The sequence below is a fragment of the Stegostoma tigrinum genome, chromosome 3 (assembly GCF_030684315.1).
Source record: "Stegostoma tigrinum isolate sSteTig4 chromosome 3, sSteTig4.hap1, whole genome shotgun sequence".
Taxonomy (NCBI): domain Eukaryota; kingdom Metazoa; phylum Chordata; class Chondrichthyes; order Orectolobiformes; family Stegostomatidae; genus Stegostoma; species Stegostoma tigrinum.
This window is the reverse complement of record NC_081356.1, coordinates 83,522,590-83,639,834: the sequence shown is the minus strand read 5'-3', so window position 1 is coordinate 83,639,834 and position 117,245 is coordinate 83,522,590. Positions and strand designations below refer to the sequence as shown.

The following is a 117,245-nucleotide window of genomic DNA, read 5'->3' as shown; positions in this document are numbered from 1 at the left end:
GTGTGTAGCATCTTTTGTGTGTGTGTGTGTCTGTGTGTGTGTGTGTGTGTGTATGTGTAGCGTCTGTGGTGTGTGTGTGTGTGTAGCGTCTGTGGTGTGTGTGTGTGTGTGTGTGTAGCGTCTGTGGTGGGTGTGTGTGTGTATAGCGTCTGTGGTGTGTGTGGTTGTGTGTGTATGTAGCGTCTGTGGTGTGTGTGATTGTGTGTGTGTGTAGTGTCTGTGGTGTGTGTGTGTGTGGTGTAGCGTCTGTGGAGTGGGTGTGTGTGTAGCGTCTGTGGAGTGTGTGTGTGTGTGCGTCTGTGGTGTGTGTGTGTAGCGTCGGTGGTGTGTGTGTGTGTTGCGTCTGTGGTGTGTGTGTCTTGCATCTGTGGTGTGTGTGTGTGTTGCGTCTGTGGTGTGTGTGTGTTGCGTCTGTGGTGTGTGTGTGTGTGTAGCGTCTGTGGTGTGTGTGTGTGTGTGTGTGTGTGTGTGTGTAGCGTCTGTAGTGTGTGTGTGTGTAGCATCTGTGGTGTGTGTGTGTGCGTGCGCACGTGTGTGCGTGTGTAGCGTCTGTGTCTGTGTGTGTGTAGCATCTGTGGTGTGTGTGTGTGTGTGTGTGTGTGTGTAGCGTCTTTGGTGTGTGTGTGTGTGTGTAGCGTCTGTGGTGTTTGTGTGTGTGTAGCGTCTGTGGTGTGTGTGTGTGTGTGTGTGTGTAGCGTCTGTGGTGTTTGTGTGTGTGTAGCGTCTGTGGTGTGTGTGTGTGTGTGTGTGTGTGTCGCGTCTTTTGTGTGTGTGTGTGTGTAGCGTCTGTGGTGTGAGTGTGTGGTGTAGCGTCTGTGGTGTGTGTGTGTGTGTAGCGTGTGTGGTGAGTGTGTGTGTGTGTGTGTAGCGTCTGTGGAGAGTGTGTGTGTGTGTGTAGCGTCTGTGGAGTGTGTGTGTGTGTTGCGTCTGTGGTGTGTGTGTGTAGCGTCGGTGGTGTGTGTGTGTGTTGCGTCTGTGGTGTGTGTGTGTGTTGCGTCTGTGGTGTGTGTGTGTGTTGCGTCTGTGGTGTGTGTGTGTTGCGTCTGTGGTGTGTGTGTGTTGCGTCTGTGGTGTGTGTGTGTGTTGCGTCTGTGGTGTGTGTGTGTGTGTAGCGTCTGTGGTGTGTGTGTGTGTGTAGCGTCTGTGGTGTGTGTGTGTGTGTAGCGTCTGTGGTGTGTGTGTGTGTAGCATCTGTGGTGTGTGTGTGTGCGTGCGCACGTGTGTGCGTGTGTTGCGTCTGTGGTCTGTGTGTGTGTCGCGTCTGTGGTGTGTGTGTGTGTGTAGCGTCTTTGGTGTGTGTGTGTGTGTGTGTCGCGTCTTTTGTGTGTGTGTGTGTGTAGCGTCTGTGGTGTTTGTGTGTGTGTAGCGTCTGTGGTGTGTGTGTGTGTGTGTGTGTGTCGCGTCTTTTGTGTGTGTGTGTATGTGTGTAGCGTCTGTGGTGTGTGTGTGTGTGTAGCGTCTGTGGTGTGTGTGTGTGTGTCGCGTCTTTTGTGTGTGTGTGTGTGTGTGTAGCGTCTGTGGTGTTTGTGTGTGTGTAGCGTCTGTGGTGTGTGTGTGTGTGTGTGTGTGTGTCGCGTCTTTTGTGTGTTTGTGTGTGTGTGTAGCGTCTGTGGTGTGTGTGTGTGTGTAGCGTCTGTGGTGTGTGTGTGTGGTGTAGCGTCTGTGGTGTGTGTGTGTGTGTAGCGTCTGTGGTGTGTGTTTGTGGTGTAGCGTCTGTGGTGTGTGTGTGTGTAGCGTGTGTGGTGAGTGTGTGTGTGTGTGTGTGTGTGTAGTGTCTGTGGAGGGTGTGTGTGTAGCGTCTGTGGTGTGTGTATGTAGCGTCGGTGGTGTGTGTGTGTGTGTTGCGTCTGTGGTGTGTGTGTGTGTTGCATCTGTGGTGTGTGTGTGTTGCGTCTGTGGTGTGTGTGTGTGTGTGTAGCGTCTGTGGTGTGTGTGTGTGTGTGTGTGTGTGTGTAGCGTCTGTGGGCTGTGTGTGTGTAGCATCTGTGGTGTGTGTGTGTGTAGCGTCTGTGGTGTGTGTATGTTCGTGCGCACGTGTGTGTGTGTGTAGCGTCTGTGGTGTGTGTGTGTGGTGTAGCGTCTGTGGTGTGTGTGTGTGTAGCGTGTGTGGTGAGTGTGTGTGTGTGTGTGTAGCGTCTGTGGTGTGTGTGTGAGTAGCGTCTGTGGTGTGTGTGTGTGTGTGTAGCGTCTGTGGTGTGTGTGTGTGTGTATGTGTGTGTGGAATGTCTGTGTGTGTGGAATGTGTGTGTGTATGTAGTGTGTGTGTGTGGAATGTCTGTGTGTGTGTCGTGTTTGTGTGGAGTCTCTGTGAGTCTCTGTTTGTGTGTGTGGAGCGTTTGTGTGTGTCCGGGGAGTGTGTGTGTGTGTGTGGAGTGTCTCTGCGTGTGTGTGTCTGTGTGGAATGACTGTGTGTGTGTGTGTGTGTGTGTTTGTGTGTGTATGTGTGTGTGTGTGTGTGTGTGTGTGTGTGTGTGTGTGTGTGGAGTGTCTGTGTGTCTGTGTGTGTGTGGAGTGTCTGTGTGTGGAATGTCTGTGTGTGTGTGTGGAGTGTGTGTGTGTCTGTGGAGTGTCTGTGTGTATGGAGTGTATGAGTGTGGAGTGTGTGTGTGTGTCGTGTGTATCTGTGGAGTGTGTGTGTGTCGTGTGTGGAGTGTGTGTGTGTTGTGTGTGGAGTGTCTGTGTGGAATGTGTGTGTGTGTGTGTGGAGTGTGTGTGTGTCTGTGCAGTGTCTGTGTGTGTATGGAGTGAATGAGAGTGTGTGTGTGTGTGTGTGTGTGTGTGTGTGGAGCGTCTCTCAGTGTGTGGAGTGTCTGTGTGTGTGGAGTGTCTGTGAGTGTGTGTGTGTGTAATGTCTGTGTGTGTGTGTGGAGTGTATGTGGAATGTCTCTCTGTGTCTGTGGAATGTATCTGTGTGTGTGTGTGGAGTCTGTGTCTGTGGAGTGTCTGTGTGTGTGTGTGGAGTGTATGAGTGTGCAGTGTGTGTGTGTGTAGTGTGTCTGTGTGTGGAGTGTCTGTTTGTATGGAGTGTGTGCCTGTGTGTGTGGAATGTCTGTATGTGTGTATGTAGTGTGTGTTTGTGGAGTGTCTGTGTGTGAGTGGAATGTCTGTGTGTGTGTATGTAGTGTGTGTGTGTGAAATGTCTGTGTATGTGTAGTGATTGTGTGTGTCGTGTTTGTCTGGGGTGTCTGTGAGTCTCTGTGTGTGTGTGGAGTCTGTGTGTGTCATGTGTGTAAGTGGAGTGTGTGTGTGTGTGGGGAGTGTGTGTGTGTGTGTGTGGAATGTCTGTGTGTGTGTGTGTGTGTGTGTGTGTGTGTGGAGTGTGTGTGGAATGTCTCTGTGTGTGTGTGGAATGTATCTGTGTGCGTATGTGTGTCTGTGTGTGTGGAGTGTCTGTGTGTGTGGAGTGCCTGTGTGTGTTGTGTTTGTGTGGGGTGTCTGTGAGTCTCTGTGTGTGTGTGCGCGGAATCTGTGTGTGTATGTGGAGTGTCTGTGTGTGGGGAGTGTGTGGAATGTGTGTGTGTGCGTGTGTCTGTCGAGTGTCTGTGTGTGTATGGAGTGTATGAGTGTGGAGTGTGTATGTGTCTGTGGAGTGTGTGTGTGTAGTGTGTGTGTGTGTGTGGAGTGTATGAGTGTGGAGTGTGTGTGTGTCTGTGGAGTGTGTGTGTGTAGTGTGTGTGTGTGTGTGTGTGTGTGTGTGGAATGTCTGTGTGTGTGTGGAGTGTCTGTGTCTGTGTGTGTGTGTGGAGTGTCTCTGTGTGTGAAGTGTCTGTGTGTGTGTGTGAGTGTGTGTGCGTGTGTGGAGTGTCTCTCTGTGTGTGGAGTGTGTGTCGTGCGTGTGTGGAGTGTGTAGTGTCTGTGTGCATGTGGAGTGTGTGTGTGTGTGTGTGTGTCGTGTGTGGACTGTCTATGTGTGTGTGTGTGTAGTGTCTGTGGTGTGTGTGTGTGTGTGTGTGCGTGTGTGGAGTGTCTGTGTGTGTGTGTGTGTAGTGTCTGTGGTGTGTGTGGAATGTCTGTGTGTGTGGAGTGTCTGTGTGTGTGTGTAGTGTCTGTGCTGTGTGTGTGTGTGTGTGTGTGTGTGTGGAGTGTGTGTGTAGTGTGTGCGTGTGTGGAGTGTGTGTGTGTGTCTGTGTAGTGTGTGTGTGTGTGTGTGTGTGTGGAGCGTGTGTGTGATGTGTCTGTGTGTGTGGAGTGTCTGTGTGTGTGTGTGGACTGTCTGTGTGTGTGTGTGTGTATGAGTGTGGAGTGTGTGTGTGTGTCTGTAGAGTGTCTGTGTGGAATGTGTGTGTGTGTGTGTGTGTGTGTGTGTGAGTGTGTGTGGAGTGTCTGTGTGTCTGTGGAGTGTCTCTGTGTGTGTGGAATGTGTGTGTGTGTGTGTGTGTGTCTGTGGAGTGTCTGTGTGTGTGTGTGGAATGTGTGTGTGTGTGTGTGGAATGTATCTCTGTGTGTGTGTTGATTGTGTGTGTCATGTTTATGTGGGGTGTCTGTGAGTCTCTGTGTGTGTGTGGAATGTGTGTGTGTGTGTGTGTGTGTGTGTGTGTGTGTGTGTGTGTGTGTGGAATGTCTGTGTGTGTGTGTGTGTGTGTGTGTGGAATGTCTGTGTGTGTGTGTGTGTGTGTGTGTGTGTGTGTGTGTGTGGAGTGTCTGTGAGTCTGTCTGTGTGTGTGTGTGGGGAATGTCAATGTCTGTGTGTGTGTGTTTGCGTGTGGAATGTCTGTGTGTGTGTGTGTGTGTGTGTGTGTGTGCGTGTGTGGAGTGCCTGTGTGTGTGTGTGTGTGTGTGTGTGTGTGTGTGAGCATGTGTGGAGTGCCTGTGTGTGTGTCTGTGTGTGTGTGGAGTGTCTCTGTGTGTGAAGTGTCTGTATGTGTGTGTGTGGAGTGCCTGTGTGTGTGTGTGTGTGTGGAGTGCCTGTGTGTGTGTGTGTGTGTGTGTGTGTGTGTGTGTGGAGTGTCTGTGTGTGTATGTGTGTCGTGTGTGGACTGTCTATGTGTGTGTGTGTGTGTAGTGTCTGTGGTGTGTGTGTGTGTTTGTGTGTGGAATGTGTGTGGAATGTATCTCTGTGTGTGTGTCTGTGTGTGTGTGTGGAGTGCCTGTGTGTGTGTGTGTGAGTGTGTGTGTGTGTGTGTGTGTGTTGATTGTGTGTGTCGTGTTTGTGTGGGGTGTCTGTGAGTCTCTGTGTGTGTGTGGAATGTGTGTGTGTGTGTCGTGTTTGTGTGGGGTGTCTGTGAGTCTCTGTGTGTGTGTGGAATGTGTGTGTGTGTGTGTGTGTGTGGAATGTCTGTGTGTGTGTGTGTGTGTGGAATGTCTGTGTGTATGTGTGGAATGTCTGTGTCTGTGTGTGTGTGTGTGTGTGTGTGTGTGGAATGTCTGTGTGTGTGTGTGTGTGTGGAATGTCTGTGTGTGTGTGTGTGTGTGTGTGTGTGTGTGTGTGTGTGTGGAGTGTGTGTGCGTGTGTGGAGTGTCTCTCTGTTTGTGGAGTGTGTGTGTGTGGAGTGTGTGTGTGTCGTGCGTGTGTGGAGTGTGTAGTGTCTGTGTGCATGTGGAGTGTGTGTGTGTGTGTGTGTGTGGAGTGTCTGTGTGTGTATGTGTGTCGTGTGTGGACTGTCTATGTGTGTGTGTATGTAGTGTCTGTGGTGTGTGTGTGTGTGTGTGCGTGTGTGGAGTGTCTGTGTGTGTGTGTGTGTGTGTGTAATGTCTGTGTGTGTGGAGTGTCTGTGTGTGTGTGTGTAGTGTCTGTGCTGTGTGTGTGTGTGTGTGTGTGGAGTGTGTGTGTAGTGTGTGCATGTGTGGAGTGTCTGTGTGTGTCTGTGTGTGTGGAGTGTGTGTGTGTGTCTGTGGAGTGTGCGTGTGTGTGTGTGGGTGGAGTGTCTGTGCGTGTGGAATGTCTGTGTGTATATGTAGTGTGTGTGTAGAATGTCTGTGTGTGTGTGTAGTGTGTGTGTGTGTCGTGTTTGTGTGGAGTGTCTGTGAGTCTCTGTGTGTGTGGAGCGTGTGTGTGTGTCCTGTGTGTGTGTGGGGAGTGTCTGTGTGTGTGGGGAGTGTCTGTGTGGAATGTCTGTGTGTGTGTGTGTGTGTGTGTGTGTCTGTGGAGTGTGTGTGTGTCGTGTGTGTTTGTGGAGTGTGTGTGTGTGGAATGTCTGTGTGTGTGTATGTAGTGTGTGTGTGTGGAATGTCTGTGTGTGTGTATGTGTAGTGATTGTGTGTGTCGTGTTTGTATGGGGTGACTGTGAGTCTGTGTGTATGTGGAGTGTGTGTGTGTGTGGGGAGTGTCTCTGTGTGTGGGGAGTTTCTCTGTGTGGAATGTCTGTGTGTGTGTGGTTGTGTGTGTGTGGAATGTATCTGTGTGCGTGTGTGTGTGTGTGTGTGTGGAGTGCCTGTGTGTGTGTGTGTGTGTGGAGTGCCTGTGTGTGTGTGTGTGTGTGTGTGTGTGTGTGTGTGTGTGTGTGCGCGTGTGTGTGTGTGTTGATTGTGTGTGTCATGTTTGTGTGGGGTGTCTGTGAGTCTCTGTGTGTGTGTGCACAGAATCTGTGTGTGTATGTGGAGTGTGTGTGTGTGTGGGGAGTGTGTGGAATGTGTGTGTGTGTGTGTGTGTGTGTGTGTGTGGAGTGTGTGTGTGTCTGTCGAGTGTCTGTGTGTGTATGGAGTGTATGAGTGTGGAGTGTGTGTGTGTGTCTGTGGAGTGTGTGTGTGTAGTGTGTGTGTGTGTGTGGAGTGTCTGTGACGCTGTGTGTGTGTGTGTGGAGCGTGTGTGTGATGTGTCTGTGTGTGTGGAGTGTCTGTGTGTGTGTGTGTGTGTGTGTGTGTGGAGTTTCTGTGTGTGTGTGTGTGTGTGTGGAGTGTGTGTGTGTCTGTGGAGTGTCTGTGTGTGTGTATGGAGTGTATGAGTGTCGACTGTGTGTGTGTGTCTGTGGAGTGTGTGTGTGTCGTCTGTGGAGTGTGTGTGTGTCGTGTGTGGAGTGTCTGTGTGTGTATATGGAGTGTATGACTGTGGAGTGTGTGTGTGTGTGTGTGTGTGTGTGTGTGTGTCTGTGGAGTGTGTGTGTGTAGTGTGTGCATGTGTGGAGTGTCTGTGCAGGTTTGTGGAGTGTCTGTGTGTGTCTGGAGTGTGTGTGTGTGTGCAATGTCTGTGTGTGTGTGTGGAATGTGTGTGTGTATGTAGTGTGTGTGTGTGTGTCGTGTTTGTGTGGAGTGTCTGTGAGTCTCTGTTTGTGAGTGTGGAGCGTGTGTGTGTGTCCTGTGTGTGTGTGGGGAGTGTCTGTGTGTGTGTCTGTGTGGAATGTCTGTGTGTGAGTGTGTGTGTGTGTGTATGGAGTGTATGAGTGTGGAGTGTGAGTGTGTGTGGAGTGTGTCTGTCTGTGGAGTGTGTGTGGAGTGTCTCTCTGTGTGTGGAGTGTCTGTGCGTGTGTGTGGAGTGTGTGTGTGTGTGTCTGTGGAGTGTGTGTGTGTCGTGTGTGTTTGTGGAGTGTCTGTGTGTGTGTGGAATGTCTCTGTGTGTGTGTGTGTGAGTCTGTGGAGTGTCTGTGTGTGTGTATGGAGTGTATGAGTATGGAGTGTATGAGTGTGGAGTGTGGGTGTGTGTGTCTGTGGAGTGTGTGTGGAGTGTCTCTCTGTGTGTGGAGTGTCTGTGTGTGTGTGGAATGTCTGTGTGTGTGTGGAATGTCTGTATGTGTGGAGTGTCTGTGTGTGTGTGTGGAGTGTGTGTGTGTCTGTGGAGTGTCTGTGTGTGTGTATGGAGTGTATGAGTGTGGAGTGTGTGTGTCTGTGGAGTGTGTGTCTGTGTGTGTGTGTGGAGTGCCTCTCTGCGTGTGGAGTGTCTGTGTGTGTGTGGAGTGTCTGTGTGTGTGTGTGTGTGGAATGTCTCTGTGTTTGTGTGTGTGGAGTGTGTGTGGAATGTCTGTGTGTGTGTGTGTGTGGAGTGTGTGTGTCTGTGGAGTGTGTGTGTGTGTGTGTGTGGAGTGTCTGTGTGTGTGTGTGGAATGTCTCTGTGTTTGTGTGTGTGGAGTGTGTGTGGAGTGTCTGTGTGTGTGGTGTGTGTGTAGAGTGTCTGTGTGTGTGTGGAATGTCTGTGTGAGTGTGTGTGTGTGTCGTGTGTGGAGTGTCTGTGTGTGTTTGTGGAGTGTCTGTGTGTGTGTGGAATGTCTGTGTGTGTGTGTATGTGGAGTGTGTGTGTCTGTGGAGTGTGTGTGTGTGGAATGTCTGTGTGTGTGTGTGGAGTGTGTGTGCGTGTGTGGAGTGTCTCTCTGTGTGTGGAGTGTGTGTGTGTGGAGTGTGTGTGTGTGGAGTGTGTAGTGTCTGTGTGCATGTGGAGTGTCTGTGTGTGTGTGGAGTGTGTGTGTGTGTGTGTGGAGTGTGTGTGTGTGTGTGTGTGTAGAGTGTGTGTGTGTGTGTGTGTGGAATGTCTGTGTGTGTGTGTGTGTGTGTGTCGTGTTTGTGTGGAGTCTGTGTGTGTGTGTGTGGAGTGTTGTGTGTCTGTGAGTGTGTGTGGAGTGTCTAAGTGTGTGTGGAGTGTCTGTGTGTGTGTGTGGAGCCTGTGTGTGTGCCTGCGTGGAGTGTGTGTGTGTGTGTGTGTGTGTCACACACACACTCCACACACACACACACACACACACACACACACACACACACACACACACACACGCTCACTCTCACACTCACACACACGCTCACTCTCACACTCACACACAAGCTCACTCTCACTCTCACACACACTCTCACACTCACTCACACACACACACACTCTCACACTCACTCACACACACACACTCTCTCTTTCCCCCCTTCTCCCTCTCACACACACTCTCCCATGCGCGCACACACGTACGCGTACACACATGTACACACACAGACACATACATACACATTAATCTATGGAGTGAATTTGTATTTGCAGATATGTTTTATTTTATTCAAAAACACACAATTTATCAATGGCCAGTCAATGTGACATTTTATAAATGCCTGCTTTAGAAATAAAACCAGTCTGACTCCCAAGCAAGACACAGATTCTAAACATGGCCTTTCACCTAATATGCATTGCCTGACCTAAAATGTCACCTTTTCTTTACACTGATAAAATGTTTAGTTCTCTCAGGACATTGGCTGCAAAAGATTTTGGGAATTTATATTTACATATTAATCCATTAAATAGGGTGGATAGGGAGAGCCTTTTTCCTAGGATGGTGACGGCGAGCATGAGGGGCATAGCTTTAAATTGAGGGGTGAAAGACATAGGACAGATGTCAGAGGTAGTTTCTTTACTCAGAGAGTAGTAAGGGAATGGAACGCTTTGCCTGCAACGGTAGTAGATTCACCAACTTTAGGTACATTTAAGTCATCATTGGACAAGCATATGGACGTACATGGAATAGTGTAGGTTAGATGGGCTTGAGAGCGGTATGACAGGTCGGCACAACATCGAGGGCTGAAGGGCCTGTACTGTGCTGTAATGTTCTATGTTCTATGTTCTAACTGATTAAAGATTTCACAGCCTCTTCGGTTTGTTGAGTACATTCTCATCAATGGTGTGACTCTTTGATCTTTTACTTAGAAATGCTGTGTCTGATACTATCTCTGTCACTCACACTTGAAGAAGGAGTTAAACTCTGAAAGCTTGTATTTTCAAATAAATCTGTTGGGCTATGACCTGCTGTTGAGCGTTTCCTGACCTTGTACTAGACCATTCAGACCTTGAGCTTGTTCCACCATTCAATGACACTAGGGCTTATTTGGATCTGAGCTCAATTACTGTGACTTGGTTCAGTCACAGTTTTGGAATTTTCAGTTGACCTACTCCCAGCTGCTTTTTGGGGAAAGGGTTCTCAATTTCCATGACCTTATGTGTAAGAAGAGCTTTACTACTTTCATATTTATTAATAGAAAACCGCACTTGAACAAGAATTTCTCTTCACATCCGAGTTTGTTCTGGGGGGTTGGTCATGAAGTCGTGGATGGCTTGGTGCAAGGGCAACCATTTGCTTATTGATGCTTTTAATGCTATCATCCAGCTGGAGAGACAAATCCAAATATTAGTTTTCTTCCACATTTACCTCTGTAGCATTCTTAAACTTCTATTTCTAAGCAGCTCACGATTAAAGGTCATCACTGCGTTGCAAATCTGATTTACTGCAATGGTTAGATGTATCTAATGTAAAGTGTTGCCACTTCTAGCTGTAAGATGAACCTTGTATCTTTGTAAAATAGCAAAGCTTTAAAATACTTCAATGTTTCAATCTGATTTCGAGAGGGTCTCTCGTCTAATTACCTCATGAAGTATCATTATTGATGCTTTTATGAGGGCTTTTATTGCTTGATGAAAAGCTAACATAGTATATTTATCCACTTTTTAAAAGATTATATGTGTTTATACAAGTTTGACTTTAGCAGGTTTGTACATGAGGTGCCTTTCACTTACCGCTTGTTGTCAGCTGCATTATCTGCACACAGATAGAAGGTTTTAAACTCTTCAGTAGGTGGTTTGGCTTCAATCACAGTACGCTTTGACCCAAAGCTCTGCTCACTAACTGTGTAACCCTGTAGGTAAATCCCTCCTGCAGGTGAAGATCAGAAAATAAGATAATATAACCAATTCCATTCAAGTGACAGAGCATTCTATCTATTGCATAACCATTCCAAACAATATTATAAATACCTAAGTCACAGTAACCTTTGAAGCCTGACAATGATGTAGATCCTGTCACCTGTATGTCCTTGCCCAGACTGATGTCAGTTGCATGAGATGCAAACGTAGATTGACCTTTTTGGTCAATCCCTAATGAATTCAAAATGAAACAGAGAATGGACACTTTTTGTGAGAGTAGACTCAGCATTTGGATGTTGATTAGAACCTCCAGTTTCAGCCTCCATAAGTTGTCCAAATAAAGACATTTTCTGAAATAGAATTGGCAGGAAGCTTGTGACAGCATCTTCTTGGGCAGAGTGCCCCTTTGTTCACCATCAATGTCACTCAAAGAGAGTGAAGAAAGAAAAACTGCCCAAGCTTTATTTTTCTTTATTCCTTTAGGGGATGTAGGCAGCACTAATTTCAGAGGGCGATTAAGAGTCAATCACATTGTGGATGCTGTGTCTAGAGTCACATATAGGCTAGATTAGACAATGACTTTAGTGAATCAGATGGATTTCTGTGATAAATTGACATTCGTTGTAGTTCACTGAGTCCAATTGTACATTTCAGATTTTTGATTGATTTTTTTAATTGAATTTAAAGTTCACCAAGGCATTAACCTGGGCCTCTGGTTTACCAGACCAGTGACTGTACCACAAAACCATCATCTCCCCTGTATGTGTATGAGTGTTCTCTCTGCTGTTTCTCAAGGGTTTTTTAAATCTCACCAGGATAAGTTATAAATATGCTAGACTACAAGTTTGTGTCTTGAGCAGAGTTCTATCTATTAAAAGCAAAAATATCAAGACCTTATTCATTGGAGGGGACTACCAGAATTTAAAAATTTTACCCGCGGCGAATTCTAACTGAAGTGATACCAGTTCGGTGACTTGTATTCTTTCCAGAAAGTCCATCTAATTAAAAGCTGTAGACATATCCGGTCATCAACCAAATTTCTATAGGAATTCTGTACTAATAAACTAGGCAACCAAAGTGGTATTATTGTTTATGATGCACTGGGGAAAGAAAAGCAATACCATTGTTTTGGTTACAAGTGAGGATTGTTCCCATTATCTTTCCTGTAAGCTCAGTGTAAAGACAGATGTCAATCTATTCATGGAAACTAAGTGGGTTATAGATGGTTCAGGACAGAAAAGCTTCCTTTATACTATACTTGGAGACTGGACTGGTAGTAATGACTAGTAATCTCGAGGTGCATATTCTCTGGGAACGCATTTCAAATCGCACCATTGCAGCTGGTAGAATTTAAGTTATATTTATTAATGAACATCTGGGATTGAAAGCAAGACTCAGCTCTGTTACGCCCTGGCTATCACCAATTTCTTGTTTTAAAAAAAATCCGGCTTATTGACACTGTTTAGGGAAGGAAATCTACTGTGCATTCTGCTACTTGGTCTATATTTAATTTCTGACCCATAGCAATGTGGACGACTTTTAACTACCTTCCAAAATGGCCAAACAAGCAACTCCATTGTTCCAAATAATCACAGAGAAATTCAAAAACGCTACTCACCAGCACCTTCTCAAAGGCAATTAGGATTAATAACAAATCCTTACTTTGTCAGAAACATCCATATCATGTCAGAGATCTTCTCAAAAATCTTTTCATGATGTCAGGAATCTAACTATGCTGATACATTTAAAATCATGTCACCCTGTAAGCTGGAGTTTTTATGGTTTTCTGCAGCCAGTTGATAATTATTGTTGGCAGTTAATAAATGATGCTGCTAGTTACAGAGTCATAGAGCTCTACAGCATGGAAACATATTCTTTGATCCAACTCGTCCAGGCTGACCAGGTATTAATCCAGTCCCATTTGCTAATATTTGGCACATATCACTCTAAATCCTCCCTATTCATTTACCCATCCAGATGCCTTTTAAATGTTGTAATTGTATCAGCACCGACCGGTTCCTCTAACATAATAAAATGTGAGGCTGGATGAACACAGCAGGCCCAGCAGCATCTCAGGAGCACAAAAGCTGACGTTTCGGGCCTAGACCCTTCATCAGAGAGGGGGATGGGGTGAGGGTTCTGGAATAAATAGGGAGAGAGGGGGAGGCGGACCGAAGATGGAGAGAAAAGAAGATAGGTGGAGAGGAGAGTATAGGTGGGTGGAGGGGTGGGGGGGGGGGGGTTGGAATAGGTCAGTCCAGGGAAGACAGACAGGTCAAGGAGGTGGGATGAGGTTAGTAGGTAGGAGATGGAGGTGCGGCTTGGGGTGGGAGGAAGGGATGGGTGAGAGGAAGAACAGGTTAGGGAGACAGAGACAAGTTGGACTGGTTTTGGGATGCAGTGGGTGGAGGGGAAGAGCTGGGCTGGTTGTGTGGTGCAGTGGGGGGAGGGGACGAACTGGGCTGGTTTTGGGATGTGGTGGGGAAAGGGGAGATTTTGAAGCTGGTGAAGTCCACATTGATACCATTGGGCTGCAGGGTTCCCAAGCGGAATATGAGTTGCTGTTCCTGCAACCTTCGGGTGGCATCATTGTGGCACTGCAGGAGGCCCATGATGGACATGTCATCTAAAGAATGGGAGGGGGAGTGGAAATGGTTTGCGACTGGGAGGTGCAGTTGTTTATTGCAAACCGAGCGGAGGTGTTCTGCAAAGCGGTCCCCTAGCCTCTGCTTGGTTTCCCCAATGTAGAGGAGGCCACACCGGGTACAATGGATGCAGTATACCACATTGGCAGATGTGCAGGTGAACCTCTGCTTAATATGGAAAGTCATCTTGGGACCTAGGATAGGGGTGAGGGAGGAGGTGTGGGGGCAAGTGTAGCATTTCCTGCGGTTGCAGGGGAAGGTGCCGGGTGTGGTGGGGTTGGAGGGCGGTGTGGAGCGAACAAGGGAGTCACGGAGAGAGTGGTCTCTCCGGAAAGCAGACAAGGGTGAGGATGGAAAAATGTCTTGGGTGGTGGGGTCGGATTGTAGATGGTGGAAGTGTCGGAGGATGATACGTTGTATCTGGAGGTTGGTGGGGTGGTGTGTGAGAATGAGGGGGATCCTCTTTGGGCGGTTGTGGTGGGGGCGGGGTGTGAGGGATGTGTTGCGGGAAATGCGGGAGATGCGGTCAAGGGCGTTCTCGACCACTGTGGGGGGAAAGTTGCGGTCCTTGAAGTACTTGGACATCTGGGATGTGCGGGAGTGGAATGCCTCATCGTGGGAGCAGATGCAGCGGAGGCGGAGGAATTGTGAATAGGGGATGGAATTTTTGCAGGAGGGTGGGTGGGAGGAGGTGTATTCTGGGTAGCTGTGGGAGTCGGTGGGCTTGAAATGGACATCAGTTACAAGCTGGTTGCCTGAGATGGAGACTGAGAGGTCCAGGAAGGTGAGGGATGTGCTGGAGATGGCCCAGATGAACTGAAGGTTGGGGTGGAATGTGTTGGTGAAGTGGATGAACTGTTTGAGCTTCTCTCGGGAGCAAGAGGCGGCGCCGATACAGTCATCAATGTAACGGAGGAAGAGGTGGGGTTTGGGGCCTGTGTAGGTGTGGAAGAGGGACTGTTCCACATACCCTACAAAGAGACAGGCATAGCTGGGGCCCATGCGGGTGCCCATGGCCACCCCCTTTGTCTGTAGGAAGTGGGAGGAATCGAAAGAAAAGTTGTTGAGGGTGAGGACGAGTTCGGCTAGGCGGATGAGGGTGTCGGTGGAGGGGGACTGGTCGGGCCTGCGGGACAGGAAGAAGCAGAGGGCCTTGAGGCCATCTGCATGCGGAATACAGTTGTATAGGGACTGGACGTCCATGGTGAAAATGAGGTGTTGGGGGCCAGGGAATTGGAAGTCCTGGAGGAGGTGGAGGGCGTGTGTGGTGTCACAGACGTAGGTAGGGAGTTCCTGGACCAAAGGGGAGAAAATGGAGTCCAGATAGGTGGAAATGAGTTCGGCGGGGCAGGAACAGACTGAGACAATGGGTCGACCAGGGCAGGCAGGTTTGTGGATTTTGGGAAGGAGATAGAAACGGGCTGTGCGGGGTTGGGGAACAATGAGGTTGGAGGCTGTGGGTGGGAAGTCTCCTGAGGTGATGAAGTCCAGCCTCACATTTTATTATCTTGGATTCTCCAGCATCTGCAGTTCCCATTATCACGGTTCCTCTAACAGCTTGTTCCATATGAGCACCATGCTCTGCACGAAAAAGTTGCTCCTTAGGTCCCTTTTAAATCTTTCCCTTCTCACCTTAAATGTATGCCCTGTCATTTTGAATCCCCTACCCTGGGGAATGGACTTTGGCTGTTCGCTCTATCCATGCCCGTCATGATTTTGTAAGCTTCTAAAAGGCTATTAGCCTATTATGCTCCAGGGAAAATAGCCTCAGCCTATGCACCCTTTCGCTATAGCTCAAACCCTCCAAACCTGGCAATGTCCTTGTAAAAACTGTCTGAACACTTTTAAGTTTCACAACATCTTTCTTACAGCAGGGAGACTAGAATTGCACACAGCATTCCAAAAGTGACCAAATCAACATCCTGTACAGTGCAGTATGACCTGCCAAGTACAGTGCTCAATGGACTGACCAATAACGGCAAGCATGCCAAACACCACCTTCACCATCATGTCTACCTGGGGATGCATTTGCAAGGAATTATAAGCCTGCACTCCAAGGTCTCTGTTCAACAACACTCTCCAAGACCTTACCATTAAGTGCATAAGTTCTGCCCTGATTTGCCTTAACAAAATGCAGCACCTCACATTTATTTAAACTAAACACCAGCTGCCGCTCCTTAGCCCATTGCCATCTGATCAATGTCCCATCGTACTCTAAGATAATCTTCTTAGCTGCTATAGTTTAATCTATATCATTAGTTTACCTAAAGATCATAAAATAAAAGGATAAAGCTTTTAACTGAATCAACAATTCACAGAACCAGCTTTGAAATTGGTGTTTGTGGCTCAGCTATAATCATATAAAAAATGGAAAATTAAAACTTATTTTAATCAGCAAAATATCTCCCAAACTGCTCGTGTTTCATTTTATGTTTTAGAGATTTTTGGTGAGTCAACTACTAGTTAGTTTTAACTGTTTTACTTTTTTGTTCTTTTCTCTGACTTTTAAGTGTTGACATTAATTGCAGAGACAAAACTGACCATAAATCAATGGCTCAAAAATGGATTCACAACAATACTGCCATGCTCTTACAATTTACAGTGAAATGCAAAATAGCAGTAACTCTTTATGGTTATAGCAAGAACTGCAGATGCTGGGGTCAGGCATAACACAGAGTGGAGCTGGAGGAAGACAGCAAGCCAAGCAGCATCAGAGGAGCAGGAAAGTTGACATTTTGGGACAGGACCTTTCTTAAGAAGAGTCCCAACCTGAAACATCAACTTCCTTGTTCCTCTGATGCTGCTGGCCTGCTGTGTTCCTTCAGCTCCATACTGTGTTAACTCTGACTCCAGCATTGGCAGTGCTTACTATCTCTCAATAAGAAAGGATGCAATATTGGAACTGATTCTTGGAAATGGGTGAGCCAAGTAGATAAATGTCAGTTGAGGGACATTCAGGAGATGGTGATTATTGTATTGTACGGTTTATGATGACGATAGAAAAAGGCAATAGGTAATCAAGACAAGAATTAACTGGTGAGAGCCAATTTCAATGAGGCAAGAACTGAGATGAACCAAATAAACTGAAGCTAAACATTGGGATACCTTCAAAGAGGACATAGTTCTGGCTTAGTGATGTTGTATTCCTTAGTAAGGGAGGGCCAACATATCCAAAACTCCCCTGATAAAAAGAGGATTGAAATTAAGTAAAGAAGAAAATTGTGCCAATAGCTGGTGGCTGCTAACATAAAGGGGAATGCCAACCTGTCCTTTTGGCAGATGAATGGTAAAAAGTTGGTAAATAGTGGAGTAGGGTTGATCAGGGACCAACAGGGGGATTTACACATGGAGGCAAGAAATGTGGCTGAGGTGTTAAATGAATGCTTTTAATGTGTCTTTACCAAGGATGTTGATGCTACCCAAGCCATGGTGCGAGCAGAAGAAGCTCTGATATTAGAGATAGTAGGAACTGCAGATGCTGGAGAATTTGACATAACAAGGTGTCGAGCTGGATTAACACGGCAGGCCCATCAGCATCAGAGGAGCAGGAAAGCTGACGTTTCCGGCCTAGACCCTTCTTCAGAAATCTAGCCCAAAACATCAGCTTTCCTGCTCCTCTGACGCTGTTTGGCCTGCTGTGTTCATCGAGCTCTACGCCTTGTTATCTCAAGCTCTGATATGAGAAGGATTCAAAATTGATTAGGAGGAAAGGTTGGATTGGCTATTGATACTTAATGTTGACAAGGTGCTAGAACCAGAAATGATGCATCCGCATATAGATGCAGATGAGATTGGAAATTGTAGTGACACTGACTATAATCTTTGTCTTCCAGTGACTTAGGGGTGGGGGTGAGGTGCAGTGTATACCATTGCTCTATAAAGGTTGTAAGGGTATATTCAGTAATTGCAGATAAGGCAATTTTAACTTCAGTGCTCGGGAAATGTCCGGAACCAATTATGTAGGGTAGATTTAGTAGTCATGTGCTAAAGGGTGGTCAGATAAGAAAATGCCGGCATGGATTTTTAAAGGGGAAATCACATTTGACTGATTTGCTGAAGTTCTATGAGGAGACTGCAGAGAGGGTCGATGAAGCTAATGCTGTCAACTTAGGTCACATGAACTTTCAAAGGACATTTGATACAGCGCTAAATGAGAGACTTGTGAGAAAATTTACAGCTCTGGAATAAAGGAGACAATAGCGATGTAGTTACAAAACTAGCTGAGTGATAGCAAGTAGAGTGTAGTGGTTAATGGATATTTTTCAGGCTGGAGGAAAATATGTCATAGTTTGTAGTTTATAAATTACATGAATAACCTTAGCATGCTGGGCATAATTTCAAAGTTTGTTGCCGATACCAAACCCAGAAACACTGTAAAATGCGGGGAGGATAATATAGAACTCCAAAAGGATATAGACAATCGGTGGAATGGGCAAGTCAGTGGCAAATGAAGTTCAATGCAGAGAAATGTGAGGTGATGCCTTTTCTTGAAAAGAACATGAACAGACGATATAAAAAGACAGGTTAAAAAAAACTTAATGGTGTGCAGGAGCAGAGGGACTTGATGTATATTTGCGTACATCAATGAAACTGGCAGAACAGGCAAAGAGCAGTTAGTAAAACACACATTATCCTGGATTTTATTGATAGGCACATGGTATATAAAAACAAGGAGGATGTGTTGAAATTATGCAAGACATAATTTAGACTTTAGCTAGATTAGTGATTTAGAAGCCTAGATAATATTTTGGGTACTAAAATTCAAGTCCTCCCATGGCACATGATTTAATTTAAATACCAACAAAAACATCCGAAATTAAATGTCCAAAGATGACCATGAAACTAATATTGACTATTGTAACAATCCATCGGTCTACTTGGCCTTTTGCAAAGGGAACTGTTGTCCTTACTTGGGTTGGCCTGTGTGTGACCCCAGATTCACAGAAATGTGGTTGGCTCTTAACTGCTTAGCAAGCCATTCAATTATGTCCAAGGACAACTAGGCATAAGCCCAGCCAGAGATGTCCACATCTCATGAGTAAATTTAAAAAACAGGGATGAGATATTTCATTTATGAAGATTATTTGGATAAGTTGGGACTGTTCACCTTAGAGGAAGTCTGACAGAAATTTTGTAAATCATGGGAAGCCTGGATTAAGCAGAAATGAGAAACTGTTTGTACTCAAACGGTTGAGAACTAGAGTGCACACATCTAAATTAATTTGCAAATGCCAGAAATGTGATGCGAGAGAAACCTTTTGGCAAATCAAATCATTCAGGTCTGGAATGCACTGCTTGGAAATATGATGGAGGCAAGTTCAAATAAGGTTGAGGGCATTAAATGATTATTTAAATAGAAACAATGTGCAAAGATACCGGGAAAAAGCAGGATAATGGCACTGTTATCATACTGCCCATTGGATAGTTGATGGGTTGAATGGAGTCCTTCTGCACTGTAAGACTTCTTGTTTTGTGCCTAAAGATTTTTACGTGCCACGCATTGCATTGCAAGCATTGCTCACCCTGTGCATGTGTGGAACGAATCCCTGCATAGAAATAAACGCAGGCATCTTTCAGCACACCGTAATGTTGAGTCCATACGTCCTTGTTCCGATTTATTTGATAAAGAAGACCAAGGCAATCTGGGCTCTTGATGGCCAGTGGTGGAAGGTTGGCATTGTGGTGAGTCACATCCACCCAGACATGATTCTGTAAATGAAAGAATCTTCTTGTTAACACATTGGTGTACGTGGATATATTAAACATATTGACACCACTTGCACCAACACCACAAATGTTGCAGATTTTCAGTATTATCCTGGAGTCTTCAGATAAATTGCAAATTGAGCACCTATTACAGAGATTCGAGCAACTCGGGAGGAAAAAAAAAATCAGAATAGCAATAAAAGATGAATTTGCCTTTTCATCAATTTTTAACACTTACAGTTATCAATGACACAATATTGAATTTGGGAAAATCTCTGTTTGAGATAATTCATAACTGAATCAGTTGAGTAACAGATTCTGCTTCCTTCTTAATATGAAGTCAGGGGATAGGACGTTTTGCAATAAGAGGTCAGATGATGAAACCTCCAAGAATTTACCAAACTACAGTTGGTAAATTCAATTTTATTAAAATGTTCAAATAAATTTACTTAAGAGACAAACTGATAAGTTGCAGTGCCAGGGTGACTTATGTACGTGTCCTCACTGTAGCATGCTGCTGCTTGGAGTCCTCGTGACTGCTGGTCATGTGGTGTCATCCTGGTTCTGGGGTCATCTCCTGGTTCTGCAGTCATCAGCATAGTCAGCTCCTAAGGCAGTAGTACAACATTCCCCAACACCCCCTCCCACCAAAATAAAACTACAAGTGGTTCAAAACTCCTCAGATACTGAAGCAGTCCATGTTCAAATGCAATATCCAGGCTTAGACTGACAAGTGGCAAGTAATATTGGTGTTACACAAATGTCAGGTAATGACCATCTCCAATAAGAGACAATATAACTGCTTCTCCTTGAGAATCAGTAGTGTTACCATCACTAAATCTACCACTATCAACATCCTGCAGGTTGCCATGGACCAGAAACACAACTGCACTAACTCTATGAATACAATAGCTACAAAAGCAGGTCAGAGGTTAGGAATCCTGCAGCAAGTAACTCACCTCTTGACTCCCTAAAGACTGTTCACTATCTACAAGGCACAAGTCAGGAGTGTGATGGTATACTCTCCACTTACCTGAACGGGTTCAACTCCAACAACATTCAAGAAACTTGACACTATCCAAGATAAAGCAACCACAAACATCCAGTCCCTCCGTCACTGAAGCTTAGTAGCAGCAGAATGTACTATCTACAAGATGCATTGCAGTAATTTTCAAAAGATCCTGAGGCAGCACCTTTCAAACCCACTTTCATCTAGAAGAGCAATGGCAGCAGATACATAGGAACACCACCACCTGCATGCTCCCCTCCAAGCCTCTCACCATCCTGACTTGGAAATATATCATAGTTTTTTCAGTTACTGGGTTAAAATTCTGGAATTATCTCCCTAACAGCATTGTGGCTCTACTTACAGCCATGGGCTGTGGTGGTCCATAAGGCAGCTCACCATGACCTTTTCAAAGGCAATTAAGGACAGGCAATAAATTCTGGTCAGCCAGCAAATACCACATCCCACAAGTGAATAAAATAAAGAGTGAAAATTGTGGCTGCAGAAATGCTCGTACAGAAACAAAAATTGTAAAATGTATGTGTTTGAGTCTAAATTCAAGATTTTTATTTTGAAGTTCAAGTATGACATCTAGTGCATTGAACAGCATCATATTGGCCAATGCCCAGAGTGCATTATCTGAGGTGATCCATGTGAGCAAGACATTGTGCAGTTAATCTGCTAATCATGCGGTGAGTAAAACTAAAACACTTGCCTCTTGTTTGACCTTCTGGAGTTCAAAGTTGTGGTGCAATATTTAAAGGACAGGCGGGTGTTACTTTACTCAGTACAAGTCAGGGTCTTCTCCTCAGCCTGTGGTGACTTCTTCAAGAACATCAGAGAATCTCCCTAAGAAGACTTAGTTGGCTGCCAGCTTCACTGATGGCACTGTCCACATGGTGCTGGATGGGTGTCACTAACAAAAGGGATAATTCCTTCCGACAACTGAGTAATGAGCCATCTCATCTGATCCATTCAGTCTCAGCTGATATTGAGCACAGGTCATTGACCACAGTTAGTCTCATCCATTGGGGAAGTCACCTGTCCTACCTCGAATTCAATCCACATCTATACATTGGGGACTGCTGTTGAAGTAGACAAATGACTCTGAGGATACTGAGGGTAAGCATATGGTTTAAGGAAGAGCCAGGGCCTGGGATGTTCAATTGGTGTGGCCCATACGCACTCCTTATAGGAGTAATTGGTAAATTTGTAATGTTTACAAACGTAAGGAAGGAAAGGTCTAACCTATATCTGGGGTTCTCCAAGCCACACAACAACATTTAAAGCTGTAGGTGGGAAAATGGTAATGTACGTACCAAGTTACCATTAGTGTGGACCCAAATATAAGGGATAGTTTGGCACCTCAAGCCCATAGTAGTGGACTTGCTGTCAGTGAGAACTGACATTATTACAGTATTACAGGACTCCAGTGAAACGTCATTTCATTCTGAAGTCTGCAAGGGTAATGAAGGTAAGGATTTCAGAGCCACAGTTGAAAGGAAAAGTCAATATCTTATTTCACAGATAAATCAAATTGGAAATCAAGTTGATCAAAGAGCAATGTGTGACCCAGCAAGCAGAGGGCTGACAGGCAACTGCACAAATGAGTAGTAGCAGGAGCTGAAAAAGTCACAACCCACTCAGTCACCTTGGAAAGGCTGGATATAAGGTCCTCTTTGGCTCTTCAAACCATTGCACACAAATTCATTAACCTCTTCTGTACTCCTCCTGGCCCATCTCAGAATCCTCACCCACATCTTCAACTTCAGGGTTTCTTCTCACTCCTGCATCTCCTCATCAGCTCAGTTTGGTCACTGAGAGAGTGTGTGGTGTAGGGCAATCTGACTGGTTATAGAGTATGACATTGCCTGGCAGATCTTGGCATTAATACCTCAGCTTCAGCAGGGCTGTGGTTTGCTATGGAATGGCACCGGTGGAAGTGCAGTTGGCATCATCTCTCTACTCAGTGGCAGTCTGAGGGCTTCTTAGAGGTGTCATCAGATAGGTATGGGGGTGTATCCCTTTTCAACAGCAACTATCCTCTGGACAGAAGGTCTATGAAGGATGCCAGAACCAATAAGTGATCAATGATGTTCGAATCACAGCAACTCTCTGGATATCTAACAAATGTGTGCTTTATGTTCATTCTGATCACAAATGATTTGAATATTAACTGAATGGAGTGCTGTAATATTCATGATTGAGTGCTCTGATTGCTATGCACTTGATTGCAGCATGAACATGCAGGAAACCAATCATGGCTGAGAATCTTTCAGTGGCTTAGTCTCCGGCTCGAGGTGGACAGAGATATATTGGTGAGCTTCTGTGCTAACACCAGTGATATCCCAGACACAGTTATCACACTGCGAGATGCCACAGAGGCCCCCAGCAGCTCACTAAAATGATACACAGAATCTAACAACAGAATTAAGATCACCCAGTTACTAGGATGGGATTGCCAGCCAGTTCTTTTGATGGCAGAAACTTGTCCAGTAGCTGGCATAAGTCTAATGTTATGGCTTGAGACATCCTTTGTGTCATTTGCATTGATTTTTACATGCAGCAAATGATTAGCCTGTAGATCCTGTTCCGAATAAGAGCTCTCCTCCACCATTGTGGCTCTTGATCTGATGCTTCTCACCCTGAACACTGTGTGGCAGCCTGTGGTGGTCGCTCTTGTTGCAGATGTAATTGTTTCCAAAGTGGCTCCTTTGCAATAATATGATTGAAAGAAGAATTGCTGGATTGACCTCTGCATTGCTTCCTCAACTTACAGTGGATCTGTGAGAACTGTAAGAGAAGTACACAGTCTTAATGAAGGGACACTTCATCATTAACATGCTTCCCCATGAAGCTCCAGATGATTTCCTCATAGTTGGTTGTCTCTCAGCTGGCCAAGGTCCCACGTCATATGCACCCATTTAATCATGTGTGATAGGATGCTGACAGGATAATTTCTTGCCGTCAATCTCACAGGAACATGGCAGTATGTACTACTGCAAGATTATCCTTAAACCCGATGATATCTTTTTCCATACAGTTCAGTAATCCAGGCCTCATGTAAGATGGCTCAAGAAAGTGTTCATGTCAGGATATCCCTGTACAATTTTTCCTCCCTAACCAAGCCAGAGTTACTGCAGGAGCCCTGCTCCATCAGCTTTCGGCTTGAGTGTGAGGAGATGGCAATGTCACAGATTGTAGCTCGAGGAACTGTGTGGCTTGGCTGTTGGAAGATGAGATGTTAAATGTAAACAAGACAAAAACAGTCAAATGTGAAGTTTAGGTCTCCTGCAGATTATACCATATGAGATCCAAAGAATTGTCAAACCACCAATACATTAAACGAATCTTAGGGCATAATTTCCCACTCCCTGTGATGGCAAGAACTATGGCACATTCAATGAATTAGCCACAAACTCCGAGTCATGTCCTTTTGTAGCACATGGCTTGCAAAAAGTTTGGAATGCAGGGTGTGGTCTCAGTGGATGCAACAGAATGTACTTTTCATACCCTCTAACTACAAATAACGTTGAATTTCTAAATGTGGATCTTATTTCACACACCTCCTGTGCAGTGTAACCTATATGCTTCACTCTATCTAAGCACCGTATGTCCTTGCTTACTGTGATCTGCCTGTACTGCTCATAAGCAAAGCTTTTCACTGTACTTAGGTACACATGACTACAATTAATCAAAGCAAATCAAACAGATTGTTTGCTTTGTTTGGCAATATTATTAAATCTGCTTTCTGCACTGAATACCCGCAGTAGCTTCATAATTTGTGCCATCTTTTAGAAATGATTTGATGTTTATTTGGAAAGCTTTAGTGGAGTTTGAATCCATAACAAGCTCCATTATCTACTCAGACAACTCAGCTTCTGAGAAATCACAGTCCTTTGTTTACCCTGTACCTAGTCACAAACCTGATCAATTCATCGTTTTGGCTGTTGCCTGTAAGATATCAGCTCTAAATGGTGAATTATAAATTTCACTTCTATATATCTAGCTGATCTTCCAGCATTTTGTGTAGCCTGCAGGATCTCATTGCTACCTTTAGATGGATCTCATCTATTGTCTCTGCACAACCGCTCAGTCTAAAGGAATTCTTTATTTTTACCAGTTGCCTATCGGTTCTGCAGTGGCTAAATCCATAAAGCAGAACTCCATTCTTGAAAAAACCTAAGTTCTGGAAGGACATATGTAGCCTTGCTAGTGATTTTAGACCATAAAGCTAGTCCATATGGAAATTCCACGAGGCAGCTGCTATGCTTTTTTTGCATTGTTTTTCTTCCTTGTGCTGTGGCTCCAATATTTTTGTTTTGTTTTACCTGCTGTATTGTTGTGCACAGGAATGACACCCGAGGTTGTCTAGAGGCCATGCAGCTTTTGCAACCCCTTTCAGAGCTAACTCTCTACACAACCAATTTGGGCAGATGAAGGAATGAAGATGAGAAAAGAAATTCTCACAAATGAAGAATTTGTTGGCCAGCAACAATTCATAGTATGTTTTGGTTCTCAGTGTAACTTCTACACGGCTTCAGATTTTGTCCGAGCTCTTTAATTATGGTTCTCAAGTTCACATCACTAATTTCACTTTTCATAGAATGAGTTACTGCTGATCACTACATCGTATCCTTGTGTTGAGTTTCTTAAAAAGAATTATGGCTGTTGTACTGGATTGATAAACAACATACTCAATTTACTGATAGACTCAAGTTTTGACAAACTGATAATTTGTACAGTGACTAAAACGTTGTGCTCCTCCTCAATGTGACATGCTGCTGCTTGGAGTCATGGCTACAGATCATATGCTATCATCCTGTTCCTTGGCTTTATTAGCGCACTCAGCTCTTAAAACATTAACATAACAGCATCAACATATCAAGAATTCTAGCTTTTCAGTGCAGTTAGTTGCTTACTGGCTGAAACTGCCCATGCTTGAATTTGTCCACACATTTGAGTTAGCTACTGCATTTGTGCCCCTTGTTGCTGATATACAGCCTACAGCTAAAATTATTATGGACAGAACTGTTCAGACATCTTTCAATACTCAGTATTGTGTGATCAACTGATAGAGATATGGTAGTAACAATTGAGAAGGTGTTGGAAAGTGTAGAGTTTGTATGTCCATATGTTTGAAGCAGTTTATGGAAGTTAACTTTTGAAACTTTGAACAGAAAAGTGAGAAAAAGGGTTAAAAATAAATGAGTAGGTTAATATTTGGAATAGCAGTACTCATGGTCAATGCACTGCGAAACCACAAAGGGAGAAATAAGACAACATTCTGTCCAAACAACCAAGCTCTTGATTGTAACTATAGCGCTGCTATGTGCTTAATGGGGACTGGAGAGTTTTCTATTCATGGGAATGAGGAATACAGGGGAGAGTTGTCCCCATTTCAATTCCTAAGAGGAGTCATCAGAGTTAATGTTTTGTGTCTGTGACCCTTCCTCAGAACCTTTCTTCACAGATGCTGCCAGATCTGCTGAGCTTTCCAACAACTTCTGTTTTTGTTCCTGATTTACAGTATCCACAGTTCTTTTGGTTTTTGTTTCCTAAGAAGAGTCATATTGGACTCAAAACATTAACTCTCTTTCCCTGGCAGCAGATGCTGCTGAATCTTCTGAGTTTTTCCAGCACGTTTTCTGCTGTTCTGTTACATCTTGTAATGTTGATTCAGAGTATCATTCTGTTGGAGCTCTTACTTGGAAGTTTGGGAGAAACAGAAATAAAAAAAATAAAAATGCAGAGGTGGTGACATCAGAATGAGCTGTATCACTTTAAATCCACTTGACAGGTGCCCAAATTACCAGGTATATAACTAGAATGCCTTCCAGAGGTCAGGGAAACACAGGACTTAGTACTCTCTCTTGGGAAGGAGCGTCACTTTTAGAGCATAGGGTTACACAGGATCCCAAAAGACACCCTCATAAGGAGGAACATGAATTTTGCGTTTTAAAATTATGTATTTTTTTAGTCCTTCTAAATCCTTGATGTCCTGGGATGTCAATAGTCCAAATGTAGCAGCTTTTCTGTGTCCTGCCAATCATAAATCTCTTAATAACCTTACTTAGGCTAGTGAAATCTGTACTACCAATAGTTTGTCTGTGACACTCTCATGTAAACCCAAGCCAGCATTATGAAGTCTTGAACTCAGTTGAAATCCTTTCAAAATGTTTGTATGCTCAGTTGCAGTGAGAGTGGATTGAGAGTGTTTTTGAGCACCTGAGGAGATAACGATCAAATTAGAAGAGAAAGGAGGCTTCACACATTGTGACAAGAAAACAGGGAGAAATTACAGATACAAATCTAACAAGAAGAAACCAATTTGCTTAAGGAACACGACATATTAAAGGATTCAATTTGCTGCTGTAATTGGTTTGGCACGTACCTGATGAACAGGATGTACTGCTCGCTCCATTGCTTCTAGCCACCTGCAACAAATAGGAGATAGACAAATGCATTTTCACCTGGTTAACAGAGAAAAGATAATCCAAGAATCAGCTTTTTTTAAAAAAATGCATGAGCGTATACTTCTATATTTTCAATGTGTTGGATACTACAATAATATGGTCCAATATTTTTCTTCCTAGGGGTATGAGTCTGTATGGAAACTCACATCATCTACTTAAGAAAATAACTTAAAAGTCACTCAAGGATTCAGAGGTGCAATCTCACTGTGTAATGAAGCTGTGGCTCTGAAATAATTCTAGGATGCCCTGAATGGATTCACCATAAAAATCTTCTGTTTTATAAGCCAATTGTGTGAAATGGGTGAATGCTCCTTCATAAAATAACAAGTGGGAGAGTTGTAAATGAATGCTATAGGTGTAGGCCTTAACTCAGTGGTGTTACCTCTTCCCTTGACTCTGAAATTCTAAGACTACTTCAAAGACTTAAGCACATTGTTTAGATTTAAAAGTTAGGGCAATAATGTTGGTTGGGCAACAATGTCAATTTCACTAAAGATAAGATATTTGGTCATTTATTTCTTACTATTTGTGAAAACTTTTAGCAAATTGACTATGTATTTCACAGTATTATGACAATAATGACATGTCAGAAATTCTTCATTTGAGATGGTCTGATGTTGTTACAAAGATAGGCATTCTTTCTTTCAGTTATGTTAGAATCTCACTGGCCCTTGTCTTGTGGCCCATGAATGGTGATTAACTCCATGGCATACCTCCTGGCAGAATGAATCAATGTGAATAAGTTGGGCTGAATGTCCAGCAGTTACACTAGTTTTTATATTGATATTTTTCAAGCTGCTTAGGGGTACCAGTGAATGGTGGGTTCCTGGGATGCTGGAGGCTGACACAAGTCAGTAGTGAGGATTGTTTTCCAATTTAAAGTAATTAGAAACCACTTGCCTGCTTTTAAGCAAAAGGGACCTCAAGGGTTGTGACTTGAACTAATGAGATCAGCAGGGCTGGGGAGAGAAACCATGGGGCCTGCTGCATCCCTTGTTTCTGGCTCTCTTTTTACCCACTCCCTAATAATAAACATGCCTTTTCATATCCATCGGGTGCCGCAAAACTGCAACCATAGTCATAGTAGTGTTGGATAGGTCTAATAAAACTTCTTGTACTCTTCACCTCTGTAAAGACCATTAATAGCTCAGGTTTCATTATTTTACAATGACAGCATTGTCAGAGGATTGCATACAGATTAGCTATTCATGCTATGTAACTAGCTCTGCACCTTTGAAGTTGACCAGTTACAGTTTTGTGCAGCAACAACAGTCGAAAGACTTAAAAATCACAACGAGCACTGCAAACAACTATCTTTTTTGCAAATTAAAGTATCTTGATCTTTCAGAGACATATTCTATTGTTGCATGACTCCTGGGTTTACTTTTGCGGTTAAAAATAACAACTCATCCTATAAATTAGCACCAACACATTCAGCTGTAACAAGACACTATTTCTCTCCATACAAGTAGGCTTTGATAACAGAAAAATACAAACTTTCCAATTAGATGATTTTTTTTTCAATTTCAAACTGAAATAAACCACATTTGAAAATGCCCAGAATTAAGTAAATATCAGGAGAGCAAAATACTGTACATGTAGGAAACAAAGCTTTTTTTAAAGATCATCTTAAGATTTTCTCAAGAGCTAACTATTAGTTTTCAGGGACTCCTTTTCCATTCCTTCTATCTTCTTTATTAGGTGATGAATTGACATTGTAACATGACCTTCTTATTTGGGTTGTTGTATGTGCTTTTTTGAAGTCATATAGAAGCAACATTAAAGCAATGTAGTATTCTCAATAAACATCACCACTCCCATTAAATTTAAAGCCATAGACAAGAATGCATTAATGTTTCAGACACTACAATATTTAAGGTTGCACAAGTAAACAGGCAGTAGGTTAGAATGAAAAGCTTTTCTTTCAAAATAACTGACATACTTCTGTATACAAAAAGCCATCACCCTAATTATGTCTTCCATAGATCAAGGTCACAGTTAATGCATTTTCATTGCATATATACATAGTTGGAAGACTTTAAACAGGCATTTGCTACTCTTTTCGCTACATTTCAAATCTCAATCTTGAATTTAAATTTAACAGTTGTCACAGCAGAAGAACAGTAGAAGCTCAAATATTAGCTCCTGAACACATGCAATGTTAAGCTTGAGCTTCCACATTCATATGAAATGAAATGAATTATTTAAGTAATTTGATTTTCTTGGCTGCCAGTTGCTGACTGTTCTTTATTGAGATTTAAAACTGTTCTTTCTTCTATGTAGAGATAACACAGTGTGGAGCTGGAGGAACACAGCAGGCCAGGTAGCATCAGAGGAGCAGGAAAGCTGATGTTTTAGGTTGAAGCCCTCTTCAGAAAAGGGGAGGGGGGGGGAAGGGAGCTCAGAAATAAATACAGAAGAGGGTGGGGCTGGGAAGGATCAGTTGGATGGTGATAAATAAGTACAAGTTGGGAGTGGTGGGGATTGGTCAGTGAGATCGGAGGGGCAGATAGGTGGGAGAGAAAATGGACAGGTTGCGTCAAGGAGGAGGGGAGGTCTAGGTCTGAAACATCAGTTTTCCTGCACCTAAGGTGCTGCTTGGCCTGCTGTGTTCATCCAGCTCTACACCTTGTCATATCGGGGATGAGAGGGAGGCTTGGTTATGCAATGAGGCCAGGGGTGGGGAGATTTTGAAACTGATAAAACGTGTGTTTTAGTGATTAAAATTACTGAGCAAAATAATAAACTCCCCTTTGTCGTCTAAAAATGCTGCTTTGTGCTGAATTTTTAATTCTGTACCTTTTCATTTCCTGGTTTGACGTTGAACAGAAATACAACATTCTGTTCCTCGATTGTAGCATACATTTAAAGACAAATGGTTTTCCCAAGCTTGTGTCAACTGCAACTTCAGCCCCTTCCAGCTTCATCACATCCAGTGGTCGGCGCTTTCCTTCATCCTGCATACACAAGTGTTGTTGAAGTAGGTTTACATCCAGGTCTATTAGATCAATACACTATAGTATTTTGAAACTGAAGACACATTAATGGTGCTCCTGTTAGGCGCTCAAGTTCCAACTGAGGTCTTGGAATGGTGTGCAGGGAGTGGAATCGGAGGTGACTGGGTTGCTGTGGCATAATTATTACAAGTAGTTCCAGTCTCCCAGTCAGAAAGCAAGTTAAACAGCTTGATTTCAGTCTCTCATTTTTGTTACTGAATACCTTATAACATGTTAATCCTGAACAGAAATTGTGTGAGCAAATGTTTGAGCTGCCTGATGTGACTGGCATACTAAACACTAATAAAGCAGTCATTATAATTAATGCTTAAAAGATGGGCAAATAGAATAATTGATTCTCAGTTTTGAGCACTCAAATCAAAACCTTTTCAATGCTTCCCGGTCGCATCTTAAAGCATAAATACACGTTGAAGCCAACCCAGAACTGCCAATCTACCGTGATCTTAAGAACCTGCTGAAGGTGCCACTTCAATTATGCAAACATTTCTGGCTCTCTGGGACTACTCCAGTGTTGCAGGTTTTGACAGAAAGGTCACATATACAGCTTTTGGCTTTCATTAGTATCACTATCACAAGCCTGGTGAGTGATCCGTCAATGCAGCTTCCTTCAAAGAGTGGTCAACACGTGACAGCATCCTACTCTCCACTCAAGGATATCACACCTCATCTGCATGTATTTTCAAGGATAGCTATGCCTGTGCCTGTGGTCGCCCAGATCAGACTGCTTGTTAATTGTGGGTGAATGCAGCCTACAAACGTTTGCAGCAGGATTCTGGCCAACACTGCAGTGGTGTAACTTGGCTGTCCGAGTTGGACTTTGACATCTTGAGGCTTTTGCAAGTCTAACATGAGAATACTAAACCTCAGGAAATGGGCAGGCCTCGGAGGGTGTGCACTGACTGATTTTGTTCAATCATTTCACAGAAAATCAGATACTGAATCCAAAAAATAAGACTCTATTAATTATCGGTAATTATGACAGCACCAGAAAGATTGAAGACATACACTCATGTTTGGTTGAAATTACAGGTGGGTAGGGCCATAGTCAGTTATGGTGGGTGTGTGGCTCACTTCCTATCAGTAACAGGATTGGGGTGAGGGGGGGTCAGTTCCCACCAGTGACAGGATGTGGGGAGAGGGGGTGAATGGTGTCTGTGGGGAGAAGGCTCAGTTCATGTGAGTGATTAGGGATGGGTCTACGTATAATGCCATTCTTACCTGTCAATGGCAAGTGAGAGCAAACAAAAATAGAAAGTTCTGGAAAAACTCAGCAGGTCTAGCAGCATCTGTGGAGCTAAAAGACGAGTTAACATTTCAGGTCCAGTAGTCCTTGGTCAGATCTGGAAAAATATAGTATTTTTGTTGATGACAGTGGGGTGTAATTTGAGGGGAAGGAGGGAGAAGGAGTGTATTGAATAGATTTAGACAGTGCCTAGAGTGAAGTGGAAAAAAAATGGAAGTAAACAAAGGGTTTGCTGATAATAAACTGGGTGTGAAGTAAATGCTGAATGTGTGCTAACAAGAAGTGTGAAGAATTTAAAATGAATAGGCAGTGCTGGGAGCAATCACTTGGGTGCGTGAGGGTAGCTAGTAAACATGGAGGAAGGTTAGAGACAAAAAAACCCTAGATGCTGGAATCCAGGTAAACAAACAGGAGGCTGGAAGCACACAGAAGGCCAGGCAGCATCTGGAGGAAAGGAGCAGTCAACATTTTGGGTATTACTCTTTTTCAGGACTGGATGTGGAGTTAGAGGGAACTGCAGGTAAAGGGGGAAGAGAGGTGGAGGCAGACTGGTGGTGAGAAGTGGACACTGGTAGTACATTGGTCGATGGGAGGGATTCTCTAAAGTTCTTAAACACATTGTTACATACCGAAGACAAGATAATGCTCTGCAGTGGTTACTTCCAGCACAGACAAACCATTCTCAACTATTCACACGTCTCATTCATATCCATTTAGAATTTTCTACTCTCCTGGCTTATCATCAATAATAACTCTGTTTAGTTATCTTTTCTTTCTCTCCCTCTCTTCCTCTCTCTCTCTCTCACACTCTCTCTCTGTTACCCACCTTCTAACGAATTCCTTTGGCACACGGGCATCAGAAAAAATATGAGCCGATTTCAGTTTTGAAAAGGGTCACTAAATTTGAAACATTAACTTTGGTTTTCTCTCCATTGCTGTTGCTAGACTTGTTGAGTTTCCTCTAGCACACTCTGTTTTTGTTTTAGAGCTCCAGCATCTGCAGTTCATAGAGTCCCCAGTGGATCATTGAGTTCACACCAACCCTCCAAAGAGCACCCAGTCAGACCCAACCCGTACCCTTGCAACCCTGCTTTCCCATGGCTAATCCACCTAGCCAGCACATCCCTGAACGCTATGGGCAATTTAGCCTGACCAGTCCTCCCAACCTGCACATTTTTGGATTGTGGGACCACCTGGAAATCCTTGTAGACACAGGGAAAATGTGCAACCTCCACATGGACAGTTGCCCGAGGGTGGAATTGAACCCAGTTCCCTGGAACTGTGAGGCAGCAATGCTAACCACTGTGCCACCCCAGTTCTTTGTCTTATTTTTACACTAGGGAGGCGAACGGTGTGATGGTTCTATCAATACTGTGGTGTGTGTTATGGGTATTTGTTCTCAATTTCTCCACAACTTTTGTGTGGTTAACTACTAATGCACCTTCGTCATTGGGAACATTACATAGTACTGTACAAAGCAAGTTTCATTCCAAATTTTCCCAATATAGTCAACACCTGCAAAGATCTCCTCACCGATAATGGGAACTGCAGATGCTGGAGAATCCAAGATAATAAAATGTGAGGCTGGATGAACACAGCAGGCCCAGCAGCATCTCAGGAGCACAAAAGCTGACGTTTCGGGCCTAGACCCTTCATCAGATAGGGGGATGGGGTCAGGGTTCTGGAATAAATAGGGAGAGAGGGGGAGGCGGACCAAAGATGGAGAGAAAAGAAGATAGGTGGAGAGGAGAGTACAGGTGGAGAGGTAGGGAGGGGATAGATCAGTCCAGGGAAGACGGACAGGTCAAGGAGGTGGGATGAGGTTAGTAGGTAGGAGATGGAGGTGCGGCTTGGGGTGGGAGGAAGGGATGGGTGAGAGGAAGAACAGGTTAGGGAGGCAGAGACAGGTTGGACTGGTTTTGGGATGCAGTGGGTGGAGGGGAAGAGCTGGGCTGGTTGTGTGGTGCTTTGGGGGGAGGGGACGAACTGGGCTGGTTTTGGGATGCAGTGGGGGAAGGGGAAATTTTGAAGCTGGTGAAGTCCACATTGATACCATTGGGCTGCAGGGTTCCCAAGCGGAATATGAGTTGCTGATCCTGCAACCTTCGCGTGGTATCATTGTGGCACTGCAGGAGGCCCATGATGGATATGTCATCTAAAGAATGGGAGGGGGAGTGGAAATGGTTTGCGACTGGGAGGTGCAGTTGTTTATTGCAAACCGAGCGGAGGTGTTCTGCAAAGCGGTCCCCAAGCCTCCGCTTGGTTTCCCCAATGTAGAGGAAGCCACACCGGGTACAGTGGATGCAGTATACCACATTGGCAGATGTGCAGGTGAACCTCTGCTTAATGTGGAAAGTCATCTTGGGACCTGGGATAGGGGTGAGGGAGGAGGTGTGGGGGCAAGTGTAGCATTTCCTGCGGTTGCAGGGGAAGGTGCCAGGTGTGGTGGGGTTGGAGGGCAGTGTGGAGCGAACAAGGGAGTCACGGAGAGAGTGTTCTCTCCAGAAAGCAGACAGGGGTGGGGATGGAAAAATGTCTTGGGTGGTGGGGTCGGATTGTAGATGGCGGAAGTGTCGGAGGATGATGCGTTGTATCCGGAGGTTGGTGGGGTGGTGTGTGAGAACGAGGGGGATCCTCTTTGGGCAGTTGTGGCGTGGGCGGGGTGTGAGGGATGTGTTGCGGGAAATGCAGGAGACGCGGTCAAGGGCATTCTCGACCACTGTGGGGGGAAATTTGCGGTCCTTGAAGAACTTGGACATCTGGGATGTGCAGGAGTGGAATGTCTCATCGTGGGAGCAGATGCGGCGGAGGCGGAGGAATTGGGACTTCACCAGCTTCAAAATCTCCCCTTCCCCCACCGCATCCCAAAACCAGCCCAGTTCGTCCCCTCCCCCCAAAGCACCACACAACCAACCCAGCTCTTCCCCTCCACCCACTGCATCCCAAAATCAGTCCAACCTGTCTCTGCCTCCCTAACCTGTTCTTCCTCTCACCCATCCCTTCCTCCCACCCCAAGCCGCACCCCCATCTACCTACTAACCTCATCCCTCCTCCTTGACCTGTCCGTCTTCCCTGGACTGACCTGTCCCCTCCCTACCTCCCCACCTATACTCTCTCCACCTATCTTCTTTTCTCTCCATCTTTGGTCCGCCTCCCCCTCTCTCCCTATTTATTCCAGAACCCTCACCCCATCCCCCTTTCTGATGAAGTGTCCAGGCCCAAAACGTCAGCTTTTGTGCTCCTGAGATGCTGCTGGGGCTGCTGTGTTCATCCAGCCTCACATTTTATTATCTCCTCACTGATGTCTGTTTAGCTACTTCAGGTGTCCCCTAAAGTTTTTTTTATTCGCATTCTCCTGTTTCCACATTTATTTACCTCTCTTTCTGGACATAATGCGTAAGCACGTGTTTAGTTTACCTAACATTCACTGTCAACAACGCAGCTTACTTCTCGAATACTATCGTAATGCTGTGATAGTTACTGTGCTTTCTGGCTGCAGTTCAATATTGCAAAGATTGAAATCATCTCATTAATCCTGGTCAGATACTTTGTACCTCAGTCCTCAATCTTGTCTCTCTTCCTGATTATTGTAAACGATCTTTGAGCTCTTCATGCTTCAAATCCTATTGAGTCAAATATGAGGAGTGTCTATATTCACCTTGCATCATTTATCTTCATTCTTTCCTCATCTCCATTGCTGCAGAATCACTTATCTACATCCTGATTTAATTTTTCTAATATGCCCTCTCTCAAATCTTTTAAACGCCACCTAAATTTGAACAATTTTCCATTTGCTAATCCCTCCAGGCCTCTCTTAATTTCCATGTGATGACCTCCAGCTTCATCTCTTTGCTTGTATCTCCATTTCCAACTCTCCTGCTCCTTTCATGCTACTATGCTGACATGTTGCACCAGCTTTCTGAAGTCTCTTGAAAGACTGTTTGGATGGTTGACAGTGAAGAAAAAAGATGTTGGGTTTTGGGTGGGTATAGACAGATTGGTTAGATGGACAGATCAGTGGCACATGTAATTTAGTCCTGACAAATATAAGTTGACACATTTTGGAAGGAATGACAAGACAAGGGAATACTCAATGAATGGCAGGGCACTAGGAAGCTCAGAGGAACAGAAGGATGTTGGGGTGCTGGTCCATAGATCCCTGAAGGAGGCAAGACAGCTTATAAGCTGTTGTTTGATTCACTCTTATTTCATAACATTGCCATACATTTGGGATTCTATAATTTCCTCGCACCTTTTTGTTCTTGTAATAGTAGAATAAACCGTTGTGTTTTAAAACAAACCATCTCTTTCTCCAGCCCTTTAGAAGTCCTGACTGAGTGCGTTTATGCAAGTATCCACGACATGCTGGTCTAGGGGTGTTGGGGCATCGACTGATGTCTGACCCTACTATGAGGGTTAAAATGTCCGGACCTAGGAATCAAATACAAAAAGAGACAGTTAATGATCTAATATTTCATTGCTGTCCATATATCATACTGAGCCATTTTATTTGATTCATTTTTAAAAATAAAATTTCACAAATACAGCGATTTTTGAATTGGGTGGAGATATTTAATGTAGGAGCAAATTACTGCAGATGCTGGAAGCTGAACTGAAAACAAATTACGCTGGACATCACAGCGGGCCTGCAGAATCTATGCAGAGAAAGTAAGTTAACCCGTTTTGAGTCGATATGACTTTCTAATTCCCAATTTAGTTTTTGGAAAAAGGACCTTGTTTTCAAACCAGGTTTGTGATGGAGTACTCACCATCTGCTTCTCAATATATAGTTGCACAAACTTTCAAGAAACTGAATAATTTGACAACAAAGTATTCAAGTCAAATACTGCAACTGTTTTTGGACAAAATATCCATCTGTTTGCCACTTTTGTACAATTGGCGCATATTGGCCTGGATTTCCTGTTCTGAGAATAATCAAAGACTGGGCATACTTCAAGAGATAATGGGAACTGCAGATGCTGGAGATTCCAAGATAATAAAATGTGAGGCTGGATGAACACAGCAGGCCAAGCAGCATCTCAGGAGCACATGCAATTCCGGTTCTCAATTACTATCCTACACACCCTCCCTGTCAGCTATCACTCAACCACCTTCCATCCTATGTCCACCACTCACTTGGCACCCTGCCTCTGCCTGTCACCTTATGCCCTCACCCAATGCACTGACTATGGGGGAGTTGCCTGGGAATTTGATACTTCTGGATGAGCAGTTGTCTGGCTTTGGGAAGCTTCTAATGAAGTCTCCAGCTCTGATTTAGATTGGAGATTCTGGGAGACTCCAACTCACTGTCCTTAATAGCTACCCAGGAAATGTTAGAGGAATCAGCTCTCATGTTTGGCTAACTACACAATTGTCCCTAGGTCCCACATCAGGCACACACAGTGGATAATCGGCACTCCCTACTTCAGAACAATCTGGTCCCTCAAACCACACACACGGACCCAATACCATTCTCTCCCAGTTTGACAAACACTCCCACTTTCTCCCTGTTCTGTGCTGACCTGACTCACTCTCCACTCCGCCTTTGCCTCAACTCCGCTGATCCCCACCTAGACATAACAGCACATAATTGTTTTAGCCAAAAAATTCCTTTTTATGTACTAATAGAAACTGTTACAGTACAGTTTTGTGATTTTTCCCTAGATTACATTACATTTAGTTCTCCCATATCAGATACTGGTTCTCCTTTCCTCTAATCTAATCCTCAATCCTTGATTTACTATTATTTCTGGCAACTTTTCTTTTAATTTCCTTTGCCAGCTCATGCCTGTCTGATATTCTTTGTCCTATTGCATCTAGACAGAATGTATACTTGCTGTAAGTCATGAAATAGCTTTTTAGAACATAGAACAATACAGCGCAGAACAGGCCCTTCGGCCCTCGATGTTGCGCCGACCTGTGAACTAATCTAAGCCCCTCCCCCTACACTATCCCGTCATCATCCATTTTTAAGGATAATATTGCCTGTATCAACTTCTGGCCTTTTAATGTATTTTGTCAATTCACCTCAGTTAATTTGAGCCTCATGCCTTCATAATTCCTTTCCTTTATTCAAATGTAACACCATTGCTTCATATTAAACTACCTCACTGCCAAACACAAAGTAAAATTCTATTATGTTGTGGTGATTTTCCATAAAGGTTCTCGTACAACAAGGTAATTAATTAGCCCTTTTTAATGAAATAACACCAGACATAAAATAGCATGTCCTTTAGTTAGCTCCTCATCACTCTGCTCTAGAAAATTAACCCAAACACACCCTGGAAACTCACCATCCAGAGCTTCAGTACTCATTTGGTTTACCCAGTCTATATCAGATTGAATTTGCCGATGATTACTGTGTTACCCATGTTACAAGCCTCACGTGCCTCCTGATTGATATAATATCCCACACCACCACACCTCTTTAATGGCCTATAAATAACTCCGACCAGTGTTTGCTGCCCTTGCTGTTTCTTGGCTTCATCCAAACAAATTTCATGCATTACACTTCCAAACTGAGATCTTCCCTTATTATTAGTACAACTCCACCTCCTTTGTCTGTCCTTTCTGAACATCAAATATCCTTGAACATTCACTTCTCAGGCCTGATCACAATGCAGGCATGCTTCTATAATGGTAGTTAGATCATACCCTTGCATCTCTATTTGTGCTTTTAGATCAGCTGCCTTGATGTGAATACTGTGTTCATTCAGTGTCTTTAACATTTTCTTTTTGACATCGTTCTGCATTCAAAGCATAATTGATGCTAATATTTGTTTCTCCCATGTTAGAGTCTCCCCAGCAATTTTTCTACCTCTTGCTACCACAATTATTTCCTTCTGATTTGGATTACCCCTCAGGTTCCTATACACTTGGTAATCTAGATTAAACCCATCCCAACACACTAGCAATTCTCCCTGCAAGTCTGTCTGTCTCAGACATGTTAAAATGTAATTTGTCTAGCTTGTATAGATCCCACCTGCCACAGAACCGGTCCCAATCCCTCGGAAAGCTGATGGTCTGACTCATACACCGGTTCTCCAGCCATGTATTCAATTGATCAGTTCTCCTGTTCTTACGCTTGTTAGCACATAGTATTGGGAGTAATCCTAAAATTCTTGTTCTTGAAGTCCTGTTTATGAATTTCCTCCCTAATTCCCTGAAATCCTTTCAGGATCTTCTCCCTTCTTACCGATGTCTTTGGTTTTGTTAAACTTCTGGCGATTCTCCTTCCCCAGAAAGATGTCGTGTAGCTTAGAAATATGGAAACAGGAGTAGGAGTAGGCCATTTAGCCCTTTGAGCTGCCTCCATTTGTTATGGTTATGGCTGATCATCCAACTCAATAGCCTGTTTCTGTTTCTCCCACCCCAACTACCCTTTGATTATTTTATCACCAAGTGCTACATCCACCTCCTGAAATCATCCATTATTTTGTCTTTGGCTGCTTTCTGTTGTAATGAATTCCACAGGCTCACTGTTCTCTGGGTGAAACCATTTCTCCTCAGCTCAGTCCTAAATGACTTACTCCATATCCTTAAGAAATGACCCTTATTTCTGGACTCCCTCATCATTGGGAATATCCTTCCTGCATCTGCCCTCTCTAGTCCTATTGGGATTTTATGAGATCTCTTCCATTTTTCTGAAATCCAATGAATATAAAGCTAACCAATTCAACTTCCCCTCATACATCAGTCCTCAGATAGAGGCCAAAACTGCAGGCAATTTTGTAGGTGTGGCCTCATCAAGGCCCTATATAAGTGCAGCAAGGTATCCCTGCTCCTTGCTATCCTTGACGCTAGCACACAGGTGGCAACACACATTTTTGGAGTCATGTTTAATGCTGCAGAAATATCTGCCTGATTCCCTAACTATGGAATCTCCTGTCACTGTTGTCTTTTCATGCTTCTTCCTTCATCCTCTGCAGCTGAGATGCTGATGCGCTGTGCACTGGTTTCTGTCTTCTAACCCCTACAGATTGTGCTTCCCAGTTTTGAAAATGGAACACTGATTAGCCTGCAGCTTTGACACAACCTGCTCGGTTCTCCTAGATTGCATGGTGGTCAGTCATTCCCTCTCTGCCTGCGAGATGCCAGCTGCAAAAGTTTAAAAAACCCACAGTTCAAGCTTATGTAGCCAGTGGCACTCCCTGCAATACCTCTGTCTGACGCACAGGGTATGTCTTCACACATGCCACAGGGTGTAATTCCAGCTTATTTGTCATTTTATTACTGTAAAATTATTTGTTATCCTGAGAATAAGAATAAACTTATGACAGAAATTTTACTTGACTGATATTAAAAAAGGGTCACTGGGCCAGAAACGTGATTTTCTCTTCACAGATGCTGCCAGGCCTGCTGAGCTTTTCCAGTTAATTTCCCTTTTGCTGTTCCTTACTGAAATCCAAATTTCTGTTTCTCCTTTATGAATTGCATACTCTTCTAGCTTTAAGCTAGTTTCTCACCAATCAATGAACTTCCAGTGTTCCTATATCACTCTTGGATTCTTGGAACATTTAAATCTTGGAATCTGGCAGCGAGTGTTGTTAAAAAAGAATGTGATTTCAACTGCCAGCTGGGTAAAAACCAGTCTTGGGCTGGACTGCTTCAGTGTGAAAGGCCTCTAGCCCAGATCTGGCATGTCCAGCTCATCCAGAGCAAAGTGTGTACCCTTTTGTCTAAACTGGACAGGATGTCGGGTTTCCTACCCTGAAAGGGAGATCTGTGTGTACCTCTAAATATTAGACACTGTCCTTAATGTCAAAAAAGTGGACTTTTCTTTAGGGTTGCAGCACATCCTGATCAAGTTCTGGCACTCACTGCTGATATTGAAAAGGACTTCTTAAACAATCCCTTCGACAAGGGAGAAATGCAAAAAGAAGACTGGCCAATAAACTCTCTCACTTCAGGGAGCAGAACAAAAATCACGTTCTTTGGTCATAGACAATCAGTTTGGATTGGACAGTAATTTTCATATCCCAAGAAGAGTACAATAAAAATATTAGATTACAACTTTGACTTCAGACCTCCCTGGGTGGGAGGAGAGATTGGCAGAGCTTCTGATCATCCCATGCATGCAGTACTGATTACCATCCAAACCTTATTATGAGATTTATTAATATGTTTTGGTGGACTTGAGTCCTGTGTGTTTTCTGGTATTATTAGGTCACTGTTTGGGCAGAGGATTTGCTGTGATTCTTTGCAAAGTTGATTGGTCAGCAATAGATTGTTGTAGAGAAAAGCAACCTTTAAAATTTTGTCAGATCCCCAGACCAATGCACTGTAATAAGCTTGCTTCATTTAGCCCCACATTACTTCAAGGGGAGCACAAGACTGGAGAAGCAGTGTTTGAGTGTGTAATGTGCTGGAAAAGGTTCCAGAAGTTGGATGGGCATTTCATGGATTTGGGGATAAGAATTCAACTTGTTCAATTCCTGAGTAGCTAAATTGTATTGTTTTTGCATGGAGTGATGCGTGAGGTTTTGACCCATTTGTGTTTCACGAAGGTGATCCTATCAACTCAACCCCTGTACCACTTTAAGCCATTTCCTTCCAGGTAATCTTAGAACTAAAATAAAATCATGTTTCAAATGCAAGAAAACACTTTAACATTGTGATGAATATTCAGAGGCACAGATGCATACTTCAGTCAATTGAATCAAACAATAATTTTGCAGCTATATTGCATATTTCATGATCATGGTGTGGCTTAAAATGTTCAGATGTTATGAGGTACTATTGATATTCAATCACTTCCATAATTCATCACTGAATCCCTACAGTGTGGAAACAGGCTCTTTCACCCAACGAGTTCACACTGATCCTTGAAGCATCCTACCCAAACCCTTCCCCCTGTAACCCACCTTGTCTACCCATCCCTGAACACTATGGGCAATTTAGCATGGCCAATCCACCTAGTCTGCACATCTTTGGACGGTTGGAGGAAACCGAGCACCCAGAGGAAACACATGCAGACACAGGAAGAACGTGCAAACTCCACACAGACAGTTGCCTGAGGTGGAATTAAACCCAGGTCCCTGGCACTGTGAGGCAGCAGTACTAACCACTGAGCCACCGTGCCCATCCCACGCGCCCACCAATGGGGCAACCAAGGTTGTGTCCAGAGCTGTTGAGTTCAAGTGTCTTTGCACTGAAGTAATATTCACTTAAAACTACAGATGTAATTGCCAGAAGAGAAAAATCCCTTCAAGTATGATGGTTTTTTTTCACCAGTTTTAGCTTTCAGACGAAAAAAGAGACAGGATTTAGTGTTTCACTGGGCTTTTTCTAACTGCTACTTTTCCTTTGTCCCGATGCACTTCAGCTTAAATTAAAGAACAGATTTCTAACTGTAAATGTTAAAACGTATAGCAAACTGACAGATAATTGTCCTAGGGCAGCTATTTTAGCTGTTTCATCAACAGCCTTCCCTCCTTTGTAAAGTCACAAGTAGGGATGTTCACTAATGATTGCATAATGTTCAGCATCTTTTGCGGCTCCTAAGATACTGAAACAGTCCACGACCAAATGCAGAAAGACCTGGACAATATCCAGGCTTGGGCTTAAAAGTGACAAATTACATTTGTGCCACATAAATGCTAGCCAGTGACAATCTCCAATAAGAGACAATCTAACCATTGTCCCATGACGTTCAAAGTTGCTACCATCACAGAATCCCCCAAGATTTTGGTCACTACCATTGACTAGAATATCAACTGTATGTGCCGTGTAAATACAACGGCTACAAGAGCAGGTCAGAGGTTAGGGATAAGTGAGAACTCACCACCTGATTCTCCAGGGCCTGTCCATAAGTCTACAGGCACAAGTTAGGAGTATGATAGAACACTCCCCACTTGCCAGGATGGGTCAAACAACACTCAAGAAGCTTGACACCAGGACAAAATAGGTCACTTGGTTGACACAATATCCAGTCCTCACCACGGATGCTCAGTAGCAGGAGTATGTATGATCTACTACATGCACTGCAGAAATTCTCAAAAGATCTTCGATAGCTCCATCCAAACCCATGAACACTTCCATCTAGAAGGACAAGAGCAGTAGATATGTAGGAACACCAGCGCCTGCAAGATCCCCTCCAAGCCATTCACCATTTTGATTTGGAAATATATTGCCATTCCTTCAGTGTCGCTGGATCAAAATCCTGGAATTCCCTCTCTAACAGCACTATAGGTCTACCTACAATGTATGGGCTGCAGCAGTTCAAGAAGGCAGCTCGCCACCACCTTCTCATGACAAATACGTTTGGGAAATAAATGCTGGCCCAGCTAACAATGCCTAATTCCCATGTCTGAATAAAAAAATTACTCTGCACTTATACAAAGGAAAATGCTTATTAATATCTAAACTGCTAAACGTGTGTACAGATCTACTTATTGTTTCAGATACTATAATTCATGATTCACCAAACTGAATCGAGATTTTGAATCCAAGTAATTGGCAAAAATTGGAAACATCAGTGGGTCCAAGGCCAATGGGCTCACACTTGCTCCCAACATATTCTGCCTCTATTTTGTACCCTTCAGTTTTTTTTTATCTATTCCAATAATACGCTCTAATTTTAATTGGTTTTAACCTTTCACAAGGAACCTTGTTCAATGATTTATGGAAGTATAGATAAAACCTGCCATTAGGTTTTCCATGATCTTCTTGGGATATCAGTCTCCCAAAAATGCCATGAAAACTTTCTGAGCGCAAATTCATGTTTGGCTGTTGATCCTTAGACTACTCCTGCACAAACAATCTTCAGATTTACTCCCAATCATTAGTTTCCAAAAGCAGCTACAATAATAGAACTGATAATTTTGCACTTGCCAAATCTATTTTAGTATCTGTTTTGGAGAATAACATGATGGTCCTTATTCCCTGCATAGAGGTACTTTCACCTTGTTTACCATGTCTTTCTTAATTACAGTCAATGCCTCAGAACATACAGTACCCTAGGCGAAAAACTAATTATCCCTGGGGATTTTGTTGTTTCAAATCTTTTTACTGTCTGTAAAATATTCTTTTCATTATTTTTGAAGTTAGTATCCTTATGAACATAAGGAGGCAGTAATTGGGTAATAAAATAAATGCTATTGATTTTCCTTCTGTCATCAATATGGTTCGTAATGTTTTAGTCCTGTTACCTCCTTTTTGACTATCCCTTACTATTGTAATATTGAAAAACCCTGTCAATGTTGTACTTAATATCCACAGCTATCTTTTCTATTTACCTATGTGATTGCCATATTAACGTGTTTATGTACCTCAGCTAACTATCTGCAGTATCTGCAAAAGCTTCACTTTCCTCTTGCTTTGTCCCAGATAAACTTGTTAAACAATTCAGAGTTAGAATCATAGAATCTCTACAGTGTGGAAACAGGCCCTTCGGCCCAACAAGTCCAAAGTTGACCCTTGGAGCATCCCGCCCAGACCCTTCCACCTATAACCCACACACTCCTGAACGCTAAGGGCAATTTAGCATGGCCAATCCACATGGCATGCACATCTTTGGACTGTGGGAGAAAACTGGAACACCAGGAGGAAGCCCACGCAGACACGGAGAGAATCTGCAAACTCCACACAGACAGTCACCCGAATTGAACCCAGGCGCTGTGAGGCTGCAGTGCTAACCACTGAGCCATCATGTTCCATTTGTTAGTTTCTGCTTTGATGATCCTATACTTACAATTTTGTGTGGGAGAGGACAGGGGTCTAGGCGATCTTGGATCTGTCAGATTTTTGCTTTTACAAATTTACGTTTAGTGGTTGTTGACTATATTTGCCTTTTGGGATGGCTGCAGAATCCAGAGGTGGAATTTAATCCAGGTGATGGAGGTCTAAGCCACTGTCTGGAGAATTAGAGATAGCCATACATTGCTTCTTTTGAGAATGCCCACTCTAATAAGGGATTAAAGAGACTGGAAGAGGAAATACCACCTCGGTCCCCATGAAGGGCTAGTCAGAGATTGGTAACTCTTGGTTGCAGATGGCGCACAGGCAGCAGTGCCAGGGGCCTAGGATTGACGAAGGAGAACACAGGTGCATTAGTATGCAAATGTGATTCCTTATCAACACAAGGGTCATGAGGATGTTCTCCTGTACGAAGGAACAGTCTTACAAACAAAGCCTAACCAGGTTGGGACTCTACTCTTTGGAGTTAAGAAGAATGAGAGATGATTTCACTGAAACATGTAGAATTCTTGTGAGGCTTGACAAAATAAATGCTAAGCTGATGTTTCCCCTCATGGGCAAGACTGGGCTCGAGGGCATAACCTCATGATTAAGGGGAGCCAATTTAAAAGCAAAATGAGAACAATTTTTTTCCAGTGGGTTCTGAGTCATTGGAACTCCTTGCTACAGTGAGCTGATGGAGGAAGAGTGCTTATCTATGTTTACGGCTGAGATAGAAAGATTGTTAAACAGTAGGGAAATCCAGGGTTATGGGGAAAGGGCAGGAGGACTGTCAGATCTGTCATGATCCTATTGATTGTGGACCAGGCTTGAGGAGCCAAATGGCCTACTCCTGTTCCTATTTCTTATGATCTTATTGTCAGGAACTTGGGGTTTGATTGAAGTATCTGATATCTCTGAAAGCATGAAGACCCTACTACTGCTCCTCTCCCTGGCCAGGTTAAGGCCCTGATTCGTACATAAATCAGTGGATCTTCCTGAAAGGAAATGATGCCGAGCTCCTCATTGATGCAGTGCTGCCTCACAGCACCAGGGATCCAGGCTCAATTCCAGCCTTGGGCGACTGTCTCTATGGAGATTGTACAATCTCCCCACGTTTGCGTGGCTTTCCTCCAGGTGCGCTGGTTTCTTTGTATAGTCCAAAGATGTGCTGGTTCGGTGGAATGGCCATGTTAAATTGTCCATAGTGCCGAGGGATGTGCAGGCTCAATAGATTAGTCATGGGAAATGCAGGGTTACAGGAATGAGATTGGTCTGGATGGAATACTCTTCAGAAGATCAGTGTGGAATCAATGGGCTGAATGGTCTGTTTCCACATTGTAGGGGTTCTGTGATAATTCTATGATATATAGTGAACATCTGCAATCTACTGGCATGCTGCAATAATTAATCACAGTGTATTATGAAAGATGACAAAAGACTAAGTTACCAAACAAAACAAACATTTTACTTCCCTTTGACTGTTCCTACCTTGACGAGCAAGGGTGGCTGCCTCAGAGTGAGGTATGCTGGTCACATCTGTGCCGTTAACAGCCAATACGATGTCACCAATCTGAAGTCCAGCTTCTTCAGCTGCACCATCTGAAATCAAGCCAAGAAATCGCATTTACTTTGTAAAGGAAGTTTGCATCTCTGTTTTACACACAGAAAATCATTTGATAAGCAGTATTTGCCTCAAAATTAAATACAGGAAATAACTTCAGTCAATGTCTTGTATTTTTAAATTAAAACACATTGAGCTGGATTTTCCCCCCGCTGACACAGGGGCAACCCAATTCAGCCGGACTTTAAAAATTCTGTGTGAGGTACCAGATTCCCAGGTTCCTTCTCTGTTCCCATTATCTGCTATTTGCTACTGGGTGTGCTAAGACTATGGGTAGTGAACCCACATTCAGCTACCCTAAAATTGCCAGCTCAAATCTGGGATTGGGCATTTTTGATGACACAGTTTTCACAGAGTGAGATTGCCTTTGATTTCAATGCGGTTCATAGCCACCATGTACTATGAGGAGCCCTATCCGAAATGGGGAAACTTCTTACAGGCAAGTTCAAAATGTGCCAAAGTCACATGTCTTAATGAGAGGCCGAATGATCAATTAAACAAAAGGGGGATTGATAATAAGGTTTCCTCTTTAACAGCAAAATTATCAATAAATTAAGCTGCATTATGAAAGCAAAATAATCTCCATATACAATATGTAATAGTCTTCATATAAATACATTATCCACTGGATGACATGGTTTCTGAGTCCAACAGTGCTGAAATGCAGATTTAAGTGTGCCAATTGTTCCCTGCACTTTATTTGGCTCATTGAATAACAGCTCAGGATTCAAAACCACACCTCCAAATTGTGAACAAGTTGCAGAACTCCTTGAATAACTTCAAAGGCTTTAATGTATTCCGCTCAAGTAGTTGTGTTGATGGAGATATACAATGGAATCTTATTATGAATGGTTGGATGAGTTCTAAATTTACAAAAATCCAGACAGGCTTTATTGCCACAAATGCATAAGCATCATTAAATACATCTGGATTGATAGCTTCATGAGTTCCTAGTAGTTTTGTTTTTGAATTACTTAACTGACAGCTTCATAAGAAACTCATCCCAAAGATAGGGCTAATAAGTTATGTACATATTGGACCTGGGTGCATTAACATGGAATATGGAGGGGATTTGGAGTGGTGTGACATGGACGTATGGGAGCATAGGGATTGAGGAGATATTGGGGATATGAAGGAGGGTAAAGGGATGGTTGAGCAGAGGTGAGGGAATGAGGGTTATGGAGCCTAAGGCTCCTTTATAGACTTGTTCAATGAGCCAGGAAATGTAAGTTTTCTGACCAAACCACCTCAGCATTTCCTTGCTTCCAATACAACCTCAGACTTGCTCTTTCAGCAGAACCCCACAACCCCACCGTGAAAATAATGTAAACTGGAGCTGGCACTGTTGGTCAGGAAGCAGGATCTCAGCATCAGGAAATTTTTACACCCTGCATCAGAGGGGAAAATCCAGACCATTATCTCCTTTTATCATTGCTTATCCAAATCTACAGCAATCAATCATTACACCATGTACTGTGATGCAAGATATTGATTTACATTTGTTAAAACAACATTAGTCAAGGGTGTTAAGGATGGGCAATTGATGCTGCCCTCACCAGTGATGCTTACATTCTGTTAATGATTAATAAAAAAAAAGTCAATCTATCGAACCATTATCCCATCTTTTCCTCTCCTTTTTCACTTTACCATTTACCACAAATTATTCCACACCTGAGAAGGCAGGAAGTGATTTGTTGCCAGGACATTACAATGATTAATGTTAGGCATGAACTACATGACACTGACCTAAGATAATGTTCCCATTCATTTTCTCCCTCCCTCAAGTTGGGTAGCACTTGCTCCTATACTTAGAACATTCCATGAAAGCACATCTGAAGTAAAGGGTGAATTGTAGGGTATAGCCCTGCATTCTTACTGGCACCAGTGTTGTTAGAGACATAGAGGTCTACAGAATAGAAAAAGGCTTTTCAGTTCATCGAGTCTGTGCACGTCAAAGACAACCATCTAACTCGTTAAATCCCATTTCCAGTACTTGCCCATGGTATTACACGCCTTGGAATTGCAAGTGTACATTTAAATACTTCTCAAATGTTACAGGGGTTTTAGCTTTTTACACACACTGAGTTATAGATTCCCACCACTCTCTGGTGAAAAGAATTTTAAAGTTTTTGAGAAGATTTCTAGCTCGGGTTGTGGATGAGGTTGTAGACATACTCACCGAGCCGGTGTGTTTGATTGCAGACATTTTGTCACCCTGCTAGGTAACATCATCAGTGCGCCTCTGGTGAAACATTGGTGTTCCGTCCTGCTTGTTATTTATACGCCTCAGTTTGCTGAGGTGGTTGGCTTTACTTTTGGTTCTGTTTTTCAGGGGCGCACAAATGATGTTATCTAGAATGGTCTTGAAACATCTGCAATCAAACACATCAGCTCGGCAAGCAAGAAAATAATTTTGCTCATTTCCTCTCCAAACCTTCTGCCCTTTATCATAAATCTATACTCCCTGGTCATTGATCCTTGCACCATGGGAAAATTTGCTTCCTGCCTATCCTATGTATGCCCTGCATTGTTATATACATCTCAATCATGCCCCTTCCCACCCTTCAGTCTCCTCTACTCCAAGAAAAACAACACAGTCTGTTCAATCTCCCTTCATGCAAAAAACCCTCCAGCCCAAGCAACATCCTGGTAAATATAAAACAAAAGAACTGTGGATGTTGCAAATCAGGAACAAAAACAAAGTTGCTGGGAAAACTCAGCAGGTCTGGCAGCATCTGCGAAGACAAAATCAGAATTAATGTTTTGGGTCTGGTGACATTTACTCAGTTCTGAGGAAGGTTAACTCTGATTTTTTTTTTCTTCTTGTTTTTGATTCTGGTAAATCTCCTCTGCATCCTCTCCATTACTATCACATCTCTCCTATAATGTAGATTCCAGAGCTGCACACAATACTCTAGCTGTGGCACAACCAACAGTTCCAGCATAATCTCCCTTTGATCTTACTGTTTATCGTGTATTCCCTTGCTTTGTTTGTTCTGCCCAAGTGCATCATCTCATACATAACCAGAGTGAATTCTGTTTGCCACTGATCTGGCCATTTGAACAGCTGATCAATATCCTTCTGCAATCTAAGGCTATCCTCTTCTTTATTTACTATATCATCCATGAGCTTACTGATCAGCCCTCCTAATATTCAAGTTGAAGTTGTTTATACATACCACAAGCAGCAAGGGTCCCAATACTAATCCCTGCAGAATGCCATGTACACAGGTTTCTAGTCACAAAAATACTTCTTGACTATCATCCTCTGCCTCTTATCAATCAGCCAATTCTGGACACAATTTATCATACTTTCTCCTTTGTGCGAACTTATCAAATGCTTTGCTGAAGTCCAAGTAAACCTTGCCAAATTCATTGTCCTCATCTTTACATTTTGTCATATTTTCAAAAAAATTTACTCAAGTTGATCTGACATGATTTCGCCCTAACAAAATTATGCTTAATTAATCCCTGCCTTTCTAAATCCAGATTAGTTCTGCCCTCAGAATTGCTTCCATTAGGTTCCCCACCACTGAGATTAGATTGACTGGCCTGTAGTCTCCTGGTTTATCATTTGCTCCCTTCCTGAATTACAGTACCATATTGACTGTCCTCTAGTCCTCTGGCGCCTGTCCTGTGGCCAGAAAGGAATTGAAAATTATTGCCATTGCCTTTACTATTTCCTTCCTCAACAAATTCGGATGCATTTCATTTGGCCCTGGAGTTTAATCTACCTGACAGGTAGCCTGTCAGACCACTCAGAACCTCTTTTTCTTCTATGTTAATTTCTTTAATTTTATCACAGTTCTTCTCCCTGATTTGCATACCAACATCATTCCTCTCACTACGAACACATATTCATTTAGAACTCTACCAATATTTTCCAAGCACAAATTACCACTGTGCTCCTTAATGGACTCTACTCTTTCCTAAATTGCCCTTTTACACATAACTGATTTAATGTTGTCAGGTGTGAGAACGTATCATTAAATTGTTTGGAGCAATGACATGTCTATCAGATTTGACATTGCTGAAAATGATATACAACTCATTGCACAGTGTACAACCCACACAAAGTTTCTTTCCATTGATTTTGGGCTGTATGGCAAGTTTCTGAATCACTATAACTAGCTTACCACCTGCAATAACGTTATAAGTTTCTTCCTAAATATTTTCTGAATTTCAAATTATGGGTAACCTTTCCAGTCAATACGGCTAAACAAATGGTGACCACAGATTCTGTAACTTACTTGTGTCTACTTCTGTCACTAGAATGGGTTTCGAGAATTGAATCCTAAATCCCCAGGGATAGTCGCCAGTTCCTTTGGCAATCTTCACTGTCCGTTCCCGAACTGTGCAAAATAATGCAAACAAGTATGTCATTGGTCAGTCAACACATGAATGGGAAAGGAAGAGTGCAGTGTGAAAAAAATGAAAGGTAAAGAAGATCAGGACAGGCACGTGATAATAGTCAGGAGATAATAGGTTCAGGCCCCCATTTCAAGACTTGTGACTGACATTCCCATATAGTATAGAAGAAATGCTACATAGCCTTTTGAGCAGTATCTACCCCAGGAGGATATGGGAAGTCGTCTGATGCCCTGGCCAACATGCCTATCTTAATCAGAAGGACCATCAAAAGAGTTAAATTGGGCTTGATGGAAACATAAAATCCATGACAAAGTAGATGCACAAAGGATGTTTCCTTTCATGGGTGAAACTAGAACTATGGGTCACTGTTTAAAAATAAGGGGCCAAGTATTTGAAATCAAAATGAGACAAAATGTTTTACCTCATGAGTGCTCAAAACTTTCTTCCTGAAAAGAGATGGAAGCAGGATCTTCTTTTTGAATGCAGAGGTGGACAGATTCTTCTTAAGCAAAGGGGTGAAAGGTTATCAGGTTGGGTGGCATTGTGGATTTGAAGTTATGATTAGATTAGCCATGATTGTATTAAATAGCCAATTAGGTAGGCTTAAGGGCTAAGGTGCTTACTCCTGCTCCTTGTTTGTATGTTAATATTCATTGAATCTACTGCTCAAGAGACTTTCCTCCGCATGAAGTGTCTTATTTACATATACTGCAACACTGACAAATCTACAACTCTTTGCTGCATTTTTTCTGTTCCCTTATGCACCTTCTCCAGCATGGAAATCAAAACTGCAAGAATACTCCTAATGGGGATGAAGAATTTAACTTATTGTTCTAATCTTTACTCTCCTTCCATAATTTTATCACTTTCTAAAGATTAACATTAGATTTAATTTATAATTTCTTGGTGTCTTCAGGAAGCATTGACAATTTTGTTTCTTTATCATCCTAATTAATTGGCATTCAATGTAAAAGTGAAAGCTTTCAGTTATGTTCTGTGGGGAACTGCACTTTGTGTTCCACTACAATTTGTTCCATGATTACCCTTTGTTTTCTCTAATGCAACCAGTTGCTGATGCTCTTTGGTAACTGTCTACCTATTGCCAGAGTCAATAAATGTGAAGTTGGAAGAGCTCACACAACATCCAAGGAGCAGGAAAGTCTTTGGGCTGAATGGCCCTGATAAAGGATTTCAGCCTGAAATGTTAAAATGCACAGAGAGATCTGGGTGTTCAGGTCCATCGTACCCTGAAGGTGGCAACGCAGGTCAATAGAGTGGTCAAGAAGGCACACGGCATGCTTTCATTCATCAGACGGGGTATTGAGTGCAAGAGTTGGCAGGTCATGTTGCAGTTGTATAGGACTTTGGTTCGACCACATTTGGAATACTGCGTACAGTTCTGGTCGCCACATTGCCAAAAGGGTGTGGATGCTTTGGAGAGGGTGCAGAGGCGGTTCACCAGGATGTTGCCTGGTATGGAGGGCGCTAACAATGAAGAGAGTTTGAGTAGATTAGGATTCTTTACATTAGAAAGATGGAGCTTGAGGGGGGACGTGATTGAGGTCTACAACATCATGAGAGGTATAGACAGGGTGAATAGCAAGAAGCTTTTTCCCAGAGTGGGGGACTCAATTACTAGGGGTCATGATTTCAAGGTGAGAGGGGAAAAGTTTAAGGGAGATATGCATGGAAAATTCTTTATGCAGAGGATGGTGGATGCCTGGAATGCATTGCCAGCGGAGGTGGTAGAGGCGGGCACGATAGCATCATTTAAGATGTATTTAGAAATGGCAGGAAGCAGAGGGATACAGATCCTTGGAAAATAGGCAACAAGTCTAGATAGAGGATCTGGATCGGTGCAGGCTTGGAGGGCCGAAGGGCTTGTTCCTGTGCTGTAATTTTCTTTGTTCTCTTTACTCTTTGTTGACTTTTCTGCTCCTTGGATGTTGTCTAACCTGCTGTGCTCTTCCAGCTTCACATCTATTGACTGGAGCTTGCAATATCTGCAGTCCTTATTGTCTACCTATTCCATTCTTTTCAACACTATGGACCAATCTCCTATCTGATACCAGTCCAAAAGTGAAGCTGAGCTCTAAATAACACGACTACCCCTTGAGCATTCAGCGGATACTGCTTGGTAGAAGTTCATCGACTCAGTAAATGACTCTCTTCGATCTGTCAAAAAATTATTGGTCTTCCTGTGTAAGGAGTGACAATGCCTTAGTGTAGCAGACTGGCACATTTCAATGTCATGGAGTACCTGCTGAAGAACACAGTGAAAACTGGGGCAGCTTCTGCAATGGATGATTGGGCAAAAGCCACAGCTGGTTCCCAGATGGCACATCACAACGAAAGAGTAGAACCCAGCTAAAAATCTTCACATTTATACGTGGGAAAATGCTTCCCTTAATTATCTGTAAATCTAAGTATAAATATCACTGTACCATCAATGAAGTGATTTCCCAGTGACTACTCCATTTATCCATTACTGTTCATTAAGGTACTTCTGCAAATGCTATAACTAAAGTTTTCTTTTGAAAGGAAAAGCAATATGAAAATTGTAAAACACATTGTATCCTTCACTGCTGCATGCATGGAGACCAGGTAATGTTCATTTCCACTTCCCTAGTACATGTTTCAGACACAAACACAGAATACTGAAGAAACACAGCAGGTCACGAGGCATCTGTGGATAGAGAAACAGAGTTAATTTTTTGAGTATTGTTTGGAGCTGGCGTTTCTCTAGCATTCTCTGTGTTTGTTTCAGATTTCCAGCATCTGCAGTGTTTTGCTTTTGTTCACCTGTTTCAGATAAATACCTTCACCAATTTGCAGGCACTTGTACCCCAGGTACAAATCAAGTGAGAGATTTTGCATCAAAAAGGTTTCTTTCAAATTGCAGAAATGTGATTTGAAGAATGGTAATTGTCTGACTAAATGTAATAAATTGCATAAATATATTACTTGCAGGAGGTCGAGTCCTCTTTCCAAGGCAATGGGGATTATTGTCAGAGTTACTCTCATCTCCTCTGAAGATCCAGGAAGTAGCATTAAAAGTTTCAGTGTAAATTCCTCTTTGCTCACTCTCAGTCCGGACTTGTGCCAGATCCACAGATCGTGTCTCCTCTGAGTTGACTGTACATCAAGGAGAAAATAGAAACACAGTTTCAGAGAACTACAAAAGTGCAAATGTCTTTCCTAACTATGCCTTAGTGATCATAATCTAGTTTTATCATTGCTTAAAATGTGAACTCAGATTTATTTTAAAATAAAATGAAATGAAAAGATTTAAGGTAAATATTTTACATTAATTTTGGATGCAAATATCATTGTATTATTTGGAGTTAGTGTGTATAAATATGATCATGAGAAATCCCCAAGGATATTCATCCCAAAGTATTTTGCATTTTGCATGTTAATTAGTGTCAGCATGTTGTGAAAGTGTATATTTTCAACATTGTCATGTCAAAAAATTAATTAATTAATTAATGCAATAATGGGAGTTTTTTGATACCTTAAACATCAACAAGAAGCAGGAGTGAGGGGAAATCGGCAATGCAGTAGGTTAAGTAATTGATCTTTTCGTCCAGCCTGATTTGTTGGGGGTGAGATTCTCCTTTCTCTAGAAAGACTACATATTCCTTTGTGAAATGGCAGTCTGTGATCTTTCCCCATTAAGTACAGAGCTAAAGCATAAATCGACTCTACATTGAAAGCTCAGGCAGAAAATCCATACGAATGGTAGGGAGCACAAAGTGAAATCATTGTTCCAGGTCTTGGATACGCTGTTGCTATGTAGCTTCAAAGTCATTCAAGGTCACTGGCAAACCAAATGCATATTGATTTTCTTGGAATTAGAGAATTTAAAGGACAATCTTCCATATGCGTTTAGACATGCAGAAGGCTAAGATTTCAGAACATATTGATTCCATGAATGGAATATGTGTCTTGTCAAAGTGCTTACATCACTAGCTAACCAGGATTATATTTCGTCTGTTCAATATTTCTGGAAAAGAAAACGTATTAATCAAAAAGTAAACATTAAATAAAGAGCCTGTTTAAATCTGTGAAATAAAAAGATCTCGCCTTAAGCAAATAACAATTCTACAGTGATGCAAAATATAACAAATTGGAGCTTAATCCGATTCATGCTCCAATAAATTGTCACCTTTGACATCATGGTCCCTATAAAATGTTTATGGAGCTTCCTAATTGTCTGAAACCACTTTTTTTGCTTAAGTCAATGTGCAAATGACTCACAATTTTTGATATGCAATTTTTTTCACAAGATTGTGCCCCAATTAGTGCCCATTCTTTGGCAGGACATAGAGACAACTATTGTAACCCAAACCACTCCTACTGAAATAAGAATAAAATAAAAAATAAAAATAGGAAGCTCTTTTTGTGTTAAAACTTATGGTCTATTACCAGCACATTTTAAAAAATATTTTCTTTACAATCAATAAATATGAACAATAGATTTTACATAAATAATGGAAAAATATAGGGTGGAATTTTCTTATTTCCAGTCAAAGTGTTTGTCAGGTGTTTAATCCTTTGTGGCTGGGAGAAAGTCTTATACAATCTTCTGCTCTTCACCTCATTTATTTTGCAGCAGGCCCTCTCGATCAGTCTTTTCATACAACTGTGAGGCCTAGGTGGGGAGGTGCTTACCACTACTGGGATATTGTGGCATTTGCACTACCGGCATTACATTTAAAACCCAGCTGCACACCACTTCAGATGCTGTAAGCTAGGAATTGGCCCTCACACTGAGATACTCAACCATTACCATTGAGGATATGGCTCAAAGAGGAAATCTGCTCCCATTTCACAAACAGAGAACCTGAAGGTGCCGGTAGAGGAGGTGGTGAAAGGCGATCCTTTATTCAGGCGTCTATCACCAAAGCCTACTCCACCAGACACAGCCAGCCTGGGTCAATGCTGTTTCCTGTGTTAATAGGAAGGCCTAGCAGTATAGGAAGGAGTTCAGTGATCATCTGCATTCCAAAAGAGTAAGTATGACCATCTTCTGTCTGCAATCTCAGACTCACAGGGTCCCCCCTAAGACTGTCACTGCATGCACCTCTCACCAAAAACTACTATTACATGCATCATGTATACTCAATGGCTCTTGCCCACCTTCTCGTCCCAAATTTCTAACCGTTCCTGCGACTGGTGTCAACTCACCACCTCTCTTGTTCATGCATCACCATTAACTACACTTCACTTCCACCATAATTAATTATTTTCCTTTCTTTCAATGCGGGCCCATAGGGTCAAGACCAATGGGGAGGGTGAAAGGAGTAGTGCACATCAGGTTCCTCACTCCTTGCAAGAAGAAAAACCTCTGAATGGGGCTGAGTGAACACAATAGACAACAAACCCAGTAAGCTTCGTTTCACTGTGCAGGTTGCTCTCCCTTTGCCACTGTATTTCTTCATCCATTATCAATCTGTGCAAGTTCTTACTCCATGCAGACAACCAAATCCTCCTCTTGTGTATCTCAGGCTTTAATGGGATCCAGTATGCTCCACAAAGAACATTAGCACTGGAGACTCTCGGTTCTATCTCCTCATCTGAGAAGGAACACCTCGGTCCTTCAGAGGATGTATTGGCAAGACTTTCTGTTTGTTCTTTATTCATTCATAGGCTGTGGGAGTTACTGGCTAGGACAACATTTATTCCCCATCCCTAATTGCTCAGAGAACAGCTATGCTTCAACCATATTGCTGTGGGTCTGGTGTCACGTTTGGCCAGAACAGGTAAGGATGACAGATTTCCTTCACGAAAAGACATGCATGAACCATACAGATTTTTCAAACAATTGACACTCAGCAGACCATTAATTTCAGAGTTTTATTGAATTCAAATTCCATGATTTGGTTATGAATCAATGTCCCCAGAAATTTACCTCTGTGTTCTTAGTCCACTGATAACACCACGAGACCATTGCCTTCCAAATTAGCACCCTTCTGCACCCTGGACCAGCTCAGAGACTTTCACTTTGGTTGATACAATGTGTAGATTTGACTGAGTAACATGATCTGATGAGCGTTTCACTGTTACAACTGTGGAATTTGCTGAGGGAGGAACACACCAGGCATCTGGCACTCGAGGGACTGCCGTAGACCAGGTCTCTTCTCAATAGGCACAACATGCTCTCATTGGCTTGGCCTTTAATAACTTTGTCAAATGTACGGACAGGCTCAAGAACAGCAGACAGATTTGTTTGAGATACTCGGTACGATGTTAAATATTTAGTGCTTTAATTGCCTTTTTGGGCATTATGGGTCCCACTATGCCTGCATAAGTGTTGCCATCTTCTCCAAAACTGTATAAAAGATAGCACTGCAGCCCACTGTGCAGCTTTAAAATGCAGACGTAAACTGTAGGTGGATCAGAGATGTGGCATGGGTGTTCTTATAGGCTGATGCATAATGTGCCAGTGTACAGTTGACACAAAAATAAGTGGAAAGGCAAGTTGTGAGAGTGATACAAACATTTTACTGAGAGATATTGTCAGGTTACTTAGGTGGGCAAAAATTTGGCAAATGGAGTATATGTGGGAAAGCATGAAGGGGGTTGTTTATTCAGAAGGGAGAACAAAAGAACAGTGTTATAGAACATAGAACATAGAAAAGTACAGGCCCTTCGGCCCAGATATTGTGCCGTGGAATAATCCTAATCCAAAAATAAAGTAACCTAACCTACATTCCCCTCAATTCACTGCTGCCCATGTGCATGTCCAGCAGTCACTTAAATGTCACTAATGACTCTGCTTCCACGACTACCACTGGCAAACTATTCCATGCGCTCACAACTCTCTGGGTGAAGAACATCCCTCTGACGTCTCCTCTATACCTTCCTCCTAACACCTTAAAACTGATCCCTCGTGGCAGTCAATCCTGCCCTGGGGAAAAGTCTCTCGCTATCGACTCTATCCATGCTTCTCATTACCTTGTACACCTCGATCAGGTCACCTTTCTTCCTCCTTCTCTCCAGAAAGAAAAGTCCGAGCTCAGTCAACCTCTCCTTGTAAGACAAGCCCTCCAATCCAGGCAGCATCCTGGTAAACCTCCTTTGCACCCTCTCCAAAGCCTCCACATCTTTCCTATAATAGGGCGACCAGAACTGGACACAATATTCCAAGTGTGGTCTCACCAGGGTTTTGTAGAGCTGCAGCATAACCTCGCGGCTCTTAAACTCGATCCCCCTGTTAATGAAAGCCAAAACATCATATGCTTTCTTAACAAAAGTGGAAATTTAAATGGAAAAGAATTGTAGAGAGCCTCAACACAAACGTGCTTGCGTGTACTTGTACATGAAACACAGAAAGTTAGCTCACATGTTCAGCAGGTAATCAGGAAGGCTAATGGAATGTCGGCCATTATTTCAAGAGGGTTGGAGTATAAGGATAGGGAAGTTTTAGTGCAGTGGTACAAGGAGTACTGTGAACAGTTTCAGTCCAGTTATTTAAGGAAAGACATTATTTCATTGAAAGCAGTTCAGAGAAAGTCACTGGGATGGTCCCTGGTATGGATGGGATTGTCTTATGAGCAAAGACTAAACAGGTTGGGAATCTGCTCACTGGAGATTAGAAGAATGAGAGATGATCTCATTGAAATGTATAGGATTCTCAAGGGGCTAAAAAGATTCATGCTGAAAGGATATTTCCTCTCATGGGAGAGTTGAGGGTGAGAGGGTACAGTCTCAGAATTAAGGGGCATCAATTTAAGACTGAGATGATGAACTTCATTTCTCACAATGTTATGAGTCTTTTGAACTCCTTGCTACAGAGAGCTGTGAGGCAGAGTCCTTTCAGATATTTAAACCTGGTCTAGATAGCTTCTTGAGCAGCAGGGGAATCAAGGGTTATAGGAAAAGGGCAGGCAAAGTGGATTTGAGCAATTTCACATCAGCCGAGTGGTTGAGTGGCCTACTCCTGTTCCGATTCCTTCCGGCCTTGTGGTCCATGGATGTATGTACCAACAGTGCCCATCTTGTCTGCTGAGATGTTGGTGTCTAGAGTCCAAATGGAGATCCTTTGGAGCAAATGGCAAACTGAATTCACCAGGTATTTGTCCTGATTTCCATGTTGGGATTTCTCAATGTCTACCTTGTTTAGTGCTTTTGATAAAGTAGGAAGCTGAATATTAATAAGGCAAGTTGAAACTCAGCAAGGTATTGAACAAGCAGCAATCACCCTTAATTGGGAACTGGCTACTTCCTAGTGACAAACTTAGCAGGATGAAAGTGAAATGCTTAAAAGTTGGAATGAAATATTCCTGACATTGAGATTGGCTCAATTAACACTCTTGGTCTTATCATCCAATTCTGTCGCAAATCTAATCATTGTCCATGTTGCTCAGATCCCGATCAGATTCTGCCCATGTAGTCAGTTCACTTTCTGTTTTACAGTTGTTGTAATTACAATTTATTTGTCAGTCTAACTTTTCCTTCTACTTGGCTTCTGCATTTTCAAACCTTTTTGTCAGTTTTTCGTGCTTCCTATTACAATCTATATCCCACCATCTCCAAGTTATCAACATTATTTCAGGATCTCTTGTTCTCTAAGCAGTTTAGTAGCCACTATAACAATTTGCCTGAGTTTATGTGTGGATGCCTTTTTTAAAATCATTCCCCCCTCAGCTCTCTTGTTGTATTTCCTTTTAATTGTTCATCTGTTACGTTATCAATTCTGATAAAATGTCCACAGCAGGAAGATTGACTTATCTGTTGCTTTGCTGGTATTGTTAAAATAATGATTATTTCTAATGTTTTATGATTTTGCTCTTACATTGGCTTGAAAAGATAGAAGGCCGGGAAATAAATATTCAGGTTGAATTGTGGAGAAGCAAGGACCTGGGAAGACTGGAAATACTGAAACTCACAAGTCCTATGTTTGATGATTTACAATTCTATAATGTCTCTCCTCAAATTCATACCTGATTCCTGATTGCTGGTAACTGGACTTCCCCCAGCTGAATTGCAATGCTTGCTCTCCTTAAACTGTTTCCGTCTCTTTGCCCAGTGATCAGATCCTTCCTCTGCTGAAGCAATTGCCTGGCAATTTTCAATAGCTTTTCCATCATTTTGCACAGGATCAGTTGGCAACTGCAGATGACAACTTGCTTCAGCCTTTAGATCTGTCATGTCAAAAAACCATATTAATGAAGTTACAAGGCTATCGTCTGCTTTTGAATGTTACATACATAATCTATATGTTATTCCTCTTACATGAAATATATTAATATGTTTGCTGAAAAGGCATTCATATAACACCTTTGAAGTATAAACTTGTGTCATTAATAGGATAGCTAGTAACATGGTATTCCCATCGGGCCATTCTTTGTTTCACCATTGCTTCTAGGAAAATTTTGTTAAGAGGCACCCTAATTAATGGACAGAGTCTATCAAACTTAATCTTTCTCATTAGTGCAGGACTTGATGTACCTTTCTCTATGATAGGTTTAGCTCAGTTGACTTTTCCAGATCAGTTTAAGATTTCTCTTATAATTAGATTATAATAAGAAATGACATTTATGTAGCACATATATAATCAGTAGGGACCAAGTCTTCCCATATTTTGGCAGTGTCATTGAGTTTTGCAGGAGTTCTATCACGCTATTATACCAAACTCATCAACTACCTACCATGCTCCCTAGAGTAAACCTCTCTCTCAACTCTAGCCTGATTTTTCCCATTCACTGGAACTGGAAGTACTGGCCATTTTCAGGATATCACAGGCTTTAGTAGCATTCCCGGCACCAGTGACATATTTGAAAGGCAGTTACACACCCAATTGAGTGCCAACAATCTGGAACTGCTCAGTGTGTTGGTAGACATTTGTCCCGGGTATTGCAGAGAAGAGTAAGGTGCCTCACTTCACAGAGTTAGAAGTCACATGACATCAGGTTATAGCCCAACAGGTTTATTTGAAATCACAAGCTTTCATAGCGCTGCTCCTTTGCCAGGAGAAGACTGGCAAAACAGCAGTACTGTGAAAGTTTATGATTTCAAATAAATCTGTTGGACTATAACCTGGTGTTATGCGACTTCTGACCTTGTCCACTCAGTGTACACCAGCATCTTCACATCATCATTTCACAGAGGCAGAACTGGAGGTCCTGTTGGATGGAATGTCACAGAAGAGGGCTGTCGTCTTCCCAAAGGATTGGCAGAGAAAGTCAGGGCTGCCAAGGATCAGTGCAGTTCCCAACATCTGGAGAAATGGCTAGTAAAGCAGGTAGAAGGTGAATGACCTTGCCTGGTCCACAAGGGAAAAAGCCACCATCTGCTCTCTGCTACCTCACACTTGCTCTACCATCGCTCCTGCACCGACCTCCCATCAAGACGCACTTACTATCCTAATGCAACATCTTCCTGCACATGTTCTTGCCAACAAAGTCCCCAACCCTGCACTATTCACGCTGTATGGCCTTCTGAACTGTCTACTCTCACATTCAGGTGCCCTTCCCCCCAACAAATGTACCAGCACTAAATGCTGTGTCACCCATATTCATCCCATTCAAACCCTCCCTTTCTCTCAGTCTAGGAGAAAACAGCCCATAGAAGGATTATGGTCAGGATGGATCAGGATGGCTCCTCAATTCTTATGAGGAGAGAATCTTGGTGTTGGTTGGTTGAAGATTGGGATCAGTTCCTGTGGTGATGCAGAAATCTCCATATCCCAGCAACCACTTAAGAGGCATTGTTCATTAATATACTGCTTGCTCCCTGTTACCCTACTGTACATTCAATATTAACGGGCTATAACTTCTACACCTTAGTTGTGGTATCCTAAGTTATATCTCCTTTAGACACCAGGGAATGCCCATGATGGCCACCATTAGTAGGTCCACCCACAGCTCATGCTTTTCAGCCCCTCTCAGGAAGACATCATGAATACTTCAAAGGAAGCTCCAACAAGGCTGCTTCCTGTGTTCCAAACCAGCTCAGAAATGCGATAGGGTTAGGGTTAGGGTTAGCAAGTACAGTTGCTGACTTAGAGTCACACCTGTTGCTCAGCTCTTCATTGTTACTTCTCTGCAACTGGTTGAGGGAGAACTGCCCCAGGTCACTGATACTCAGGGGACTGCCCAAGAGCCCCAGGCAGGAGAGGGCACAGTGGTGTTGGTAAACAGGAACATCGTCAGCATGCAGAAGCAGAAACTGGAGCAGCAGGCAGATCTCTTGTGGGTGTGGGGCAACTGAACACACAGGGTGCAGCACTCACCTTAGAATTTGAGAGATGGCCATTTGTTTGTAGCACTTGTCATGCGTTTAGCATACCTGCTGTATGATTCATAGAACAGTGTGCGTTCAGCCACATTTCAACCCCCTTGACTACTGATCAGAGTGACAATCTGTACTAAACAGCAAGGCAAGTAAGAAACAGTGTGAACTTTTAAACTGCAAAGTGCTAGAAGGAAAGGCAAGGCGAGGATGCTGAGAGTATTTAGGTAGGCACTAAATAAGTGAGGGCTAAGACAGCAAGTGAATAGCTCTGAAATGCAGACTTGTCTGGTCGATGACCTGGGTGTGTGTCCCTGTGCAAAGTGTTCTTGCTGCAGCATTATAATGCTAACTGTCAGCGTGCTCCAGGTTGCAGCATGGCAGTGTAGAAGCATACTGTACTTAGATCATGATGGCATGCAGAGGCTAGAACATGGCAAATGCCAGCATCTGTGGATGTTGCGTGTGTGCAACTACTCCTCCGGAGTGTGCCCTGAGACTCTGGTGCCTGATGTCAATTGGAAGTTGAGGGGAGCAAGCAATGAGTTGGGTCGCCAGGTATCCGCTCTGAATTTCATGTTTTGGGAAGCCTCGGTCTCCAGAGTCGGAGAGTCATAGAGTCATGAAGTGGAAACAAATCCTTTGGTCCAACTTGTCCATGCCAACCAAGTTTCTCAAACTAAACTAATCCCACGTGCCTGTGTTTGGCCCATATCCCTCTAAACCTTTCCTATTCATGTACCTGTCCAAATGTCTTTTAAATGTTGTGCTTACAACTACTGCTTCATGTGGTAGTTCATTCCACACATGAACCACACTCTGTGTGGAAAAATGTTGCCCCTCAAGTCCCTTTTAAATCTTTCTCCTCTCACCCTACAAATATACCTTTCAGTTTTGAACTCCCGTACCCTGTGGAAAAGACCTTTGCTATGCACCGTACATATGCCCCTCATGATTTTATAAAACTCTATCAGGTCACCCCTCAACCTCCTGCACTCCAGTGAAAACATTTCCAGTTTATCCAGCCGCTCGTTATAAATCAAACCCTGTAGTCCAGGCAACAACCTAGTAAATTTCTTCGGAACCCTCTCCAATTAGTAATATCCTTCCTCTAGTTTTAATCTGGCAAGCGATAAAATTAATGAGACGAGATTACTAAAATAACGATAATCCCTCTTAATAGGCCTCTCGCTGCTCACTAGTAAGAATCTCATTTTGACATCAGGAATTTAGTTAGACAATGCAACTCGTTGCTCCTGATGTCGAGAAAGGCTTTGCTGGACTTCTCATGCTCCTCTCAAATTTCTCGCCATGACCCACAGTGGTCAGGGTATGGAAAGATTCAGCCCTTGATCTCCAGTTGAACTCCACTTGGTACAAAGGAAATCTGCTCAGGGTTAAAACTAAAAATAACTCTAAGCAGCTATTGCACACCCTCTAGTGGTTGGGGTCAGAGCAGCATTAGCAAGGATTATTTCACCATTCCAGCACTACAGTTTTTGGTAACATTAGCTACCATCTGGAAATAGATTAAATGTGCGCTTAATTGCCTGAAATTTCATTTGGAAATTAGTACAGAGAATGAGAACAAAATAGGATAAATATTAAGAAATTATACATTCACTATGGTATATGTATTTCTTTTTCTTAAGTCAACATTATAAGAAAAAGGTCAACCATACTTGTACAAACCTCTAGGTTTCAGGGACATCTAAAATCCCTGGTGTCAAAAATAACTGCTATCTGATTTAAAAAAAAACTGCAGCATAATTGGCAAAGCAACTCCACACTCAATTCTAGAAAATGATTTTTCCTTTTCTTGCATTAGTTTTGATTTCTGTAATTTTATTATGGTTATTCTTCTGTTGTTTCACAGAAATATGTTACTTTAGATGAATCATACCTTGCTGCCACTTTTTTTCTGTGAATGCAGTCTTCTGGCAATTTGGTTCCACTCCTTTCTGACTTTCACAGGAAAATGAAAAGTCTGGCAGTTCTGTATCCTCAGTTGTATAGTTGGCTGTCTCTGCCCTGAATTGTAAAGAATTATATTCACTATCTGTCACTTTGTCCACTGTTTCCTTTTCTTCCATGTGATTCCGGTTGTTGTCATTTTGTTCAAAAAAATATTCTGTGTAATTATGTTGGTGGCCTTCCTGTTTGGTGGGAAAATTACTGTTATTTGGCTTGTCATGGAAGTATTTGTTGTTCTCCTCTCTGCAAGTTGAAGAATCTGCATTTTCATTGTTTCTTTGCAGAATATCCAAAATTGTGGTAAAGGAAGCCTGGGACAAACATTTAGTTGCGGGAGAAGTACGATCGTCTCCCACACAGTCTGCAGAGACGTTATCTGGTTCATGGTTAGCTGTTTCTGCAAAATTTGATTCACTGGCTGTTGTATCCTTCTCATTACATTCCTTAAGTGCATAGAATTGTTGTGAAACATCAGCCGCATCATGGGAAGTGCTATTATTTTGAATAATTAATCTTTGATCAAAAATCCCTGTCTGTAATATAGTCACTGATTGTCTTCTCTTCTTGAATTCAGTGCTATTACCTGTTGTCTTTTTTGTGACATTAGCATCCAATTCAGAAACAGTATCCAAAGCATCTGCACATTCTGATGTTGAATTACCTGCCTGATTTTCCTTAGTTAAATATTCACTTGTTGAGTTTGGTGAAGATGAAATCATTTGAATCTGAAATTGTTTAGTTGTTAACATAGTACCCTCAGATAACTCATTAGGATAGTCACTATCTAAAGCCTCTTCATCAAAACCACTTTCTGTAAAATCACCCTGCTCCTGTGGATCTTCATTTTGCCATGATTCAATGTCCCTATTAGCAAGAGCTTTCAATCTCTGCTCAGGGAATGCATGTGAGCACAAATCTGTCCTGAAAATGTCACTATTGTCAATAAATTCTAATTCAGAACTTGGATTCAGACTGAAAAAGTCATCAATGCTTTCTTTGGAATCAAATCTAAATGAAGCCCGACTGTCACCTGTAAGCACAAGAGGACTTATTTCCGGTGATTTCATGACACTCAATGTGCCCGATGAAGACCAGTGATTGATTCTACTCCAGTCATGGGTATCCTTCTGATTTCCTCTATCCTGAGTGCTGCATTCCTTAAAACACATATAACTCTTAATATCTTCAACAGAAACTCTCTCTGGTTTCCCTTGTTTCCTGGGAAGTGTCTGTATAAAGAAAGGGGGAAGAGGTGTAAGTGAAGAACGCTGCTGTCCTTGGTACAGTAGATTTGGAATTTCCTTCCATTCCATCTGGAAAGCAACATCAATAGCATCTATATCCGGGTATGTTTTCCTCCTTGCAAGATCTCGCTTCTGATAGTTACTTTGAGTTAATATACTTTTTATATTGTCAATACTATTTTTCCAGAAATTTGTTTTATCTTTTCCAAAATAATTCATTGTAGAACTTGTTCGTAATAGTGCCAAGCACTTCTCCGATGTTTGGTATCTGTGGTCACATTCAGATAAACTTGTACAAGTACTCATGGTCCAATCTTGTCTACTATCTTTAAAGGAGCATTTGGATCCTGAACCTGGGAGTGAATTTTCCACCAATTTATCTTGGTCTACATAATGATGTCTCTCAGACCATTCTGATGTAATAGGTAAGCTATCAGTTTCACTTCCATAATTCTCCTGGACTAAATTCATGGCTCCTGGTTTCCTAGTGAATGGTTCCATATCCTTCCAGTCATCTGCAAACTCCTTGGGAGGTGGAATATTCGAAAAACAGTCTTTGTATAGACCTTGACTGGAGGTGTACCCTTCAGATTTAAAACTGAAATCTGACTGTGTGAATGAGCTGCAAGATCCTTTTGATGCTGGGTAACTATTGGAATGCAAGATTTTATCATTGTTATATTCTTTTTCATATATGAAATTTTTATAACCGTCTTGTTTATAAATTGAAATATTATCCCTGTAGCTGAAGTTCTTGTTCCCAGATAGCTTCAGGTCTGTGTTATTTTTTGCTACATTAAATTTTAACGAAGAATTTCTGTCAGTTTGTTGGTCAATGACGTGAATTTCATTGTTTAAAGTTGCAGAACAAAATAACAGTGACTCATGTTTTTGATGCACTGGCCATTCATCTTCGTCTAGCACACTTTCATCATTCCCTATCACCAAAGTTGCTCCACCACCAGAAAGTGAAATATTTTCGATTTCCATTTCAATACTTGATAAAATGCATTTCACATTGGCAGAAGGCTCCTGCTCTATCTTATCAGCATTGCATTTTTTTGGAGGTTGTTGATGTTGCAGATTAATTGTGCTTGCCTCTCTTATTTCAGGATCTACCTGTGAATGTTGTATTGTGACTGTTATTATTTCAGTTGAAGCTGGTTTAATCAATGCCTTAAAGATGATATTGTTCTTTGCTGTGTTTACTTTGTAATCTGATGCATTTGGTTGTTTTTCAGATTTGAATGCACCATGACGATTTTCTCTGCTATCAGCGTCGCTGCTTTCCTCAGATGACTGTGTTACTCCTTCTTCCGGTAGAGCAGCTTTATTTTTTATGAATTTTTCATCTTCAAACTTTTCAGTTGTGGTGTTCAGACAATCAGGCTGGATTGGCAAATTGACGCCTTAGTGGAAAATAGATATGCAGTTAAAAGTAAAGAAAATTTCAGTAGTTTTCACTATTTTACAGTTTATAGACAACAAATTAAAACTTGACATTTGGAAGTGTGGAATAAGTAAAATCATTCAGAAGCAACTTCACTAATTCAATAACATATTTTCTTCTGATATCCTGTCATTATTATTATCTCAGCCATTTAGTAATTGGGGGAAAGCTAAAAATAGAGTTTGACCCACAAAGGTAATGATGCAATTTTTTGTAAGAACGTTCCTTCTTCAATTTTGTGTCAGAGGACAGGTCCAACCATCACTGGCATGGCCTTGACATGGGTAGGGCAAGCAGGCTGGTTTAATCAATGCCTTAAAGATGATTTTGTTCTTTGCTGTGGGGTCCATACCCTGTGTTGTTCGCTCCAGTCTGATTCACATTGGCCATTCAGCCAATGGACTGACTGTCTGCAAAGTGAGGACTGCAGATGCTGGAGAATCCGAGATAACAGATTGTGGAGCATCTGCAGTTCCCATTATCTCTGTTATAATTTTAACCTCACTGCGAAGCCTCTTCCAGGGATGCCTAACCTGAAGAAGTTACCCTCCTCCCACCAGCCCTCTCTCCCGATTTATTTCAGAACCCTCTCCCCCTCCTGCTTTTCTGATGAAGGGTCTAGGCCCGAAACGTCAGCTGTTGTGCTCCTAAGATGCTGCTTGGCCTGCTGTGTTCATCCAGCCCCACACTTTGTTGTCTGCAAAATGAGTCTGAGTTACTGTGGCAACATACGCTTCTACAGGCATGTTTTAATTTGGAGCTGTGGGTAGTGATATTAGAGGTGGTGATTTCTTTCTATAAATGAAAATAAACAGTTACATTTCATAGATTTGTTTCCATGGTCACCCAGGAATCCATCTTGCTCTTTTTGCTTGTATTTAATGTATATTGCAAGGATTTTCAGTTTGATCTTCAACATGTAATGGCATGTTCTGAACTCACCTGCCTTTGCCATTAAGTCCTTATTTTTTACAACACAGCCCATTGTGCTTGTGTCAGTCATCAAGCATCTATTTTAATTCCATTTTCTAGCACTTAGCCCATAGCCATGAATGCCACGCATTTCAAGTGCTTGTGCTTCTTAAATGTCTTGAAGTTTCCCACACTCTATCACAGTTTTCAGGCAGTGAATTACAAATATCCACCAATCTTAGTGAAAGGAATCTTTCCGAAATCCTTTTTAAACATCCTGCTCCTTACTTTAAATGGTTCTCTGCATAAGGGGAAAAGTTTCTCCTTATATACCCTGTCTATAACCCTCATAAAGTTGTATACCTCAATCTGGTCTCCCCTCAGTGATGTCAGCTGTAGGGAAAAAAATCCAAGCCTAATTAGTCCCTCTTCATAGCTGAATTGCTCCATCCCAGGCAACAATCTGGTGAATCACTTCTGCACCCTCTCTAGGGCTCAAATCTTTTCTGTCGGAGTGGTGATCAGAATTGCATGCAGTTCACTGGCTATTCATAATTAATGTTATACACAGCTCCATCATAATCTCCTTGCTCTTTTATTCAGTGCATTGTCTAATAAAGGCAAATCTCCCAAATGCTGCCTTAACCGCCTTATCTACCTGCCCTGCTACCTTCAAGAATAATGAACATGCACATCCAGTTATCTTTTGATTCCTGTACTCCCTAGGGTACTACCATTCAGCCAAAACTCCCTTGCTTTGTTATTCCTCTCAAAATGCATCACTTCACACTTATCAGGATTAATTTTAGGTTTTCACTGTTCAGCCTAATTGATCACTCTGTCTATATCAATAATATAAAACAAAGAACTACGAGGGGCTGGAGATCTGAAACAAACAAAAACAGAAATTGCTGGAGAAACTCAGCAGATCTAATAGTATCTGTGGAGAGATAATAGAGTTAACATTTCAAGTCCTGTGAAGCTTCTTCAGAACTTGACTCAGTCTTTCTCATCCATGAGTCAAAGGCTTTCCTTCTCTTTATTTAGAGAACCACGAACTTTTGTGTCATCTGTGAAATTACTGTGCAGGTCCCTTATATTTGTGTGGATATCATTAATGTATGAGGGATGTCATTGAACATAATAGTTTCAAAACTACTCTTTGACCATCATCCTTGGTTTCCTGCCACTAAGTCAATTTTTGAGTGAATCTTGAAGCTGAGCTTTCTGTCAGAGACAGGAATGCTTATCCCTGTATTGCCAGACTTTACAGAGTATTTCTAAATACTTACATTCCTATATCTTGAACCTGGATAGCCTCATTATATCCTGTGAACTGTTTAATAATTGCAACTTACATCAAACCCATTTCTTTCAATTCAGTTTCTAAGAAGGTGTTTATTCAATTTCTCCTTAAAGTAAGCAATCAGATCAATATAAGCTAATTGTATTGGGCATTTGCTGCTTTTCTTTTCAACTTTGCTACTTTTTTTTATCATAAGTTTGTATTTAGTGGAAGGTAGGGGACCGAGGTATGTAAGAAATAATTGTTGGTGGAGTGTGACAAGTGGTATTTCCAAGAAATCTGTACTGGGTGCTCGGTTATTGACCAAAATATTGAATGAAAGAATGAAGATTTGCGAATCAAAGTTTGCGGTTGACAGAAGGCAGTGTGAATTGTGTGGATGTGAGCAGGTTGTCACAAAGGAAGACAAATATACAAAACAAGTGGGCTAAACTGGGAAAATAAACTTAAAACTGAAGCAATGTGAAATTATAACTTTGGGTTCAAGAAAGATAAATTGTAACATTTTCTTAATACTGAGAAACTGTGGGATACCTGTGTGATAGCAAAGCTTCTGTGTGAAAGATATTATTAAATTGGAGAGAAGAGCTTTATAAGGATATTATCAGAAATGGAGGATTTGAGTTATAAGGAGTGCCTGGATAAGCTGGGACATTTTTACTGGAGCACAGGAGATTGAGGGGTGACCTTATAGAGGTTTATAAAATCATGAGGGGCATAGGTAAGGTGAATTGCAAAGGTCTTCTCCCTAGGGTAAAAGTGACCTGAGGTGCAACTTTTTTCATGCACAGGGTGGTTCATGTGGAGAATGAATTGCCAGAGGAAGTAATAGATGCAGATACAATTACAGCATTTAAAATACATTTGGACAAGTACATGAATCGGAAATGTTTAGAGGATATGAGCCAAGTGCAAGTAAGTGGGACAAGTTTAATTTAGGAAACTTGGTCAGTATGGACAGGTTGAACTGAAGGGTCTGTTTCCATGCTGTATGACTCTATGACTCCATGACCAGGTTCACAAATCAAGAAAAACTAATGCACAAGAAGTAATTAACAGATTTAAAGTGAGGAATGGATGATGAGTTACATACAGCCTTGGTTAAATGCTATCTAGGATGCTGCGTTTAAAAAAATACATTGATTTTAGAGCTGGCACAGACCAAATTCATTGAATTGATACTTGAGTCAACGTATGAGAACAAGTGATATCGACTGGGTTTGTATCTCTTTAATTTAGTTGGTTGAGGGGTGACCTCATCAGATGTTTAAACTAAAACAAGTAGATAGAAATAAATTATAATCTTTGAAGGAAGAACCCAGAAAAAATGGTCATTTCAGTAATGTCTAGGTAGTTGAATTTCAAGAATAACTTTAATGAAAATATTTTATACTCATCTGTCTCCCTTTTTATTTTTGTTATTGCTCCTAAATCAATTAAAACCTGATACATTTCTTTTCTGATATATCAGTTCTCATCTGCAGCAAAAAAAACCCCCTCAGGCTCAAGACATCTCCTTGTGGCAAGCCTGGAAATATATTTAACTCAACAGTAACGACTGAGACCAGGCAAGTGCTGGGATAGGCTTCTGGGCCAATCCTGTAGGGAGTCCCGGGATTGGAAGGTTTAGAGTGAAATTGAGACGGGGAGTGTTAAAATTTCATTGTCAGATGGGGAGGAGTTGTGGCTTCGTGATGAGTTCACAAATTTGGAAAATTGTATCTTATAAATTTGTAATGTTGCAATGTAGCTTTGCAATGAGCTTGTAGTATTGTTCATCTGTACGCCTAATGACATGGTGCACCTCTTTTGGCAGCTGTGATATCTAGTACTGTTCTTAACCATCTCCTATTAAACTGTACCTGTCCGGTACCTACACACAAGAAGGCCAGCCTATGCTTCCATACCACTTGAATGAACCTTTCACCTTCCAGCTTTTCTCTGAAGTGCAGGAGCACTGTAATCTCCCTGGTAAACTCACTCCTGTTGCATTCTCTCTGTTCCACCCTCAGTCCTGATCCCTGGTTCAAGCACAGCTGCCAAAGTGTGGGACATAGTGGAATGTTGCAGCAGTACCATAATGTATATTTCAAGTGTATCAGTCTCATTTCTTTCCTCATCCCTTACTCTTCTAGCTCCTAAGCTCTGACCTTGAAATTGGGACAATGCTGCGGATTAAGACATTTCCATTTAGCTTAATAACCAGCAGATCAACTGACTTATCAAATGAAGTTTTCAGAACAATTAAAGTAGGGAAGCAGCAAGGTTTTAACACTTTAAATATCAAATAACCCATTTGTCCAATAAGGGAATTGGGAGCCAGCTTGACTATTTTTGCCAAATGGGGTAACACTGGCTGTGTGGCATTTATCACCTGGATATAATTGTCCCTCGTGTATTAATTATTATTTCTGTCATGTAAAATGCCTGGATAAGAGTGGAAATCTTCCTGTTTTGAAAGAGATTGTTTCTCAATGTTTCACAGTTCAAAGATTTATTGCATTTAGTTTGATCCTTGTCTAAGGCAGCATTTGAACCTAAATAACAAAGGGAATGAAGAGATATTGGAAGTTTTGGCAGGCTTACAAGTGGAAAGCTCTCCAGGTCGGTTTGAGTTATGTCCCAGGCTGCTGTGAGAGGTGAGGGAGGAAATTACAGGGGCTCTGACACAACTTTTTAACCCTTCTCTGGCTACAAGGGAGGTGCCAGAGGACAACCAATGTAGTTACAATTTTCAAGAAGGGTAGTAGAGATAAACCTGGGAATTATAGACCATGAGATCCATATCAGTGGTAGGGAAACTGTTGGAGAAAATTCTAAAGGGGGGAATTAACCTCCATTTGGAGGGGCAAGATTTGATCAGGGTAGTGAGCATCGCTTTGTCAAAGGGAAGTCATGCCTAATGAATTTGATTGAATTTTTCAAGAAAGTGACATGGTGTGTGGACAAGAGTCATAATGTTAATGTAGTTTATATGGATTTCAGCAAAGCCTTTGATGAGTTCCCACACAGGACATGGATAAAGAAGGTAAAAGCACACCGGATCTGCGGTAACTTGCAAAATAATTCTGAAATTGACTTAGTGGTGGAAGACACTGGGTAGTGGTAGAATGCTGTGTGACTGGTGGCCAGCATCCAGTGGTATACCGTGGGATCAGTGCTGGGTCCCTTACAGTTCGTGAGATATACAAATAATACAGATAGGAATGTAGGGAAGATGATAAGTAAGCTTGCAGGTGACACTAAGATTGGTTGGGTAGTTAACAGTGTGGAAAGAGGCCTTGAGTTACAGGAGGATAAAGACAGGTTGGTCAGATGGTCAGATCAGTGGCAAATGGAATTTAACCCTGGAAAGTGAGGTGATGCACTTTGACAGAATGACAAGATGTTGATGTAGTCAATGAATGGCAGGACACTTGGAAGCTCAGAGAAATGTAGGGATCTTGGGATGCTTGTTCACAGATCCCTGAAGACTGCCAGACAGGTTAATGGGGTAATTAAGAAGGCATACCTGCTTCATCAACTTTTACATAGATTATAAGAGCAGGGAGATTATGTTGGAGCTGTACACCACTTTGGTTAGTCCACAACTGGAGGACTGTGTGCAGTTCTGGTCATCGCACTATAGGACGAATATGATTGCAAAGGAAAGGGTCCAGAGGGGACCCACTGGCATGTTTCCAGGGATGGAGCACTTTAGTTATGAAGAGAGGCTAGAAAAGCTTGTGATTATTATCATTTGAGTAGAGAAACCTGAGAAGGAACCTGATTGCGGCGTATAAGTTTGTGAGGGACGTAAGGCAGGAAGGATAGGAAGCAGCTGTTCACCATTGTTGAAGGCCAGTAACAAGGGGAATAATTTTAAGGTGAAAAGCAGGATGTTAGAGTGCATTTGAGGAAACAGTTTTTCATCCAATGACTTGAATCTGGAATGCACTGCTGGGGAGGGTAGTAAAGGTGGGCAGCCTCACAAGCTTTAAAAAGTATGCTGATGAGCACTTAAAATGTTATAACATTCAAGGCTGTGGGTTAAGTGCTAGATAGTTGGACCAGTGTGGATAGGTTCTCACAGATTTAATGGATTGAAGGGCTTCTTCTGTGTTCTATGACTATGACTTATTCCTTGTAGATTCTTATAACATGACTAAACTACCACCTAATTCTTCACGAAATCTGGGAGGAAATCCTGTTTTCAAAGAAAATGCATTCCTGTCTAAACTACCAGTCTGCTGTATCATAATTCGGATAAAGTCACTCTCCTGGTTTCCAAAAACAAAGAAGGCTTTCATTAAGATACTCATCCCTTCCATACTTAATCCACCTTTAGCTTTAGAATTTGCCTCACTTTTTACCCATCCCAATGAAAAATCCACGTTCCCACAAGTCTCTGTCCCTTGTTCCAGTTTATACTGAGGCCCTGGTTTCGTTGTCACCCCATTGCTGTAGTATTCAATTTACAATCATCATTGTGGCTTGAGATTCATTGCAAAATCAATAGCAATTCTACTTGGCTCAAAGTCTGCTCCGCCACTGTCTCTGGTCCTGGTCCTGCCCTCTTCCAGCCCAAATTCAAACCAGCTCCTTGTGATCCACTCGGTCCTTAGAAAAGGTAGGAAATTATACAAACTCAGTAAAATTGACTCAGGATGTGAAGAGGCAAAATGATGTAGTGAGTTATTATATAGCTCATGTAGAATAAATAGAGTGGGAGAAACATACAGAAATGCACGCAGAATTTGAGGAGTGAGAGACAGGGCTCCTGAAGCAATTATTGAAACTGTAAGAACATTACAGAATAAGACAAAAATAGTAGAAATCACCTTAGAAGTTAAATGTCGAGAAAATAATTTTGTTCATTTTTGTTCACAATGCTACACAAAATTCATCAGTTACTCTAGTCTCAAATTTAAACAATTTAAGACAGTTAGAACCTATCATGTGCACAGATAAATGCTTATTTTAACAAACTTACTATCCGATATTTAATGTTCAATCTTCTTTTTTTATTAACTATATTTTAACATTGAATGCTTACAAATACCATTGACAGCCTACTTACTCTGTTTGGAATTGGAACATTTTCTTTTTCTACTACTTCTTCTCTTTCTTCGAGTCATCTTCTGGTAACTTAAGGACTTTCTAAATTGTCCAAATCTTTAAATGTTGAAAATACAAATAGATGCATCAGTAACAAGTGTATATTGTAATAATCAATAACAAAAGCTTTATTTTTTTCAACAGTTAGTTATTTTATCCAATTAACTGGCAGTAAACAGTGAATCATTCCTGAATCTGAAACTTTTTAAAAAAAAATTCTAATAAATGTGTGTCTTTAGTTCTGCTGGTGTTTACTGTCATGAATGTGAGGTGGAGATTTACTCTTACAGCCAAGCCCTCTTTGACACATTCTTGCAAAGCAAAATTGTGATGCAGGCAAATTGTACTTTAAGTTGACTTTGAAAAAATAACTTTCTATGTTAAAACCAGTCTTGGCAATTTTTTTGTTGTTATGTTTAAATATATTTTTATTGAATTTTCTTCTATATTTATAAGAATCTACTAACAACAATCTGGAAAATAAAGCATGTCAATCAATTAGTTGAACTGTAATCGTTAACCTAACTATTGCAAAGACATATTAGCACTGACATGGAACAGGTTGTGCTAAAAGTCCTGACACTTGTGAGTATTCGGTATTGTTGGATATTTTTGGATCATTTCAGGAATCATACATTGTGCTTTGACTATGCAGAATTGTTAATAACCTCCTATTCTTCATGTCAGAGAATCTCAACTCTAAAATCAGCAATTTTCATTTCCAGAGCAGTTTTAAAATAGGTAAATGTTATTTGCTGGTATGGAACTTGGGTGTTCCTGAAAATGAAAGCAGCTTGACAAAGTTTTCATCTTGCACTCATCCAAGCATTTGAAAGAATTTCAATGTGTAGGGAAAAAAATCTGACACTGAGCCGAGATTGTAAATAGTAAGAGGAGTGACTAAAAGCATAGTGAAAGATGTAGGCCTGAAGAAGGAAAGCAAACTAGTGAGATAGAGAGGTTTGGAGTTAGTATTCCTACGGTGGTGTGGTAAAGGGAGTTAGTGACAGATCAGTTCTAAAGTTGGAAGATTAGAATTTTGGAGAGTTTTATAACTGATATAAGGTATGGAGTTCGATGCATGGGAAGCCTTGGCAGGGTTTGAACATAAGGTTGAGACTTTTGCATGTGAAGTTTTGATGTGGGCAGTCAAGATCAGTGAGCACGAGGGTGATGAATGAACAAAATGTCTTATGGAATAGGAAATGGACAATAGAGTTTGATGAGTTCAGTTTAAGGTGGGTAGGAAGTGACAGGCTGGCCAGGAGGATTTTAGAATATTTGAGGCTGGAAATTAAAACACAAATGAGGGTTTCAGCAGCAAGTGAGTTGAAGTAACGGTATGGAAACATAACATTATAATTTTGGAAGTAGGCAGTTCTTGTGGTGGTGAGGTTATTGATACAGGAAGTTGCACATGATAAAATTGGATGTTTAGTTTTCGAACAACACGTTCAGCATGTAATAGTGGCTAGAAAGGGGCTGAAATTTGGGTTTTCCACAGGCGTCAAGGACTGACCTGTCCTCCCAATGTATAATTAAATTAACTTATGACTCTTCCATAATGTTGGACAAGAAAATTGACAACACAAAGTCTGTGGTAGGTCTGAGAAGAGAGGGTTACAGGAGATTCTGCAACTATTACTGGATAAAAGTAAAAATATTTGATTCACCAACATTCTTCAAGTTCAAAGAGGTCAGGGGCTCAATAGGTTATAAACTAGATACTGATATAGATATAAGGCTAGTGGAAGATACTTTTAAAAATGTAGCAAAGTGTAAGACCTGTCTTCACAGAGGCACTAAGCGCTCACGCATCTGCTGGAGAACTGGCAACAGCATTGTATTGCTTCTTTTGGGGATGGACTTAGTGTCAATGAGCAGAGATGGGCCTTACCTGGGATCAAGCACTAGGATAGAAATCCTGCACCAGCTAGAAGAAACATTGTATTGCTCTGTGTCAGCATTAGGGAGCAGTTTCTGCTGCCAGGAATGCACTGACCCAAGGCCAAAGATCACAGAGGATTCCACAGGTGAGTGACCTTTAGCACGGACCCCTCTGGAAAACTTAGAGCAATTCCAACAGCTTGATTTGGGTAAAAGTAGTCAAGAGGCCAACTATTTTAGCATCTTTTAGAAAAGAAAATACTTTGTAGGCCAACAAGGTAATCATTGTACAGGAATGCTGCCATGAGTTTGTTTACAAGGACTCTACAGCACTATTTATATCAGGTTGCACTTAAAAATGACCTGAGTTGTGAGTGGGAGGAGGGGCACTAAAAGCGGGAAGTTGCAGTATTGGGGAGAGTGGGTCCAAATGACTGCATGCCCTCAAAGAGGGACCAATTTGGGAAATTGGAGCCTAGCACCCAGGCTGAAGGGCTTCTTTGTTAGCCATTGAGTGCCCGTAAATAAGAACTGCATCTCCGAATTGCCCCAGCCCTGCAAAGCAAACTGGGAATGTGCCAGGCTTCAAGAAGCCCCTGGAAGTAGAACATTGTTCTCAATTGGTCACTTAAGTGCCTCGGCTGGCCTCACAATTGGTGGCCAATCAACATTTTTTCCAAGGCACGGTAATGGGAAGATGGTAGGTCCCCCTAAGTCGTACTAGTCCATGTTGCCAGGCTTCTTACCTTCCAGTCTACTCCCAAAGGGCCTTAGGAAATTCTGGTTAATTTTCTGTCATGATTAGCTCAAGGGGTAGCACAGTCCTAAACAAAAATTGTTGAAATGTCAGCCAGTTGTGATTGTTCAGTAACCTGATAAGACCAGGAAAAGAATTGGCAAAACAGTGGGGGAAAGGGAGATCCGCATCTCTCAAGAATAGAATCATTATTATATCACAAGCTTTCAAAAAGATGGTAACTTTGAATTTCACAACATTGATAATGCAATTGTCTCTAACAAATCTATTACGTCTGATTATCTTTCTTACCTGTTAAACTTGAATGTTCCTAAACACTACAAGAGCGGTTTCTGTGAAGATCCATACCTTTCTTGATTTTGAAATCGGACTGAAATTCTGAAGTTGTTCCCTTATTGCAGTTTAATAGATTCCAATCATGCAAGAAAAGTACCCCCTCAAGAATGCTGCTGAGGTTTCGGGAAGGTAAGTTTTCTATGGAGGAATCAAAACTGTGACTATTTGACTCTCTTTTCTTGTTCCAGTTAGTGTTTCTATTTTTGCATCTAAGCCCTGAAGCTGATTACTTGGTTTAATCCTTCTGAGCTTTAGAGGTGTACCACCTGTATCTTTTCCTCTAACTGGTGTAATTTTTTACTTGAAGGTCTCCTTGAAGAGCTATAGAGATATAAGGAATGGTGATAAAGAACCAATTTACATTCCTGCCACATCTGATTATTCTACTATCCTTTTCTTCTACATCTTGTTAATGATCTTTGTCTGGCACAGTGAAATTTTCAAAATGAAGTACACGTAGCCTTACAGATTAAGGGCTAGGAAATGGAAATACAAAACAGCATGCTAAGAGTGATGTGCTCTAACCCTATTCAGCAACAGGCATTTGTAGTGGCAAAGCAGTGTTTTTATTTTTGACCTTAAACTATAATCAAAAGAATTATTTCCAAATTGGTACAAAAATGTGCATTTCTATAAATGCAAGCTTCTGCATATTTTGAGAGATGCTTTTGAAGCTGAAGGTGAATAATGATGATTTCTAAATGTAATGACATTTATGAATTTGAATCAGGTGCTATACCAATTATAAAATTTGCAGAAATTCTGAAGAACCAATATCTCTGTATCATGTTTCTTGACTGCTGTCTGGAATCAAGCTGCTAATTTATATTAGGGTAGCTGACCAGCAAAGCCAAGACTCTGAGAGTGAATTTTGAAGTAAGCATTGGAGACAATGATGCTGGAGGCAGCATGTAATAAAGTATTTGTATATTTCACTTTCTTCTGCTGCTTCGAGGGTCATTTATAATTTGGCAACCTGATGATGCATGCCGCTTGTGGGCTTTGTCTGCCTTTCTCTGGGCCTTTTCAGTCACGGAGTGGGTAGGACGGAAAGGAAAATAAAAACTTGTATTTCTATTACGTTTATCACAACTATTGAAGAAAGTGCTTTAGAGGCCCCAATAAATTACTTTTGAAATTCCATAGAATCCATGGAATCCCTGCAACGTGGAAGCAGGTCATTTGGCCCAACAATTTCACACTAACCAATTAGACCTTGTTATAATGTAGGAAGCATGGCAGCCAGATTGTGCACAGCACATGTTGACAAACTGCATGTGATAGTGCCAGATAATTTGACATAGGCAAGGAGAAGTGGCAGGGAAAATTCCTCTGCTCTTTATCGAAATGATAATTATGGGACATTTTCCATCTACTCAAATTGGCAGTTGAAGTCTTAATTTAAAGTCTCATGCCCATTTTAAATATAGTAGCACCCATTTTCATTTTTATACTTGAGTCCTGGGCTAGAATTTTATTGTGAAGACAGTGGCCCCAATTCCCAGTTTAGCAATCTGGGGCAAGTCCACTTCAATGAGATCAGAAAGCCCACCACTGAGTTAGCAGCCAGTAGGCCATTATTCAACTTGGACAGGACTTCCACATACCTCTGTGAGGAAGTCTCATCCTGAAGAACTACAGCCAGTTAAATGCCTGGCAACTCTTGAGCCAAAGTGCCCACCATTGGGACTGCAGGCAGCCTTTGTCAATGGTCACCAAAACCGAATTAGAAAGTTGGTGGGTGGTTCCTCCAGGACCACTTTCAGGAAGATGCCTCCCAAAACTCAACCCGAACAAGCTACCAAAAAGAAGTATTTGCCACTTCAATCTTGAAAGCGTAACTCAGAGGGGGCAGTACTGCTTATTGAGTCATGGCCAACATTTAAGACGGGGAGAACCAGCCTCATGACTGTCATTCTATCACTTGCATTGATGTAGCAATATTAACAAAATAGGTTTGACAAAATCTGCACAGTGTGATTGTTTTTGCTCTAGTGAGCAGCAGCAGGAAAAATGGAAAGGACAGGCCAGAAAATGATTTGTTAGATGAAAAGTTTATGTCTGATATCTGCTGAAGAGGATGAAAATTTTAAGTGTTAGCCTTCAAATGCAAATGCTTCATATGCACCATTAATTGTTCAAAGCCTTAGCCTGTTTGCTGATAACAACTCATCAAACTGTGATATAATCAGTTACAAGTCTATTGTGTAAAGGTTTTAGGACCCTGGAATAACTTTGTGATGATGTCAGAAGCTGCTGCCTACTGGGCATAAATAGCACAGTGTAGACTGAATTGAGTTTGAGTAAAGTTGGAGCACAGCCTCAGGGCTCCGATAAATAACCAGACTTCTGTTATAATGAATGAAAGGCCTTGGGCAATAACCTATCTCCCAAGTTTTAGTGCATCCCTTAGACTTAGACCTTGCAATGTGTCAGTCTGCAACACTTAATTATGTACAACTCTTTGCACTGGAAAAACAACAAAGGTTTGGCAGACCAAGGAATGTTTATCATCGAGTCAACAGTCCTCCAGGTGCAGTTAGTATTTATCTCATGATGCATCCCTGGGAACAGGCAAGCACAGTAGAGCAGAGAATCCTGTATTATTGGAACTACATAAACTGCAAGAAAAACCACTGTATTTTTCTTCAGGCCTTCTTTGCCAAGGCACCTTCCAGAAAGAGGGGCACTATGGTCTTTTTATCATTGCAGTCTTTTGAGTCTGGGTATAAATGAACAATCTGACAAGGATTGCCCTTCTCACCACCAGCCAAGCTATGTCTTAATAGATTATTTGAAAGCCCTAGCAATGAGGCATTCTGCCAAATGACTTAGACAATCTACTTAGGGAACCATCTGACAGGATCATTTACCCACAGAGCCTTGAGAATGTTAAGCACTGGCTACTGCCTGATGGATTTGCATTCAAAAGTGATTTTCTACACAAACCTTTCCACAAGGGATAAGTAAGACAGTACTTTCCAACTACTTGGAGCAGTATGTGGCAATGTGGCCAGACCCTTCCTTTGTAACGTTATTGCCAGGTAGATACTCTAACCTCAAGCTTGGTGCCAAGAAGCCAGAAGGGTTATATGCCTAGCTGTTGTCAGGATGCTGCAGTTGAATGTAATCATTGATCATCTAACACTGCAGTCACTGAGGGAGCATTGCATGGGTAAATAGAACAAAATACTAAACAAATGACTTAAGAGGCTCTGACTGAGGTGACGATTAGCAATTTCTAAAATACATTATTCACAATACAGCTTGTTTCTGTAGCTGTTGGCTCTGAAATAGTAGGTGACAAGCATATGAATTTTATTCTTTGAATGGTAAGGCATTAGATTGAGTTGCTAATTTGATTTGGGTGACTGGGTAGTACTGTTCAGTTGAAGGTACTGCTCAGGAGCTCCAACTACTTAGTGAGGTTGGACCCCTTCTCTAAGTCATCTTTCCTGTTTTGTCGATCTTCATTTTTCCCTTGGCAGGGTAAATTTATTCAACAAACAGCAAAGTATAATTCTCCGGGACACTGATTCTCAAATGCATGGAAGGAAACTAGTTAAGGTGTCCAGGTAGTGAAATTGCTGTCTGAGCTTCCTGAAAATCCACTCAAATTGATCTGTGAATCTGGTGAGGATCAGTTCTGAATCATCAGTCAGCTGACTGGAAATTGTCCAAGCCACCAAGCTGCTAGCATCTGGCTACTTGCTCTTCGTAGTCCGACACTCAGCACAACAAAATGTATTTAAAATGTACTCTTCTCATTTCAGATTGTTTTTTTGACTTTACCTGATTGCTAAACCCCAATATCATCCCCCTTCTTGCTGATGGTAACAACAATAAGGAGGTAGTGTAATGCTTAGAGTATGTTGTTGAGATAATTCCAATTCTATCAAAGTTGTATCAGTCATGCAATGTATAGTCAGTCCACTCAAGAAATATATTCATATTTCAGACAATTGCTCCCAAAGCTCATTTTTAAAAGTCATACAGAATATCATATTGGACACAGATTCTACATAATGTGTGGTGATTGTGCAACACTGGTATTCTCTGGTACAATGCAATGTTCTACAGACATAGCCAGCAGCCTGTCACGGGTCAGAGTGAGATGGGATCATGGGATTGAGGTCATATCTCTAATTTTATGCAGCAATTTATGTCATCAGTAGAAATGTGTTACCTACTATTTGATGTCATAATCATCACCATCAGAATTTCTAATTTCAAACATCATTGAAAGCTATGGACAACGAAGGCAAAACAAAATGCATTCCAGAACTATTTCATGAAAAGAGTGACATTTCCTTGGCCAGAATGTATTGTAAACTAACTGGCTCTAAGTTTTAATTTTATCTGTTGTGACTGTAGCACTAAGACTTTCTTGTCCCCAATATTTGAAGAAAGGTTTTAGGCTGTAAAAAGTAACAAAGAGATCACAGTGACATCACAAGAGGCCGCACCCTAGCAACAGAGAATTTTTTTGAAAAAATACAAATAGTTGTTTTGAATTTAAAACCATATTCTAGAAGGGAATGTTAAAATTTGAGTGATATCAGTTACATTCTAAAAGTATAATAAGTTGGACAATAGACATTTTCCCTTTGTCCCACTGCTTGTGCTATCTGTTGCTCCTGTGTGCTGATAGTCTTTAATCTTGATAGATAAGCTGTACCCATAAGGCTGAAGAGATGACAGATCATGGACTTAAATCAAGAATACTTGATATTCTTAAACCACGCTCGTGGAGCTTGCAAAGTTTAACCTTGCCATGGCGTTTATCAAATGATCGATTGTCACAAGTTCAGCTGAAGGAATATCAGGTAATTAGTATTGTAATAAGTGAAACCTTTACATCCCACACCATTGTCCTTGAAAAATGGCCTACAGATGAGCTGAAGAGATTGCTGAAAGAGATTTTATTATTAATTATTGAGACATGGACATTGCTGGCAAGGTCTGAATTTATAGTCCATCTTTATTTGTCTGGGAGTAGGTCGTACTGAGTTTTCCTTTTGAACCATTGCAAACTTTGGGGTGCAGACACACTCAAAGTGCTATTTGGAAGGCAGTGCCAGGATTTTCGCCCAATGATGATGAAGAAAAAATGGTATAGCTTCAAGTCAGGATGATATGTGATGTATAGAGAAATTAATGTTATGGTTTTCCCATTGTATCTTTTACCCTTTTCCTTCTGGGTGTAGAGGTCATGGCTTTGGATGATGCTGTCAAGAGAACTTGATGAGTTACTGCAGTGCTTCTTGGAAATGGCACATATGTTGTCACTGTGGCAGTGAAGGGAGTAATTGTTGAAGGTTGTGGTTAGGGTGCCAACTAAGAGAGCTTCTTTGTCCTGGATTGTATAAAGTTTCTTAAGTGTTGTTAGAGTTGCACTCTTCCAGGAAATTGGGCAGTATGCAATAACATTCCTGATATATCCCTTGCAGATTACAAGATTACTTGCTATTTATCAGTCGAAGCCCGGAAATGATTCAGGTCTTGTTGCATTTGGAAATGGACTGCTTAATACCTGAGGCATCACAAACAGTGTTGAACATTGAGCAATCATCAGCAAACATCTCCAATTCTTAGCTATGATGGATGGAAGGTTAACGGTGAGGCAGCTGAAGATGTTTTTGCATCTAGGACATTACCCTGAAAGACTGCAGACATGCTCAAAAGCTGAGATGAACCACCTTCCTTCATGCTTTGTACAGTTTCAACCAATGAAGAGTATTCCCCCAATTCCTGTTGACTCCAGTTTTACTGGGGCAGTTGATATCATAATCAGTTGGATATAAGTGTGATGTCAAGGGCGATCACTTTCACCACATCACTGGAATTCAGCCCCTTTGTCCATATTTCAGCATAAGCTGTAATGAGGTTGGGAGGTGAGAAGCTCTGGAAGAACCTAAACTGATTATCATGTGCAGGCTATTTGTTTGCAAGTGCTAATGTCAACTGCTCCCATCATTTTGCTGATGATCAGAAGTAGATTGCTGGGATGGAAATTGGCAGGATTGTATTTGGCCTGCTTTTTGTGTACAGGTCATACACTGATCTATTTTTTGCATTCTTGCGTAGATGTACTGGATCAGTTTGGCTAGAGATGTGGCTAATTCTGGATGACAGTATCCACAATGTAAAAATAGGACTTGGCCTCCATAATGATTGCAGTGGTCACTTTACCAATTCAATTATGGACAGATGCATCTGTGACAAATAGATTGATGAGGATGAAGTTATGTCTGTATTTCCTTCTTGTTAGTTCTCTCACTGCCTGTTGAAGACCTGTCTATCAGTAATGTCATTTAGAACTCGGCCAGCTCAGTCAGAAGTACTGTTAAAAGGCAGTCCTAGTTTTAGTTCCCCACCCAGAGTGAGTTCTGTGCCCTTGTTAACCTTAGTGCTTTCTCCAAATGATATTCAACATGGAAGACTAACTTATTAACTTGACGGGGAATGATATTTGATAATCATGGAGACTTTCTTGCCCATGTTTGATTTGATGCCATAAGATTTCATAAAACCTGGAGTCTATGTTGAGGAACCTTCTTGACTAGATACCATGGTACTGGCACCTCTGCTGGGTATGTCTCTGTGGTGGGACAGGATATATCTCAGGATAGTGAGGGTGGTGTCGGGGACATTATGTCTCAGGAAAGCTTCAGTAAGAATGATTATGCCAAACTATTGCTTGGCTAGTTTTTGGGACAGCTCTTTGAATTTTGGTATAAGTCCCTTGATGTTGGTAAGGAAGAAAGGATCAACAGGGCTGTGTTTGCCATTATTGCTTTGCCTGGAGTCACGGAAAGGCTCACCCAGGTAAGTATGGCAGATTTCCTTCTCTAAAGGACATTAAGTGAGCCAGCTGAGTGTTTCTTCCACAAATGACAGTGTTTATATGACTGTCATAAAGTTAGCTTTTTAATTGCAGATTTTATTGAATGCAAATTTCATTATCTGCTAAGATGCAATTCAAACCATGTCCCAAGAACATTAGCTTGGGGTTCTGGATTACTAGTTCAGTGATAATACCTCTTTGGTCTCCTCAACACAAACAATTTGAGCATCTTGATAATATGGCAGTATTTTAAAAGAAACAAAGTGCACTAATACACTAAATTTTAGAGGCACCATAGAGTACAAGGATCTCCCACAACGTACCAGCACAGCAGCCAGAAAGCTGTGCTGTTCATGGCACACAGGCAGCATGGCTAATAATTCCTCACACATACAACCTCATTCCTTCACCTTAGTGACTGCTTAAACACCAGGTCCCACAGTTTACATGTCCTTAACTATATCCTATCTAAACAACCTCTATGGGTCACAACTATTCTGTCTCCAACACCTGCTGTAGACTCGCAACTTGTCATGAATTGGGAACCATCACACACAGACAAGCATTCCCAAAGATGGTCTTTGACTTAATCCAGTGAAATTGCAAACAATAAGATGAATAGAGGCTGCTCACCCCCATAATGCAAACCAAAACATGGTGACGAATGACTATGACATTCCATGATGCTGTGCTGCACCTGCTCCTATCTCCTAGAACTGGGTGTTAGACAGCTCCTCTCTGGTTTGTAGCATTTGATATAACTGAGCTATGTCAAGGAGAGCTTCAAACTCTCCCGTGTCTTCATTCTGCGCCTCAGAAGACAGCTTATGTTCCCCAAAATCCTCAGCATCCAGCATTTTATCGGATTGCCTGCTCCAATTGGGCAGATCACAGCATCCCAGGATGATGTGGCACACTCAGTCTAGACCACCATTTCACAGATCACCTGAATATTGCCTAACAAGTTTGCATAGCTGGACCGATTAGCTAATCCCCATTGGAAAATGACATTGCATTGGTACTGACACGAACACTAAAGGGTCACACCAGAAATGGAAATAGTGGCCAGGTTCCTGACCCAAAATTGAAACTTTAGCTCTGTTGCTATCTTAACCCATCACACATGCAATGTTTATCAGTTAAATTGTGAAAATGTTCAAATTTTCATCTCTAGGAAAATGTATTTCATAATCATTCTGTTCTAAAGAGTTTTAATATGTTTATTGACATATTATACTTCATTACATTTTCCAGGAGCTCACATTTCTGTCAAAGCATGAAATTATTCGGTAAGTTTCATTTTATCTATAAATATAGAAACAATACAATATGATGCAATTGTAAATAGAAATAGGTGAAAAGGATAAAAGAGTATTGGCCTGTGAAAAAGTGGAATGGTAACTTGACACTTTAAATCTATCAATACATTTGCAATGATGCAGTAATAAGGACATTCTAGCCCGTGGGTAGCCAGATAGATGGAAGAAGACTTATCATAGCTTTCCCGTCAGGAGGAGGAACCCAGTTGAACCTACCTACCTCCTCATGTAGTAAAGCTTGTGTGTATTCCCTATTGAGCTCTTTTCTCCTTTTGGTTAGCTGAAGAATGGTCCACAAAGGAAATCGGAAATGGAGAAGTGAAGTGCAGGGCAGGAAAGGCATAATGCGAAGCTTCAAATACAAATATAATATTCCCTAACTGTCTGGAAATAATGGTGGTTTGACAGCAATGTGATGTGTTGGTCTAAGGCAGCTTTCTCTAAAACTTGTTTAGCTCCTGATATTTATCATATTTTCTGAGGAGTTGTGAAATATTAACCAGTCTTCTCTGAAGTCTCTAACTCAGCAGTTAAGATTATAAATTATTCCTCTAACCTTTGATTTATGCTTTCTCAATTGTAAAGCAGTGCAAGCTGACAGGCTGGATTCTAACAAGTTGGTCTGCACTGATGTATGAGAGGAAGCCACAGAATAATGGTGAGAAAAGCTAGGGTGTGTAATGGTACTTCTTCAAAGCAAGATGAAATAGCACACACTGGGCAGAAAGGGATCAATAAAATTATTCTGTTTTCTTTTACTAAAAGATATTCAATGATTAAGTTACACAGTGATTTCCATAACATAGTGGAGGAATGAGTTTTACTTTCTGCATTTTTTGCATTGTTAGACAATCCCCTCAAATAGGCTTGTGTTTTCACACTCTTATGAATGGAAGATACCAGAAATACTTAGAAGGTCAGGCAGCATCCAAGATTTTCGCTTGTCAGTAATTTCTGTTTTTATTCTCAATTTTCAACATCATCAGTATTTTATTTTATCTTCTTTTGATGACCATGGACAATATTAGTATGCAAGAATGAGCAGAGTATATCTTAAAATCAAACTAATATGTCAGATGTAAATGATACACAACAAAAGAGAAATGAAGTTGAAAGATGCTACCTGCTGCTAAATGTTAACATTAATAATGATGAACAGGGCCGATTCTGTTGTACAAGGAGAAGTAAATAGAAGAGAAGTTAGAAAAGGACGTTCTAAATGTTCTCCATCACCCAGTGGTAAAATAAAGAATAAGAAAAGACGAACTAATGCCTCAGTTACAACTACCAACACAAATCTACAATGTTGGGAAGCACAACAGAAGGTTGAGGAGGAGATGGATAAAGAAATCCAGGTAATATGACGGTAGTCTCAAAAGATGGATGAATATATAGTTGTAACAAAAGCATTGTGACTTAAAAATAGTCTACCTCTTTTTATTGGGGCACAAGCATTGTAATTCATGACTTCCCTTCACCGATTCCAGAAGAATATATAAATCTGGTGCTGACACCTCATTTGCATTATTGCAGCATAAGGTCAAACATCTGTGATGTTGCTGGCCGCTGGTGACTGAGGTGTATTAGTATGTGCTGTTTCCAGCATTCTGTTCTCAAAAGCGGTCCATCCTTGTTAAAGGGATGTCACTCAATAATATTGCTGCAATTTAAAGCAATAAAGAGAATTGTCAGAGCACAAGGGAAGTTCTAGGCTGACAAGGGTTGTGCTAATGGTTTTGGTGGTAGAGGTAGGCAGGAGGAGAAATGTGATAGCACTGAAGGAGGTGCTGGAAGATCCTGAAGGAATGTCTCAGGAGGAAGGGGGAGGTGATGGCCAAGTGATGTTGGTATTGCTACAATAAATCGAATTAGCTCATGTGAGCGACTACAGTCAGTGCACACAGCCACATGACATCTCATACCCACCACACAAACAATACCTTATGCTGCTCAATGCTATACGCCCTTATCACTCCTCCATCAGAACCCCTCAAGCTAAAGAAGCAGGTATCCAACCTCCCTATGCACACCTAGCAATGCCACACACCCATCTCTTGCTACCTCAACCCATCCCTTACTATTCAGCTCTGGCATTCATGTCACTGAAACCATGGTACGCAGTTACTTTTTCCTCTGCCTTGTAGTGCAAGCTGGCATACAAAATAGAACAAATAGGGCAAAACTGACAGAGAACAAGGACACCTGCATTTCCTGCTCTTCATGGAGTGATGGTTCTCAACATCATGGAGAGATTGTTCCTGAGTCCAACTTATATATCTCCAACTTCCATTTCATCCTAATCCTGTTGTCTGGTATGAAAAGTAAACTGGAGATGGTGTGACTATGGACCTCTTGCTTATTTTCCCAAAGCCTTCCCTTGTCCAAACTTCCACTTCTGATTTCTGCTTTCAAACACAATGACCGCTGTCTGCACAGCCACAGAGGTTCAAGAAGGGAGAGAGCAATAACACTGCATTGACAAAGAGGCCCAGCCACTTGCTATGGCACCTACAGCCACCGCTTAAATACTAGCATTTCTTGTACTTTGGAAGCTACATAGAATTGAGGGTCCATACGTAATGAGCCACCAGGTACAGTGAGCAGCAGCAATCGTTGGGGTAAAGAAGACTTCATTTTTGGAAGCTTATCAAAGGGCGGGGTTGCAGACAACTTCTGCTGCAGGGGACTCAGATAAGGGCATTGAGGAGACTAGGGGGCACTGAATAGGTATGACTGCAAGGTGTTGGGTACATTGGCTGGTATAGCAGATAAGTTCCTGTCACTGTCAAGGAGCATGATGTAGTCAGGCTCCAAGCTGGCAGGGGGATGTGGGTCACAACCTCTGCTATATCTTCACTGTGCTGCCATTGCTGCTCCAATACCTAGTTGCAACCTTTATTTGGGCAGGTCACCTTATCCACTTCCATCAATGTGAGGATGCAATAATATTCTCTGGCAAATCCAGGAAGATAACACTCCAAGTTCAACACAAGTGTGTACTTCCAGAGATTTTGCCATGGCACATGCTTTTCAAAATCAAAATCAAAATCAACTCTCTTGCTCTCTTTAAACAGCATCGGTGTTTGTTTTGCAGCTCAGTGTTTGCTTTTTTTATAGCAATATGCAATGGACCTGTCAGGTTAGCAATGAAAAGCAAAATTGTTCCTGGCACTTCCAGGAACACCTTTGTGAGTGCCTTTTTCAAGATAGTACCACATTGGAAATGGCTAGCAGTGCAGTGCTCCCCAGTAACAATGTGCTAGGCATCTGTAACACCATCTCCAGCGGTGCTATGGTTCCCAAATTTGCCCCCTAATTTAGAAAAAATGTTAATAAAGAATTGCAGTTAGCATTCTCTTAAATTGTTTACAATTATTTGCAGACTTTGGCGTCTCAACTTAGTCGTTCAAAGCTTGAAGGTATTTTTGTGCAGTTGGCAAAGAAGAATCCAGGGCTGATCATAGACCTCCTGCAAGATGCTCCGTCAGACCACACTCCCAACGGGACTTCAGCAGAAATCCCCAGCTGGTGTGTCTGTGGCTTTTGTAGGGAGATGCCGACTGACACAGAGAAAGTGTGCTGTGGGAAGACAGAAAAACACTGCATAAGTACAAGTCGTGCAATGGCAAACTTGTGTTTGAATGAGGCAGTGCTGTATCTGATGCTGATGTATCGCAATGAATTGTTTGGCCTCCACTCTCTCCCCGCTGAGAACTACAATCGCGAACTGCGACATGCAGCATACCGACAGTACATCATGTGGCAACATGGCCGTTTGGGAAGCAGCAACAAACGTATCATTCCCAGTTGCTGTGTATGGATAATCAGAGCTACTTTTCCCGACCCTGGTGGAGAATATTCTGGTTTTCAACCATCTCGGCTGTCCTAAGATGACTTTCTCTGCTGCAATAGTTGATGCTTTACCTTTGTAATATTGTCTCGAAAATATTGCAGAATTATGAAAAAAGGAGAGTGAGAGGTGGAGGTGGAGGTAAATGTCATCTAATAACAGCCATGCTCACTTTCTGTCATTTATTATTTTGATGGCACAAACAGTAAATATAATAAAAGAGATGCTACAACTGACACTGACTCAAATACTATTAAACCAGATGATGGAATTAGCTGTAGCACTAGATAAAATTCTAAGTCAGTATAATACAAATTCATTTTGTGGTTGTATCTTTCATTACTTTAATATACTTAAATTAAGAAAAATTAAGACCATACAACTCCTTCTGATCCCAGAACAGGCTTATTCCTTGTAAGGTGTTATGAATTTTCAGCAATTGATTGAAAGAATCACACAAGATTTCATAAACTAAGGCTTTTACGTTATAGACTGAACATTAATAAGTAACATCATCAAAATACAGAAAATGTAGGAACAATGGAGAATAAGACATTTAGCATATTATGCCTATGCAAAATTCAATTAAATCTTTTACCACAACTCTACTTGCTCATGTAATCTTCATATCCTTTGATGTCATTAGTTTTCAGAAATCTATTGATTTCAGTCTTGAATGTGCTCAATGCTTGAGCTTTCACAGCTCTATGGGATAGATTTTCCAAAGATTCTCCAACCTTTGAAGAAATTTCTCCTGCCACACCCTTTTGGAATTTTATAAATTTCAGTGAGATCACTTCTCATTCTTTGAAACACTGGAGAATATGAGCCAGTTTTCCCAGTCTCCTCTCATAATTCAATCCTGACATCTGGGAACAAAATCAGGCTTAGTCAGTATCCCTTTTAACATTTTCTTTGTTTGATGTGCTTCCAAATTCCACTTGTGGCAGTGACTTGCACAATCGGAAGTCAATGTTATGATTGGTTGTGCATTGAACGTTGGAGAACACAGCTTAGAGGGAACATTGTTCATCATTTCTCCGGTATCCAAGAGCAGCTCTCCAGTTACAGGCAGATGTCTGCATTTGTGACATTAAATCTGGTTGGTCAATTTCACTGTGTATGGTTGAGGTGCTAATTTTTTAACATGTCCCAAGTTGAGCCATGGACTGACTGTTTTGAGGTGTGTTGATTATTTCTACTCAGACTGTCTCTCCAACTGCCAGTTCTGACAATGATTTAGTAGCGTTATAAAAGTAGAATTTGGTTTTCTGTCACTTCACTTTGGTATTGCCACTCATTCTTTATTTTCTGGCTTTCATAAAGTTTCTGGCTTTCGTAAAGTTTCTGGTTTTTGTAAATTTTCAGGTGTAAGAATTCTGGGTGCAGTGTGTCATTGTTCACTGAATTAAATTATTTTCCACACCTTCAGTTGGAGTGTTTCTTCACTCTGTCTCAAACACATCTGCGTTGGATCTAATTAATGTTTTGACTATACTTTTGGCAAATTTGCTGCTTCTCCAGCCTTTACTTTTGTCCGTGATTAGTGTGAAGAGGATGTATAATATACATGGCTGAATTTCCAAATCATTTCTGAAGCATTGTTGTGCATCACCATGCTGGGAATGCCAGGAACACAGACGCATGCCTTCAGGTAATCTATGTTCTCATTGACCTTACCTTGTCTAACTCCCAACTGTCTGAATAATAGTTGGCTGTGAAAGGATAATCAGTACCAGCGACAGTAGAATGGTTTCATTCAAGCTTCACCCATAAACTGTCTTAGGATGTCATGAGCCATGAATAACTCTTTACCTTACTGAGCTGGTTGTTCTTTACAAGCACTGCACTGTTTGATGTAGCCCTCAATCTCATTGCTCTTGTTGAGACAGTAGAGAATTTCTCTAGCTTTCCACAATTTTCATGGATCTGCTTCAACAGTCTCTTTTCTCTTCTGACTCCAGTTCCTTTGTGCTTGCTTCATCTCTGTATTTCCAATACTTTTTTGACAACGGCTGTGAACTCTTATTGGTTTCAAGCCATCATTTCATCATTATTTCCTGCAACACATGAAATGCTGCATCTTATTTTGTACTTTCCTTCTTCTGAATAGAATGCTTGACTTTCAGATTCAGTACCTCTGTTGAGCTGATGACTTTCAGAGAGCGTCGTACAGTTGAATCTGGAAGATTTTGCACTTTGTTTGAGCATCAGCAACCTTCTTCAAAGGCAATGTGGTTGTCAACAGCATATAGATTCGCATGGGAACAGTTGAAAAGTTCAGAATTATATTTAAGTTCCAGTCTGAGCCCACTGGCCCCAGAGCATGATGCCATAATGTCTCAATGTGTCGGCCTCCATCCAGGACTCACTCCACCACCACTCTGGGAATTGGCCCAATTGCTTCACTGCTACCGCAGGATTTGACCTGTTTGCTGTGCTCTGCTGTGTGACTCGGCCCGTGCTTGCTCTGCCACAGGACTCAGCCTGTTCACTCCTCTCCCTTCGGCCATTACTCTCTCCGCTCCCTGATTCCAGTCTTCAGGTAGGGCAGAAGCGGGTGGGGGGAAGAAAAGAAAAGCGAAGAGGAGAAATCAAGAAAGAAAAGGGAAAGGTACTGGTGAGCAAAGGAGCTCCAACTAGAGTGTCCTACCTGCCGCCATCTTCTGCACAGAAAAAAGAGGGCGTGGGATGTTGTCTATCATATTGGTGCAAAAAATAAGGCTGAAGGATTTGCAGCCATCTTCAGAGAGAAGCGCTGTGGGTGATCCAACTCCATGTCCTCTTCAGGGTCCAGCTTTATGAATACCAGTCTTTTTCCCATTTGATTTTCATAATGTTAAGGAATAGCTGAATACATTAGATATAGCAAAGGACTTTGATAATACTTCTGAAAACTGATGTTCCAGAGCCAGATGAGATTTTAGCCCAACTATTTCAATGTAGCAACAGAAACATCTACCAATCACCTGAAAATTGTACATACGTCAGCAATAAAAAGTAGGGCAAATACAATGCAGCCAAAGATTGACCCATCAGTCTTCTCTCAAGCTATCAACCAATGAAAGATGTCATTTACACGACTATCAAACAGTTCATATTCAACAATAATACCCTCATCATTACTAATTTCGCTTGTTCTGTAGTGTCAGTTGTCACCAGATCTCAATACAGCCTCAGTCTAAACCAGGCATGCTGCATAGGAGGCAATCCAGAGAAGATTTACTAGGTTGATCCTGGGTATGAATGTATTTTCTTATGAGGAGAAGTTGAGTAGTTTGGGCCTGTACTCACTTAAACTTAAAAGAATAAGAAGTGAATACTTTGAGACATATATGTTTCTTAGGGAGCTTGACAGAATAGATATAGGGAGATTGTTTCCTCCTATGGGGGAGTCTAGGGCTTGAGGACATAATCTCAGAGACAGGGGTCACCTAGTTAGGACAGAGATTCGAAAGAATTTCTTTGCTTAGAGATAGTGAATGTATGGAAATCTTCACCTCTTTACCAAGTCTGGGTCATTAAGTATACTCAATGTTGAGATAAACATATGTTTTAATGAGTGATGGATTCAATGGTTATAGAGAATGGTTACGGTGACACGGTGGCTCAGTGGTTAGCACTGCTGCCTCACAACGCCAGGGACTGATTCCACCCTCAAGCAACTGTGTGTGTTTCTGCAGATGTTCTGGTTTCCTCCTACAGCCCAAAGATGTGTCAGTTAGGTGGATTGGCCGTGCTAAATTGCCCATAGTGTTCAGACTTAGGTGGGTTAGTCATGGGAAACACAGGGATAGAGTAGGGGGATGGGTCTGGACGGGATGCTCTTCAGAGGGTTGGTGTGGACTTGTTGTGCCTGTTTCCACACTGTAGGGATTCTATATGATATGCTAAATAGGACAGCAGACTCAATCACCTAAATAGCCTACTTCTGCTTCTATATGTTACTTTGCCAAACATGGGCAAAAAGTCTGAATTCCAAATCATTGCAGTCCCAGAACATAAATGCAGAAGTTCCTTAGGGAGTGAACTAGGCCCAACCAAATTCGATTGCTTCATCATTGATCTACTGTCCATTGCAAGGTCAGAAGTGGATGTTTGCTGATGATTGTATAATATTCAATACTATTTTAATTCTTCAGGTACTGAACGTCAGTAGAAATAGAAAGAACTACGGATGCTGTATGTCAGGAACAAAAACAGAAATTGCTGGAAAAGCTCAGCAGATCTGGCAGCATCTGTAGCAAAAAACCAGAGTTAATGTTTTGGGTCAGAACTGAAGAGAGTCACCAAATCTGAAATGTCAAGTGTGATTTCTCTCCACAGATGCTGCTAGACGCGCTGAGCTTTTCCAGCGATTTCTGTTTCAGTTTCTGCTTCGGTAGCAGTCTGTGTCTGCATGCAGCAAGACCTGGGCAACATTCAAGTTGGGGTTTATAAATGGTAATTCACTTTAGTGCTACATAAGTGAAGGGTATTGATCATTTCCAATGTGAGAGTATCTAATCAATTTGGCTTGACATTCAATGTTGTTACCATTGTTGAATCCCTCACTATAAACATCTTAATGTTTATCATTTAAAATAAACTAAATTAGACCAGCCATAAAAATACTGTGACCACAAGACTGGGTCAGAGGCTATGAATTTGTGATGAGTGACTCACTTATTGTACTCTAAAGCCTTTCCACCAATGGTAAGACACAAATTAAGAATGTGATGGAATACTTTTCACTTTGCTGAATAAATGCAGCTCCTAAAAACCTTGACAGGATAAAGATAATACATAAGCAAAGTGCTAATGGGAGGAAAGGTCTTGTAAGATGGGACAAAGTATTTGACAGAGTAATACATCTGAAGGGAAACAAGTTTGTCAGGGCCTGCTGCCTATATTCAAGAGTTGACAAGGTCAGAAGTCATACCAGGTTATGTTCCAACAGGTTTATTTGAAGTTACAAGCTTTTTAAACACTGCTCCTCTGTTGGGTGAAGGGCTTTATCCAAGGTTTTTAAGGGAGTTGCTACAGACAATAGAGGCATTGATCAAAATATTCCAGATCTCATTCTCGGATGATTCCAGCAGACTGGAAAATCATTATAATGCTGGCCCTGTTCAAAAAGAGACAGCGACCTAGGAAACAGAAAAGATAGGCCAGTTAGTCTAACATCTGTCATTAGGCAAATGCTAGAGTCCATTGTTAAGGAAGAAATAAGAGGATTTTCAGAAAAGCTTAAAACAATCAAACAGAGTTAATATTATATTGTGAAAGGGAAATCATGTTTCACAAGATTCTCACTGTTCTTTAAATATATAACAAACCGAATTAATGAAGGGGAGCCAGTAAGCATAGTGCAGTGATAATGGGAACTGCAGATGCTGGAGAATCCAAGATAACAAAACGTGAGGCTGGATGAACACAGCAGGCCCAGCAGCATCTCAGGAGCACAAAAGCTGACGTTTCGGGCCTAGACCCTTCATCAGAGAGGGGGATGGGGTGAGGGTTCTGGAATAAATAGGGAGAGAGGGGGAGGCGGACCGAAGATGGAGAGAAAAGAAGATAGGTGGAGAGGAGAGTATAGGTGGGGAGGGAGAGAGGGGATATGTCAGTCCAGGGAAGACGGACATGTCAAGGAGGTGGGATGAGGTTAGTAGGTAGGAGATGGAGGTGAAGCTTGGGGTGGGAGGAAGGGATGGGTGAGAGGAAGAACAGGTTAGGGAGGCAGAGACAGGCTGGACTGGTTTTGGGATGCAGTGAGTGGAGGGGAAGAGCTGGGCTGGTTGTGTGGTGCAGTGGGGGGAGGGGACGAACTGGGCTGGTTTAGGGATGCAGTAGGGGAAGGGGAGATTTTGAAGCCGGTGAAGTCCACATTGATACCATTAGGCTGCAGGGTTCCCAAGCGGAATATGAGTTGCTGTTCCTGCAACCTTCGGGTGGCATCATTGTGGCACTGCAGGAGGCCCATGATGGACATGTCACCTCCTCCTACCGCCCCCTTGATCATGATCCCACCCCCGAGCACCAAACCATCATCTCCAACACCATTCATGACCTCATCACCTAAGGGGACCTCCCACCCACAGCCTCCAACCTCATTGTTCCCCAACCCCACACGGCCCGTTTCCATCTCCTTCCCAAAATCCACAAACCTGCCTGCCCTGGTCGACCCATTGTCTCAGCCTGTTCCTGCCTCAACGAACTCATCTCCACCTATCTGGGCTCCATTTTCTCCCCTTTGGTCCAGGAACTCCCTACCTACGTCCGTAACACCACACATGCCTTCCACCTTCTCCAGAACTTCCAATTCCCTGGCCCCCAACACCCCATTTTCACCATGGACGTCCAGTCCCTATACACCTGTATTCCGCATGCAGATGGTCTCAAGGCCCTCCGCTTCTTCCTGTCCCGCAGGCCCGACCAGTCCCCCTCCACCGACACCCTCATCTGCCTAGCCGAACTCGCCTTCACCCTCAACAACTTCTCTTTCGATTCCTCCCACTTCCTACAGACTAAGGGGGTGGCCATGGGCACCCGCATGGGCCCCAGCTATGCCTGCCTCTTTGTAGGTTACGTGGAACAGTCCCTCTTCCGCACCTACACAGGCCTCAAACCCCACCTCTTCCTCCGTTACATTGATGACTGTATTGGCGCCGCGTCTTGCTCCCCAGAGGAGCTCGAACAGTTCATCCACTTCACCAACACCTTCCACCCCAACCTTCAGTTCACCTGGGCCATCTCCAGCACATCTCTCACCTTCCTGGACCTTTCAGTCTCCATCTCAGGCAACCAGCTTGTAACTGATGTCCATTTCAAGCCCACCGACTCCCACAGCTACCTGGAATACACTTCCTCCCACCCACCCTCCTGTGAAAATTCCATCCCCTATTCACAATTCCTCCGCCTCCGCCGCATCTGCTCCCACGATGAGGCATTCCACTCCTGCACATCCCAGATGGCCAAGTTCTTCAAGGGCCGCAACATTCCCCCCCACAGTGATCGAGAATGCCCTTGACTGCGTCTTCCGCATTTCCCGCAACACATCCCTCACACCCAGCCCCCGCCACAACCGCCCAAAGAGGATCCCCCTCATTTTCACCCACCACCCCACCAACTTCCGGATACAACACATCATCCTCTGACACTTCCGCCATCTACAATCCGACCCCACCACCCAAGATATTTTTTCATCCCCACCCTTGTCTGCTTTCCAGAGAGACCACTCTCTCCATGACTCCCTTGTTAGCTCCACACTGCCCTCCAACACCACCACACCCGGCACCTTCCCCTGCAACCGCAGGAAATGCTACATTTGCCCCCACACCTCCTCCCTCACCCCTATCCCAGGCCCCAAGATGAGTTTCCATATTAAGCAGAGGTTCACCTGCACGTCTGCCAATGTGGTATACTGTAACCATTGTACCCGGTGTGGCTTCCTCTACATTGGGGAAACCAAGCAGAGGCTTGGGGAACGCTTTGCAGAACACCTCCGCTCAGTTCGCAATAAACAACTGCACCTCCCAGTCGCAAACCATTTCCACTCCCCCTCTCATTCTTTAGATGACATGTCCATCATGGGCCTCCTGCAGTGTCACAATGATGCCACCCGAAGGTTGCAGGAACAGCAACTCATTTTCCTCTTGGGAACCCTGCAGCCCAATGGTATCAATGTGGACTTCACCAGCTTCAAAATCTCCCCTTCCCCCACCGCATCCTAAAACCAGCCCAGTTCATCCCCTCCCCTCACTGCACCACACAACCAGCCCAGCTCTTCCCCTCCATCCACTGCATCCCAAAACCAGTCCAGCCTGTCTCTGCCTCCCTAACCTGTTCTTCCTCTCACCCATCCCTTCCTCCACCCCAAGCCCCACCTCCACCTCCTACCTACTAACCTCATCCCACCTCCTTGACCTGTCCGTCTTCCCTGGACTGACCTATCCCCTCCCTACCTCCCCACCTATACTCTCCTCTCCACCTATCTTCTTTTCTCTCCATCTTCGGTCCGCCTCCCCCTCTCTCCCTATTTATTCCAGAACCCTCACCCCATCCCCCTCTCTGATGAAGGGCCTAGGCCCGAAACGTCAGCTTTTGTGCTCCTGAGATGCTGCTGGGCCTGCTGTGTTCATCCAGCCTCACATTTTGTTATCTTAAACATTGTGCATTTGGATTTCCAGAAGCCATTTGATAAACTGCCACCTGAAAAGGTTATTGTACAAACTGGAAGCTCAGGGTATTAGCAATAATGTACTAGCATGGGCTAAGGATTAGTTAAACACACAGAAGACAGAGAGTCCACTACTTCTGGACCTGATCAGTGACTGGTCTGCCTCAAACTGTAAAGGTGTCTCAAAAATTTGAACAGTTGAAGTGAGTTGTCTCACACTTGAACAATGCATTAAATCTACAAGTAGTTTTCTTAGTTAACAGGATGTTGTTCTCAAGCGAAAAATATGTTTTGCTTATGGCACAAATGAGTAATGATTGAGGATTATTATTTTTGAAGAACGTTTTGAAGGACAGAGCTAAAATTGAAAAGAATTATCTTGTTACCTTTCGCCAGTATTCCTTGAATGAACATGCATTTCCAAGTTGTTGTTAAAGAACACAATGTTATGGTCGCTTTATTCGGGAAGAAGAGAATTGCTGAAATGATTTCCCATAGGGTGTAATTGGAGCAAAAATAATCACTTTTTTTTCAAGAAGAATGTGATAAAAATACTTTTTTCCTATTAAATGTTGATGTGACTTTTAGTGCCAGTGTAATACTGAGTATTTAGGGAGATCATATCAAACAATTCCACACTGTAGGAAATCTAAACTAATCTCAGTGTGGACTTGTTGGGCCGAAGGGCCTGTTTCCACACTGTAGGAAATCTAATCTAACTACGTCCTGTTGACCATTTATAGCGATCAGCATACTGCTTGTGTACAACCAGCCCAGGCCTGCAAATCACAGGAAATTATATCCTCCATTAGATGTGATTCTCCTATTGGAAATCATTTATTCAACAATCTGGACTGTGCCAAGAATTACACTGGAAATCAATTTAAGATAATCAGCAGGATCACAGTGTGATGCATTTGCGCTAGAAATACAGGATTTTGTTTTATGAAGGGGATAGAATTTGAACATATATTGCACAGTTTCAAAAAATTGGGGCCAAAGAGACAACCAAGCTCTGCATCCCCATGGCAATGGTGTGACCAATCAGAATCCACCTGTGTGGCCTGGAAAGCTTCAAATTCTTGCCTCCATTTAGCAATATTTCACTTATCTATTTTGATAGGATGAATAGTATTTATTAAATTGTGGGAAATTAGATAATATTAAGATTCAAAGATACATGGGTGGCCTTGTCAATAAGCCACTAAGACCAAAATGTGCAGGATGTGCAGGTGAATAGTACATTATCGTCTATTGCAAGAGGATTTGAGTACAAGAGTAGCAAAAACTTGTTTCAATTGTTCAGAACCGTTCTTAGACTACATCCTGAACTTTGTGTGCAGTCTTAGTTTCCTTGCCTTAGGAACTATACTTTGTAATTGAGGAAATGCTCACCAGAGATGTTCCTGGAATTTTAGGGATATCCTGTGAAGAGAAATTGGAGAAACTAGGCCTGTATTCTCTAGAATTCTGAAGATTCAGAAGTGATTTTAAGCCACTTAGAACTGAGATGTAGAGAAATGTTTTTACTCAAAGGGTTGTTAATCTCTTGAATTCTCTATTCAGAAGGCTGTGGAATTTCAGTGATTAATTATGTTTAAAGTAGAAATTGACAGATTTCTAAATACCACTGATGTAAAGGGAGATTGATAAATTCTTGATCTCACTAGGAATTAAGGGCTACGGGGAGAGTGCAGGGAAGTGGAGTTGAAATACCCATCAGCCATGATTAAATGGTGGAGTGGACTTAATGGGCCCAATGGCCTTACTTCCACTCCTATGTCTTATGGTCTTATCATCTTATATGTGGATGATATGGCAAAATGGATTAGATTATCAGCCATGATTGTACTGAATGGCAGAACTAGCTTGACAGGCTGAATGGCCTTCTCTTGCTTCTACGTTCCTACTTTTAGCTTGTATTTTCACCAAACAAAACAATGTTACCCTGAAATAATTTATCACAATATAATGTGTGATTTGTTTCAATGAATTAGTAACACGGTATAAATTAAATAAGATTTTAAAAAATTATATATGATCTAAGATAGAGCTTTCAAAGTTAATAGGGCAAATAAGAGTTATGTTCCCTAACCCCACGAAGCTGCCAGTGCACAAAAGTACCCTTTTGCTTTCATATTCTGCAATCCATATAAATATTCTGAAACAGTCTCAAAAGAAAGACATTACACGCTATTGGGAACAACCATGAGATTAGAGTTCAATAGGGTTTGTCGCTAGAACTGCTGTCGTGTTATTGATTAATTAATCTGCTTCTTTCACTGCTGAGATTTCTATGATATCAATGAGTTCCATTGATATTTATGCAGCTGCAAGCTTTATTTCATTGCTACAAAGGTGATGGGAAGGCAACAGCCTGGTGGTTGTTAATTGCAGGGCTGTTAATCCAGAGACCCAGGCAATGTTCTGAAGAAGGGTCCCGACCTGAAACATCAAACTTTCCTGCTCGCCTGATGCTGCTTGGCCTGCTGAGTTCATCCAGCTTCACACCGTGTTATCTCAATGTTCTGGGGAGTCAGGTTTGAATCCCACCAATGGTGAAGTTTGTATTCAATAAAAATCTGGAATTAGGAGTCTAACAATGGTCATGAAGCCATTGCCAATTGTCAGAAAAACTGATCAGGTTCACTAGTGTTCCTTAGGGAAAGAAACTGTTATCCTTACCTGGTCAGGTCTACATGTGAGTCCAGACCCACAGCAATGTGTTTGACTCTTAACTGCCCGCTGGGTAATTAGGGGTGGGCAATAAATGCTGCCTAGCCAGTGACATCCTCTTCCCCTGACTGAATAAAACAATAAGTAGTAAAAACTCAGTTAAATTTCCTTGGGTAAAGCATATCTTCTACAGTTTGGCATGGCTCAGCAAAACACTGTTGGCAACATTGAACAGACAATTCCAATTTTCTCCTTGAGGATTATTATTTTTGAAGAATTTTATGAAGAGCATAGCTAAAATTGAAAAGAATTATCTTGTTACTTTCGTCAGTATTCCTTGAATGAACATGCGTTTCCAAGTTGTTGTCAAAGGGCACAATGTTACGGTCACTTTATTCGGGAAGAAGAGGATGGCTGAAATGATTTCCCATAGGGTGTAATTGGAGCAAAAATAATCACTTTTTTTTCAAGAAGAATGTGATAAAAATACTTTTTTCTTATTAAATGTTGTGATGTATTATTTCAACTGGAAATTGTTTTGTTTTGCTAACACAATTTTCTTCTAAAATGCAATTGGAGCATAGCTCCCTATCACTGACTTTGATATTAACCTGGAGTTGACTTCTGTGTGTCTGATGGAGTGAATGATTTTGGAAGAGGGTTGAATCTGCACAGGGATAACCTGAAAATCAACTAAGTGGATCAGAATCTCTGATCTCAGTTAAGTTTGGCCATTATTTTTCAATTCTGTGTTGCTTTTCCCCAGATTGAGCAACTGACATGATGAAATCTCAGCCGCTCTTAAAGGGCAGTCCACAATGGAAGTTAGAGGTGATGGTCCCTTCTTTATTGTCTTTCACACCTTCATTCCCACAGCAATTGTCCCAGGAGAGCATAGCTCAGTTGAACTCATTGTTTTAAGGGTGCATCAACCTAGGATCCACAGCCTTTCACCAGCACAGATCCTCACCCTGCAGATACAGCTATATTTTGGTTGTCATGTGATAATTCACATCTCACAAGTGTACGTGAGTAAACACTGATAATAGTATGAGCCATGGGTAAACCATGAGATGTGAGAGAAGAAACAGGCTAAAGGGCACTAACCTTCTAACACGGATGACATGGCTTAGCAAGGCAAAGCATGCATCTGCAAACATATAGGTGGGCACAATGTGAGCATCTGCTAAAAGACCGAGCAAGCAGCCCTGAGCTTAGCCTGGTCAAATCTGTGTATGGGTTCCTCTTTCAGCATGTAAATTGTTTAGATTGTTTAGAAAGTCTGCAGAGAGATACAGATAATCTAAGTGAGTGGGCAAAGCTCTGGCAGATGGAGTGCAATGTTGATAAGTGTGAGGTCATCCATTTTGGTAGGAATAGCAGCAAAATGGACTATGTTTTAAATGGTAAAAAATTGCAGCATGCTGCTGTGCAGAGAGATTTGGGCGTCTTCGTCCATGAATTGCTAAGAGTAGGATTGCAGGTGCAGCAGGCAATTAAAAAGGCAAATAGAATTTTGTCAGCTATTGCTTGAGGGATGGAGTTTAAAAACAGGGAGGCAATGCTGCAGCTGTATAGGGTCCTGGTGAGGCCACACCTGGAGTACTGTGTGCAGTTTTGGTCTCCTTACTTGACAAGAGATAGACTAGTACTAGAGGGGGTGCAGAGGAGATTCACTCGGTTGATTGCAGAATTGAGAGGGTTGGATTATGAGGAGAGACTGAATAGTCTGGGATTATACTCATTGGAATTCAGAAGAATGTGGGGAGATCTTTTAGAAACATATAAGATTATGAAGGGAATAGATAAGGTGGAGGCAGGGAGGTTGTTCTCACTAGCTAGGACTAGAGGGCATCGCATCAATATAAAGGGAAGCAGATGTAGGACTGAGGTCAAGAGGAACTTCTTCACCCAAAGGGTTGTGAATCTGTGGAATTCCCTGCTGAGTGAAGTGGTTGAAGTTACCACACTGGGTGTTTTTAAGGCAAGGCTAGATAAATTTTTGAACTGTAAAGGAACTAAAGTTTATGGTGAGAGAGCTGAGTCTCAAAAAGATCAGCCATGATCTTATTAAATGGCGGGGCAGGCTCAAGGGGCCGGATGGCCTACTCCTGCTCCTAGTTTTTATGTAACTTTTTTGAATGCTATGTGCTAGTGTGCTTTGCAAAACACATCTATGCTTCCAACTAGCTTGCAACTGGGTTGGAGAGATGTTGTGGTGGCCATGAAGTATTGGCAACTGTTTGATTTGATTTGATTTACTGTTGTCCCATGTACCGAGATACAGTGAAAGGTGTTGTTTTGTGTGCTATACAGGCAGATTGTATCATGTAAAGTACATCAGGGTAACAGTCAATACAGATCAAAACAGAATATCTACTTTTCAAATGTCAATTTTATCTGGCACCTTAACCTTATCTTACCTGAGGCTTTATAGCACGATTGATTTGTGCCAAGTTGCTCCTCGTTAAGTTGAAAGAAATGGCCCAGAGGAGAGATCGTGTAGAAAAGGCTTGTGGAACTGTGAACTTCACACAATGTAGGCATTCCATTTCTCACACATTGACCTCCCTCATTCCTACTTTCATCCACAATGACCAATGTCCAACATGTTGCTTTTATATGATGAATGTCATGACATTCTGTGATCCATTGAGTGGATGGACAATGGATCGCAAAGTAGTTGAATCACTGCTTAATCTAAATGTAGCTTGGATTGGGAGGATGGTGTATGAAATGAGGGAAGGTCAGTTGCAGATTATATAGGTTGTGTGGATTTCAGGATCTTATTTGTTATTCTTCATTGTAGGTGAACATCCGTAATATGAGAGTGCCCTGGGCATGTTTGACAGTGTCAACTTTGATGATGGCTGATCTTCATCATCTGCATAATTCTTGTCTTCTACTGTATTCTCCTCGCCTGAAGATGGCTGATAACTTCCTTAATCCTCTTCTGCCTCTGTCTGGTGTCCATGCTGAACCCACCAGAACATGTGGTTGCTGCCTAACAGTAGTCTTTTTCTGCTGGCATTTTGTCAAACTCATCCAAGGCATTTCCCATCCTGATCCTAAATTTGAAACCCTCAAAGGTTGGAAAGCACTACTTTGTATGCCATAATACACTGTCAAAATTGGCCAGAGGGAGCTGATACAGCACTGAAAAAATTGAGAGTTTACTCGGATGAGACAATAGTTGTATGAACTGCTGATCAAGCTCACTTTTGTATCCTCAGTCAGTTTCCTCAAGCCTGGGAAAATCTGGGCTGGTTATTTGATTCCAAGCTATAAATAAAAATTAAAAAAGCAGAATTTAAATATGCTGATTAGCAACCATCAATATTCTGTTGGGAAATCCTTGACTTTGATATATTGGTTTTTCTCAGGCATCTAAATGTGCCTCTGTTAAACTAGGAAGGGAGTGTATTGGAACTTTGTTAAAAAAAATCACCTCTGGTCTAAAGAAAGATTTAGGTGCTGAAGACTATGTAATGTAGAGGAGATATCACAATTTTCTGTCCAGCTGTAAATGGAAATATAACTCACTATCTTGAAAGGTGAGATATGGATGGGATCTGTGCTCAATGGGCCACAAATTGGGCAAGAGATTTGAAAGATTTCTTTCTTCAATTGCAATCAGTATTTGCATTTAGTGTGGATTTGACAGAATAGGTTTACGAAGGGAAATTGCATCAGCCAGGCTCCAAACAATTGAGCACAAAGTTCCATGGAATAAAAATGTGTTGAATCCTTGCTTGCCATTGGTAAGGCATTTGACAGCAATGAGACAAGGGGTAGAACTAAGATATGAGAGGTAGACAAGTTATCAATAATTTTGTAGAATTAAGCTTGTTCCTTCCCTTTGCTCTATCTACTCTACATAATTGATCCAATAGTATATTTTAAGTGAATTGATGATACCAAGGGAAGTAAGTGCCTTTTCCATCATAATTGCATTATATAATTAAAAGTATATATATATATGTATGTCAGCTTAAAAAACTAGTCAAATTTGACCAGGAGCTTCAAAATAGCCCCGAAAATAACACATAGAACTCGAGGATGAAGAACTTAGAATCATGAAGAAAGGGCAGGGTGAAGGAAGATGCTTGATTCCTCTTGAAAAGGGTTAGTGTAGACATGAAGGTTTAAATGGCCTCCTTCTATGCTGTACGTTTCTATGATTCCATGATTCTGCAGTACAAGGTGGGTGATAATGGGTAGATACAGGATTTCGCATTTGCCAGCCACCTATTATTCAAGGTACATACTCCTCTGTCACTTTCCAAATATTGGTTAATGTTAAAAACCTCCTATTCCAATGAAAATAAATTGACTATTTTTTGTTAAATGCTGGAAAAATGATAAATTGATTTTAGAAAAATTATCCTTTTTAGATCTTAAAAACCTGAATGTTATTTTCTATATTTCTTTCTGGTCAATTGATTTTTTTATTGCTGAGCTGTACAGGGATAAGACAGAAACATGCATGTGTGCAGTATGTAAATAGCCATTTCCAGGGGCATGTTTGCTGCCTATTTAAGGAAATACTTTATAAATAATGGGACAAAAGGAGTTGAAATTTGTTCTGGGACAGTTTTACAGCAGGAGATAGATCAGGGCAAAACCCCTGCAGATTACAATGCCATTACTATGATTCATGGTCTTTTTCTTGATTCGGAGCTGATTATCTAACCAGGGGTGATCTCTTTTGCTCAGATGGAGCCCATTATGATTTATCTATGCTTTAGTGGAGTCACTATAGTACTAGAGTGGACTACACCAAAAAAGAAGTAATGCTGTTCAGCCTGTCGAGGCTGTTCCAAAGAGCAATCAAGGTAGTTGCGTGCTCCAATCTTTCAGTGTAGAAGTGTAATTTCTGCTCCTGCCAGTAGTACTTTTTGAAGATTATTATGGAATCTCTTTCTATCTTACCACGTGCCACACCATTTGTTGTGTTAAAGTAGATTTTCCTTTTCCTCTTTTTGCTTATCTCGTCACTATCGGTCGTATCCCATTTCTGTCTTCTGAGGAGGTTGTTGTGGATTTTTGCTGTGGCATAATGGAACTGGTGATCAATGAGTTCAGCATTGTATCCAGTTCTTATAAGGGTATCCTTCAAAATCTTTTAGTGTCAATTGCATTCCTCCTCATCTAAGCAAATCCTGTGTAACACACAGGGCTTGTCTGTATAGGATGGCTTCTTTAATATGTTTAGGGTAGAAGCCAGAGAAATACTGTGGATATCCATGGGCTTGCTGTAGAGTGAGGTAGTGAGGTGTCTGTTCTTGATCGGTGTGTCCAAGAATAAGACTGATTTTGAAGAGTAGTCCATATAATAAGCCTGTTGGTAGGATGAACTTAGTTGATATCACCATGCAGTCATTTTAGTGATTCCTTGCCATGAGTCCAAGAAAGAAAATACCATTGAAATACATGGTGAATAATGTTGGTTTGTCAGAGGTCTTGCACAGCAAAGATGTCTTGCTCAAACTTGTGCAAGACAATGTTGGCATATTGGGGTGCGAATTTGGTCACCATGACTGTTCTGTGTGTCTGGTTGTCAAAGTTGAAGTTGTTGTAGTCAAGGATGAAATAGATAAGTTGTAGGATGGTGTCTGGAAATTGACATGTTGGTATTAAGTCCTGAGGCTATTGCAGCAATGCTGTTGTAGTGGGGAATGCTGGTGTAGAGTGCCAAAATGTCCATTGTGGTGAGGAATGTTCCTGGTTTGACTGGTCCGTGGGTGCTGAGTTTCTGTAATAAATCTCTAGTGCCGTGACAGAAGCTGGGGGTTCCCTGTACAATGGGTTTCAAGGTGCCTTTGACATAGCTAGAAAGGTTCTCAAACACAGTCCCATTGCCTGATATGATGGGACATCCAGGTGTGTTGGCTTTGCGAATCCTCAGAAGGCAGCAGAAGTCCCCTACATGGGAAGTACATGGGATAAGAGTGCATTGGGTACTCTGAAAGTCTGTATCAAGAGTCTAGATCAAAGGTTTTGATCAGTCTGTTCAGTTGACAGATGTGTTCTTTGGTCAGATCGGCAGATTGTTGTCTGTAGTGTTCCTGGTTGTTCAGTTGTCAGTATGCTCCTTTACAGTAGTCCATTCTATTCTGTATGATGATGAGGATTGGTTTTGAGAGCTTGGTTGGTGGTGTGTTGTGCTTGATGCTTTGCACTATCTTGTGAGCACGGCTGATTAATTTGGCATTAATACAACTCCTGATGGCTTGAACACACATGTTAAGCCTAAGGCAGCGACCTTCTGGGTGGTGGTGGGGGGGGGGGGGGGGGAGGTGTGTCTGTTTGACTCTTTTTCCTTTGGATGCTGCACAATGGATCGCTCTGTCGACAGTTCCAGTTCATTGGTTGTCTCATTGGGCTCTCTGCTAACATCTTGGGGTTTGTGGTAGAATTCCCAGAACCTTATTCACATAATAAATTCCTCTGTGTCTGCTACAAGACCAATGGGGTCCATTTTGGTAGTGGGGCAGAAATTGAGCCCTCAGCTGAGAACTTCGATTTTGTCCGGTGGAAGGGTGTGGTCAGATGAGTTGATGATGGGTTTCTCAATGGTGGTACTGGTTTCAACCGTGGTACCAGGGAGGTTTGGCTACTGCTGGTGGTGATACCAAGTTTCTCCTGTTTCTTGTTCTTGGTGTGCATGTAGGTGGTGTAGTTCTGTTGCCTTGTCTGCTTGGCAGTGTCTAGTAGCTGGCAGTGTCTCAAAGCAATAACCTCCTCAGGAAACAGACAAAGGATATGACTGATAGAGTACCCTTTGTCGTACAGCACTTCCCCAGAGAGGACAGACTACATCATGTTCTTTGCAGCCTTCAACACGTTATCGATGATGACGACCATCTCATTCTTACACCTCCATTTCTCACCTTCAAACAACCACCAAACCTTAAGCAGGATATTGTTCGCCACAAACTACCTAGCTTTCAGGGCAATATCAACCACAATACCACACAACACTGCCATGGCAACCTCTGCAAGATGTGTCAGACCATTGACATGGATACTATCATCATTGGAAGCACCACTCACCACATACACAGCAGATACTCATGTGCCTCAGTCAATGTTGTCACTTTCATACGCTGCAGGCAAAGATGCCCCAAGGCATGGTATACTGGTGAGGCCATGCAGACACTATGACAACGGATGAATGGACACTGTGCAACAATCATGAGACGGGGTGTTCCCTCCCAATTGGGGAACACCTTTAGTGGTCATGGACATTCAGTCTCCGATCTTTGGGCGCTTTCAAGATACACAATAGTGCAGAATCGCCAACGAAAAACTGACAGTCAAGTTTTGTAGCCAAGAAGAAAACCTCATCTGTGATCTTGGGTTCATGTTGCACTGCATGTGTCCCCACCACACTGTTCTGTATCTGCAAAATCTTCCTTACTATACTGTTTTGATGCCATCTCCTTGATAAATTGTTAAATTTTTAAAACTTAATTAGTTTGTACAGTTTTAGATTACTTAGACTTTGGTTAGACCCTTGGCATGTGACTCTTATACCTATCATGTTATTCCAGTCACTTTGTTCGTCTCTAGAACCACCTTATTTTTAAATTTTTTAAATTATCCCTCTGCCTCACATACATTGAGTATACTTAATGACACTCTACTCACACATCTGACACTTTTGATCATCTGCAGAGATTTATTATTCGACACTGCACTCGTACCATTTGTATGATCTTTTGATCTCTCTGCCCTTAATCTCTCTCTCTGCCTATAAATTCTGTGCCTATGCACTTCTTTCTCACCATCTAATGAAGGGGCTATGCTCTGAAAGCTTGTGACTCCAAATAGATATTTTAGACAATAACTTTAATATTTATATCATCTGACAGATAAGAACACAAGGACGGGACTAGAGGAAATAAAACAAAAAACTGTGGATGCTGGAAATCTGACGATGCCAGAGGAAATAGTATTGGTTCAGTCAGCCCTCACTTAGTTGAAAGATTGAGCTCTCAGATTGCTACTTATCTTTTTAAATTCATTTTCATTACTGGATAATCCCCTCTTAAAAAGACTGATGATATCATCTATTTTGTGCGGCTTTGGTCTCAATATTTTAAGAAGAAAATATGGACATTAGAGACAATTCAAAAGAGACTCACTAGACTGATTCCTGAGATGAAGGGTTAACCTAAAATGAACAACTGAACATATTATTCATTAAAGTTTAGAAGAATGAGAAGTGTTCTTATTTAAATACAAAATTCTGAGAGGGCTCGGCTGGGTAAATGTTGAGAAGATGAAAACACGATGAAAACATGTTTTCACTAGTTGAGGCATCTTGAACTAGAGGACATATTTAGAGAACAAGGAGACACTCATTTAAAACTGAGATGCAAGGGAATTTCTTGTTTCAAAAGGTGGTGATTGTCTGTAATTCTTTACTTCAGAGTTTTGTGGAGGCTGGGTTACTGAAAGTGTATAAAGAGGAGTTAGGTTGATTTCCTAAAATATTCAGGAGTTAAAGGCAATTAGGATCTGGAACAAAAGAGATGATGAGGCCTGTGACTGATCAGCCATAATCGATTGAATAGTAAGACAGGTTTGAGGGAGCAAATGGTCTACTCCTGCACTTTTCTCTTATGCTCTTAGTTGAATTAGCTCAGTGAATAATTCATTTTAAACGTTTATCATCATGAGTTAAACAGTCAAATCAGATTTTCATTCATGGCCAATATCATAAGGACCATAGTGAACAGGATTTATCAACGTATTCCCTTGAGTATTTTGGATTTCTCAATAAGACCCCTCTCAATTTTTTCTACATGTCTATTACATGTTTGATGGACTTTATTGTAATGATTCTGTGGCTGCTTTGGTGCCACTAGTAATTTGTATATCTGCTCTTTTTGCAGTATCATTGGGTATCACAATGAAAAGCCTTGCAAAAAATATGCAGGGAATAATAAATCACCCCTGGTGTTTGAACTCTGTACAGAAGATGTTTGACAATACTATGGCTTTAAGAGGTGCATTTGTTCTGGTTTCGTTTATGAGGAGAGGTTCAGACAGAGTCGCCAAGCAGTCTGTTCCAAGCCAATAAAGTTAACATCTAGTGAGGCCTTGGGTTTTGTTTTCAATTTGAACAATAGAAGCAGCATGAAGGGGTGGGGTCAAGCTCCCACAGAAGCAGGATTATAGTTTAATTTTTAGTAACTGTTGGGGTTTGGAAGCTTCTGTACAATACTCCTTGCTACAACAAAACACTTGAATTCTCTCTCTCAGAGTTTTCTCTTGATGTTCTTTTCTCCTAGGCTGGAGAATTACGTGTGAGACAATGTATTTTACTGAATTTGCCTTTGCTTAGAGCGTGTTTATGGGACGTTACTATATTGGAACAGTTACCGTTTAACAATTAAGTAATCTATTATTCTGTTAAGTGTTGCAGGAGAATTAAAATATTTGAATGCTTCTTTCTTTTATTTGTTTTTTAAGTATAGCATTGGAATTAAGTGTGTTTTGCTTCAAGCCTGATAGTTTGACCAATCGAGTTGCATCCGGAACACAGCACCTTACACTTGCCTTTAAAAATAAGAAAAAGTTAGGGTCTAGACTTTTTTCTTAATATATTTTGAAGTGGATTTGGTCCGGTCCATACCAAAAGATACAAACTCAGGAGAGGTGGCAGTGAGGGAAAAATGAGAAGTGAACACAGAAAGATCCCAGAAGCGGAGAGACAAGTGGTGGGGTGGGGAGGGAGGGAGCAGAACTGTAAGATTCAGGAAGGTGACAATGAGATTAAAATGAGTAGAGAGCACAGAACATCCCCAGAAATAAAAAGAAAGTATGAAGGTCTTTCAACAAATGCAAAGCATGACATTAAAGGAGAGCAGGTAGGTAATTGTTGGGTATTTCTCACTTGAATCTTGTGATCCGATATTGATTTAAATTGACACTGTAATTGCTGCTTTAAAACTTTACATAGGTAATTAATAGTTTAGAACTTCAAAGCTAAACTTCTTCACTTGGAAGAGTTAAGTCTTTCTGGTTGTTTGCTTGACAATAACAAGAATAAGATTTTTCTTGCTTATACTTAAGTAGGAATAAGCATAAAATAAAAGCAAGGGTCCAAATCTGAGCCAAGTAGAAAAGCTTTGGGGAACTCAGGCCCTGTGTTACACATCTTGCACTATATGTGAAATGCTAGATACTCCTGGAAATCATTTCACTGACCTTCTGTTCAAAACAAACTTAGAGTGTATTGTGTTCAATGGGGAGGGATGCAACGATTCTACTGTGCTTCACTTTGTAGCCCATTATATCATATAAGCCTACTAGATTCTTCAAGAACAAAAACACAGAGATTTTTTGATGTCCTGATGTCAGTACAGGCTTGGAGGGCTGAAGGGCCTGCTCCTGTACTGTAATTTTCTTTGTTCTTTGTTCTAAATGTTCAACCCCTGGCTTAAACAACTAAGTCTCTGTTTGTGGAATCTTCTGAGAAAAAGGCAGCTTGTTTTCAGGATCCTACATAACTAGGATCAATGTACAAATGCTGCAGGTATGAAATTGTTCTCTTCCTTGGTGCCTAGTAAAGTATTCTTCCCTCATGTAATTTAAAAGCAATACAATGAAGCAACCTGGAAAATGAAACCTACTTACTGATAATTAGAATATGTAAAATATATAGAGATGTAACACAAAAATACTTAACAAGGAACATTATTGTTGCTATCTTTCAGAGCTTGTGAGAGATTTAAGGAGCTAGTTCCAGAACATATTAAAGATTTCACTCGACGCACTGTAAGATCTCCAATGCAACAAATGATACAAATCAATGAGTTAAAGGTAAGGATCAGATTGACAAAATGCTGATTTGATTAAAATGGGTTAATCTGTGAAAGTCCTTTGGATATTCTGTCCTGAAACATTTACTTAAATAACTGCAACAACTGAGACACAACAGTCTGAAATTTATTTGAATAAAGCATTGCCTTCAGTTTCCTCAAGGCTATGAAATGAAATATTGTAAGTGCAACAATATGTCTCCTGTTATCTTAATATATCCCATCAAATTCAATGTTTAGACAAGTTATGCAAAACATAAATCTTCTGATTTAGCAGTGTCATATCACTACATTTTGAATTTCAAGCCAATTTAGGCATAAATTTCTGATTTGCTCTATTGAGGGTGAGCCTGGCTACCAGCTGTGCGAAGATGTAAAATTGTCCTATGATCACCTGAATTTTTGTTCAACGTTCATTGCAGTCTTAATGTATCATCCTTCAGTGTTTTTGCTTAGTGGAAGTCAAAAATTTGTGTCTTCTTTTTAACTGTGTGCTCTTTCAGAACTAGGCTGTGGCCTACAGATGACACAAATTTTACTGTTTGCTAGGCATAAGAGAAAAATAATGCTTTTGACTTATATCACCACTTCCATAAGAGACTGTTCTGCAAAACAAGTCTTGCGGAAGGGATTGCTGTACTTTTTAAAACAGCTTATTAACACTCATTGTAAGTGCTGTTTACACTGCTGTTTGCTCAAGCACTCAGGAGTGGCAGGAAGAATTTATAACAGAAGACCTGGAGGCTGCGGGTGTGAATGAAAGGAGATTTGGCTGGCGACAAGTAGCTGATGGGTTTGTGGAGTGGTGACCAGTTGTCAATGACAAAAGCTTTGGGCCTACAAATAAGTGCAAGATGAAGATCTTGTAGGTGTGAACAGGGTAGCCAAGAAGTCTTTGGATTTCTGGAAAGGGAAATAATGTCTGTCTGTCTGCAGTAGGAAATACCTAAAACCTGAAGAAAGCCAGTTTCCTTCCCCTCATTAGTTGTTTTAACCAATAAATCAGAGACTTTACGAATTGTGAAGTAGTTGCTCTTTGTCTCACGTAAGCAAGTGAAAGTATCTGGAAAAGAGATGTGGACGAGCAGCAAGTCCTGACAAACATCTCAGTGAACTGTGGACAGGGACTATTGACATGCTGCCCCAGTTTTCCCTCCAGCTGTAACACCAGTTGTTTTTTTTGTGTCTTCTGTCTGTCTGTGTGTAATGATGGAGTTTCACAATGCAATTAGAATTTTAATCAGATGGGTATTAACAGTTAATATTTGTTTACCTGTAGCTGAAATCTGTTAATTGTGATAAATGGTAATTCTTGATAAGTACAGAAACTTGTTCTGTCCTTTCTGTTAATCAAAGTCTAAGAAGATAGATCAATTATGGAGTTTTGCATACTTTGATAAAATCTTTAACTTTGATGACTCTAAGACAGCTTGATTTCCAGTGCGCTATCCTGGTGAGGTGTGGCACTAGGCATGTTGTGAAATGTCTGCCGACGCTGTTAGTATTCATTGCTAACCTGCATTTGTAGGAAAGTCATTTCACATCTGAAATCCAAAGTCAGTTGTGACAGGAGCACACAAGCAGAGTATCTTAACCACTGAGAATCTTCTGCTGTTTCGGTTGTACATGGTGCTCTTCAGATACCCTCTGTACTTTCTAACTGATCTCTCCTGCAACTCACTAACTGATCTTGTCAAGTAGGTGGAGTTGTGGTTATGGTTGTCAATACTTTAAAATCTGTTCTTTAAGCTTCCTGGGCAGCCATATTTTTCTCTTTGTAACGTACAAAGTTAGCAGAAAAGTCGAATTTTAGAATGCTGGTGTTAAAACACTCCTTGAAAATAGTTCCTGTAAGACCTTCCTTTTGCAATTTTCGAAGCTGCAGTGCATTGGTCAATGTTTACGCCTGAGTGAATCCAAGTGACTGAGTTAAAAAAAAAGCCTCTTCCTATCCACCAGAACTATAACCCCCACAATGAATTCCAGCAAAAATGTATTCATATTAATTCTTTTGAACTGATTTTGGCTCTCTCTAGTCAGTTCCTGTTCTTCTAGATGATCCCATATACTATTCTTAAATTGGTATAAGGCTCACAATGTTTCGTTACTATATTAGTTCAATAATATATAGCAGCTATATTTGTATGAAATTGAGTGCATAAATGTCCAGTCACATCACATTATGGCACAATAGTCTGGATATTAAATCAGCACTGCATTCATTTCGTACATATTGTGGTCTTGGAAAAACGTTCAATGAAATTCCAGTGTTGTGTTTAAAAGTGTAATCCAAACTCTGGGAACCACAAGACACAACAACATAAGGCCTATATTCGAAGGATCATGCTTTGCAACATTTTTAAGCAAAAGAGCTATGTTCTAATTCTTTAGAAATTCATTACCTGATTTAATTGTGCTTCTTAGATTATCAGTGGGATGGGGTTTGCTACCTTGCCAATCAGTCCGCTTTCATGTTTGTCTAAAAGTTGCTAAAATGATGTTTTTTTACTTATGTTAAGCTAACTTTGTAATACAAAGGGTTTTTGATCAGATGTCTTGCAACTTTTCAATTTGCTCAGTGTCCCTTCTTTTTTATGGTAAGGAATAGCATAATTATTTTATCAACTTCCATCCTCAGACAGTACTTCCCCACTGTCATTAGTAAATAGCATGTGTCTCTCTGTATCTTTACTCCTCAATGTACTGTATGTAAAAAATGGCTTGGTATTGTCCTTCACACCGTTACATTTTTTTTCTGTTCATGCTTTCTCATTTGGCACCTGATTTTTCTGCATGATTCCATGGTTGTTCTACTTTTGCTCTGCAACTAAGATATTTGACATGTATAAAACTTTTCCAATTTCAGGCAAATCCATTTAAGACACGGATCTGTCGAATATTTTCAACGTCCAAATTGAATAATGGCAGCATTTCCTTTGAAGATTTCCTTGATATGTTTTCTGCTTTTAGTGAAGCAGCTCCAGCCAGTGTGAAAGCTGAATATGCATTCAGAATCTTGGGTAGGAGTGGGTCCAAGTTATTTATTGATAACATTTTTTGTGTTAATGAAGGTAATTGAATGCAAACAAATCTTAAAACATTCCTAGTTGATCTCCTGTGCTCTGCCTCGGTGATTAAAGTTATAAAACATCATCTCTTTTTCTAACTTCTAACAGTTCAGTCGTGAAAACTTTGTGTGTGCAATAAGCAAGTTTAGAACAGGGTGAGAGATTACTCTCGCATCTCTGCTGACGTCCTGCAGTTGTGTTTTCTCTAAATTTCCTCTTCTGATTATCTCTATGTTTTTGTCTACCCGATTCCTTACCCAACCCCATTCTGTACTTCTTCACATCCGGAAATCTTTGGAGGGATATGGGCCAGGAGTAAGTGGTGGGACAAGTTAGTTTGGGATTATGTTTGGACCAAAGGACTAGTTTTCTTGCTGTATGACTCTAGGATGCTCTTATATTTTTCTTTTCTTTAAGGTTTGAATCAACAGTAGGTACATATGTAGTGTGCTGTGGGCAGGAGTAGCCACTTCCACTATATTTGGATTTCAGCTGTGGCAAGATGCAACCTTTCTGCTATGAGAGTCTGCTGCTACTCCCCTCAATCACTATTGTTAATCCTCTTCTCTAATTTACTGTCAAGTTCACCACAAAGTTGGATACCAGCAAGGCATAGACACTTTCATTCCAACCTGTTTACCCTTTCCCCTCAGATCTTTTGCTGAAATATTTATCTCAAAAATGCTTTATTTACTTTCAGTGTTCAACTTATTGCTCTACACTTGTATTAAATTAAATTACCAATAGTAAACACTGTTTTCCTATCCCTTCTTGTGTCTTTCAAAAAAGTATGAATATGTTTTTTACCCATACACCAGCAAAGCAGAGATGAGATAAATAATTCACTTCAAAAATCAACTGGCACTTTTCTTTCCAAAAATTAAACAAAGGGCTGCACTCTATTTTCCCTAATCATGGTTGTGGTCCCATCCATGGGTCAGAAAATGAGGCAGCCGTACCTCAATTGGTTTGGCGAGCACTAACTGCATTTTACAAACTGCAAGAAATGGCTCATTGAAGTCAGGGGCTCTCAGATTTTGTTTGAAGGAATGGGGCCCTGCTCTCAAGAGATGTTGACCAATTGAAGGGGCTGCAGCTCCTCAATTTCATCAGTGCCCTGGGATCGGTGGACACTGTTAGTACTGCATGATAATAAAATGTGAGGCTGGATGAACACAGCAGGCCAAGCAGCATCTCAGGAGCACAAAAGCTGACGTTTCGGGCCTAGACCCTTCATCAGAGGATACTGTTAGTACTGCAACTGGGTGGGGAAAGCAGCATCAATGGAGGAGCTAAGATAACAAAGTGTGGAGCTGGATGAACACAGCAGGCCCAGCAGCATCTCAGGAGCACAAAAGCTGACGTTTTGGGCCTAGACCCTTCATCAGAGAGGGGGATGGGGAGAGGGTTCTGGAATAAATAGGGAGCGAGGGGGAGGCGGAGTCAATGGAGGAGCTCCCAGATCTCACAATCCAGTTGGCTGGCTTGCCAGGGTCATTCCTCAGCAAGGATGGGAGAGATGTGGGTTAAGACAGTTACTTGTGAGGGCCGTGAGATTGCTTTTGAGAGCCTGGCCCCTGCATTGGTTCAATGGGTACCTAATTATGATTGTACCCTACGGAGCTCACAGGAAGGCCATTTGGATTTACTTGGAATGCTCCACTTGCAAAATGCCTGCCCACTACAGCTAAACTATCTTAATTGGAATGTAAGGGCTTAAGGGTGGCAGGGCCACATGCCATGTTTCTTGCTATTTGTGAACCTCTTGTGGTTTGAAGTTGCTGTGCATGTAGTGTCACCCAAAGTTTCATTGCCCTGGATCCTAGCCTGTTCGCGGTGGTCAATAAAATCCCAGTAATTGTTTTCCAGTGTGACAGAAGGAGCAGGAAGTACGACAGCTAAGTAGCAAAACTTAGTGAGCTGAAGGACATAAATTTCCATCAGTAAAAGAAAGGGGAATCACAGCCCTGAAAGAAAGTGGGACCATGTGTGGGGAGAACTGAGGTTTGGCCCTAAACGAAGGAAAGTGGAAACTGCTGAAGAAACCTGGTACTCAGCTTTTTGGGGTCCTGGTATAGTTTGTGACCCTTCTGATTTAATGATTGTAGAACAATATCAAATAGTCTGGATTTTTAATCCCTAGTATATAAAGGTATATAAAGATCAGAGTAGCTCTGTCAAGCGTTCTGTATTCCAGAGGATTAAAAGCAATCCCATTGAATCCATATATTTCAGTTAAAAACTGATACAAAGGATATTAATTTGTTTTCTGTTTGGAACAGATTTCAATGACAATGGTACAATAGATCGCTCAGATTTGATCAAATTCCTGACTTTAATCACTGGAAATGAGGTTCACAACATTCTTACTGATACGGAGATGAGGATCATTATTGACATGGTTTGTTTTGTTTTATTTCTTTGTTGGGGAATTGATGGATTTGTTAATTGATGTATAAAAGTTAGCAGTCTTTCAGGTTTGTGCTCAAATCATGAAAACATACATAAAATGTCCCACATTTCCAATAACATTTTGTTGTGAATTGAAACTAAATGTACATTTGCCTTATTTATTCCTGTTTCATGGCTGCAGCAAATTCAGGTCACTGATATGTACAGGGCCCTTTGTGTGAGAACTGAAGTTCAAATATCTGCAAGAAGACAGAAGCTGTTTTGCAACACATGACTAGAGATAACAAAGTGTGGAGCTGGATGAACACAGCAGGCCAAGCAGCATCTCAGGAGCTCAAAAGCTGACGTTTTGGGCCTAGACCCTTCATCAGAGAGGGGGTTAGTGAGAGGGTTCCGAAATAAATAGAGAGAGAGAGGGGGAGGTGGACCGAAGATGGATAGAGGAGAAGATAAGTGGAGAGGAGAGTACAAGTGGAGAGATAGGGAGGGGATAGGTCAGTCTGGGGAGGACGGACAGGTCAAGAGGGCGGGATGAGGTTAGTAGGTAGGAAATGGAGGTGCGGCTTGAGGTGGGAGGGGGGGACAGGTGAGTGGAAGAAAAGGTTATGGAGGCGGGGGTGAGCTGGGCTGGTTTTGGGATGCAGTGGTGGGAGGAGACAAGCTGGGCTGGTTTTGGGATACAGTGGGGGAAGGGGAGATTTTGAAGCTTGTGAAGTCCCCAAAACCAGCCCAGAAGAACAGGTTAGGGAGGTGGGGACGAGCTGGGCTGGTTTTGGGGACTTCACAAGCTTCAAAATCTCCCCTTCCCCCACTGTATCCCAAAACCAGCCCAGCTTGTCTCCTCCCACCACTGCATCCCAAAACCAGCCCAGCTTGTCGCCACCTCCCTAACCTGTTCTTCCTCTCACCTATCCCCTCCTCGCACCTCAAGCCGCAACTCCATTTCCTACCTACGAACCTCATCCCGCCCCCTTGACCTGTCCATTCTCCCTGGACTGACCTATCCCCTCCCTACCTCCACACCCATACTCTCCTCTGCACCTATCTTCTCCTCTATCTTCAGTCCACCTCCCCCTCTCTCCCTATTTATTTCTGAACCCTCTCCCCATCCCCCTCTCTGATGAAGGGTCTAGGCCTGAAATGTCAGCTTTTGTGCTCCTGAGATGCTGCTTGGCCTGCTGTGTTCATCCAGCTCCACACTTTGTTATCTTGGATTCTCCAGCATCTGCAGTTCCCATTATCTCTAATTGCAACACATGGCCTTAGTTTAAAAAAAACGATGTGATTGAATCCTAACTAAATCAGGACAAGTTTGAAATTGTATTGTTTTCAGTAAATAAACATACATACATATGGATTTATGAATGATACTTATATCTCATATCGTCTCTTTAAGATCATGGAGGATATTGATATGGATGGTGATGACCGTGTAAACCTTTCAGAATTTCTTCATATTGCATCAAAAATGCCTGACTTTGCAAGGTAATTTTATAAATTCTTTATCATAAAACATGTCAGGTTACTGTCTGATTAACTGGTTACTTCCTAATAATACAGGACTGATGTAATATTGTGATTTTCATATATTCATTTTGAAGATCAATGACTTTCTTTGGTATTACATACAGAAAATAAATGTCTGGATTTTACTAGAAATCAGCTATATGTCAATTTTAGCAAATTTCATGGAGAGTTTCTCTCATTGACCCTGAATGACTATTCTCTAAACCTCACTTCACTAACTATGCAACCTCCTCTATGGTGCTCCAATGGCACTCTCTTGCCTCTCGGCAGAAGGTCAGTTGCTGGTCGTGTTTTTAAAGCTCAATTGTGCACTAGCCAGAAATTTCCCTTCACCATCCATATAGTAGGAAGGGAACCAAAAAAATCACTTCTCAATGAACATAGGTGGCAAGGTTGTTACTTCATTGTGAATACAAGTGTACATTTGTCAAGCTATTGCGATTTCAGAATGAAGATGCATAGATTGGTTATCATGTCATCCCATCCTCGAACCCTGCCTGCGTGCTACTCTTAATCTAATGCCCAGTGTAACGTACAGCCAGCCAAACTGTCCCCAGTTGTGTCTTTGGCCTACTGCATTGGTGCTTTCTGAATGATACCTACTCACTTAGATTTTGAAACCTGGCCACTTAGTTAAAGTGTGTTTACTCTGTAAGCTAATAAAATGTGAGGCTGGATGAACACAGCAGGCCCAGCAGCATCTCAGGAACACAAAAGCTGACGTTTCGGGCCTAGACCCTTCATCAGAGAGGGGGATGGGGTGAGGGTTCTGGAATAAATAGGGAGAGGGGGAGGCGGACCGAAGAGGGAGAGAAAAGAAGATAGGTGGAGAGGAGAGTATAGGTGGGGAGGTAGGAAGGGGATAGGTCAGTCCAGGGAAGAGGACGAATACCAGTCACGATTGGACATAGAACAGTTTTTCTGCCGCCTTCGCCTCCACGCCTACTCTTGACCTGTCCATCTTCCCTGGACTGACCTATCCCCTCCCCACCTCTACTCTCCTCTCCACCTATCTTCTTTTCTCTCCATCTTCGGTCCACCTCCCCCTCTCTCCC

General features: G+C 41.8%; 1 protein-coding gene across 2 annotated transcripts; it reads right to left on the bottom strand.

The window, feature by feature from the left end:
- Positions 1 to 8,936: 8,936 nt before the first annotated feature.
- Positions 8,937 to 75,674, bottom strand: pdzph1 (PDZ and pleckstrin homology domains 1). 2 transcript variants are annotated; one of them, XM_048526786.2, is made up of 13 exons: positions 75,454 to 75,674; positions 72,481 to 72,575; positions 62,439 to 65,162; positions 58,246 to 58,446; positions 52,262 to 52,432; positions 49,177 to 49,278; positions 44,794 to 44,904; positions 34,880 to 35,058; positions 29,167 to 29,324; positions 26,286 to 26,328; positions 18,702 to 18,888; positions 10,409 to 10,544; positions 8,937 to 10,001 (listed from the first exon to the last, which is right to left on the bottom strand). In XM_048526786.2, exons 2-13 carry the CDS (start codon positions 72,536 to 72,538, stop codon positions 9,902 to 9,904), a joined length of 4,170 nt encoding a protein of 1,389 aa, XP_048382743.1. In that variant the 5' UTR covers positions 72,539 to 72,575; positions 75,454 to 75,674; the 3' UTR covers positions 8,937 to 9,901. The 2 variants fall into 2 exon arrangements, with proteins under 2 accessions (XP_048382743.1, XP_048382744.1); XM_048526787.2 differs by having other exon boundaries at positions 75,511 to 75,674.
- Positions 75,675 to 117,245: the final 41,571 nt, after the last annotated feature.

What these genes read in the sequence shown, in the direction of transcription:
- pdzph1 (XM_048526786.2), bottom strand. Translation starts at nt 72,538, where the DNA reads ATGACTCGAAGAAAGAGAAGAAGTAGTAGAAAAAGAAAATGTTCCAAT. An exon ending in ATGTTCCAATTCCAAACAGA is followed by an intron (nt 65,163 to 72,480) that starts GTAAGTAGGCTG and finishes TTTTCCACTAAG; the next exon opens with GCGTCAATTTGCCAATCCAG. An exon ending in CAGTACATCCTGTTCATCAG is followed by an intron (nt 18,889 to 26,285) that starts GTACGTGCCAAA and finishes TTTCATTTACAG; the next exon opens with AATCATGTCTGGGTGGATGT.